Below are 141,154 nucleotides of genomic sequence, written 5' to 3' on the forward strand. Positions count from 1 at the left end.
GCGTATAGAATGTATACCTTGCCCAAATTTAGCCAAAAGAAGCCGTCCGTACAAGCTTAAAAAAGTAATCGGCCAACTGTAGTTCCCTGCTTGTACTATGCGAAAACAGTTGATTAAAGTTCTTATAAAATGTAGTTCCACTTATCAATGGCACCTGGTCATTGGCAGTGTTGTTATGTTTAATAGTTTGTCGGACAAGAATCTATGTTTTTACAATAGTATGCCGTTGTTCTATGGGTGAAAAATATTTCTCAACGATCTATGGTTGAGGGAGGCACTATTGTTTGCTCATGCTACGTGATATGGTCAACGTCTATGTCCACATACACGTGTTAGCACCCCCCACCTGAATAGATGTGGTCAGATAAGTTGATATTAAATATCTGTAGTATATGGAATATTTCACATATATTTATGTAACAACAAAATAGGTATTCTATAACAAGAGAAATGCCGAAGCCATGTTTTCCACCAGCTAAAGGGTGACATCCATATCTAGTAGTAGGGGATAGAGTTCAATGAATTTTTATGAGTACATAACTGCTATGGCAAGATGCTTTACGAAATTATACCTTGTTCAACTATAAGTTCCGCCATTGGTCTTTTTCATATTTATTTACGTATACGTAACCGAATCTATGCTTAGAACACCTTAAAATCCATTCGTTCAGTACATTCGAAGCAGTGAGTGGCTGAACATTACGGTCGATTGATGATTTTTCTATGGCCCGCAACTTGGATTAGGCGCTTGGATCGTTCAACGAAATTTTTCAAAGGTCAGTTGAGATTGGCACAGGTAAAACACCTAGAAAAACGTGATTTCTCTAATATTTTACGTTATCGTTAGGCTTGAGGAAACGATGTCAACGTCATTTTCCAATTAAAGAAAAAAATTCTCACGTATTCTTTTTCTTGTTTCAGTCGTCCCTTCCGGTTGGTTAGCGGGGCAGTCATCACTCTAGCCGGTCTATCCACGACCTTGTATCCGTACGACCCATTCAGCGTTCGACGGCGAACAATCACGTCATCAATAACTATAGTAGCGACTCCGAAGAATCATTAATGAATCGGTCTTTATTTAGCGATACTCCAATCAGTCAAGCCACCTGATTTCACACGATAAAGAATATGTTCGCTCGTGTTGTTTTTCAGTACCGTGCACACTAGCCTCACATGATCTGACAGGATCCGACCAGAACAGCCGGCCCATTGCCGATGAATATCGCCAAATGACTTCGTCCTATTAGATGCCCAGTAGTAACCCTTCAGTTAGTACGTACGAGACGCCTCCGCCTCCGCCTCCTCAACGGGTTCGTCGTGTGTCACGCTGTATATGAGCGTTCCGTCAACGTCAGCAGAAAATCAGCGGTATCTATTTTGCTTGCGTTCTGAACTTTCTACAAGCGTCCCCATCTATTTCGCCAGCCGGTATTCACCATCAATGCGGCAACAGTTCTATTGTTGTCTTATTGTTATGGTACTACGTTGAGACAGGCAAACTAGGGCGGGTACAGGGGTCCGATGGCGGCTGGGACGTGGGAACCGGACCCAACTGTTCGATCGGTTTCTTACTTCGCGTCATTTTAGACGTTCTTCATTTCTGTGTTTGTACACATATGTGTGCTCGTGTATGTGGGGCTGTATATTTTCTTTGTACATAAACTCAATACAGAGGGTGCACATTGTCTCCGACAATGCTATGTAAGTCTATCGTAGACTGGAGAATTCTCAAGTTCATTGGTGACCCCGTCCTGTCCCAGGTGAACACGCTTTGAGATGATGAAGTTCCTCGACAGAACGTCAAGGATCTATTTTTATAGACGTTGGTACATTGATAGGCGCTTATTGAAGTATTAGTTTCAAATACAACAATTTTATTGCCCACAACATCCTCGAATGATTTAACAGTTGAATACCGGAACAGAGAGAATCAGAAAAGGAAAAAAAATACAGAAAACGGCCAGGCAGGCAGCAGACGATAGGGCGGAAAATCAATCCCTAAATGTTGTTAGCGGCTATCTGTCGACAGAAATATATGTTACCTCGCGCATATAGGACCTGTTTAGAGTGCTCGTATTCCATAATGCAAATATAAATTATAAGTTTCTGATCTGGTATTTGTTTTACCCAAAATTTCATTATTTCATTCACTCGTGTCAAAACTCAAATGATAAAGGGGGTGTACTTGGTGTAATTAAGCTGTTCATAGAAAAAAGACCTTTTGGTAAAAATTAATTCGGTCAATATAGAGCTGAAGTTCCCGCTACTCGCCGACCATCAGGAGGATACCACTACACATGATCAGGAAGGTAATTCCAGCTCATTCTGCAGGCCAAGAAGCAACGAAGAAGATTCAACAGAACTAATGGTTCTATTTGCTTACCTCTCAACAGCTCTGACTGACTTATGGCTAATTAGTCTACGTCATAAGAAGTTATATGGGCAATATATGATTGAATGTAATCTTTGCTATTCATCTTTGACCATGTATGTTGCAATACTGTTTATGTTCGACGTTATAAAAAGGCTAATGAAATTACCTAGCCGAAACTAAACTCCTACCCAAGCCTTAATTGAGACGACACACTTACTAAGACACTAGGAACTTGACGCCCACGTACTTAACATACATTTCATAACAGCGACAACGTTGCCGATATGTTTGTTACACTAACTTTAGTTGAAATCTAGAGCAATATCCGTTATTGCGTCAGGTAAATTAGTTCAAGAAGGTAATTGTAGAAATTCGTTTCGATTGCAGACAATGTTTTACTTCGTGGACTGAGGGTTGCTTTTAAACGTGCAAGCTTTGTTCCGTGACCAGATGTGTCCGCTAAACTAGCACGCACCTTGTCTATGATGACCAACATAACAGAAGACTCAATCACTTTTTCATTAGGTCCTTTTCTTCACGACCGCCTTCATACTGTTGAGGTGCCGGATGGCTTGACACGGGTACCATGCGTCAGTATCGTTTTTTCCGTACTAGCAGATGTGCACTTCGTGCAGGTAACCATTTGTATCGAGTAGCACCATTTGTAAGAGACTCTCTCGGTGCCTTCATAGCTGTTTTGCCGAAAACCTATTTAGAAGTACCAGAAGGTTAAGGGTGTCTGGGCCGGCTACTAGAAGTACTGCCCGATTCGTTGACCAGGGGATGCTCGTTGGCGATCTGGTCATGAACACGGTGACGGGACAGCCGCCGATGCCAAAAAAGGAAGGATATCAATTTGGCGTTGCTTCGCCTATGTTTGTTGTTGTCATCGTCGTCGGTTGTTGTTCGTTAGCCCAAAACAGTTGCGTGACTTTACGCTAATGTCACGCTGATGGTGAGGAACAGCGAGTCTGATGACGCTTCCCGTCTTTCTATACTAGCAAACAAATGGCATTGGGAGAAGACATCACCATCCTTACAAAAATGATCCCACTGCTATTATTCTGAAGTGCGAAGTAAGGTATGCTACCGTGCGTTTCAAAAGGTATGTCTCTTTCAGTGAAGGATCATTTGATTCAATTACAACAAACACTTTTTGTGGATCATCTGTGGAAACCTGCGTTTTTATAGGGAATGAACGATTTTCATTATTTACATATGCAGATGTATAGAAAATATATAGCCGTCTTTCACGTAGAAATAGTCGTACAATATGGTTGTATGAGATATTATTGACGATCTTAAAAAATCGTATGGCTGTTAAACGAGCTTGACTCTTAATCCATTCTGTGAATTTTAAAAATTCTGATAAAAAAGTTTCAGATTGGGAGACTACAGTGCTATCGGCTGTCTTTGAACAGGATAACTATACTATCATTAGATGGTAAGTGATCATATTAAAAGAAAGCGTCAAGGCAATGAAGGGGCAAAAGCAAATCAGAGGCTTTTTTTTAATGAATTACTTTTTCTAAGCTTTCGTAGAAAACAAATTTGCAGGAAACAAACAAATGATCTGTTTACGAACTCCGAGTCTGCGAATAGCAATATTACACACGGTAAAATGCAAACACAGTGACTGATACAGTGCGTCTGAACAGTAAACGATCTAAGGCACCCATCCTTCATATCAAGTCGGCTCTATTGGAATGCCCCGTGCCCAACGCTTATTCAGTTAACTTACAAAATATAAGCTTACAATAACCTTGAAACTAGGTATAATGGATAGAGACCCAAAACGCCACTGACGCCTGTAGTAACTTGTTTACTTTGAACTTGCGTAGAACCGAAGTGCTCCAAACATTTGCCCTCTGCTGTCACATTAACGCTACAGCGATACGTAGGTGATAAACTCGTTGCACGACGAGACAAATGATGAGGGGCTTATGTCGATGAAGAACGCACAATGGTGAGTTTGGTGCTAGAGGAAGCGAACTGCGTTCCCAGAAGCGCACAGCTACGAATCTATTCAAACATAAAAAGGAAAAGCTCTGGAAGACGTACCACCGTTGCTTTTTTTGTCAAACAGAGACAATAGATATAACAGAAATAGCATGAACAGAGGTATTGCATGAAATGGATGGAAGATAGTCTTCTAAATAGATTCTTATTTTCTCTATTGCAGCCATATTTATTTTGATTTTTGTAGCCGAAGATCATGTATTAAGTGTAGTTAAGTGCGATTATCGATACTGCTATGAGTTGCCTTTTTTTCATTTGAATGTACGATACATCCCATTTATTGTTTAATCTATTTTACCTATGAAAGTTGACCACTGTTCACACTCAGGAAACGTCCTAACGTCTTTGCTATTGCCCATATTTAATTAAGCGTGCCTTGTTAACTATTAAGGGTCAAATGCCTGCTATATGCAGGTACTGGCAGAAAGATGACTTCGTTGTTTGAGAACGCGCAAGCGGTGCCTGAACTAACAGCAAGTGCGTTAGCTGTCAAAAATATTCGGATTACTGTATACTTATTACTCACTATAAACTCTGAAACAGGATAACGAGGGCAGGATGGCGCTCCAAGTTTGAAACGTTGACTCAGTTTAGTGTCTTGGAAGCGAATTATTTTTCTGAAAATCACCTATCCTTAGTAATTAGCCTAACCGTCCTTGCCAGGCGGACTATAAGCGCTGGTGTCCTGTTTAACCCTCAACCTAATTTCTATGTTCGCATTGACAGTAAATACCATCTTTCAGACAAGGTGCCTTCTTCCCCTTTCCTCTATTTGACGAGTAACGATTGCCGTTGGGTGGCGGCTGCAAGAGAAAAAGAGTGAGACCTGGACAAATGTAGGCGTAGACCCTCGCCGCCTTGTGCAGATATCTTGCCAGAGGCTCTTGCCATACTGGGAGTGTAGAACGGCGCCTAGATAAATTTAATTAGAGTTGTAGCACACATTTAGACATCTATAAACCCTAAGTTCTATCTCAGTTTCCATTTCTTCTTATTGCAGCTTATCTCCAGTCTTCACTCGATATCGGACGGGGCGTACAACCTGCCTGCGTATGTATGTGTGTGTGTGTCGAACGTCGTGCCTGAAGAGGTGCTTGCCACGTTCCCTCATCGCAGTGCTGCCCTCCGAAAGAGTTCTTTCCTGATTCAAGTTCCGATCACTCGTTACTTGCCATCTCCCCCGAAGACAGGCTGACTCGCGGTTTTGGGCTATGCAGCCCAGCCTAAAGAAGAGGAGACTTTGAAGGGGGCGTAGGGACTTGGGAGACAAGCCAACGGAGGGGGGAAGTTGCGCTGAGGGTGATAGCACACGGTGGCAGATCCCAGTTGGGAATAAACAAATTGAATAGAAGCCTCCTCCACTCTTCCTCTGTTCTCTTCCAACTCCCACATCTTCTCGCGACACTCATGTCGATCGCGCCCCGTACGCTCTGTATGTGGTTGACCAATAGCCCTGAGGGGGGCATACTGTGGAGTCTGCTATCCAGCTAGTCAGCCTGACTGTTTGTCTCATAAGCAGCACAGACGTGTACGTAAGCAGGTGGATAGAGGAATGCAAGTAAAGAAGACTGATGTGAGAAGCCCTAACATAAGAGACTCATGAATATGGTGACTTCTTTTCCGTACTGCAAGCTATGCTCGTGTGTGTGCATGCGACTACTATTTACCTGTACTGGAACCGGCGTGAACGGAGTGCTTCACAGTTTAAACCCTAGGACTAGTGCTAGTGCTTTCAGAACGGGCTCGCTAGAGGCGGAGAGCTACAATGATGATAGGCAGATGTAGCGGGTAGAAATAATTCGCGAGCACGATTGAAATAAGACTTACTGTAAATAATAGCGGTTCCACAACTCGGAGGGGGGCTGGGAAAGGTGGTTGGGCGGTTCTCTTAAGATCTGCCAGGTAGTAAACATATGTAGATCGCTCAGTCGTTCGTATGATTCTTTGTGGCGGGGTTGTTTGCAATGCTGGTGGGGGTAGTTGTTTAGGCGTCTTGCGCATCTTGGCATTTTCGTACAGGAACAGAGTTCGAAATGTCTGTTGTTATTATTATTGTTTGGGGGTGACTATAGTACATCGTGTGCACAGTGATCCCACAAAATGTGTGAGGTGTGCTGATGGAATTTGTATGAGGTGCATTTTGGATTCGCCTGAAGTTGAGTGCCGTTCTGAATGACAAACGGGCCAGCTTCGTCGTTGCACGAACAAGTTGAGCAAATTCAATGGAACAACATCATCATTTCAGTAATTACAATGAAAATGCATTCGATGACACCGCTAACAGTTGACTCTCAAGTGGGTGACACACAGTAGCTCCCGAAGGTATTCGGCCATCTTACTATTTCAAAGTTACCTGAGTGGTAAAGCAGAAAGTTACTGATCAAAATAAAGCTAAACTCTTTGACTAAGCGATTATATCGCATTGTAATTCTGAAAAAAAGTTGAATAGACACGTATTGTCTTCACGATTGATGAAGCTAGATATTGGCCTAAGTATTTTTTTCTATTTTGACCTAATTTGTCTTGTATTACTGGTCACATAGTATAGAAACTAGACTTTAATAGCAAGATAAATTTTTGGCAAATTCTACTCAATCTCCCCAGCTTTTGTCTCCCTCGTTTTGGATTCGCGAAATTCAATACAGCGTCACTTTAAACATTTCTTTTTTAACTTGTCTGCTAGCGAGTCGAAATCTCTGAAGCAACAATATTGCGTTTGATTTTCAGCCTATTCACTGAAGTTTTGCTTCAGGCCTAACTACCACGATACCTCAAAGATCTATCACGTTGACTAACGAGTATCAACGTATCTATAATTGAAATTTCATCTATCTGTAGATCGTAACCACGCTAAAAAACAAACATAAGGAGCCTGTACGCCCGTTACTTCAATGTCCTCCACCTATGGGTGGCTACGAGAAATTCAGTTACAGCATAATGCGACCTTGTGAAGTTTGTAATATATACCACGACTTCATTGCAGGTTACGATGCAACGTATTCGTGTGTCGTTCTGCTGCTCGTTGCTACATCTGTCTGTTCTCAAAATGTTCAAAATGTTTTTTGTACTTCTTGCTCTTCTTCCTGCCGGCTGTTTCGGCGACGATCAATGCGCTCCTTCCACTGCGCTACCTCCAAACGTTTTCTAACCAACTCCATTTTGTTCCAGTACCTCAGACGTTTTGGCTCTTTACTCCCAGCCTGTTTCCACTCGGTTCTTATGCACGTCCTTACAATATCTTCTGTTCGTCTCGTTCAAACTCTCAGCAAGCACCAGAAGCGGCCGCGATGGTCCTAATCCATTGTTGGCAGTATATGTGATGGCCCTGCAACGTGTCGCACGCCGCCGCGTCGTTGCCGCTGCTGTTTCAGATAACAGCAACAGCCACAAGGGACCACTACCATTACTTGTAGTAGTACCATCCAGATACTATGGTAGCGGTGGCAGCGGGCGACGTCAGGGAGACGACTGACCACAAATATGGGGTTTCGTTACATCCTTAGCTATCTCAGATTCGCGAGCAGCTTGGGAAACGGAGTTGAGTTTAGCGACGGCGGCGGCGGCGGCGGCTGTAGTGGTAGCACCAGCAGCGAGTCGGCATCGGTTTGGAAGTCGATTTGTTTAAATGTGCGCCGCCTCGCCGGACACCACTGGTGGAAGCACAACGCTTCACCTGGCCGAATGCTGCAGCAGCGGTAGAATATGGTTTCCCCTCTGCCACTGCTTGTTTCCACACGCAGCGGTCTTCATAGCTTCGTGAAGCCAACGCCAGGGACAGACCGATGGGGGGTGGTCAGGTTAAGGGACGGCAAAGATTGCCACTGCTGCCGCCACTCACTAAAATACTCTTCGCTGACCGGTACCGTGATACATTTGGCCGCTTGGCATCGTTTTCGAAATGACTGCTCCGAGGGTACTTGCGCTAAGCGGACACGATTCGAAGCAGACACATAAAACAGGGCAAATTTGATTTTTCAAAGAAGCGGGCCGCGCCACTCGGTTCCGTTGCGCACGAAAGGTGCTCTGGAGGCGTACGAAAGAGCGCGTAGGAATGGGCCGGCGGACGCTCTTCTTGCCGTCCGATTTAGACACCCACTTCGCCTTAGCTCGGTCGCCCGGTCACTCGCTGGCCTGCCCGCCCCCAGGCGGCTTTCTTACTGGTGACCACTAGTGAAACATCCGGCGGATGTTCGTGTCGACAAAACCGGAAGCCGAGTTAAATTCTAAATCTGACTCAGGGCAACAAAGTCCACTAGAGTTTTAGCTCATCAGCATTTATTGTACAGAATTTGACCAAGGTCAACATTTCGCTTCCGGTCGACGCGATCTATTTGTGATCGAGGATTGACCTGATCGCGTTAGGGACGTTATTGGTTTAAAGAGAAATGGGAGCGTTTTTACAGACGCTGCTGTTTGGAATGACTGCCTTCAAGCTCGGTGCCTCGTGGAACCACCATAAGGTAGGGACGTGACACGTTTACCATGTCGATCAGATGAAGAACGCATCAGACGAAATAGCTTGACATGAAATTACTGCACATTTAAGTAATTGTCAAACAAGATAACAAAAAAAATGCCTATTGTATCTGTTTAGTTAGTTATGTGTATACCTGTGATCATCTTGAACACGCTTAGAACTGGAAGAAATCCCAAAGCACTGATGGAGACCTATTACATGATCGTAGAGTTCCTATTAACTAAGTAATATCTAAATAATATCTAAGTAACTAGGTAATAACTAAATAATATCTAAGTAACCTTAGCTGGAATACATCATTTAGGCATACATACACATCACCATCATGGCGGTCTCGGGCCGTTGTATGGATGCGCACGATTTGTAGTCCTTTTGTACAATATCCAGTTTTTCTATAAAAAAATAAAACAATACTCCATTTATAAATATTGGACTAAGTTCGCGCGTGCATATTTTTAGATGAGGTAGATACGGGGCATGATTTTGACAGTTGTATAGGTGGGAATAGCCAATTCAATTGGTCAAAAAGGTGCTGAGTCCTGACTTAACACTTTTAAAGTATGGGCAAGAAGACGGCTATTTTCCGCGGTTAAAAATGTGTGGCGCATAGAGATCGAACTGGGTAGACGTACTGTATTTGTATTAGCAGAAGGGTAGAGCTCATAAGCTTTGCCATCATAATGATGTGTTAGAATATATTTAACCTGAGAGAAACTATCGAATTTAGCAAGCTTTGTGGCGGAGCTTTATCGAAGTTTAAAATGCTTGAAGTTCTGATAATATATCAAGCTAATGCAATTCGAACAATATTTTTATATAATTTAAATAACAAAAACTAGGAAAAGGCTGTATTTACACCTTTCCTGCTCAAATCTAAAGGCGTCACGCTTTCATGCGCGGGTCGCATATGCCTCTACTACGGTTCGTCACTGGCCTTTAATGCTTAGCTTTCTATATCAACGCCAGTCAATTAGTATAATTTGGCAATAATTTCCGTGTAATTTCACTGCTTCGTCGAGATGTAGGCGATATCGTTATCGTAAAGCCGTATCCCGATCTGCGTTTACTATTGGCAGATTGCAAATTTGGACAGACCAAAGTCAGAGACACGCAGCCGACAGGAAAAGAACGCTTAGTAGGAATACTAGAAGCCGAGAATCACCATGGTGATTTTGTAGCAGTCGCTATACAGGTGACTCTCATTTTAACTGAGTTTGGAGCACTTTGGTGCTCTCTTGAGCCAACATCGCTCAGCTTCGCTCGGTCAATATGGACAAGGCCAGCAGCGACACACTCCGAAGTCACAAATCAACTCGCGCTTCATATATTGCTCTCGGTTTGAAGAAAGCGATTACGATTAACCTGTTCCCATTGATTGCCCATGAATTGTAGTGTGTACAGCCGCTCAACTTCGTGCGCCATCGATGTGCTATGAGGCGACAACTTTGTTCCCCGATGAAGGTTATGATGATGCCTATAGTAGTGGTGTGATGGCTTGAAGACGTGTCCGGAGTGCTGGGATTGGATCTCGTACGGCCCTGCACTAACTGCGGGGTCAACCCACGCAGCGTGGAAGGCAGCTTTATGACTGGAAAAAGGACTCATTTACATTCAACACCTGCTCACTCGCAACACCCTTAGCTCGCTGGATGGCCGGTTGGTCGACCTGTTCCTTGTCGGTGCTAGCGACGAGTACGCTAGTACCTAAGTAACAACAACAACAGCACTCACTCTTCAAACGGCTTCACGCGTGCAGAGCCTCAGGCACATAAACTCAGCGTACGAGAAGCAAATCAGCTTGGGCTCACATTGTGAAGGGCACGGTCCCGAAAAATAGCCGATTTCAAAGCCTAAGAACGAGCGAACCAGTTCGAGTACTAAGTCGATCGGTTCGTCGGTCGAGATTTATGACAATTTATTTTGAATCCAACAGTCCGCTTTAGCAACCATTATATGTCACTGTAATGAGGCAAAGGGCAGCACTAGCGGGACGGCGTATTGCTTGAGGGGGTGTTGTAACTTATCATGAATACCTTATCAAATTCACGACATCATGAATAAGTACAGCACGATGGCTGCTAATACTACTTCTATTACTGCTCTTGGTATCTACAACGATTATTAACGCTGGCGAAGAATACCTTCGTATCTTCTCGAGCGTGATTGCGCATTAATAAACCAGAGTGGATACTCGTTTAAGTTGAAGCTAGATGTCGTCTAGGCCTTCTAATGTGAGTCTATTTGGCGACTGTTGGCTATCGAAAATGCCCACCCGTACAGATGCATTACTTGTACGGCCCTAGCAATGTATTTCGTAATAGCAGACTACGATGAAAGAAATCAATGCTTGAATTATTACCGTAAACAAAACAATTCGATTTACAGAAAGAAAATTTACCCAAAGCTGTTCAAAGACACTGAGTCGGCAGTAATCCGCGTGTCAGTATCTCATCACTGTCCCTCATACTATGATGAACAGTCATAAGCATTTCCTTCGATGAGAACAATTCCTATATTATGACTAATAGAATTTGGAGTCTTTTGTCATACTCGTAAATTGGCTCGAAGAAGGCTCCTGCTTTCGACTGCTTGAAGTACAAGAAGATTGAAGACTGATTGTTGCATCGAGGTCAAAGATATTTATGTGTGCATCGACTGCATCTGGTGTGGTTTATAGCACGTAATAGGTGAAAATCCACCGATTTCTCAGTTACCTATAAATCTGACTAGTTCACCATATAGACATATGTCAAGGCGTAGGAATTAAAAAGTATTTAGTTTTCGAAAAAAATATATGAGATGCCATTTACGAAATAAACCTTTAGATTGTTCTCAGAGCTTCCAATAGTCGATTTACAAGCTTACGAGATATCTGAGAAATAACCACTTCTTACTCAAAGGTGCTCCCACGGGTTGAATGTCCGTCCTGTTCTCGCATATAATTTCACGCTCGTATCTATGTATGCTGGACGAAAAAAAGGCCGCCTATCGGAGCTCATCCAAGACACACGACCTCGCTAAACAATATATGACAAACGAGCCGGTGGAGAATCCTATCCCTTACAATCCTATTCGGCCATATCGGGGTACTCTTCCTGTGGAACCAATCGCATATAGACCTGCTTTAGTTCCTCACTCTTCAATTCAGCAAGACGGATTTAAGAGAGTAACTAAAACTACTCACTTAGTCGTATTTTCTCTTTTCTTAACACAAAATACCACAGCGGGAGGCGGAAACAAAAAAATAAAATAGGGGATATTTTAAATACTTAAAAGTGGTAAAGTAGCGCTCGTAACGAACATGCAAGCTCCAATATAAATAGCTAACTTCCACTATCGTATCCTGCCAAAATTGTTCATACATTCGAATTGCAGGACGCAGGGACCATGTGAACATTATATATCATACAAATCAGTTGTCCTTGACCAGTCTTCTATGGTTGAAATGGTCATATGATGATACGCATCTACTACACGTCGTATGGACAGATATTCTACACAATGGCATGTCATAGGCACGAAGTTTTTTCTGGAAAGTGTGTAACCAGGGCTGAACTGACGCGATACATACAAATTTGCTCAACTTGAAGGGCTTGTTGTTAGCTACAAACCTGACAAAAGTACGAGGTAGCAATAGTATTGGCAAAATGAATTCAGCCAATTTAGTTCACATCCAATAGAACTACGTCTGTGAGCTCGTTGAGGACGATGCGACGGAGGTTGGTGGCGAAGAAGGAAGGACATGGCGACAACGACCTAGACCTAAAAGAATTCGGTGAACGAACGGACGAAAAACCGAAGTTAAATGAGTGGTACTCCGCCACCAGCGCCCGACTGACACTTGTCACTTTGCGGCAAAGCAGCGGAAAACAGAAGATCGCCCACTCTATTCGGATGTTGCGGATCTAGCAGGACACAACGAGGGCGTGACAGCTTCGAGAGCACCTCGCTGGCTGACAGAGAAGATCAGATCAGAGTGGGAAAAAGTGAAGGTCCGCTTCTCAGACACGCATAGAGATAGCGAGAACCCTTACTGTGGTCGCCGTACTGCCATTCCCACACAGAAGTCACCAACTACCCAACAAACCTGCTGGCAGATACAGAACGTCAGCAATACCAGCAGCAGTAGCAGTAGCAGCGGTCATAGTTCTATATGATCTCTGTGTAAAACTCCTACGCACAGCGCAGTGTTATGCTGGCAACAATGGTTGCTTGTAATAGCAGAAGCGGAGCTCAGAGTGGAAATGATAGTGGCGAGGTGACGTGAGTGTACCAAGTGGAGTGTCACATCCTGTTCGCCAAGTGGTTGGAGCAAGCGCGAAGCGATCCGTGACAACTCCCGCCGAGTTTTACTCTGCCTAGCCTAACCTTTAGGCTCAGTCTACCCGTGGGAGGATGGGTAACAGTGGGAGCAGCCACAACAGAAGCGACGGGGACACAACGACGTTCTCTTCAAAGCTACGACCGAACCTGCATGGAACGGCTATACAGACCTCGTCCTCTTTTCCTTTCGTTCGTGGTAAAGCTGCTGAGCTCTTAGCTACCTCAACGTGGCGCCTATGAAGGTAAAGCGTCGAGACACCTCAGGCGAGATAGACTAGATCTAGCGTGTCCTGTCTTGCCAGCGTTCCTAGACGGATGCTCCTTTTCCTTCTCTTTTCTTATCCCCCAAAGATAGATTGAGTGTGTCTCCGTGTGCGAGGGGATGTGAGGATGAGGGGGTCAGCGACAAGCCTACTCTACTAGCAAGCTAGGCCGAGAGAGGCCGACAAGTGTGAAGCGGGCTGTGAAATTGGACCACAACATGGACAAGCAAGCAAGGGGATTCGACGGCAGCGATCGAAAAAAACAGAGGCGTATTTTCTCTAGTACATTCGAGACGGACAGACCTGAACAATGAAAGGGGAACAACTAGGGGCCATGCCTCTTCGTGGACCGTTTGTCTGGTGCAGTCACGTTCGGAGAATTCCGTCGAATAATTTTAGTAACCAGGACAAAATACAAGCGTTCATGTTTAGGGCAGTTTCACCAGCAACGCGTCGTTTAGGGCTGCCCCAACCTATGTCATTGACAGAATTCTGTTAATTGCGAAATATATATCCTTTATATAAATGTTCCTCAAGCAGTGACATCTCAGTTAGACCAGCACTAACGTAGAATTCCTTTAATGGTCAGGGATTGAATAATGTTTTTCTTATCCTTTTTTTCTCCTGTAGGAGACTAGCTAACGAAAAACACACTTCCAATACGAAAAATTTATTGGCTGTTTTTGTTGGATTAAAGGATACGCCCGCGGTTACATAATCCTCCATTGCTAATTTCTGCGCAGTTTAGTAACCGGCTTCCTCTACTGAACTTCTATCAGAGTTGCCCATCTGAATGATTATCGTGTATCACTGTTTTCTCACTTTAGCGAAGTGGTTCCAGCTAGCTGGTAGCGTAGAGAATTGGTGGTACCGCGGCGGAATTTTTCCCATAGAGGGTCGTAGTCTGAGATGTGGGAGTGAGTTGATCTCCAGCCGGCTTTGCCTTTTCCGGTCGCTTCAGATGAGCCAATTTGTTCGAGGCGAATGTCATAACTTTATGAGATATGTCGCAGTATATGTTGCGTGGGAGACTCCGGCCATGCAAATCGCACCAGGGCCGATTTCGACTTCAGTAGATAAAGACGAAATGATGTTGATCTGCTTTCTAGATCAGAGAGTTACTCGAGCGAGGAATATTTGCAACGGGAAAAGCAGAAAGAATTGGTCTATTTCATGGGAGGCAAACATAAGTCTTACCGACTTTTACACACTACTTATGTAGTTGGCTGTCCAACTGAGTGCTAGGAACTAAACGAGAGAAATAGAGCTCGATCATACATGCGCTATAGATTTGATGAGTTGGCGCTAGTATTAGATTGGTAGGTGTATCGTCAGCTTCAGGTACCGTTTTACTGAACGCACCTTTAAGGTATTTAGCAGTAACGAGCTGTGATTTTTTTCATGTATTTAGATAATGATGGCAATATGAATTTGCACATTTTGGCTAACGGCACCCGTTTTCTTTATTAGCCAATGTTTCAATAAACTGCTATGCTCTTTCTTCTATTTTTTTCCTAGACCGCCGGTCAGCCATGCCTCCATACGGCCCCAGTCACTAACCAGCAAGCACGGCTTGGTTGACTACGAGCTGTCAGTCGCACCTGTATCCCCGATGATCTTCTCTTTTCTGCGGTTTTCTTCCTTTGTACTCCTCTGGCTAGCTTCCGCTTTTATGCACAACCCACCTCCAGCTGGGCTACTTCCACAAACTGTCAAACAGCTTACAATGTCACATATGTGCCAGTAGGCTGCTTTGGATGTGCATGCATCTGTGTATTTAGCCTTATGTGTGTAGCTGCTGTACAAACAATTTAAGCGTGCGATCCACCGCTTAGGCCCCTCCCACTCACAAAGCCCCAGTCATCGTTGGGACTTGGGCCAAGAAGACCGGCCACTCAGCCTCTCATGAGATATTCGACTTCGCGGACACCAAATGATACAGTAGTAGTGAGCCGAAGCGATAGGAGGGCCAGTCAGGCCGCACCTCGAACCGCTTCATCTACCTCTTACCCTTCCAACCCAACATCGTCTGTTCCTTCACTGTTTCCATGTCACCCCCGCCCCCCACAAAACTAACTCTCCCTAATTTGTGCTAACGGAGCGCACGTCCCGTAGCTAGTTGGCCTCTGGGGAGTGTGCTTCTCGGCCGCTTGTTGTTGTTCGAGGGTTGCAGCAGTGGCAGAAGAGTACGAAAGAAGGTACAGCGTACACAAGCACACCGGGTACAATATTTACGGGGTAAACACGGCGCCGTTTGTCGTCTTAGGCACATCACGACGACGACGACGACGACGACGACGACGACGACGACGACGACGACGACGACGACGACGACGACGACGACGACGACGACGACGACGACGACGACGGCGACGACGACGACGACGACGACGACGATGATGAGAACTATTCCAAGTGCTAGCAGCATCAGGGAGGAGACAGAAAGAAAAAGAGCGGGTTTGGACAGAGGTAAACCCTGCCAACAAGACAGGAAGCTAAGCAGTCAGCCATCTCATATGTAACAAAGATAGCGCAGGATGAGAGACGAGGGCAAGATTATGATTGAAATAACTCTCTACCTGACACATCCCACCTACGCATTTTTACGGTCGTCCACAAAGCGGAATTGCGGCGCTGCATTACTACTTAGACAGGCAACAGACAATGCATGCTATTCTAACTTGTTATGTTCTAAGCCTTTCTTTTAAGGACAATACGTCAGCTTTGTGCAAGAATAAGCCAGTAGCTAGATAACGCTTCGTGAAGTTGCTGAGGGGTCAGAATACAACATAAAATTTTTGTTCAAATGAACATCCCCAGGGGGAGGGGGTCAGATAAGGCACAATTATTAAACCATTTTAGCTGTAGGTAAGATCACTGGCAAACTTAGCTTTCCGATTCGAAGGACAAACGTGTCTATCAAAGTGTGAGTTGTCAAAATTGGAGAGCGATCATAATGCCCCTAAACTAGTTCCCGACAGGATTAAGACCTTGTCGTCAAGGGCCAGAAAACCATAGTCTTCAACATTAAAAGTGCGTTTTGCTGCATAGAACAGTTCTGGGTTTTTTCTGATCGCTGTGTATCTTCAAATCCAGAGCCGTTCATTAAGAAGTTTTAAAATTCCGTTTGTGATTTCGTTCGGTGTTTTTTGGTGGCTTTATTGCCCAAGCACATGCCACTTCTGATGAGCGGTCCGACTTTCTTTACAGAAACAAAAATCTTAAGAAAGGGCTCCTTAAAAGATTTGCTCGAATTTTCAATCCTTTAAGACTCGAGATACCACCTTTTTATGCAACCAAAGGCCCCCTTGCAAACATCATGGAAACTGAAGATGGATTGAAGCGAATCTGGAGTTCTCCTTCAAGTCAGTCGACAGCCTTAAATCGTTAGGCCCAGTGGGCGTCAAACAATGCTTCTTTAACAAGCTTAGCTCTGACATTATGGTCAGAACACTGCATCTACCCGCGAATGTATTACCTGTCTGCATGGAGCTCATGCATTTGACTCCGATGTTGTTTGTTCTGGCTGAAAGCAGTTCTGAACAAATATTAACCCACTCACCGCTTGGTGTTATTGGGAACAGCAATGCTAGCACATCGGCCATATATGCCAAAGTAAGAACTTCTGCTGATAGACTGTACTGTGTCCCAGCTCACAACTTCGGAGTGCTAGGTTGGGTCAAAAATTGAAATCATTTGTTGCGAATGCACTAAGAGCATACTGAGCCTATCGAACAGGTGCAGCTGTAAGGACAGCAGATGACCCACGGAATATTTCTTCATGGTCTATAATGAAATTCGTCCGATATACCCTAATTCCGCGAATGAAGATGGTTAGTTCAGATAGCAAGCGCAGAATAAGTCATGAATTGACTACGAAATCAGCAAAAGAGGGTCATTGGAGCTGAACATAGTACTCATCACTGAAAATGCTTTACAGAATGATGGTTTGTAGTAGCGATAGGTGCAGACCGTAAAACGCTAATTAAGAAAAACACTGGCCGTTAACTCTGTTCATGATTGGGTGTTCCTTGCCGGTAACTTTTGTATAGTTATGCGACGCGAACATGTAGGTGAATTATCTTGAGTCATATGTAAATTTGTTATATTTATGCCTATTTAGCGATATCGGAAATAGGCTTTATACAACGTTTAGATAATTTGTGTGCCATATTAAAATCAGTTAGTGAACAAAGGAAAATAAAGGGCCAGGGTAAGGGGTGCGTATGAGTATCATAAAAGAAAAATGCGCAAGGCCAGAGTACAGAACTCTTAGCTGAGTGGTAGATAGGTAAAGTAAACCGAGGAAGGTCCGACACAACGTCGTATAAGACTGCACAAGCGGGATAGACTACACAATTTCTTAGTAGCTGTTACTATACTAACTTAATAAAATTAGTTAGAAACCGTCGCTATGTGAGAGACCATGCAAATTTATTTCCTACAAAGACGCTTCGTTGGCGATCATTTACGATATTAATGGTTAGATACGCGTCTTATTGATGCATCTGCGCGTAAACTTTTTCTAGCCCCTTGTTGCTTTCCGTATACGCTGTTGACGAATTTTTCAGCCTAATTCTATTTAGTAGCAATGGATGGATGGATGGATGGCAGGCATCATTTGTGACGCTGTAATATCATAGTCGATAGATACGAAGGAACGAAGGAGCTGTTCTCAGGGAGTGTACAGCCGCCATTCTTCACTACCTATCTGCTAATAGGTATCTCTGAATGTTGTTATGGGTCTTCCAGTGTTCTTCTCCGTTTAATTCGCGACTCCGTCCAGATCAATTCACATTCATTGGGTACCCTTTCTTCACTTTCTAATAAATCAGAGCAGTGGCAGCAGCATAACCGTCTCAAGCCTTCGTTCCCATAGCCGATCATATACTCACACCATTATATGGCGGGTGCTCGAATACACTAAAGAACACAATTGTAGTGTAGAAACTCCGTCAACTCGAGGACCATACAGCAAAAGTGCTCGTTTCTCGTAACTCGCTTGGTATAATTAGCCCCATAACTTTCAAATAACAGATGTATTGCAACGGTTCTTTCGACAGCTAGTTAATCAAGCAATGGATGCCTAGCAGCAAACTAGTTACTATATTTTCTGGTAAGCGGGCGGATGGCAAAGGCCAAGTGATCAAGGGCGACAGTGGCTCTTCCGATTGACTCTTGAAGGTCACTGTCTGGTATGCCCAGTACGTTTTTCGCGAACGGAACGGTTCGTATCCTCGTTGATAGGAAGGAATTAAACACAGATATTGTCGAAATTAACGAGCGATACGCACACCACATAGTATATCTGCATTGAAATAAATGTAACTCTATAATAAGTAATGGGGGTACTTTCAGTTTTACGCGTTGCTCAGATGTGCTAGTCCCCCATTTACTTGTTTAATTAGGTTTTGCCTGTCACATTTCGTCTTGGATAAGAGTACGCTGGACAGTATCGTCATCGTCTTGAATAATAATCTCCGTTAGTGGTTTCAATTTTGTTTAGTAGATAGACCCATTATTGTTTGGAGTGCGTTGAGATACAGGTGTACAAATACGTTTCGACATATGCCATCGTTCTACGAGCTTGGTGAGGCACCTTGCCCATGCACAACTCAGTAATCTACTATTTATAGGTTCAGAGGAACTATTCAAACCATACAAACACTGTAAATATAAATCGTAATGTTAGAAAATGAACAAGTTAATTGCACTACCGCGTTCGTTTGTTTTCTGCCTGAGTCATTTTTTTCCATGCTACTGCCTCGTTGCCAGAATGTCTACACTCAATAGAGCTTTCAATTAGTTTCAGTTGTCAGTCATTAGACTGTTCGAGTGCCTTTCACAGGCTCATTTTGCCTTGTCCTTAAAGACTTGATCCGGACAATGGCAAAGGGGCAGCAGATATCCCCCTGAATATGCAAACGAAGTAGCAACGCGAAGCAACTGAAACGATGAGCGTAAATGCGCGCTATCCCACGACCATAACGACGATGGATCCCAGCGTCGTTGTGCGCTACGCGCCGTCGGTGCCCACCCAAGCACGCCGTTATGGGTTTTTCTGTACGCCGGCAGGCGTAGCGTACAAGAGATGTCCGGCACAGGACGCAAAACAGAGATCTGACAAAGTTCTGGCTATCGGTACAGCCCACCAATAGCAGTGCTTTAGGCGTCGGTTTATTGCCAACAAAGAAAGGTCCCTACCACTTGACTGCAGCATAACTATGTACTTTGTTAGCAAGAGAGTAGGTTATGTGATTGTACTAGGAATTTAAGGAGGTATTTGCTCGTATGCTCGATTATCGGTTTGGTATTCTTCTCCCCAGAAACCTGATGCAGTAAAAATGCAAGTTTGCTATGATAGCTGGGCAACCCCATCACGACGGAACTACGGCCGCCTAGCCGGCCCACGCTATACTTCTTCCACATGATACAGCAGGTTAAAATGTGGCTGCCTTATATTTTAGCCTCAGTTTCGTATTAAGTTTTTAAGGCTCATTCCAAGCTCGATCTAATCATAGCGGTTCCGTACGCAAGCTAGATGAGCTCTGCCGACAAATAGCTATCTAAATAACATCAAAAGTTCACCTGTAGTTAAATAAATTATCTCCGGGCCAAGAAGAATATCGTAGCGTAATGACAGTTAGATTTAAAACGTCTGAATCTCAAGTTATCATTAGAGCAGTGACGAGCTTAGTGCAAATTACGTCGTTGCCACTTCAATATGGCATCAACATTCGTTTAATCAGCCTTTGTAGGTCATCAGGCAGCGAACTTGTCCGAGAGGTAAATCTGGTCTCTGTCATTTTCAGTGACCTTTCAGGATTCCGAAACGACGCCCCCATCTCATTTCCCGTTAAGTAAGCTGCGTATTGAGCAAATACTACCTTTGCTCGCGTTGAATTCACGCCTCAGGTGCTTACGTGCTGGCAGGCTTCTCGACGAGCCCATATCGTGCACAGCAGGCTCTAGTGTAGATAGGCCCTAATCTCGAAAGCGCAGCTAGTTAGCACGCCATAGGGACTTATTTCATTGGCTACTTTGGGGGTCCCTGGTGAATGTCTGGGGAGAGCTACGCCTGTGGCCTGTCGAGAGCATAGTTACGAGAGCTCAATAGCCATCTCGTTTTAGCCACTATATTGCACTATAATACGCTGTTTCCTACACACTCTTTGATGCTCGAATGCGTTCACTGCACGCTACCATATTAACCAAGTGCGGTAACTCAGTATGATAGGTCGCTCCATAGCTTTGGCGGCTGGCTGGCTGGTTAGTTGGTTGTCTTGATCTCTGGCTACCGTCTATAGGTAGGGCTGGATAGCAAGCATGTGGTAGCGGATTCACTCAGTCTCTCTCATCGTCATGCAATCATAGTTCGTACCAGGACTCCGCCGTAACAATCTGGTGTGAGCGATATTCATTCGTGTTGAGACGAAGCGTAATACAAACGATTCAGCTGGTGTATGTATACAATCGCTGTCTCTGACCAGTCCGTTTCGTCCGGCCGTTCTTACGACACCGCGCGTTACAGTGACCTACTGCCCCCATCCAGATTTCAACATTATCCTCCTATCTTCTCTGTGAATGGGAGAAAAGTTCATATGCGTAGTGCCGTATTAACTAGGTAGCTAGTCGGCTAGGAAACTAGAACATTTGTTTGTGCCTCTACGTCTCATGCAAACACATAGACACGCTCGACGCCATGTTGCTCGCCTACGTCCTTTGGGAGTGGACGCATTAAGAATGCTACTACTTCTATTTCTACAAGCATTACTATAGCAACGATGGTTAACCATGTGATTCACTCATCATAGTTCTGCCTAAACGGACCTTTCTCCCCAAGGGTATATATTCGTATACCTATGCAAGATTCAACTTCGCTCCCTTTATTCTTTTTCTGTTTTGCTGGAGGCCGTTGGCTGAGCGAGCTCGGCTCTGAGTTGGGAACAGGCAGCGTCAGCAAATAGCTGAATGTGTTCAGGTAACGGTAGATAGGCAGCGGGTAACTGTTTTGTATTCTGATCTAGACCTCGATAGACCCAGTTAGGGCTATAAGCGGCCGCGGCCGCGGCCACCGCATCAGCAGCAACAACGTCCACAGTGAACGAGGGGCATCTTGATGTTGATCACAACCCAATTGCGCGTTTCGGGCGGGCCCAGCGCTGGTTGCCCGATAGCGCCCGCTTGGGTCTGTCCGTATGTACGGATAGATATGTACTGTTCGTATACTGGTATCCAACTGACTGTACGTTTGTATACGTGAATGACAGTCGAAATGTATTCGCCAAGCCGACAATTACCCTGATTAGAGCTACTCAGCTCCAACCACATCGGCATGGTAATATGCTGCTCGCTTGCCGGCAGTCATCACCATGACGGTCCGATCAAATTCGATTACCGCAGTTCCGACTTCCGCGCTGCGCCATGATACCGACTGCGTAGGTTCAGCAAAAAGATCAATCGATCTATCTATCGCCGTCGATTTGAACCGATATGACCTCTTATCTACATTCAACTCTGTTTCACTGTTTCCCCAACTACTAGTTGGCTTTGCTAAGTAACTATTCAATAACGGCCATATGCAAATGGTATCTACGTCTCGTTGATGCCTCTACAACCAAGACTAGACAAAACTCTCTCTCTCTCTCCTAGTGCCTTTTATTTATGTCCGTTTTTTAGGAACTTGTTTTTCGAACCTCACTTACGCACACTGAACCGGCCGGACTTCTCCCTGTATTTGCTGTAATAGTGTTGGACCTCAGCCAGAACTTTATAACTGTAGAAACAGCGATCAAATTTTCATCGCTGCAACTGATACTGATTCGTATGGTACTTTTTTTGCTACGATCACTCTTACCTATTCTAAGTAGATTCATCTTTTCCTCATAACAATTGAGATATTCAGATAAATATAATTCGAACAGGACTCCAGCGCATTTTCATGATTCACCGCGTCGTTCTCTTACAAGCACACTGGCTTAGGTTTCATTGCTGAATATACGTACTTGCAGAACTTGATAATGACGGTAATTACGGTGAGTCTAACACAGGCCAATACGATAGAGATGGTTACATTGCACCAGCTGTATAGGTCACACGCGCGGATCCAGACTAGCAACGAGCCTGTCGCTGCATAATATTTCAGCGGCATAACTGTACCGCTTCTCAAGTGCAACAGATCTTCGCCGATAGTTGAAGACCCTGGTTTCACTTAGTTCTATCGTAAAGAAGATATACCAAATGCCGTAATAAATTCACTTTATTCTCCTCTCATCTCTCCCTGATATACCCTCACATGTGAGGCCTCTGAAGCTTGTTCAGGGCTCTCATATCTCGGACCGAAGGGCCACTTTTTTTTCGAGTTTTGTTCTGTGGCAGCGCCAAACAGCGGCCAGTTCATTCCTATAAGCCATCAAAAGTATCCATCTCGCTGCCTTTGAGCTTATCCCTTGGTCTTATCTCCCCCACCTTCTGTGGCAGCATGCTATCAGACCTCGGCGTCTGAAAGCAACCCACCCTGTGCCACAGGGAGAGTTTCGCTCGTTCAAGACTTCTTCATTCCTTTATATCCTCGACTCCTCAAATCAGCTTTTCCTCTGTCGTTTTCCGGCCTCTGCTCTTTGGCTTCGTTCTTCTTTTTTTCCACGTCTTTGTTTGCCGCTGTTGTCTGGAAAATATTACTTTTCGCGTCAGAGGTCTGCAGCAAAGCGGGGAGCGGTAGCACTTCCAAAAGGCGGTGACTGGCGGCAAAATCAGGACCCGCGCAGTGGTACTCGATCGTTTTCGTTTGTTGCTACTTCTGCTGCCCTTAGTGAGGCTTTCTCACATGAAGGCGTACGGCCTTTTGCGCCAATCCAGGCTAGGCGGCGCCTGAAAACGATAGAAGCGGCGGCTTTCCGTGCCGCTTCCTTTTGCGTACCCTGTAGCTGTCCCTATTGAGCAAACTGCCGAGCAAACGGTTTGGGGTACTACTGGAGGTTTAACGCGAAAGGAGGGGGCAAGAAGATGGCTGGAAAAGCGAGCGGCTTCAACGTAGCGAGTAACGGAACGAGAGCAATACACGCTAGCCAAGTTAAAACGGAACCGACGAGCAACGACGACACGACACCGCCCGAGTCTTCATCGCGTTTTAGGCTCCACTGCAGCTAGGTTGTGCGCGCAACGCACGAAACAATTGCCGTGCGCTGCTGAAAAGAGTAGACGAGGACTCGACTTACCGTCGTTGTTCGTGTAAACGGGAACGTGGTAACGGGATTTGTATTGCAAGCATCTGTAGAACCAAAAGCGCTAACATTGCTACCAGCGACACGACGGCTGCGCAGGAGTCCTTTGGCAAAAGCTAGCTGGGTGCATAGCACCATACAAGAAGCGTCGTCATAAGGAAAGGAAAGCGATGGTAGCTCGTATCGAGGAAATAAAGGCGTGAGGAAGTTTAGGCAGCAGGCGAAGCGATCCAGACGAAAAAGGGAAAGGAAGTGCAAGTCTGGATCGGTCGTTGGTAGAAATGGTGGAAACATCTTCGGAAATAGCTACAACAGCCGACCCAAGTCCTAATAGCACCAAGTGTAACACAGAACCACAACTGTGCGGCAGTAGGAAACAGCCAACGACCCGAACGCCGTCCAGGGGCACGTCTGGAGTCTATTCGCAATGGGACCCAGTAAAGAAGAAACCCTCTTACAGATTGACCTTTCTTGAAGGTTTGCTCGGTGAGGATACCACTAGCTGCAATGTTAGTGTTACGTGTGGAGTCACCTATGTAACTGTCGCCTAGTGGAGACGGACAGCATAACGTGTTGTAATAGCCATTGCTAGAACTTAGCCTGCATCTGTTTAGCCAACGACAAAACGTAAGCTTCACGTTAATTAGTTAAGTCCACAACTCTACGGTACGGTGAAGGTACGATACCTAGTCGCTGCCAATGCGAACGATGTTCGCGTATTCTCACACTATGTCCTGGCGGTCGCTATGTGACGGAGCTACAAACGATACCGAGCGAAGAAGTTGCGTGCCAACGCCCTGTCTACGGCAGGCAGGCAGACAGATCGCTGGTCAGCTAGTGAAGAACAGGACCTTTCGATCCCCTAACACCACATGCCCTCCCCTTTTTTCCTGCAGACGGTCCAACTGTCGATTTGTTAGACTGCGAGAAATGGGTTGGAAATTGAACTGGGTAGCCCTAAATCACTGCTGCTGCTGCTGCTGCTGCCGGCAGCGTCTGGTTCTACGGTTCTCTCTTCTGTTACTGGTGCCCTTGTGGGCAAATCATTAGCTTTTTTTCCACTTTCTACTCTTGCAGGGTCATTGCCGAATCTCCGATTGTAAGAGTGATGAACAGGAGGAACCAGCAAATGTGGATCCTAACAGTGGCGAGCGAGGGCCAAAAGGACTGGGAAAACAGGAGCGGACAAACAAGCACTGATAACGCTCCGTCAGAACAAGACAATGACCTATCGGTCCTCAACTGTTGTTACTACCCCCCTCTCAAGGCAGGAGCGATGTTCGCCGGAGTGTATCTCCAAAGATTAGAGTAACGTTGTCCAGCGTCACAGGAAAACGACAACATCGAGCTACTCGATGTTCTATACTATATGTCCTCACTGCCTGGGTTGTACGCCGTGTCTGCCAATGTACATCGATTTTGAGCGGAGGATTTATCTTTTGAGTTCCTTCAAAAACCTCGTACTTCTTCTTTCTACCTCATTCGGCCGGTTTATTAGCATCTTCGTATTAGTATTTCTTCGGATTCAATTTGTTCAGATAGTAGTGGTAAAATGGTGGCAGAGTTGAGGTTCTCGTCAGCCGATCATTATATCGATCCCATAAATTCGTGATGAGATCAGGCCAGAGGATATACGAAAGCATTCGAAACAGCCACAAAACGAGGATTATAAAAAAATAAAGCCCAATAGTTAAAGAAATAGATGATATTTACTGGCGCTGCAGCTGAAAGCGTTTGCATCAAAAGCGAGGTACAAAAAGAAAGCTCAATTTTTGGTGGTCATAGTCAGGACTTGTTTACTTAGGATCAGTATGGCAATGTATTACTACTCTGGGTAGCGACATCGGAATTAGGTAAATGCAGCTTTTATGGTTGTTGCTACTGTTAGAGATAGGGGAACCTGGTCAGCTAAGCCAGATGTGACGCCGCTTTCTAGTTGGGTCGTCCGAGAAAGTGGCGTCTATTAATTACAAGTCTATCAGCGTTAGTGGTAGTAGCAGCAGCATCGGTGATGCTAGTTGCAATCGCGCGAGGCACAGATCGATCTGATGAAATTGCCCCAGCAGTAAGGACAATGACCAGCAACGTACGTCCTAACTAATTGGAAATAACCCTCTATATTACTTTTGCCGGTGCAACTGTCACCCGTCAAACGAATGGCCTAACACTAACTGATTCTATGAACGTTCGCCTTCAGAGAGCGGCAGGCCACGTCCTCCAAATTCTGTTTAGCATTGATTTGTTATTAGTGAAACCCTTGTGCTTATAGCAGTAGCTATTTTTACGGTTGTTAAGAACATCTGAAACTATATAACGTAACCGTTGCTGTCAAAAATCTAACATATGATGCTCAAAGGTAGAATAGCAAAGGATACATCTATAGAGTCCCTTGGATGAGCTCGCCTTCTCCGAAAAACACTCGCCCATCGGATATAAATACCATACGTCAGCGTTGAATTTGGCGCGCTACGTTCGTTGCAATGCATGCACTGAACTAAACGGAAGGCCGGGAATGATTAATACTGTATTTGAGCTCAGAGCAAGGACAAAAATTGCACGCAGACAATAAAACTAGCATTTTTACAGTTTTTTTTTTTTTTTTTTGTTTAAGCTAAATTCGATTATTTGAGTGAAGAACTGGTATCCGTCAACCTGCGACTGTTTTGCTTGCTTTTCGTATTCAACGACGATCATTTATGTTCCGATCGACTACCGGATCAACAGCGTCAACAAGAAACCTAGCTAATAATCTCAAACAAAAACGAGAGACCGCTAATCTAGTTGTTCGACCATCGTTAATCTCTACGATCAAGTAATTTCCGAGTTTACATTGTGGCTTCTCCCCATCCAGGTAATCGAGGCAGAATCGTCTGGCGTTCAAAGCCGCTTTGAGCAAGGTGTTGCCACACGTCTCTGGAGAGCGATTTGTAAAGCTAGCTAGCTAGCCAGCTAGCTACCGGGCTGGCCGGTCGGCAGGCCGGTCGATAGGTGCTCAGGCTTCATCGGCATCCTACTTCTTCGCGCAGCATCCTTCTACTTGGGCTATAAGCTATGAGTTTAGGCGCACTAAATCACTGGAGTCACCTATCTATTTCGGCGTCATCCGCAGCTATCTAAACATTGAAACAATGTTACTCTCTTTTTAACTCGATGTCGTAGCGGCCTGCCTGCGGAAGTGAAGGCCTAGACTCAAGGCTCGAGTTAAATTTAAAGCGGGTGAAGTGAGCATTTGAGGGCGAATCATACCGGCTGGAGACAGGCGCCCCGAGACGGGAGTCGACTCTATATCAATAAAATATAGGCGTGCAGGCCTTGTGACGATGGCGGTAGCGACGATATGATGCTTGGCCATGACATCCTGCCTCCTCAATCCAGCCGATGCAACAGCTTATGGAAATAGCTGTGAACAAAGAACAGGACTGCAGCCACGAGACTGATTTTGAGTCGCTGTAAAATCCTATACACAAAGTCACTTGTAGAGCGGTGAGACACAGAGCTGGCTTCCCGAACAGTGAATCTCTATGAGCTGTTTCTAAGAGCACCGGTCACTTTCAGCTGCACACCGCTCTTCGTGCAGTCTAGCATATAGTTAATCCATTATAGTTCAGGTACACATCTATAGATTCATACGCATAGGGAGAGAGCGGGTCAGGACAGACTGGATGGTTGACTGGTCGGCCTATGCCGCGGTTGTCATTTGCGTTACTTTGTACACTTGGCCGATAGGCGGTTGTAAGTAGTATAGACTTATCAATTACCCTAAGCCCCGTCGTACTTGTTTGTTCGTACGTTCGTCTAACTGTGGTCTCACCTGTGCCACTGAGTCGCTGCTGTTCGCCATACGCTGCCCGTTTGATGTATTGATTGTCTATCAGATGCATACATACACATATACATAGAAAGACAAAATTGGAGCAACAGCCCGTTCTCCCACCTACATCATATAGAACTTAGGCCAACGTGTTATTGCCATGACTGGCCAGCGCGATAGTAGTACTATGGAAGGAGAATGATTTACTTTATACGCACTTGGATTAGTTAGTGGCCATCCATCCATGTTGGGTCATCATCCATGTAACGTAGTCCACGACGATGCATCACGCTGAACAACTCTGCCGCTGTCAGACGCATCGGCAGCGAAGGCCAATAGAGCAGCGAAAACAACATTGCCTAAATGATGATTTTGGTCATCGGAAATACCGATCATCAGGCGTGCATTGCGTACGATAAATTTGGCACCAACAAGTTAACAGTAAAGCAGGCTGAAAATGCGCTCGTCTAGGGAGCAGCAGCGGCGGCGTCACAATCAGCCGGATCTACTTTGTGATGACTTACGAGTTGGCCTCTCCATATAATCTGATTGTGTAATGCAGTACGATGCACCACCGATAGCCATGTTGCTGCCTGGCTATACGTCAATATGCTTATAAACACTATCGAGAGGGGCTATTGTTATTCATTATTGTTTATTACTATTTGTATTAGCAATAAACAATATTGAACTCCGCTCCGTGACGCGCATAGGGAAAACGTAATTGTTGTCTCTGTGCGAGGTGGACCCTGTATCACGTAACACTTAGTAGACTATTATAAACAGCTGCCTATCCGCGTAGGCATGTCGAATTTATTGCTAGTTTATATATATTCACCTCTGGGCAATACGATATATATAATATACTATGATTGATGAAGTGGTTGCTAGAATACATTGGATAACAAGCTATGATGCGTCAATGTTTTTATCATAAGGCTGACTTGATCGGATCTCTTCTGAAGGCTTTACAAACCAAACCTCATAAAATGAGAGATTCTAATAAAAACATTTATTCAGATTGGCACAGAAACAAAATATATGGTCTAAGTTTACAATATTTGCCATTTACGTTTGCTGGTTACGTTACTTAAACTTGCTGTTTTCTCTAGAGGTCTTTATACTAAATAAATAACGGTACGTTTAGGGTCGTGGCCAGAATAGTTACGGCTTAAATAGCGAAAAGATCTACAACTGCAGTTTTGAAGCTTCGTAATAGAATATATTAATTAAGTGCATGTTCGATGTAAACCGAGAAATGGAAACGCGTGCATAAAGCAACAAAACATGAACGGGTGATGTGATCCCTGTCGCGCTCGTCTTTCTGAATTGATTATCCTACCCATAATAAGTACCGAAGCGATGGATGGCTTGTGGTCGACGTTTCAACTTTCTCCCTAGAAAATCTGATTCTGCTTTTTAGTCTACTATCCGCGATCAGATCAATGGATTCATAATTCTTTTCGCACCTCCCCATATCCTGTTAGCGTGGTATTGCCCCTGGAGTAGCTGAGGCCGTAGGGCGACTGTCGTCCTTTCGTTTCGCTCCTCTTTCACATCAAGAGGTAGCGGCCGGCGCGTTCGCGCATAGCCGGCATCATCTGCACCCCGCATCTTGTTGCTGCTTCTGTGAACAGCAGCAGCAGTGTTACCAGGTCCCAAAAGTAGCCACCTCCTTTTTGGCGGAGGCGGCAGAGGTGGCGGCGGCAACAGTAATAGTAGTCTTTTGGTCCTCTTGCTCTTCGTCCAACTTGTTCAACCCTCCCCCTGTCCCTTTCGCCGCCTTCTGCCACCTTCTACCAATCTATAGATGAGTGAGTTAGGCTCAGCCCCCCGCCCCCAATCCAGCTCCGCGGGTTTCCTTTTCCTCCTTTCCTCCTGCTCGCGAATTCTCTGTGTGTCGCGCCCTCTCTGCAACACCGAGCAACGGCAACCCACCCGTCTCAGCTGGACCGACCAACCCAGCTCCTGCTTTCTTGTGCGTGACGAGTATTCTGTTAGCGGTTCGAGGAGCCTTGGCTCATGGAGCGCCTTGGGCTACTCGATTTGACCTGACTTGATTATATCCTATCGAAGGGTCGAGAAAGCAACACTGCTTGCCACAGAGAAGTAAGAGTTCACGCCCTGCTATTACCTCTGAGGCTACCACGTATATATATACTCGTTCACGCTGCAATACTTCTGTACATGTTGCTTGTGTTGTTGCGTCGTTTCTGTTGTTCCCCAGCGATACGCAGACGTCAGCAGGTAATCGGATATTCCCTAGTAGACAGCTGACGGTGCTGCTGTATCCACCAGCAACTTTGTCAAAATGGCAAAGAAAATCGTGAGGAAGTAAGAAAACGACAGAGGGGTTAATGAGGGGGGAAGGTAGTTGTGAGCAAAGACGTCTCCTTTGAAGAAGAACGCGATGCCATATGGGCAGACGAGGGTGGGTGACTAAAAGGAGCCCCGAGATAATGGCCAGCCAACCAGCCGACCAGCCAGCTTAACCAAGACACAACGTGGACGATCTAAGCGCGTTATTCGTTCTTGGACCAAAAGGGCCACGACGGCCAAGAGCTTCACTCACTTAGGTGCTGCATAATTCATGCGAATGTTAGTCCTCAGTTGGATTCATTCGTATGTGTGTTTCGTAGGACGATGACGATGTTGTTGTTGACCGAAACGACGATGTCAAGTGACGCCGGAGCGTCGCTGGCAGTAGCAGCTCGGCAACTTCGGTAGCTTACAAGACACGCTGGCGCAGGCATGATACGTACAAACAGTGGGTGGAAGCGGGTGCTTATAGCCCGAAAGGCAAATACATCACCTGGAACTAACTACAACAGGAAGTAACAACAGGAATTGTTTCAGAAACTTGCCCACTGAATTCTACAAGCCTAGCCTAGCAAACCTACTCTACAGAAGTGTATCGTTCATATGAAAACTATACTTTGCGGTGCTTATATTTACGCAACGCAGAGAGAGTTAAAGGAAGGAAACTGATAAAAGGCCCACACAAAAGAAACAGCAACAGAACGCGGGGTACTTCGGAAGCAACGATCATTTTCTGCTAATTGCAACCATTAATTCTATTGACGCATATATTAAGTTATGTGGTAGCTATGATTTGAAGATGAAATGATGTAAATATTTATTAGAGTTCAAGCTCCTCGAGCCCATCAATTAGATTTGCTCATAATTTCGTTTGTCTCAAACACTAAAGCTAATACTTGCATATACAGTGTAGCAGATTGTGCACGACAGATAAGACGTATATGTTGGTTTCGCGGGGTGCTACTGCCTTCTACGGTACTGTCAACAACGCTAATAAGACGGGCCTGAACACTCCTATCTCACTGCTGTTATTATCCTAGCTAGTTGTCCTCTCAGGCCTTGCTCGGGGAACACGAGTAGAACAAGAAAGCAATTTATGCGTCAGAATGAGTGGGCGAAGACGTTAGGTTTTACCAGTAAACGCCTTGGCAAAGCGGATTGCCAAGGAGCGGCCGCTGCTGTCGCTGCTTTAGCTGTATGAGTTGACTGTTCGAATGGAGGGGCAGGAGCTAAGAGAGGAGTAGAAGAGATTGGGGGCTGTTTGGCGCTCAAGGAAATGCAGACTTCGGGTCGGGCGGACACAGAGGGGCTTCGAGGAAGCTGGGCTCTAGCAAAACGTAGAAGGCGCTTCGAGGAGGGAGAATGGTTGAGCCTGTCAGGACTGGGTGTTGTCCCTGTCCGTTACTGTGCAACTGCAGGGTGGGAAATCGACAGGAGGCGAAGCAAACAGCCTACGGGCAACGAACAACGAAGACAGAATCCAGCGAGAAAAAAGGAATAGCAGGAGCGGCCCAGTCTGCTGCTGCGACTACCGTCGCTCTTGCCTTTACTGACCATGGTTGTTGGCCTCTGTTCGCTTGAAGTGGAGCCTGCTGCGGCCAAGCCTGGCTCCCTAGCTCTTCAACTACCTAGATCTGGCTTGTTCTGGGATGGCATCGAGGCGCCACAGGGCGAGGGTTGGTTGCAGCAGGCGGGCCGAAGCCGCGGAGCGCGCGGAAAACGAAAACAACCATCAGCAACATCCTCAGCAGCAGTGCCAGACGCAAGCAAACCCTCTAAGAACAAGAAGGCACAGATAACGATACACAGCGAAGAAGGCGCACTGGTGCTAGCGTTCGTTCAGGGAAAACCGTCATGTCCAAAGAAAAAAGAGGGAAAAATGGGAGTTTAGGTGGCTCTTAGCTCGGTCTCTTGGCTTTCCCTGCTACCAGCCCCCACTACAGCCGAGCGTTGCTCCCAGACAATGGGGTTAGAAAGAAGGTGGGAGGGGCGTTGGCAAGGGACGCTTGTTCTGACCTGGTGGAACAGGATTGATCCGAAAGGTACTGCTGCCCTGGCGACACGGCCGTTAAAGGACAGCGGAAATCGGGAGAAGCGAAGGGAAACGAAGGAACGAATGAACGAGGGCCAAGGCAAGCGGGAACAAGTGGAGGCGGGCTTCATGAGGACTAGGCTGTAGCGAAGGTTAGTAGCAGAAACCGAACGAATAACGAAAAGCCGCGCGATAGCGGGAGAACACAATAAGTTGTGCACTAATACTCTCGACAGCTGCGGCGGTAATGCAGGCGGTGGCAACCGCGGCAGGATGACTCTGACAAGCAGAAATCAGCCAAAGGTTCAAAGGACAAGGGAATTACGTAAAGCAGGGGCGGCGGCGGCAGCAGCAGAGGATACGCCTCCTCCTCTTCCAACTTCCTATTGCGCTGAATCGTTCGTTCAATCTTTCTCGCTTTTCCGGAGAGAGGAATCATCTTACGTGTTCATTGTAACACATTCAAGCCAAGATCACTGTCGACTAACACATATATACACTAACTCATATAACATTAATACATTATTGTTATATGAATGTTGAAAGGTCATAGTATTTGTAATAGTAGTAGTAAAATTAATAATAGGTGTGGTAAAATAGGGGTGTTGGTAAGGCTGACTCAGCCTCAAAAAATCAAAGCCGCTTACTAAGCAGGAAAAAAAGTGCGGGAGAAAGAATGCCCCGAGCTGCTGTAACACTTTGTGGCCGGCTTCGTTGTGGTGCCGTATATCACTCTAATTGGTTCAACTATGTGGGCGTTGGTCGCGGGATAGCAGCCGCCAGGCTACGATATTATGGCCATATAAGAGAGACTGCTATATCCCCGGGCAATCTGCAGGTCTCTTTGCTGCTAAAGGGGTAAATGGGCCTCTAATAGTCGAAACAAGGCGGTGGAAATCCAGCGACGGTGACAACACAACGAAGAAACGGACACAGATTGCTTCTGTGAAACATTCAGACAGTCCATATACCCTCCCTATATCGTTTTCGTTTAGCAGGTTCGTTTGCTTTATTTACATAAAGCGACGACAGAATGAGCATGTCGATAAAAATACCGTGACCGATTATACCAGCTAACAGGTAACTTTCATTAGTATCGTCCTCCAAATGCTAAATAAATTTGTATAACAATTTTTACCTATATAGAGTAGGAAACGACGATGTGCAGGCAGTAGCGAGCATGAATAACCCGGGGTAGGACGGGAGTCAGGCCAGGCAATGATGAAATTCCTGGAAAGTTCATCTCTGTGCGGCTGTCTCTATAATATTGTTGTATTCATGGCGCCCATATCTTTATTACGCAAAACACTTCTTCTACTAGAAGAAAATTCTTCTAGGTAGGTAACGTAAACATGGATCGGATGTACAGGGTACTCGGAAAGTCATGCAACCCCAAACGGCGATTTTTTCGAAACACTCCGTAGAACGTATCGATGCGTAATGATTTCAAATGGCAGAAGATTAGGCAACTTTTCCAACACCCTGTATATACTTCCAATATATTCGGCGCATATTTTCCATATGCAGAAAACTTAAGAAAGAGATAGCTCGTCACCCGCCCGTCACGTATATCGTCTAATCCACATCTCTTGCTCTTTATACTGCTGCTGTCTGAGCTAGCCAAACGCGTTGGTGTTTTCTCCCAGCGATGGCATATTATGCAAAAACGAAGCTTCACTACGACGATGATACGAGGAGGAGTAACGGAAGGCTTTGTTCATACAGACAAAGCGAATAATGTGCGGAGCCTCACTCCGCTCCTTTCTGCGGATCGTTCGTAAATGCCGAGTAGCAAATAGAAAAAACTTAGAAGACCCTCGTCCACGCCTTTCCGGCTAATGTGGGATATCTCTTTCTCTTCGTTCCTGCAATAAAGATGCTCAACTTCTTAGCAAGTAAGGTCCTATCCCAGGCCAGCCCTTAGCTCTCTCTCTGTGCAGCCCTTCAACGTCGGCAGACATGGACACCAGGACAGTGTTACTGTGATCACGCAGTGTTGGACGAATTCCTGCCTGCATCTCTCGAAGATTAGGCGTTCCTCGTCATGGGAAACGCGTTGAGCGTGCATCGTTCACGTACATTCTGCTTGAAACGCTACGAAGGTCCTGGGATTGTAGTGTGTAGTATTTGTAGTAGTCTTGCCAGCCTTCCAAAGCTAAGCCCCTTTCGAAAAGGAGTGGATGCCCATTCGACTTATTTGTATAAACGCATTGCGCGCAGACGTTGTTCCGGAGCTTGGCGACGCCATTGGCATCCGTAATTAACTGGCATCGTTGCGTTCAAAGTAAACGGCGCTTGCTCGGAGAGAGTGAAGCCAGTGCCAGCCTTTGCACAGAAGAGTACAACGGCGGTGGCGGTAGCAGCAGCAGCAGCAGCAGAAAACGAGCCGCGACTACGGCTACACCATCACACGAGCTGCCTGCTTTCCATTCATATTAATGGCTCCTTTTTTATAACCGTTCTTACCGCTGCACTTGCCCCTCCTCAACTGCCCCCGCTGCTGTTGCTGCAGTCACTTCTTCAGCCATCGCTAGTCCTTCAGTGTGCCGCGGCCGAGCTAGCCAGCGAACTACTCCGTTTCTTGCTTTGCCAAAAGGCAAAACTCAGCAAATAGTCGGGGATTTTGCCCGAGAGAGCACTAGGTTGGGTAACAGGAGGGAGACAGGCAGCATCAGAAAGGAACGACAGCGTATAGGAGTGAGTTTTTCAGGCTTCGGGCTGCATTAGATGAGGACGATATGGCCTCCGGCCACTGAGCATCAGACGCCATATCAGTTAGGAGTCTAAAAAAGGCGAGCCTTAAGTCCTACTAAGAAGTAGTAAGTGCGTGTAGAGAAGAAGAGGCTAAGAAAGAAAGCTTCAAACAGCAACATGCGTTCTCAGCAATGTGCAAATGTTTATGGCATGAATCGCATGTGATACGGGACTCATGCACAAGTCGCTCATACTTGGCCATTGACCGCGATGTTAGTGCACACTATTTCTGCCTACTTTTAACTCTATCACATTATTATTATCAAAGGAGCAACTCATCTACTATGTTATAGATTATTATCCGGATGAAATGTAAGGATTCAACCTAACCTAAGTGACGGTAAGTAAAGGGTCCGTGTAAAGAAATGTACATTTGACTCGACTGAAAATTCAACCCCGGCATGTACAGTTCCATTGCACAGAATCCGGTTATCGACCATATAATGTAGTTGCCCTACAGATCGACATGTTACGTTTCTTATGTTCAAGATTTAGACAGATTAAATTATCAATTTTTTGGTAGCACAGCTAGCACTATCGAAGAGCAGGGCGAATAGATTTCGAGTCAACCTGTACAAATTGCATAGATCGGCCCTTTTGCCTACGATCCAATCCAAAAATAGGCAATAAAAATAAGCTCTTGCCATTGCAGAAAGCACGACCAGGCGCAAACTATTGTCATTCACAGGGCGACACGGAATTTACAGATAAATGAGAGGTGGTCTTACATCAAGATGGGGTTCTATTCGCGTACGTCTTGTTTCCTACCATATAAACTTGACAGTGGTCGAAATGCTCTGTCTGCCTAGCCTTCTTCGTTCAGATTCCTAATTATTTCATCACAAAGAAGCGTTTAATGCTTTATTTAAAATAACATTCCATTTGGATTTGTTTATCGTAGACATGCTAGCTTTATTTCGAGGTATCAGCAAAATGTTTAGTAAAAGATAACTTGAAATAATGTCCAACAGCCAATTTCATGAACGCTTTCGAATGGTTCTCTAAAGTTGTGGTTCTTCTGGTACTGGACTTATAGCAGAATCTTTTAGGTATAGATAAGAAGATTACCAAGGAGTGAATGGAGTAACTCGAAAGGCTTATGTCTGGGTGACCATAGTTTAATTGCAAGATGGACGTTAAAAGATTAAGGGTAAAGTAAAGTAAAATTGATTAAGGTTTTATTTGACGCATCCCCACGACACTTCAACAGTGCACAGATGGTTTATTTTTATTGGAATGATTTAACAAGCAAGGCTTTATCAACAATTTTTAGATACAACGGTCAGTGGAAACGTACCTTCACTCATTTTCTGACCTTCATTTTGCGTGACGTCGAATCGCCATTACTTGATTCATTTGTGTGCGGTACGCGTAATTAATCGAGGGATCGTAAAGTGGCCTTACGGGACGCCTTGCACTTATGGGCCTATACAGTATATAGCATAGCGCACAGTTATCGGTAGGTTCGGCTTTTCTATAAATCAATACACCGCGGCATGGTTTACTAGTAACGGGCTAATTAAATACCAATTATCTTCAAATACTTCGACCCAATGTCGCTGCAACCTGCCAGCTGTGCATGTCGTTGCACTAGAAAAGGATGCATTTATGCGCTTCTTCGTCTATTGTCGATTATTCTTTGTCTAGGAGAAGGCCTGCGTAGGAGTATTAGTTCTAACAAAGTGCGGGATGAACAGTTAAAGAGGGTGCAGGATGAGGACAACGTCAATATGGCTTTAAGTGAAACCTTATTCATATGAGGTAAGGGCAGTTGCGACAAGCACGATTATCTCATTGGCCAGGGACCACTTAAGAGGCCTGGAAGAAGGTCTCCTCTTTTATGTAATCGTCTATTATAAATAGATTAGAGTGAATGAAGCAACTTGGAAGGCTTATGTCTAGGTGATCATATTTGGGATCATCGAAGGTGGGCGTTAGACTTTATTATTTAGAAGTGAAACCAATTCCGCCTTAATGCGACGCTAAGGCTGACCCCGATTGATTTGGACGCTACTCGATCATGCACACGTTCTGTGCACGATATGTGCAGCATGCTCAGGGAGGTAAGGTATGTTGTATGGATCACTCCGGTACTGACCTAAAGGAAGTTCAATTTTGTAAGTGATTTTGCACTTTTCTTTCCTATCTCACTTTGAACCATCGAGAGAACATATAATATGATGTTGCGCAGAAAGCCTGCGTACCTCGGTGCAGAACGACTGCAACTCTGCGATTCACTCGGCTCATTCGTTTGATCGTTTGAGGTTACAAAGTCCGCGGCAGCTCTTGGGATTTCGCTAGCGGTGTCACTTCAGCATTAAGCAGTCTAATGGATTTCCTTGTGCCTCGGACAGTGGCTGGTCGTTTGTATGATAAACAGTGACCTCGTCGCATAAATAAGCGTGTACGGTGTGCGTGTTAGTTCAGCTTTATGAGTAGATTCCCTAGTTACTTTTTAGCGGTCTAGAAGGTAGTAGCATTAAGAATTACTAGACTGCGCCAATGAACGAAGCAGGCACTGTAGGCGGGCAGAACTATTCTAGTCGACATTTGGGTTGGTCTAAATCGCCACAAAACAGATCCCACTCTGAAAAGTGGAGCAACTGGACCTTCATTAAGATACCGACGGGCTGATTAGTCAGCGGGGGTTTCGACTAACAAATGGACGGACAGACGGACGGACGGCTTCTTTCAGGGGCCACCGATTACGCCCTCCCCATTACTGCCCCTGGCTCTCCAATCGCTCGACCATTTACCGTTTCACCAATGCCATATCAGCCACTCGTCCTCTACGAGGAACACCTTAAGCTCGAGGCCAACTGCTAGCCAACCATCCAAGCAAATCGTTCCCTGACATGCAAATAGCCATTGGGTTGAGCCGCTATCGATGTTTGAAGGACAACTCGTACTAGCACTACTAGCTGAAGCCGCTTAGCTCGCCCTGAAGCTCGTACGGCGGCAAGACGAGCGAGCCACTTCCCGTGCTGTTCAGTCTCGGTATGTCTGTATCGCTAGCTGTTCTCTATTTTCCCCACATTTTCAAGCTGCACGGGCTCTCCTTCTATCTCAGTCTCTGTGGAGCAGACCACATCCTTTGTCTGCAACAGGCCACTTACTATCCAGGAATAGACAGCTCGCAGAACGATCGACACGAATGAATCGCAATTCAAAGAATCTCGAAGCGGTTAAAAATTCGAAGTAGTACAAAGCTTGAGCTCGTGATACGCATGGTCACCTTAAAATGATCAGTTTTCCCCAGGTATTGCTCGGTTTAATGGAGCTAACGGCAGCGGGAACGAGTACGAATGAATCGGCTCAAATTTAAATGCGTGCCTTTGAGTCAAAGTTGACATTATCTATTAGTGTTAGGTAACTTTCATCCTTGTAGCATGTGATATGTAGGCGTCTAGTAAACGGGTGGACTACATTTTTTTGCTTGTCCCTTGTTTTCAATTAAGCCGTCAGACTAAGTTAAGATGGAAGTTAACTGTTAACGCTACCTTATGAAGTCCATTTCTTTCCGTGGGGTACCACTAGCACACGCTCTAACAAAATCTGTATTGCAGATACTAATCTCCTCTATGTATTGCTACACAAAAGTACGCTTAAAATGAAGCTAATGAAGCTTTTTGAAAAACTTCTTAAAGAAAGCTCTAAACTGAGATCTTAATAAAGAAACGTGTATTTGTGGGAACATTGATCGGCATGCTGGATTTTTCATTACTAAAGGCATTAAAATTTATCCATCGGATCGAGAAAACATATTTTCTAAAACGTGCAACACCCAGGGTTTTTTCAGCTTTTGTCAGTAGCGTGAGAGATCATATACAAGCTACATTTACAAAAAATGTCAAGGGCATAATCATTGTCAATGTCGGCCAGTGATTCAAATCAATTTGACAAGCTGAAGGATTAGCCCTCAAACGTTTCCGCTGCTAACCTATACGTGGCCTTAGACGACGAGGACGTGCATGCTTTCCCTTTTGCAGTGGTTGCGCTATACGATCACCCTGCGTTAATAAGCGTATCTAGGCTCCACTATTCGTCTGAGTACCATTATGGCAGCCACCAAGGTTAAACCTATGAGGGTTATGTATGAGTGTATACACGGGGTAGAGCATCGTGAGGTGAAGAGTGGGAAAAGGCCAAACGGGGCATGATGATACAGAATGCGTACGATATTACTACAGAGACAGCCGCAGCAGCAGCAGCAGAAAAGCATCAACGAGATTCTCAACTTCGCCCATTACATGTGAGCGCACCCTTACAAAGGCCTGTCCGGGCCGGCTGGCTGCCTTCGCGGTACCGGACGTCAGGCAATGCAGTCCTGCGATCCTAACTGGTAGATAGAGATAAGGTCTACTAGTACAACTGCTGCTGTAGCAGGTGCTAGTACGTACAGCAGACTCAAGATTAAGCCATTAATAAACGAGGCTGATTACTAGCAAGCATAGCCGCGGTGCGGGGTGATGAGAATGATTGGACTGATAGGCTTAGATCGGCTGTTCGTACTGCTGTTCCTACCAACTGCTACCGCTACAAGTAAGCGTATCTGGCAGATAGAGTTATCCATAGTCATCTGAGTAAGGGTCGGTGGTCGTCTGACTGCCCAACCGTTCGGGCGCCGACACCGATCATCGGTGCTGCTAGTCAGAGTCTGCGTCTATCTAGAGTTCTTTCTGCTGCATCGAAACGCGGCGTTTGTGTCGGCTACAGCAATGGACACCGTGCGGGAACAGAAGCAAATTGCTGCGAGAAAATAGGGTTACCATGCGGTAATTGTGGTAAAACTGTTTGATGAACACGAAGCTCACATAACTTCAAACGAAAATTCAATTCTTGAAGTTTCACATGTGGAACTGCTCTTTTTTGCATATAAATATTTACGTCGTAATTTACACGTAAAGAGTAACGAAACCTATTTACGTGCAGTACTATTATCACAACCACCGCAGTAACTACGAATACTACAGCCTTGCAATAATTATATATATATTATATTTTATATGTATATGTATATGTAGATATATATATGTACATACATATACATATAAACTACATACATACACATATAAACATAATAAACAGTCATATGTGTGATGATGGTCAGACGCGACCCAATCGTTAGAAATACCTATCGTTTTAATCGAATGTTATTAGTGACCTCACGTAGAATTTTTTCACCGAAAAATATATTTATTAAAAAGAGCAATTTGACGAAATATTTTGACTGTAACTTCCTTTTTTCAATATTTTTATAATCAAATTTTTTTCGTTTCGTTTCGTTAAATTAACCGGCAATTTATCTACCGATGGCTATATCAAATGGCATCTTCTTTAAGTTCTCTTTTCATTATTAAAACGATATAGGAGGCAGCCCTAAAAGTTCATTGCGCGTATAGTAACGAGCCTATCGATAAGATATATGGGCTTATCTAACGATTACCTTCATTCGAAAACAGCGATCTTCTACGAGTTCAAGCAATTGTGTGGGATGCATCTTTTAAGTTTAAGATGTAATTTTCAAGCTACAAAAGCCACTCTCAGCTGGCTCAGAATGTTGCTGCGGCACTTCTCTTTCATCTCAGACAAAAAAAAAACCAATAAAAAGTCTCAAGGAAATCTTTAGAATTCGTGATCCGAGCAAAACGACGACGACGACAAAATTTGCAAAGTCATCTAACGATTTTATATAAACACTATATAATATTTGAGTAACAACAAGAACAGCAGCAGCAAACGAAACCAGAAAATTGTTAGCGTCGGAGTTATAACATCAACTTATTTGTAAGTAGATGACGATATTTAGCGAAGTTTCGTACGATGTCGAGCGCCGAATTGGTGGAGATAGATAGCCTTCTGTGTTGTATGTTCCATTGTCAGTGTACGGTACAAGCTAGACCCGAAAGATAATCGCAGTTACTCGTATCTTGTTGTCAGCCCTGTAGCTGCTGATAACGGCACCGTTTATCAGAAAGGGTTCTTTGGACAGCTAATGGGTGCAAGCGAAAATAAGGCAGAGGGTCAGTAGTGATTCAATTGCCAGCATACGTTGAGCTTCTCATAGCTTTGCGATTTCACTGAAGCGAGACCGAGAGATAGGACGCTTTTATGCCTACCTGAGTTCGGCCTATATCAGTATAGCGGCGCCGTAGATTGTCGTTCAGGTGGTCAGTATAATAGACACACTTAGTATTCTCTACATCTCGCCGCTGTTACAGCAGCTTCCGACGCCCGTAGCTCGAAGCTTCGCCCGTAACGCGTGCGTCGGTATAGATTGACATAAATTGATGACCAACCTCTGTTTCGCTCATAGGCTTAGTGTAGAAAGGGCTCGAAACTAATTAAGAAAAATTAATATGCACAGTTAATATTGGACAGTTTTAATACACGGTTCAGTCGAAAATTGATAAAACCCGGGTGATGAATAGAGACTGGGTAAAAGGCGAATCGAGTGCGCGTGTCACAAACGGATCAGACGATCAGGAACGCCGGGTGCTACTGCAGACACATCGTCGATGATGCGAAACGATACGATAGTGATCATACTTTAACAATAGCTAAAAGACAACAACGGAACACCATGCAGAAAGGTACACGAGGCAGGTTATCGGCTCTGAGAGGAGCTCACTTCTTGCTAAATACAAATATCTTCTACCGAACATCATAACCCGCTCCGTTTAGCGGCAAAAAGATTCCACTCAAATGTTGACTATTGGAGCATTTGTTTACTCATACAAATGAAATATTCATGTATCGCTGGTAGGGCTCAAGTCAGAGACCGTCCCTGATTCCACCCCCCACCCCACCGTCTCTTTCACCCTTCCCATATGAACTACCAAACTTTAAAGTTGATATAGTAAAATCAAGCGATATTAGAGAGACGTCATTTTTGCTTCGCTACGCCACGAGTTCTTAACTGTACTTTTGTAAGTATTGAACTTACATAAAATGCATTTGGAATACACAAATATCGTGTAGATGCTTTCCATTGCGTGTGTTTTGCTCACGAGCATATAAGAAGTGTACTTCATTAACTGAAACAGGTTAGAGCTTAGAGACACACAAATATATCCAAAAATGTAGTCCATAGTGAAATTCAACTAGATAGGTGTGCTTCGGATTTTCCATCGAGGTCTAAAACGAGGACTTGCAAGAACAGATATACGAATGCGACTTTCAAAGGGTTCGCGTGAAACGCAGCTTACCCCCAGTCAGCTACACATGAGAGCAACATCGGAGGATGGATAGGTACTGCGACATAAAATACCTGCTGATATATCCGCAATGGTCTGGGTCCGAAATCGGGCCTAGACACACCGGCAATCGGCCATCCGAAGTACTGAACAGAAACAGCGGACATGAAACTTAGAATATTAATTTGTGTCCATCTAGCGAATGAGGGGGTTTTTGCGTATTCCTGCCTCTCCTTGATCATTTCGAGTTGAAGCCGTCACTCCGCATGGCAGCGGTAGATGCTAGCATCTCTACGGAAAAGTAACGAGCTTGGCTGCATCAATCCATGCACAGAAAAAGCGTCGAGCAATGAACCTATTCAATATATTATTCTCTGACAGTCAACCGGCCGTATATGGTGTTCAGTGTACTGAGTATGAATGTAAGTGACATTTTAATACTCATTTGAGGGAAGTAGCAAAGTTAGCTACGGCTGCGTCCTGATCGCTCGTCAGTCTCGCCGACAACGGCCAACTCGTAGCGAACGATCGACTAACCTCAAACGACTGCAGGGGAAGTGATTAACATTATCACTGGGGGTGAGCATTATTGCCGACACTAGTCGCTCTCGCCGCCTATAAATTCTTTGTCGTTATTCTAAGATCCAACTTCTCGATAGTTTGTTGAGCCGATAGATTCAATTTAGCTTGGCCACGCTGATCGGTAGGCTGGCTGTATGCTTCAAAGCAAAGGCGTTAAAGACACGACGATCGTAGTAGGAACACACTGTGGGAGAATGTTAAAGCCCGGGAAAGCGAGGGGATTGGAGGTTCATGGGGAAGGAGTCCCGCCGGAGGAAGCCGACGAGGAATCGATGAATACACGAACGAAGCGCGCCACCGATGTACCAACGACTGCAACCGTGCTCCGGCTTGTGCGATCTTCGATCGGCATACTCTCTGCGCTCAGCTCTGCTAATTCTTCTGTGACTAAGAAGTCGATAGCTTCGTTGAACTATCGGGCCGATGGTGCTGCATCCGCCAGTCTCCGAGTACAATTATTGCTGTCACAGAACGACGACAAGTCTGAGTGCGCTATGATGCTCGTCGCCGACAACGATATAATCGGCGGGCATTTGCACAGTGACTGCTCTTCGCAGGCTACAAATGACGAGTAACTACGCCACCACTAGCGCCATTGCTGGTCGTAGTGCCCGAAGCCTCACTGATGCTGGTAGTATCGGCGGCACGCCCGCTTGTCAGGGTTGTGTCAGGAGGGTCCAACAATGCAGACGGATCTACGCATGATGGCGGGTGAGGTAGTTAGAGGGAGACAACTTCATCGAGGTGGGCAGACACGAGACCCACAACCCTAGGCAGGTGCGAGAAAACTTGATTGCTATCAAAGGAATAGCAGGCGCAGCAAAAGCAACAGGAGCACCAGCTATTACATATCCGCAGTGCCAATAAAGGGAACAGCAGAACCAGAGCCACCAACACGGCTTCAAATACCCTATCGACGAATGTATGGTATTTACCAAGACGATGGTAAATAGCACGTATATATATGATATATACGTGCGTATATTGGAGACGTGGAGTCAAATGACCTAGCATGATAGGATTACAATTACAGCCATAAGGCTCAGAGTTTGTACTCGCTTAGCAGGAGATAAGAAGCAGCTAGATGTGAGAGGATGGCGATGCTTTCATAACGAGCAGTGTTCTTCTTCGGAAGGACTTATCTTAGAAGTTACACATTGTATCGAAGATGTCCTTAACAGACACAGAAAACAATCCCGTCTAAGGATCTAGAGCGCTTGTTTCTTACCGCTAGTGCCCACCGACCAAACTGTAGCAACTAAAATAACGACAAATACTGTGTCACCCCTTGAGCAGTTATCGTGAATGGCTATGCTGTAGCAAACTTGTTTGCCCTTAGTCACAGCCACGGAACGTCATCCCCTAAAAACGCAATCGTCGCGCAGGGTAACGACAAATAGAAAAATCAATGTGCGTTTAGCGGACCGTCTCCAACTGGCTGAATTCGTTAACCTGACGTCTCTATACAAAACGTGGCACGCCGGTATGCCTTCGACAATTGCATGGCCTCACCTTATCAAACAATAAGGCGAAGTTCATCGCTGCGTACGTACTGTCATCTGTGTGTCTCTCAGTTATGAGCAATGGCGCTAAACAAGCACAACATCTGCTCTTTGAGAGCAAAATCTGCATCGCGATCCCCATGCGGTCTGTTATGTTACCCCCACCCCCGTTCGATGAACGTTTGCCGTCATTGGCAGGTGCCTTCTTTATTACTGGACTTTACCTGCAAACGTCTACCGTTAAGTACGCTTGGCCAAAATAATGTCAATGCTCATTATTGACAGTTCTGTCAAATGAATAAGCGACGGAAAGTGGAGATTGGCGCAGAGTCTGCGTCTTGCCACAGCAAGGCATTTTAAGAGCACGAGAGAGGACTGCTCGTTCCATAGTGATAAGCTTGTGCCGCGTAGCTTTCAGCTGTCAAACGATCTGTGATTCTTCTTCCAATGGGTAACTTGCGCATCCCGTCCAGCTGAAATGTTACTAATCAATGAGCACAGCTGTACATGTGAGTGCATACATCCATACAGGTAATATCTCATGGTTACCTATGAAAGCATCGTGCCATGTATACTACGATGTTGTTCCTTTGACGATACTAGCGGCAGACCAGTGGAATGAATACACGCCAATGGAACTCGACTTCGGTACATATACATACGACTGTATACGCTCGGATCGGAAACATATAGTAAAAAGATCTTATATGAATGCATCAACAACTGTCGCCAGCTTCGGAAGAAGATAACGCAAACATAGCTAGGATACTTCCACGAATCGTCAGCTCAACCCAAACCTACATGGACGGATGTTTGCAGTAAATAATTGCAACTGAAATGGAAGGACTGGCAGCTTGGAGTGCCAGTAGGCAACGCACCTAGCCCTGTTACGGATCTATAGTAAAATAATGGATACGAAATATTCTTTCGTACACTCGAGTTTGATAATTTTTTTTGCCTTGCATGTGCATATTTGCAACAAAGCACAGCCCGTTGCACATCTGCTTTTTAGACAAGCTTTGAAATCAAACATTACTTGAAGCTAGTTTGGTGCCATCGTTACCAAAAGAGGGGGTTTGTATATCTGTAGAATACTACAAATGTGAAAGAAGCCCCACCAAGCGGTCGAGTATACAGATGTGGGAAATGAGGACATACGTATAACAATTCTGCCGCTGTGGAACAACGACTTCATGTATTTGAATTTTGTACTCTTCTCGCTCCTCCTTTTAGGGAACGCGGGGCCGTTCGGCCACTGTCGAGCGCCGCCGAAATGGTCAATAGCGGTGTCGATGGCCCGTATCCAACGAGCACTTCATTGACGCACCCCTGCTCATAGAACCCGAACGAGAGCTGGCAGCGAGAGCGCACTGCTAGTGCCAAAAACAGAGTACGTCACACCAGAGTACATTGTTACATTTATTTGAATAGGTGTAGTTGGCAGAGACATACTTGCCACCTATATACGGGCGTCGCATCACCGTCACATGGCATGGCTGGCTCTTCGTAGTGACGCTCGAATCAATGGCGCACTTCTACAACTAAAACAGTGGCGAGCCACCAACGAGCGACTGAAATCGTCAATGAGCGCAATAAAACGCCGTAAAGCGCAAACACACCCAGCTACATAGAGGATACGCGCACGCATATGGCAGCTCTGTTCACTGCTCAATGCTTGGCTTATTTGTTCCACGCTAGTCCTTTAGTATCGAGTAATGTGGTACACAATGTGTGCTTTTTGCCGGGCGACTGAGCGGGCGACGGGCGTGAGCGAATTGAGATTTGTCTCCCCCTTGCTCAGTTTCTGTTTGCGTATATTGCCGTCACTTGATGACCTCGTAAGCCCCCCGCTGCTACCCCCCTTCTCCTCTCGTAGAGTGTTCGAAGTGCTTGTCGCAGGGACAATTCGACGAGTTGAGTCGCACTGACCCTACTTGATCCAATCCGATCTAAAACGGGGGCGGATCAACGCAACTAGAATCCTCCACTTCAACAGCGTGCGGAACTCCGTCGGAGCACACCTCGAGCGCGCATCGGCACTCGCTAGTCATCAAATAGAGGCGAGCTCGCGTTACCGATAGGAGCTAGCCATTTCGATATGTATTCGTGTGTGTCCGTGGTGATACGTGGGTGTTATGGATAGGTTAGTACAGCAATTGTGGAAGCAGCAGCCGGACAATCATACATGGACAATTGAGGACGCTTCTCGTTGACGCTATATAGAAACCGTCACTAGAGGCACAAGTACCATCACTAACAGCTACCGCAATCAGAGAAATCAGGGACAAGGGGGCTGTTGAGGCCTGAGTTCGTGGACCAGCCTCACGGATAGGAAAAAGCACGTGGCGAGTGAAACAATAGTGATTGTATGTAATCGTATGGGCTACTAACCTGCTATTGCTGCTGATGCGGGGGAGGCCGGATATAAAGAGGGGTTTAGCGACTGACTGACTATCGACTGTCGAGTGTTGTATAAGCCTACAGTGGCAGAAGAAATGGCTGCAATACATGCAGGACCAGCTGCTATGAACCAATCGAGGCCGATTCGTTCCGTACGACCGTATCCGTAGATGTTCCGGACCATATGCACCAATTGGAGGCGTTATGGAGTTCATGATGCATCCCGGGACTGTTTCTCGCCGAAAATAGATCTAGAAAGAGAGTTGAGCAGATATTTCCGAGTCCGGGATTTCGCAACGGTAAAGACGGTTTATGGCAATGACAGCGAGACAAACGGTTAGATTTTGTCTAGGGAATACCTTGTGACTAAAAGAGCAATACGCAGTACGCTTATGAACGATATTTCGCTATTATTAGTTTGTCGTTTTCAAATCAGATAAATGGCCTAAACATCAGCTAACAGAGGACGACCGTAAATCTGGCAGCGCGTGAACCCGACTACATTACAAATCGTGTAAATACATAGATATTTTTTAAAGTCCCTGTCTATCACTTTTTTCTTGAATAAGTAGTATTGCTATATGAGTTTGGAAGAAGCTGAAACATTTCGGAACTAACACAATCTATGATAGGTAGGCGACGTGACATCCACATTAGGGTAACGCGTGACTGGCGCGGTGACTGAAAATTACTCAGGAGATTTATTTACGCTTTTTCGGAATTCTATTGATTATATACTAGTTATTACTAGATGCATTCAAGTATAAACAAAACGGGAGAACGGTTCAATCTAGACCAAGTACATGTAACAATAAAAAATCGATGCTGTAGCTAAAAATAGCTCTGGACGCAAATTTCTTGCTTTTATGCGATTATTTATGCAGATAGGAAGGCGTAGAATCCGTCTAAGTCATAACTGCCTTCAACCTTCCATTGCATATCTCCATATGGCGGTTCGAAGGTTCCCTTTTAAGATACTTACAAAAGAAATTTTGAGTTTTAGGCAAGTTTTTTAAAATACTAACAATATAGACCCATTCACTAGAAAGCCCTTATCAATGCAACAGAAGTTCGAGGAAGCGGCCCATTCGCCATTCGATTCTGAAATGAGACAGGTTTACTACTAATTTTGGGATACTATTTTTACATAGATAGGATATCACTCGGCTCTAAGATACTGAGCCTCTGATTGCGATAGGCACCTATCGAAAAAATCGCTGCGAGGTATGTCGAAAAACTAAGGCCAGTTACACTACTACCTCTAATGGGTCCCCGCTGGCAACAGTGGCGCCATCTGTGGGAAAAGCGGGTACTTGGCCTCCGAATTATATTTTCACCTGGTTCATAAGTTAAGATTGAGATACAAGATGCACTGAGGCCGGCTTCCGGCTATAAAAGGTGAAAGAAAATGACTGAACTATAGGGCTTCGGCTTTAACTTTATGGAGCAAATGTTTCGTTCAACGTTCAGTCTTTCGATTTCTTCGCCTATACGAGCACCCGATTGAATGGCGACTCGACGAAACTTGTAGCGGCCAGAGGCGCAGCTGAAGACTTTTATGCAATACAATACGATTTTTTCTAACATATTAGGACAGAAATTGGCGCATAAATTAAATACGTATCGTCTGTTATGTTGACAGAAGCTTAGAAGAGGCCACACACACACGTCAAAATTGATGATTTGTTTGACAATATGACGATCTGTCCGGGCTTTCAAAGTACCCGATGAAGCAGCCCGTGATCAAATCGTTTAGCGCCTTTCCTTTATCACAGATAACGGCTTGCGTCGTTTATTGAATTGTGGTTGGTATTCTAGCCTTATAGTACGTCAGCCATCGTTGTTCATGAGAATCGTCCAACGTGGAGTGCTCAACTAGGATTGGTTTCACATTCGGTTCGGTCGAACCCTACTATATGATGTCAGAGACACAAGTTTGTTGACAGTACCCTGCGCAACAACAACCTACACGGTCGTATCGTACCTAGATCAAATCGCAAAGTGACACAATCCAGAAAGATAACTGGTCTGCCTTGGGACCACCATGTCGAAACAATAGCTTGCATATTTAATATACAGGTGTAATTGAAATGTTTTTTGTAGTCGATGCTCACAGCGAATTGCGCCCGACTAACATAATATGTACCTGTATATATGTCGAAGAAGAATGTATACATGTCGTCCTAGTAACAGGCCATAGGTGGTGTCGTGGTTTTGACGCATTTCCCACGTGCAGCAGAGCCAAGCGTTGCCGTTATAAATGATTATTGCTTCTTATCTGTCTCCTGTAGCTGGCTGTCGTTATTACTTGACGGGTTCGATCCGGTGCGACGATTGCTTCACCGGGAATACGTTCGGTCCTTTTGGTCTCATAGATTCTCTTCCACAGGGCGACGCTATCAACGTCCATAACATTGATGCATTACGATTATCCTGGAGCGTAACTAATTTGCGGTAAAGCGTAGTTCGTATATTTACTTTGATCGCTAGCTGTGATTGTCAAAGTTCTTTGATATTAACCAACCAGCGAAGATTTCGTATTCTGTTTGCTGTGTAGATAATTCAAATCTAACTGGAAAGGACGGGACGATGATAGAGAGATCAGAAATGATGCCCTTTATTGTGATCTCTATAGTCGGTAATGGTTTCGCAGTTGTTTGCTTCGTTCATTTCTACCGCATCGCATAATCAATGACGTATATAGCCACTACTCTAGATTTATGAATGGGTATCTACTCTATGACTATATCTATCTATATAAGTGTTGTAAAGGCGAAGTCGCACCAAAACCTCGATAGACAGCGAAGTCATCCTCATGCATGTTTGTCATCGACGTACCGTAAACTGGGATGGGTCCAGTACATTTTTTTCTCCACTTTCAAATCTCTTAAAGCCATCCCAGATACAAATGGCCTTTTGCTGTTCGATAGTTCTGTTTGTTATATTCAAAATTTCGTCTGCAACAGAATCACCCGCGGTCAGTCTCCGAAGCCCTGTAAAGTCCAACCAGAAGCACATCTTTAATAGTTAGTAGTGTGCGATCAAGCCCAACCTGAACGCTTCTTACATTTGCTGCTAGCTAACCAATAAACAAGATTTTGGTTCTGATCCTGGCGCAGGTCTAAACTCGCAAGCCTGCACATAATCAAACAGCGTAAATCTATTGACTGTATCTATCTGAAGTGGATGTACGACTCCGGGTTTCTTGATTCAAAATTGCACGTTACTAATGTACAATGATCGGTCGTTTCGTTTACACGGAACCGGATGGTTCAGAAAAATAACTATAATTGAAAATATGGAATTAATATTACGAAAACTTCCAGATTAACCCCGATATGTTGTCTACATCTTTGCGCTAGGAGCTCGTATCTCGTTTCAAATTTAGCAGTAGGAGCCTCACTTACCATGACTTCGGCAGAAACCTTACCGCTATTAGCACTATCGCACGTTATCATCGTGCGAAATTCTCGTTGCTGGTGTAGCATAGTCATGGAATATTTGCTTATTATTGTACCTCACTGCTGTACAGCTCCTATTCCTGAGCTTGCTCTGAGTAGATAGAAGTTCGTGCATTGTGCACGCAAGGCATTCGGAACACTGAATAAAGTGACTGGGCAAGGTCTGAAAAAAGCGAAAGCGACCAGTTACCGAACGACGGCTCCAAATTTCGGTCCATCTGATACCTGGAAACTAACATGATGACAAACCTTCACGGGTCCCCTGAACAGACTGTATCAGAGTGGGAGAACAACACACAGTGTGAATAATATTACAATATAGTCGACTAATATCGTCTGAACTACTTTATTAAATCTTTATTTTGTAGTTTTTTAGGCGATATCGAACCGTAGTCACATAACTGGCTTAATTTCACGTTAATGAAATTAACGATGTGATATATATGTGTTTGACAGCTCATACTGGTGTTTGTGTTTTTATCTAGACATGGTCATGCTGGAGCAGTATGGAGTAAAGTATGTCCCTAATAAGTTAGTAGAGGACGTCTATCGCCATAGGAACATACCAATCATTCGATATACATGCATAGACCTAAATTGAACTGCAACCGGCCTGTGTTGAGTTTTGCAGGTGCTTTTGCTCAAAGCAGATTTTGTTTTTCGTCACAGCGTGCCCGCTCGTTTCCTCTACATGCATACGATGCATGTACAATACATACGTGTGTATGACAGAGGCTGCACGAGTAGAAATCGCCGTTCCCCAATTCGATATTCGGCTTCTATTTCCTGCGCCTGTTTCTTTTTGTCATTCTCCTTTTCTAGTCTATCACTCTCCCTTTTCTATGCAACTCGCAGGATCAAATGGCAACATCGCTTACGAATTGATGGAAAACCGGCCGAAGCGGCGAGCAGACAACCAAGTCGAGTTACTTTGCGCCCATAAGCCTTGCAAGAAAGGCAATGTGCAGCAGGACCATCAAACCATCAACCATCTACTTTTTTTTCAGCATGCTCGCAATCATATAATGAATCCCATCTATGCGACAGGCGGCAGGCGGCAGGCGATGGAATTGCCGGAATAGATCGCGTCCACGAGGAAGGGCCGTAGAATCGAACAAACAGTTGAACATCGAAGCTGGTGGCGCATCGAAGCACCGAGAGAAAGCGGGAACAAGACATATCAGTCAGATGTGGATGGCACTTCTCCAGTAGCTGCAGTAGCAGGTAGCTAGTGCAGCAACATTGCCAATGCTAATGTCGGATGGCCGCTGCCGCTGCTACGTCGCTGCAGATCGCAACGGAATGTCGACCCGACCACCATCGAGAGTGATCGATGGCAGAGCAGGAAATAAGCGTCAGAACAAAGCGATATACTTCGTCGTCCGTTCGGCCGTAGTCCCATGAAGGCAAAACAAACAAATGGTACTTCTCCCGTCTCCGATCCATTGTGATACCTTAGGTCCTCTTTCTCGGTCCTCTCACCGTAGAGGAGTTCTAGGAGGCGGCCGGGTCCCACGTCTTTGCATGTTTGGACCTCCGCCCTATCCGTATTCCTATTGTAATCCAGCGACTCCCTCGCAAGCTGCCAGTAAATGGGGGGCAAAGGAAAAAGCGTTCGAGAGGGATCCCGAGAAACGAAACTAAAAGACGTAGGAGATGAACATGCTCTTGACTGTGGAAGAAACGCGAGCTCGCCTTCTAAGTGTGGCAGACAGGTTGACAAAGCGCCTGCTGAGAACAGAACAGCCACACACGCAAATACGATGGAGGCCGATGAAGCGAGATAGGCGAAGGGCGCAAGAACCTTGGGGGATCGTGGCGTCAAAGATAAAAAAGCAGCGAGGAGAGCTGTCGTGCTTCGGGTTTTTCTTTTCTCTCTCTCTCTCTCTCTCTCTCTCTCTCTCTCTCTCTCTCTTTCTCTCTTCTTGGTATTCTTCTATTTGAGGTATTGCATTTTGTCATTTGCATTTCTCAGCCGTCGGTCGAGCACCAGGAGTACGACTCAGTAGTAATAACGATACGTAGCGAACAACGATAAGCAATCGTATACACACGTTACGTTCTCTGGTAGCCTACCCTTTCAATTTTGGTACGGGTCCTGCCTTCTGCAAAGAAGATCGCTGAGGGTATAGGAGCAGGACTCACAGCCGACCACCTTGTGATATGGTCACCTGAAGTTTTTCTTGCGCACGGGACTTTGTGTGTATTGCACGAAGCACGATGATAACGAAGCGTGTCATCAACGCGAACATACAGGCCGCAAGTAGACGCTCATATGCTTTTACTCTTATTGTTTTTATACACTGATTGTTGGCTAAAGGAAGAAAGGGAAGGCGTTTGGCCGATGCTCTATTTATACTGACAGTAAGTGGAAGGAATATGGGTTTATAGCGCCAGTGTGTGTGCGTGCCAGTGTGCAGCGAGAACGCATGAAAGGATTCTAACCAATTGCGTTGCGTACTCCCAGCGCGGGCTTTTTCAACGCCAGTTGGATTTTAGGTAAACATTCAGCTAGTCGAGAAGTTGGAATGACGCTACCTTGCAGAAGGCCTTTTAATCACTCACTCTTCGAGGTAATTGCAGGTGCAATCGGAATGACAGCCTTTGGCAAAAACTGCTTATGCTTATTTAGCAGTTGTCTATAATGTACCTTATGGAATGAAATGTCTATTATGAGTATAAGATCGATGATTTTAATTATACACAGATGGTATCCATTGAAAAAGGTGATTGTTATGAGCAAGCTTGTGTTGTCCACATCGAATAAACCGTAGGTGTAGCGTTGATGAGCGACTGGTATAGTTTTCATCTTATAAATTGTGCTACAAGGTTTCAGCTAGCGGCATGCATCTAGTTGTTGTGTGGCCATAAAAATACATAGAGCTCTATTTTCGTACGTTATCGACGTTTTATTGTTATATTTGATATTCGCGCTAAGGTCATTAATTTCTCTTTGTATTTTTTAGACGAGAGCTTTTTGTAGAGGGCCAAAGGCTCCAACTAGTGGTGAGCAGTACATCTCGCCACTGTAGCATGGTGCCGGCCAACTAAGCTCGCAGGCCCGCGCAAAGCTCCACAGCACTTTTAAGTGACAAGCGGTCTCGAAGATCGAAGCAATAGCAGTTCGATTGAGTCTCCTCACCTTACACTTCTCTTGAGGTCTCAAAGGAAATATAGTACCAACGTCCTTTATTTCCGCCTTTTCCTTCGTTTGCTTCTTTCTTGTATCCTCTGCATGTTCTGGCCCGTCGCGACACGGGCGTCTGCGATACGAACCCCAAGGCGTGTTTACTGTGTCGTCCCCTTGCTGTATCGCCGACGTTAGGGTAAGCCGCCGTTACCACCAGGACGCCGCCATTACCGGTTCTCACGGCCTCGGACGCATATCAAATATATCAAATTGTACGCCGCCCAACGGCATTACTCCGTGGGGAATCGACCATGGACTGGAGGCTGTGGAAAAAACGAAGAACTCGATTGGAGTAAAGTCACCGTCGCTAGCGCCGATAGAGCTGCTGCCGTTGTTGCTGCTGCTACAAACGCCACGGACCTCCATCAGTGCCTTAGCTAACTGCCCTCGGAGCCTCTAGCTGTCGCTCCTCGTGGGAAAAGTCGACATGCGTGAGACTTCCCCTCAATGTTTCTGCCTGTTTCCAAGCCCAGAACCACAGTGAGCTACTGGCTGTGTAATGTTCCACATGCGACCGTGGTCGTAACGTAACTGTGTCGGTTGGCAGAAGTAGCTCAGCGGAAACAGCAAGCGTTAACTAGCGCCCGCAGCTTCAACCAAAAGGCAAAGCTGCCGGCAAAACTCCGCTTCACGCGGAAACCAGTCAGTCCCATCCTCGCGAGAAGGCTCCCCCTTCGAGTTCTCTGTACAGCTCCCTACGAGCCTTACTTTTCCCCTTGAACATTTCGGTGGGAACGTTTCATCCAGGGCAGAGTTGCAGATGGACCGGGAACACGAGTGCTGTGTGTTGGTAGCAACAGCGTAGGATGTGCTAGCAGGATCAAGCAATTGACGAGAGCAGAAAGAACGAAACCTGCCATTCCGGTGACGCGGCCTGCCCAACCCAACCGACTGCAACGTCAATGTGGGACGGAAGACAAGCAGGCTGGCCTCCTGTGACAGTTGGCTACCCCCCACTGGCGGATAGTCCCCATGCGTCACTCGGATAAAATGCGAAAACGGAACTAATTGGGAACACTCCGACTACGATATGGGCAAACGCGATATGTTCGAGGAGTTCGGCAAAGCATGTATTAAGTAATACCAAGTAGGCAAGTATACTTGCATATAATTTAAGGTCCTAGCTTGTGTTCAACGTTTGCGAACGTCGAGGGTAAAAATGCAGGTTACAGAAGAAAATCAGATTTGAGAAAGACTCCCACTGAAATGTCAACTAGATGCGTATATAATTTCTAATAATATATTAACCTGCATAGTTCATATGTGTAGTCTCCTCGCAGAACGACGGTATGTCATTATGTCACATATTGCCGATCGAGCTTGGCCATTTTGAGCACCATCTAAGAGACCCTTGCAGTAACCCCAACTGCCTGATGTGACAGCAACGCGCCGATAAATGACTTTCTCGTCACGTTTACTGAAAGCTAGTTATTTACATACGAAGACGCCACCTCTTGGCGTCTTGCTGTTCTATACCGCGATCTCGCCTGTGAATACGCGAAGCCAATTTGGCACACATTGGCGTAGGACCAGCCGTTCGTACAAGTACGCACAATATTGGAACCCCACTGGGTCGATCAGGTCACAACGTCTGAAAAAATCAAAGCCTATTCAAGCGAGAGTAGGTGGAACATAGTGCCTCCTGTTTACTTCGTACCAGTTGTAATGGAGCACTCGGCTAATTATAGAGCACTAGAAAATAACGCCGGACGAACAATTACATTGTCTATGTCGCGCTATTAAAGCTTCATCGAACTATACAGGCAATGCAATGAGGTTTATTCTATAATTAACTGGAAGGTGACACATCATAGCGAACCTTCGCTAGCACGTATTTAAAACAGATTACTCTATCGGAAACAGCGCTTTGCACTTATTTGAAGCAAGTGCGTTTAGCTATGTTAAAGTTCAAGTCTTCAACGAAGAATGTACACTTAAAATGAACCACTTCGGCACAATAAAAACCAATTAAAGTGTGTCAGGTTCTACGCATGATAACGGATCATAGCACCGATCAGCTCGTTCAGAACACACGCTGAGTGAGTCAGAAGCTTAGCTACCGTTATTCGTCAGAGAAAAAAAATGCTTGTAGCCATCTCGCGGCCTCATTGAAAGTACCAGCGACTAGAAATACTCCTGACACATCGATCGTGACATCCATGTGACGTTCTTAGTTACATAATACGCAGCTTTTGAAGGAAAAGAGATTTCCGTGCGACGGAGCGCGTCGTCCTCAGGTGGAAATTCGCCCCAGATTTAAACGCAGTCTGATTCGGTAAGCCTGCTACGGGTGTTGCAGCAAATAGTAAATGTATATGTACAATTAGCGCCAGAGAACATCCGTCAGATCTGTATAGCTATTGATGTATTCGACCGGGAAAGCCATTTTCTGCCAGCAGCGCCATTCGCCATACATACAGTGGCACCCTCTTGTGGCTCGTGTGTTTAACCCGGACAGCACCCGGTGGACAATGCGCTGGAGAGCGCAATCTGGCGCAAGCGGTGTGGTGCCACAGTTATAGCCCAGCGGGATAGTGGGGTACTCCTCACTATAGACTCGACAGCGCCGTCGGCGGTCTCTGTCATTTGGACAACAACATCCTCCATCACGGTTCCTACCTCCTTCCTAGCTAGGCCCGACTCCTTTTCAGGAGCGGGGACAACGGTGTCAGTAGCATCATCATCATCGGCTTAGAAGGGAGGCGAGACAGACGAACAGTGTCACCAATAATACCTCGTATCGTTGCTGTCTGTAGCAAGTGGCCTTAGCTTGACCTATATATTATACATGAATAACACAAGTAGCAACGGGCCTTACTGCGATGCACGGATTACATGCGTGCAAACTTTAGAATTGGTAGAAGATGGTCAGATTTTATCTACTACCGTATGATAGTCACTGTCACTGCGTGATTTGTAAATCCTGGAATATCCGTCAATAGGTACGCTATTGCAAATATAGCTGACTCGTATCGCTTCCTTGTGGACCTATTTCAACCAGGCTTAATTAGAAATTGACGGTACAGACACGCGTATAAATATTGCTGATAACCAAGCTTTACTGGTCAAAAAGATTGTTATTCAAGTTAAAAACAATCTCTGCGTTTGAAATTAGTGAAATATATACAAATAGATGCGGTCACTCCTGTCGTTGAAGAACCACCTCCGTATCCGGGATTCTATGAGGTACCTGTATACACTGATCTGGCAGTTCTTTCAAGTAAACGTCACTGCTTTCAAGAATTATGCTCATACTCTTAACAACGCATTACCTCGCCTGACCTCACAACGTTTACGAATGGGCTTCACCTTAGTAGTACATATATGTATAGAGCCTGGTTATCCTATCTGAGAACATTCTAACCGCCTGATAAAGCAGTAAAACATAACGAGGCAACGCTCGCTTTTTGCAGCACTATGAGCGCATATGATTAACTAATCCCTCAAATAAATTCCGCGAGGGATTGCTCTTAGCGCCAAGACACAATAACAACACCAGCAGCAGCAACCGCAGCAGAAACGGCAGACAAATATCATAAAGTTTTAAATCCGCATTCTACAATATATATATATATATATATATATATATATATATATATACAATATATATATATTCGACATACACATGCGAGCTACACTGGATAATCCAAAACGGACTTTATGCAACAGGCCTATATGCTTAGCCTACAAGCGTTTTTTGTATTAGCTTGGTTTGTCTTCCCTACCACATCGCACCATTTGGTTCCGTGTGTCCTTGCGCCTGCGTATGATGAATGTGGGCAAAAACTAGAGAGTCGATTCAACCGTTTAAGACGTTTGCAGCACCGTTAAATTTCTGAGATCTGAAGACCGCAATTCTTTACTACATACTTGCGACATTGGGCTGGGTTCCGACAGCTGTCTAAGCGAAGCTTCAGGCATCGGGTTTATGTCTTTATGACAAGCGGACCATTATACGAACAACACATGGATTGAGCAAAGAAAACTAACTGACGCTGCGCCTTCAGAAGGTTCAGTCACTCCTCCGTCGTTTTGCCCCTTGCTTTCGATCTATATCTTTGCGTCCTCTAGCGCTAACTGCGCTATTTCGAACACCTACAGACAGCCGCACATATACCTACACAAGGCCGTACGCAAACGAAGAAGACGGCAATGATTACACTGGTCGTGGGTGGGCCAAACGCCACCTTGGGGCTCTTCGAGCACCCGGCAAAACACGAACATCTTTAGCGCCTTCATATGTATATATGTATTATATACGTCGATGCTTACAGTCGATGTGTGTCTACCGCGCCGCGTTATTGAAACTGTCCTAGCTACTTCAAACTAGCTAGCAACAGCAGCTTCACGCCGAGGTGATTGCCTCCTGCGCTCGAGACTAAATCCAGCTGAATGGGAGAAGATGCAGCGCGCGAAGAATAGGGCATCGCAGCATCCTTTCAGTGACCGAAACAGCAGAACGAGCCCAAAAATAAGGAGCCTTGTATAATACTACAGATATAAACATATATGGTGGTTCAGACAATGGATACGTTGACAAGAAGCACCTTTGCGACAAATGCCACAAACGCTGAAGGCAAATATTCAGCTATTGTTGATGTTGTGGGCGCAATTATTGTCATCACCAGCGTGACATCGACTTCATTGTTGTTTGTCGAACTCTTAACTCATTGATGGGCCGCCGGCTGAATGTTTAAGCTTAGCGGGAATTGAAGTCGGTCAGAGTACGCCGCGCACCAGGCGCTCTCAGTAGAGTGCTGGGTGTTACTCACCAGATCAGTTTCTACTAGATTGATTGCTTTGGAGGGAAGAGAATTTAATCTGCAAGAAATTCTATGTAATCGTAAGTGAGTCGTCAGGCTCAAAGGGCTGATGCTAGGCTACGCCAATATACCTATAGTTGCTTGAAGATGGCCTACATCAATAGGTCGACCCGTTGTGTGTTTAGTGCACCCGTAAGCTCAAAAAGGAATGCAGCGCAAATGCCTAAAGCGTTAGCGTACACCCTTAACTAATCATAAAGTCATCACTGCTATATTCAGTAGCGTGCTCTTTCCTTTGAAGTATCATTTAGCGATTGTGTTGGTGGCTTAAATGTAGACTCTGGGTGTTGAATGTAAAAGACACGTTCGTTCCTCAACGGGGTAGACCTATTCTGCTATTGTGTGAAGTTCAACAATGAGACTGTGGCTCCCTGTGTTATCGTAAAACAGGGGAAGCTGACTTCTACACAGTGCTCTAATAGGACGACATAATTTCTTCAATCACAACAAGATAACGCAGAATTTATGGGCTGAAATTCGGAATTGTGACGAGGTGTTATCTAATGTATCACCACCATAAAGATGCAAAGAAGTACGTATAAAAATACTGGGATATTACGGAATACAGATAGCACGATGGTCATAGCTATGAGGTTACACAGTTCTACGAAGAGAGGACAGCGGCGAACAGCAAACGGTTTTCCGTCGTTTTCTACCAATTGGTACCGGTGACAGCGGCACCAAACAAAGCGAAGAAGTACTCTACCATATGTCTCTTTCTCAATTCCCCCTCGCCCCACCATGTATCCCTTAGCGTCATTTTTGCTATGTGTTGTTGTATTCCGTGGGTCGATTGACCCTGCCCAGCACTTATTTGTTGCCTTTGTTGTCGCTGTTATCGCTGTTACTGCTGCTGCTTCTGTTGCTACTACTGCTACTGCTGTTGTTGTCGCTGTTATTGTTGTTATCAGGGCATTTCAATGGGCATTGTCCTCTTTTGTGTTTAGCGGCGTCATCACCGAAAGACGTTGAGTTCAAAAATAATTCAATAACAAATATAGAAACGTAGCGTCCGCACTGGGCAGGCGATTCATTTGTTACCCGATGTTCTTGGCGTCTGTGTGCCTGTGTCCGTTTGAGACAAACTTTGCCTTTGGAACGCAACTCTTCGTGCCATTTGCCAGGCTGAATTCTAACAGACACGACGGATACAACGAAAAGAAGCTGAAGGTGCCATCAGCAACTCCATACACCTGAGCCAATTGGGAACCATGAATAAATTTATGTTGTGCCAGATCGAAACACCGGGAGGAAAACATAGAGTGTGTGAATGAGCGAGACAAAGCAGAAAAATGTAAAAGATTTTATATGTAGCTGTAGCCCTTGGAGCATCGGAACTACGCGGGCCAAATATGCGGTTTTATGTTTTGTCAGCGGTATCTCTGCCAACGCTGCCGCTGCCGCCCGTTGCTAAGCGAAAGAAACAGTCGCGTCTGAGCGGCAAGTCTGTCTGTCCGTCCGTCCGTTCGTCCGTCGGTCAGTCAGTCAGTCAATTTAGCTGGCCAGATCGAGCTATACGACATTATACAATAACTGCTTGCCAGCGATGCTGTTTTGGAGAGATGGACAACCAGTTCCCACGTTTACATATGCACCCGCCCCGTTTTAGATAGGGCAATTGTCAAACGTGAAATAACTCGCAGTGGGAACAAATGATGATACCCACTTTCGATGATTTACTACCTCTATGCACGTATGTATGTATGTATGTATGTATGTATGTGGATATGTTATTACTACCGAAGGTGGGAAGGACCGGGACACAAACGCGAGGAAAAAAGACGATTCCGTCTTATATCTGTTACCGCTGAGATTGACTTTATTGAAACGACAGGGAAAACTCGAGGAGAAAAAGATCAACAACCATCTGGATAGCAATAGTGGCAACAACGACAAGTTTTGTCTTTCCTGAAAATGGCTATTTTACATAGTATATTGTTTCTTGATGGGCTTTCTTTTTGTTCGATTGATGTTAGTCCATTTTGGCAATTCGTTACTTGAGTGCGACGCTCCTAGCTCACAATCTTAGACTAAAGTAACGGAAATATATATATGGTGAGTATCTATTGGCCATTGACACGAGCATCAGATGCATCCATCAAATACCTCAGCTGGAATAGTATGTTAAAACTAAAAAGATGATGGCCAATACGTGTCTCCCAGAGCGTTATTACGTTATAGGGGAGAGGAAAGGGAACAAAGGCAGAGTAAGGCATCAAACGCATATATCTTACCGATATGTGTTTGTAGACATTAGTAAATTAACAGGACATCGGTTGTTGTTACTGATGTTGTCGTCGTTTAGGTGCTACTACTAGTGTCGAGTCCACCATGTTTTATTAACACAGGGACAAGTCGTGCATCTGGATAGATTATAGGGTATGAAGTATACTGAGGACCGTTGTCTTGGCTTTGTGTGCGTTATGACTCAAGTGAGCTGACCGATAAATCGTGATGTCGACAACGGTCGTAGGCGTAGATCTTCTTACGCTTGACGAAGTCCCGAGCAGGAGGGTATTTTGGGACATGGAAATTAAACTATTCCTTAAGTGCCACTAGTGCTTAAAAATATAGTGCTCTACTTTTTATCTTATTTAGTGTTTGTTCGTAGCTTGATCCTGAGGCGGAAGACTTAGAATGTCCTGTACAAAGACCATTTGATACCTGGGGAATTGTTTAGCCTAACGGTAGGCAACTAACATGTAATATAATTCGCATTAGTTTCAAATCGCATCCTTGTACCATTTTAGCTTGTTCAGGATACTTAACATTGTGTCTACATATTTCCTTTTCGGATGAAATTGTTTGCCATTTTTATGGTAGGAAGATGTAACTGGAAATCAATCCTGGATGTTAACACTCGCTTCAATTAATTTGCTATATAATGCATATTCGTCGATTCCATAATTCAACAAACCAAAGAAGGGGCAAATACTGTGCGCATTACCCCCTGCCCGATCCGCTAGATCTGTAGCAGTTTTTCTTGATTATTTTTGGTACGCTAATACATAATGCATATACAAGAAGAATCTTTTGACATCTTGAAGCGTCCTGTGCCCTGACGGGCTGGCTGGCTGGCTGGCTGGCTGGCTTCAATATATTTTAACTGACTCATCCGCCTTCTATAGGACTATGCTTCGTCTACGTCCTGGAGGCAGTTTACGAAGCTCCAGTCCCGCGATCATTTTCGTTGCACGCTGCTTCATGGTTCTTTTCTCTTGTCCTATGTCACGATGGCACAGCGCAAGCTTTCAGTGCGCGCTCGCACCCATACTCGGCATGCGGCGAGGACATAACAATAGCTCGAACGCTGGCTAGAGTGAGTGGAAGAGGCAGGCATCCGAGGATCAGTGTGGCTAATGGCCTGGACAAGATCTCCTGGATTACTCCTCCTGCTCTTTTCTTTGGGACAACGATGTACAGACAGGATGCCGTTCTCCTGAAAAAAGCCTGCGACGACGGAAAATTGTCCGGAGGAAAAGATGGTGGAAAATGCAGCCTGCGCCTCGTTCTGCCTGAACCGGCTCTCTAATGTAGGTTCGAGTCCAGTTAGACCGCGATACTGCAACTCCGCAAGCCATGCCCGGACGAAGATCTCGTTGCAAGGAGATCAAGCCGTATTCCCGACAAGTCTGAGTGACAGGGCGACAATACATAAAACGAAGCGTAGCATACGATGAACTACTTGCTCTAAGGGACCCACCACTTGTAATATAAACAACACTCTGGAGAGGCCATTTGGGCAATGTTCAGAGTCTATGTAAAATGGCAATAGTATCACACTTTGCTAACATTTTACTAAGTCATCGTTATGTTCTGATTTATAACAGAAAAATCTGGGGGTCTACAGCACTTTTTACAATCGTTGTTCTAATTGTGTGAAATTAGATATAAGACTGTTTACCGAATCCCATATAAAAAGCATACTTGTCGATCTGACGTTTTGATATTTGGCTTACGATATAGGTGCTACCTTAGCTATGACAGGGTTAAACCCGTCAGTATCCGGGGAGAGGCCAATCCTATGACACTTCTCTATATGTTATATCTATCTATCTATAGCTTTTTTTTAACGTTTGTAGCTGATTTGTCTATTAACCGTTTCTGATCAACTTAACCCACATTTATTCACGTCATTATGAAAATTCAAACATACAGTAAGCACATACATATGCCATTTCAATAATATCTCAATTTTTTCAAGTAACGATCATTATCTATAGCGATCAGACGAGTAAGAGAAGGCCAGCAGTAACTACCGGCACTCGTCCCAATGTTACAGTCGCTGCTTCTGTAGGAAGCTTACTTAATCCCAGTAAATATAAAAATCTCGTTACGCCTCAGTTGCGCGTGACGCGTCACGATTCCCTCCCGCCGCTCCTTCCTATCCGACATGGCCAGCCTATGCAATAGCGGCACCAACAAGATCGACTCGTGCGCGCTAACAGACTGGTAAGGTTTTCCCTATTGCTGTTGGCTTCGGTGTATCTCTGTTCATCAGTTCTCGGTTGACATGACGATCCTTTTCTTCGGCACTTCGGAGAAGAAAGCAAAGCGCAGGGAAAAAGTATTGTAGAGTCCAACGAAGCGTACTGCTTGTAAGCAGTCTACAAATGCTCCGCGAACCTTCGTCAAGACAATTACCCGTACGAACTCACATGCACATACGGCCTCACGCCCTCGTCACTCTTAATCGGCAATGCAAAAGCACTTCTGCCATAACGACAATGCTCTTTTATTAGACAAGATTAATCCTATCATTATAGGCATAGTAGTCATACTAGCTGACTGTGCACCCGTACGGGACAAGATCGACGGCCAAAAGCTCGTTAAAGAGCAACGAGACAGTGACTATCTACGAGCATGCTTGTTTGGTGCAGTGTTTAGCCGTTCGTAAATTTAAAGTAGAAGGACGAACAGGTCAAGATCGAGTAAAAGTCAACTATATAGCAAAAATCGCGTATTAGCCGCTCACAGCTCTTTTCGTCATCGCCTTAATTCAGTCAACGTAACTTCTAGCCGGGACTATCTCACTCTCTCTTCTATTTCATAAACCAACAAAAACAGAACTCTCGATGGAACTCCGTAGCTATGCAGACCCTGAGTTCCGTCTTTTCCCCTTTAAACGCTTTCGTTCTGCCTGAGTCTATTCATATGGTGCTTTTCTTTACTCTTTTTGCTTTCTACGCTCTCTCCTTGACTATTATTACTACTGCTGATGTTGCTGTTTCGACTGCCTTTGAAAATGATGGGCTCTCGATGAAGAAACACACAGGAGTGTTTATTCTGTTGTGCTTTTTTCGTGTTGGGTTCCCCTCAAAGGACCCAGTTAGATCGGCCCAATTCGTCGCACAGGTTGATCGGCAATCGCTATTTTCCAAAGCGTATGCATCTTTATCTATTTTACATTCAAACGGCGACTACGATATTCTATTACGTATGATGGACGTAAAACCGTGTGCGTGCGCGTCTTTCCTGTTTACATAAATTTGTTCTGTATCCTACTGCTAAATGCATTGCTTTGGACTATCTCACTAACTGTGCCAATCTCATTTTGTCTGACTCTATTTCAGCAACATCTATTCAAGCGGTTAAGGTAACAAGCAATGTGACACGCGTTGATCCCCGATTTCATTTGTTTCGTCGCTATCCGTTAATACGGTTCTTTTTCCCAGTGGAAGCTTTCCTCCATTTCGTATGCACTGGCACTGTACCCCTATCACCCGCTACCAACCTGCATCATACTAACATAGTCACTTCTGAGTAATTCTTGAGCTCACATGAGCTGGCAAACGTCGCCATAACATAATTCCATATTTCCGCCGAATAGGATCCTCAATGTCTTGTCGAATCTGACCAGAAGAACAGGAAAGGCGACAACGCTGATAAAGCCGTTGAGGAAAGGGGAAATGACACAATATATACGTCCAAAACAGGACAAAGAAGGAACCGAAAACAACGAAGCAACATTTCAAATATTTTTTTCTTAATGCTCTGATGATGTCAGCGTTACGGTCACGATCGCCGCACGTACAGGTGGTTTGTTTACCAATTATAAACATGTTTGTAGAAAAGGTTAGGTAACGAGACTGTTCGAGAGTGAAGGTTACAAAAAGGCTACTACCAATATATAGCCGAATGCACACCTGTATACCACTCACTATAGTTATATTAATCGACGTACGTATTTTCGTACCATAGGATTAGATGGCGTAGGATAACACAATCTTTCTTTGCTGATTAATAGCAAATTAGATCCGACGGGGAGAACGATCAGATCGACGTTGGTTCGCGGTCTCCTTACGGCGGTTCCAGTCTTAATCCGATAGCTGAAGTACGATTGTCATCATTATCTCTATATAAAATATGTAGCGTATATGTGCACGAATCATTAGTTAGCCTTAAGAAGATACCGCCGCAAACATTCCCTAAACTTTATGCTCCACGACTAACTTTGAATCTCTAGAAAAAAACAACTCACAAATGAGCAGATAAAATGAACGATATCTTCTCTTACATGAGCTCGGAGCGGTATCCAGCCTGACCGTCGAGTTCTTGGCCTATTTTTTCAACTTAATCTGGTAGGAAGCATCATCGAAATCAAGCGCAGACAGCGATACGCAGCTCTGTTCGGTTCTGTCTCGTTCTCTCGCATTGCTTCTGCCTGGATACACGTTATCATCCTCGGCGCATGACTCTACCTCATGACAAATTTTACAACCCCCCATGTTTATGCTTTTCTATGAGGGGTAATATTGGTTCACCTTCGTCAAACGTCAACCGCCCGATCGTCTGACTTCGCCGCTCGATTCATCCATTATGGACGAATCGTAGAAACTTAAAACAGTTAATCCTAAAATGGGTCGCACGCGGGCAGGCTTAAGCGGCTCAAGTTCATAGCCCAATTCAAAGTTGGGCGGCAATGGGTGGCCAAGGAAAGACATGGATTGAAACTTATCTTTTTCGATATTCGTCGATGTTTGAATCGACATGAATAGAACGACGACGGATTCTGACTATCTTGTTCCTCCATTTTAAAGGTCTAACTATGTTGCGGAGCACTCTTGTCGTTTGCTATGCTTGGTACGATTGTGTTAGCCTATCATTGCGCATGTTGGCTCGTTGGCCGCGGTCAACATGGCACGTTGGTTTATCGCGTTGAAATTGAACGTCTTGCCCTTTTAGCCTAACCGTACGTACACGCACGGTCAAAAACATGTATTAGTTAATGGTAACGACTCGAAGCGGCGCTGATTTGGCCATTTCAGATGGACAAGTCGGCATATCAAACTCGACCAAACCATTATATAACGCTACTATTAGTAGGCAGACGGCAAGCAACTAGGACCTTTTTCTAGTTCTAATGTACTTCGGCGTATCTATCTAAAGTGCATACGCGTAGATGCATATCTACTTAAGATAACGCACGCGACCGAAAAGCATGGAACAGCCTTTCACTATTATTGCTTGCGGCCTATTAAAAACGTTCGAAATCGTCAACGACCCTTGCGGCGGTGAATTTGAGTGCTGTTTTCGTGCCGCTGCGTATAGATACGCTGTATCAATCTCGTTCTCATCTATCTTAACTCTAATTGAGTTATTTCAACTTGAGCTTAAATCGAGTGCCCTGTGATGTCGATATCCAAAGTGATGTTCTGTGATGACCAAAGAATGGCGAAGGGTGGCTACGAGGACGGCTGGTAAAACGTGGCTCGTATATCGGCCACCGCTGCCGTCGTCTTGTATCCTCGTAAGGGCTTGAAAAGACGTCTGACGCTTGTTCTCGTTCGAGCGCCACGAGGTCGGGGTGGTCCTGGTCGGGCGACCGGCCGAGCCGGCAGCCCCCTTTGATACAAAACACGCCGCGGTCTGATCAAAGAGCCAAGCACCTAACGATATGTGTGCGTTTAATATAACAAGCATATTAGTCAATCGAACACGATGCGCAATGACTAACGTGGGAATTCCGGGTTCTTTAAGAACAGCAACAGCCATCTGCGTTGAGCTTCCTTGAAGGAAAGCAATGCGTTTAATTAATGAGGGTAAAATTCGCAGTTCTTTTGTTTTCCACTGAGGTACATACATTATAGGTTTACAATACATTCATATACATATACATGCAAAGAACAGTTTCCTAACCCCATCATCTACCTTTAACAGATCGTGAATAATTAGAAACTAGCGATTTCGGAAAGATATTCAATATATTTACTGTAGCTAACTCGGGGTCACGCAAGCACTTCTTTCTATGTTTTTTACATGATGCTTATATAAACATCAGCTTATATATATGTAGGTAATTAGGTAACACTGGTAGTGGTCAATTTGGCCAGCAGGTTGGTTTAACGGTTACGTAAAATGATTCGTAGAAATTCGACCAGAATACGTGATCTAAACACCTACAATAGGCTCCCCTTAGTAAAAAAAAAACTGTTCTCGCAAGCCACTATCGCTAACAAAAGCAGGAACGTACAGAAGACTAGGCACCTTCGGCAAATATTCAGGGATTGTCCGGCAGTAAGAACCGTCGAGCTGAAGCCTGCTACGTTAGCCGCTAGAACCTTCTCACTGCTTACTTCGCAGCCATGGCGGCCGGCGAAGTCGAGGTAAGCTCGATTAGAGCAATTACATCGAATTAGGGTAACATCCGTCGTTTTCTTACATTTGACTTGTATTTTAGTGCTCAATTCGATGGGCACTCAGCCCATCGGGTCGAAGAGACGTAGCGGTAGCCATCGCCACCACTTTTCCATCTGGGTTTTTGTTGTTAGCTGTCGCCCTACGTCGACTTTTAAGGCTGTGATGTCGGCTTCGCTTAGTCGTTTGTCCGTAATTCTTTTTCTTAGTCTCGTATGAATCTAGGAGATTGGTGGCAATTTAAAGGCGCTGCTCGAATATTGAAATCCTGAGTCGGTACGAAGAATCATTCACGTTTCCTCTCATGCATCAGTCACAACCGCGGCGGCCAGCACACCATTGTCGGCTATACTATCATTGCTCAAAATTGTATGTGTAAAAGGTTTCCCTGCAAACGGACATAATCTTACCCTAGTCAAAATTGCATTTTTTATATAAAGAATAAACAGTAGACTTGCAATAACCACTCGTCTTTGAACTAGAATCATTAGTGAAGCTCAATTACATTGTTGGACCTATATTAGAAAACTGCAACAGAGCTCCGCGCTCTCTTTCCACGAGCACGCATTTTACGTATAATAAAACCAATTGTTTATATATATATATCGTTTTCGTTTACCGTTGAAACTGCTGTTGAATGCTACTAATCGGCTAGGGCGTCTCTCGTTAAAGCGGATGAGCGGTATAGGTCTTTCTATCGCGTAGAGAGTGTTGCGAATGAGACAAGCCTCATGAGCAGGGACGATAACGGTAGAGACGTTAAAGCCGAGAGAAAGACAGAACAAAAAACTAACCTCAGTGTTTCTCTACGACAGGAGAAACACTCGAACTAAACTATGTCCGAATTACCGAGCTGCCAGTCCCCGGACGACAGCGCAGTCTACCAGACCATAGTCAGGGCTGGACTGAGGTAGTCATGAGATAGGTTCGCAAACCGGCTGAAGAGAAATAGATAAAAGAGACCTCAAAATCGCAAAGGCCCTCCAAGACAGACTTGGAATTCTTTCAAGCGTCGTTCGATTCGTATTTGCTAAATGGGGTAGCGCGCACTGAAGGAGCGAGCGACACGGCGAACTGGACGAAAAAAAAACTAACTAGCGACGGAAAACGAAAACCTAAGACAGTAAATGGACGAAAGTTCGTGACGAAATCGAACCGGCGATCTGTTCGACGGTCCTTTTTGCTGAACCATGTAGTTTCGAAAGGCTTTTACCGATAGGCGCAAAACAGGACAGGATTTGATTCGAATGGAATGTGCGAAGATGCCCGTGCGATCGATGATGATACGATATCTTCTATACCGTGTTGCCGGTGTCGTCGTTGCGCACTTGTAACTAGCTACACGATAAATGCTAGTCCAAGAGACAACAGAGACAGAACACCAATTCTGTTTGGGTTAACTTGGCTGCTTAGTCTTCATTCCATAGACTTGTTGATCTGTTCTGAAGTCCTTTTGAAGAACATGACGTTTGACAGACTTAAAGATGTTATAGTAGTTGCTAGGGACCAAGGACGCGCATGGCACATCTGTTTCAGGCGTTCATATGTTCCACTGGTCTCAACATCGAAAAAAGAATTTCAAGTGGGGCTTCGAATAGGGTTTTGTGACAAGTGGGAGATTGTTATAAGACAGTTGCCTAAATAGTGAAGATGAAATACCCACGTAATTGTAAATAAATATAGGTAGGTCACACTGAGCGGTGTGAGCCCCATTTGGAGCGTGTTGCCTCATTTTGATATTGAAAAACGAACCTAATTGGAAGACGTCTCTTAATTGTACGTTCGAAAAATGCCATCTCAATATCTGAAGTTTTCCGATCCCAGTTAGCGTATTTCAAAATCCATAATACCAGTAATTATCGCTCGCATTTAAACCTATCTATTTGTATAATATATGGTGTCCGCAGAGATGGTTCCGCTTAAGGCCTGTCCCAACCACTTGGCAACTGACCCTGCTTACATACATACATATGTGGTCCTTCAAAAAAAAAAAAGTGAATTTTTGACTCATAATTGCATCTACCTAATAATGGTCCATGATCGATATTAGAGTATATAGCATTTACAATTTCGAATATATGTCATTGTAATTTGTTGTATTATACGTTATCGAACTCGTTGTTATTAACTCGGTCAACGGTTAAACTGATCTTTGTCCGAGATTATTATTTTAAGTTGAGTGCAACAACTACTTTCTTCATGGCGCCTCTAAAACCGGATCATACAGACAAGCTACTTCGTGGAAAAACATCTACTTAGAACCTATTCGTATTGCTTATTGCAGTGCAGATTAGCGCAATGTTCGAAAAATTTCTCAAGGAGTTAAATCGGTAGTGGTGATGAGGGCCACCTATCGCACCGGCCTTTGGCCGTGTGTGTGTACGTGTGTCCGTGCCGGCGACAACTGCGAAAGCACAGAACCGCAAAATACTCTTAGGTAATTAAGCTTGTTTCCTCGTCATCCACTACTAGCCCCCCCTTTTGCCGTGCTTCTTCTATTCTCGAGTTCGTCTCTGCATGATTTGCTTTAAAGAAACGGGTCGGTGCACGGGTTCTGACTTTAATCGTGGGTTTAAAGGCAAAAGGGGCTGCAGAGGCGTAAAAGAAAACGAGACAGTCTTACGAGCTGCTGTGTAGCACCGGCCGCTGTCGCTCTGTCTACGTCTGACGTGTGGATGTGGTAGCAGTGCTGGTTGTAGTGTCGACGGAGGCAGCGGCAGGAACCGCGAGGGAGGTGGTGGGGCCGACTTGCAACGCTGCAAACTCGCCAAGAAGAATGAGACGAAGCTTGGCAACGAGAAACGAGGTAAGGAACGACGCCGCAGGAAAGGTGCCACATAAAGAATGGTATGCTGCTATCGAAAAAAAGGTGCAATGCGGTTCCGTCGCCGCCGCCGTCGAAGCTGGCTCTCCGCCAGCCACTGGTCTTGCGTACCGCGTGCGTCCGCGTGAGGAAGAAATGGCCTAAGCAAAGTTTCAAGCCGGAGGAAGCAGACAAACCGTCGCGCGAATAAGAGATGCGAAGGAGGTACGAAGGAGTCGACGACCCGAAGTTGGAGCCTAACGAAAATAAGGGACGGGAGAAGGAGTCGCAGTGGTGTCTATAGTCGCAAAGGAACCAGCGAAGAGAACTGCCTGCGGATGCGTCATCTTCAGATGCCTAAGTTAAACCTAGACGAAGCTACGACGGCTGGCGAGACTGGTACACCAGGTCAATGGCGCTAAGAGGAGCCTCCGCTACTGGTGGGGAAACGGGATGGGCGAAACCGAGGATAGAAACTAGAAAATGCATTTCGGACGTGACCGCGGCACATAGCTTCTGTGGTATAGCCGTCTACGCCACGCCGGCACCGCCAGCCCGTGTTTGGACTTCGTCCGTGGATACCTCATCGCCTCTTGCTCCTCGTTCTCTTAGGTTGGCTGGCGTACTGGAAAACCCGTACTCCCCGAGAAAAGAACCGCCGATTCGAAAAACGGTTCGGTGAAACTGCGAACGCTTTCCGCCATCGCACCACTCCATAACATACTTCGACCGCTGCCTCTAATGCTACTGTTACGGCTAACGCTTTCTTGCTTTGAAAGCAATGCATTTTGCAACAATAACGACTAGACCTTTATTGTTGTTTTTGATAAGAACACAGACAAGCATAAGGGTATTAAAACTATGAAATTTTAAATACCCTTTAGCGGTTTGGAATAAGCAAGCTGTCAATATGTTTTATGATCTCTTTTTATGACGATTTCAGAAGTGTTAGTATCGAAGTACTCTCGTGGCCTCTCAGTCAACGACTAGTATTATTTTAGCTGCCAATTCCAATAGAATCTTTTTACCCTCTGTTAGGTAAAAAGGTTCATAGAATCATAGTAAGTACCCTAGCTTTTTCTGCTAAAGTCATTCGATTGTACGTGTACTTCAACTAAACAAAACGTGTTTTGTGAGCTTGTAAAGAAGAATTAAAAATACCCCTTTAATGAAGACAGTGCTGTGTTCGTCAGTTACTTCCTTTAGTTTCCTGACCAAACTGTCGGGCTGGTGGCTTCCTGACCTTACAGGACACACGGTCGTTTTCTTTGCTCCCCAGGTTTTTGGTGTGCCTGACTGGTGAGACTATTCTCACGGTGCCCCACGAGGGGGTAATAGATTCTTTTAGACTATATCTATCCTCTGCCAGTAGACGGCAATTGTTCAGAAATGCTGAAATGAAAGTCGACTCACGTAGGCTTGTTTCAGTGTACTGGCCTGAGCACTAGGGGCAGGCTGACCGGTAAACGGAGTGCGCCTGCAACGCCTAAGTAGAATCCGCCTCTGTTCAGCTAAAATAATCTCTTCGGTCACTTAGCTTGCGAAATGTAGACAAGGATCAGTGCACTACGGCCTCTGATCCGGCTCTTTTTCTACACTGAGTACCCAGCTTCCAGCGGTTTACTGACTACTACAACCCCACTTACGGCGTTAGCAGACAGCAGCTACTAAAGGAACTTACAGATACGAACAATGTGCGAAAAACAACGTAACATTTACTACTCCGAGCAATTGCACGTTGGAGAAGCTGTAAGAAACGTCACAAGTGATTAGTTCAGCTACAAAATGCCATAGTAAAGACAAACAGGAAAAACTTTTAGATAATAACGTACGGACTGGACCGATCGGCCACGGTTCCGAGATACGAAGCAAAAATGTATTCTCTAACGTGCGTTTTTCATAGCATGTTGAGTAGCGTTTACATGTCGCTTCGGAACATATAGTATTATTAAATACGTAGACCCATTTTACGTAAAAACGCTCTGATATCTGAAGTTTTTTTATTAACACGAAAAGGCAATCTGCCTGTTGTGCGGAACGGTAGAATAGGTTTGCAGAACGGTGAATCACCTATTCACGAGCTGCATTCTGGGATAGGCATAAGCATTATTAAGATTTACGTTAAATACTTGAGTTACGTACTAGGAAACCCATTAAGCGGAACAATAAAATGTATTGCGTTCATATGCAAGGGAAAGGGTTTTCACTCCTTTTCTACTCGAGTTCGGTTTCTTACTCGAGGTTCGAACGCAGAAGTTTTCCTTCAATGCTCAATAAAAGCTATCTCAGACAAGATAGAGAAATGAGAATTTGGGTCGATTATGTTTTTAATGACATCTCTATAGGCAGGTGTTGACCAGCGGAAAGCAGGCAGGTGACTTCGATGCCAGGTATACCTCTTTCTATCAGGAAGGAGTAGCGGGAAAAACGGATTCGAAATACAAATTCGTGTTATTTCGATCGATACCAGAATGTGCTTTTAGCCACACCTGTTGTCTTTTCTTTCTTTGTGCCGAATATATCGAATCTATTAAGTGAGTACATTTGGGCTGGATGTACCATTCTGGCCCACATCCACTAGCGTCAAAACAAAGTGAACGGAATCGGATAAGGCAACGTGCGCAACCAGAAGGACGTAGGCGATTGTTCGTTACTGAACAACATTGCCATCGTTGCGCACGCCAACCGATCTCTTTATTATAAGATCGAGTAAATGAGAAATGCAATCGTACGAGGGCTTGACATCACGACAGTGGCTGAAAGAAGTTGGACGACAACGGAGGAGGTAACACGCTAATCTGTCCTGGAAGTTAGCTATTCCATTAAAGTCGACCTATCGTGGTGGGATAGAATTTTTTAAATCTAAAAAAAAGGTAACTCGCCTGTCTGCGTCTAGTTGTCAATACTTGGAGTATCAACAAGGATAAAATAAGTTGTTTACTAACTTTCGGCTGGTCGCAGGACGTCGTAGTAAGCTATAAGGTAAGTTCTCACATTAAATCATGAGGTTAGTCACATGTTCACTTACGTGCGTAAACAACTCGAGATCCAATGTTGCGTCAAATTGTTAAACTCTTAATAATCGTTCTTGAGACTTGATCGGTAACCTTGAAAATAAAATTCTAGCAACCTAATTAATGATCTACCTTAGTACTAGGCTTAGTAGTGGAAATACCGATGTTTCAGTTAACGATTTATCAAGGCTCATCGATTCGTCTACTTCACATCGGATCATTAAGTACGAACGCATTTTACGAGCTAGTGCATCAAAAATAATAAAAAAAAAAAAAACCTGATTAAAAAATAAGAAAAAAATGAAGGCGCCTTATCTGAACGGTTAATACGAGCTCGATGTTCTCGTGAATAAGAAAAATAGATGCACTCAGAATGCAAATACGCTCTTTACGATACTTCTTCTTAAAGATTTTTCTACAAAGTAAGCGTACACCCCTGTTTCCCTCAATAAAGACAGTTTTGTCCGGGCGATGTATACTGTTTTAGGCTGGCAGGAGACCAACACGATCGAGATCGAGACAAGTTGGCGTTCCTGTGAGAGAGTGAGCTTCGTTCCAGCCAGACAATCTTGATCCGCCACGGCCGTTTCTTCAGTAGTTAAACGACAACTGTATGGCAGCATGACCGTTTCAGTCTCTTGAAATGTTGTTTGTTCTTCATGTTTATGAGAAAGACCACACTCTCCGCATTTCCTCCCCACGACAGGATCCTGCGCAGAAGTGCACCCGTACTCGTGAGGCTTTTGATTCGTTACATTGTTTGTTTTGTTGTTACACATATTTGACACGCACACGTAAATATGAATTCATGCTTTTCCGTGCCACCACTATCTCTCCTTTAGACGCCAGCACAGGTCTACGTACAGCGAAGCACATTATTGCAACAATATCTGCATCCAAAGCTGTCCTAACCTGAGCTGTACAGAACTCGTATTCAGCTCAACACAGTCGCGCTATAAATTCGTGCAGCTTCGATCTCCGTATCCGTCCGATCCCCATCCCCCACCCCCACCCCCGCCTTGTCTGCGTGCTCTTCTACACTACGCTTCCGCTGTCTGTTGTTGGGAGGCTGAGTTGGTCTCTGAAGACTGGCTTTGGTTTGTTTTTGCCGAGCGAACGAATACGAGACCCTAAGGACAGCGAGAAAAAGGGCGAGAAAAGGCTCTCCGTAAGAACACTCTGCGTAAGAGAAGGCACGACGAGAAAGATATAGATAGATTGCGCACTGTATGAGCGAGGGTTTTATTTTATATCCGAAAAAAGAGGACGAGTTTTACCTTCCTCCGTGCGAGAAAAACGCAGAGAGAAGCAGAAGACAGTCGGAAGGAAAACATTTAGAATCGATGCCTCAGCCGACTACGCAGTCCCAGACGAAACGAATAGAGACTAAAGCTTTTTTTTCAACGCTACTATCTAGACCTAGCTATGTGGTCCTATGTGAGCCTTCGAAATCGCTTTGCAATAGCAACAGCGCAACTTACGCTCCGACGACGGGGCGGGTAATTTTACTTCGCCATACAGAAATAACCGCTGCAAGCCCGTTTATCTACCGCGTGTAAACAAAATTGCACCATCAACATCAACTACGACAACTATTAATAAGGGCAGCGTTTGTGTGCTAGGCTGTTTTTTTTTTTTTTTTTAGGCACTGTCTATTTTGTGGGTTTGTTTTGCTTTTCTCGCTCTTATTCGGCAAGCACAGAAGAAAAATATGATTGTTTGCTAAAGATATACATAAAGCATGAAACAAATCACGCTTGTTCTTGAGTAGTTGATCTACTAACGCCTTTGTCTGTTGCAGACGCTAGAAGGAAAACAAAAAATTGATCTGCACTATGAAAAAACAGTAGTACATGGATTCGGATTCTCCTGTATCACCCTTAGTTAACACGAAGCAGTACGCATGGCCTTTAGTAACGTGGGAGAGTAATATAGCGTATCCATTACCAATATATATGGATGTATCTGCAAAAGCCCAACTGACAATGGAAAACTCCAAGAACACAATCGTCAAATGCTGAAAGAAATGTCATTTGCGATTAGAAACGTAGCTGCAGAAGATTACAAGACAGCATTCAGATCGGTGACAGTAACGTTCGTAACTATCTATGAATCGTTAACTTAGTAGTTTCCGTGTTGAATTCAAGCGTCCGTGTGTTAACGGAAGCGTATAGTGCAAAGAAGTAGGTTGTGATTAGGATTTTAATGGGTGAGGCTGTGAGATCTTATCATCGCTTATGGCCAGATAACACGAGCTACTATCTAAAGACTCGTTGCTGGGTGCCGTAGCATATTAGTGAAATAGTCCATTACGCTTGCACAGACATCCTCTAACTCAGAAAGCCGGCACAGTATGATAACGGAAAACCTATTTGATTTTACCAACTGCTTGATAAAATGGAGTGTCGGTATCGTTGACTTTTCGGTGGATGGACAGTCCAGCAGCAGCATACTGGGCAAGACGTTCGTTCCTCTGGAAAATCCTTAAGCGATGATATTTTCTATCTAGGTGTTATATATGCTTTCGAGTCTGTACAGCCCATGATCGAGTGGGGTGATCTGTTAACGAGCCTGATAGCTGATACAAATACAACCTTGACAGATAAAGCTATTGCCGGAGAGGTCAGGGCTCGATAGTGCGAGCTGGTTTTATGTACACAATCTACATTAACTTAAGTTTACTCGGATCTATCATAGTAACATGCGTTCCTTCTTCCCTCCATACAAACGATAATAAGTTCGTCGCTCAAAAGGGGGCACGGAGACGGGGGAGAGCTTTGTTTGAAGCAGAGTTTACGAAGCTCATCGACCCCAACCCTCGCTTCTATACGTTACGCAGCGTTAATCTTTACACATTAGCGGCCCTTCTTACCTGATAGCCAGTACGAGATCGCCCCTCGCTTCTTGCCTCGGTCTGTCTGCGTCTTCGCACTCAGAATTTTCTGATGGCAGCATTAGCGCTTCTGAAAACAACACCCATCCTGTATATTGCTTGAATATAAACGGATATACGAATGGAAATGCAGGCGTATCCTTAGGACTCGGCCTACATCGTTTTGATCCTCGCCTATTCAAGCTCGAGCTGGTGTTTCTATGCAAATGTGCCTAGCTTGCCCTGACTGATCGAGTTAGTTATTTTTCATGCTCTATTTCTCTTTCATCTCTCGTCCATATGAGCTTCAGTACTTACGAAACAACATTCTCAGGATGAGGTTGGGGTGAGCCTACGGTCAGGCCAGACCTTGTAGACATGGGCTTGCGTAAAGCATTTGCCTACGCCGATCCGGCTCAGTCAATCTTCGCTGTGACGCCGAATAGTATGAACAAGCTTATTCGATCTTGTCTAAACATAGCTTATAGCGGGGTCAAACGTAGAAGGAGAGTCCGCTACAACTGTAGCGGTAGCGTGCGCCACCGGATCGACTTCACTCGATCCCATCTTTTGCTTGTTTGCAATGGTTAGAGCCTGCGGTTGTACTGCCGGGGGGTCGGGTACTGGCTGCGGTGTAATCTTGCCGACGAGAAGAGTGTGCTGTTGGGTGATCTGACGACCCGATCGGGCTGGAGGCCAAACAGACGAACGAACGAAAGGACGACCAATGAATTCCTAAGTCCTTCAGGAGTCAGAAGGAGGTGGCACTATAGGGGGTGATACGGTGTGGTTGGCCGTGTCATTCTGAACGGACAAAGGGAGGCGCATTTTCACTACAATTGCTCGTCCATGCAAAAAAATTACTAATCTTATGATACTCAATACAAGGATAATAGTGTGCAATCACCAAACACGAACAATGCTGTTTAGATGATGCTACCATTGATATTATGTGTGTTGTTATCGGCGCAAGTGGCGCAACAAGTTATGACGAAATAATTTTGTTCAAAAGTTATTAGGGAAAATACGTTCAACATTTTAGGAAAGCTGTCAGTTCCATAAAAATACGTTCAGCATAGATTGTTGTATGGGATCGTACGACCTTTCATCTGTGCAGTGTCTTTTCTAATTAACACCATTCGAAACAGACGCTTCACCCTCAACGGATACGACGTAGTCGTAAGTTGCTGTCGATCTGGTTAAGTTGTTGTTATTGCTGGAGGTGGAGGTGATGGTAGTAGCAGTATCCCCCGACATTGCCTCCGCCGCCTCAGATGGAGAAGCAAACGGGCGAGCGAGAATCGAGTCGCAGTAGTCTCGGCGCGAGGCGATATCTACATAACTAGATAAATAGGAAGGATAAGTGAAGAGATGTGATGTCGGTCGAGTTGATAGTCAAGTAGAAACTGGGCAGGGAGAGAACACCAGGAAGAATTTTGTTGAGGGGTTGGGCAAGGTGGGAGAATGGGGCGAGGGCAAAAGGCAGTGGCGCTACAAGTAAGTGAGCGGAAAGCTGGCGGGTGCTGGCAGACAGTGCCGGGATAAACGTGGGTGGTGCTATTATACATCTACAAGATGTACACTGCAATGTGTACTGCGGTAGTGGCTAACCCAGCGTTCGCTTATGTACATACACATGTGTTACCTTTACGATTTGACCTCTGTCATATAAAGACTAACTGAATAGACCAAGCTGTGGCATCGGCAGCCAATATGGCCAGCTACTCATCTACTCTGCTAGTCATGGTAGACAAATGACAGAAAGGACTGCATGAGACCGAATCGCATTGAGGTTGCGATGCACACTTGCAGATGGACATTCGCGCGGTCGCTTATTCAGTAAAAGAGGCGGTCAGCTCAGGATGGGAGAAGTGCAATATCTCGATAAGTGAAGATACGACTTCGATTTGGTCTAGGTGAACGTCTCTTGAGCGGATCACAGCGGTGTGTCAGGTTGTGTAGGTAACTTCGTTCTCTTGAAAAGCGTAAAAATAAGGCAGATACGGTCAATGTTAATGGCCGAATTCTATTAGCTATAAGGACAATGAGTTTTCGTTGTAAAATACTCCACAGTTCCCACAAAAGCAGCTGATGATACATCTGTAGATATTAAGGCAAGGTAACTGTCACTAAAGAATAGATTAGGTTGAACAGAAAATTTCCGTGCTTTTTTGGTGAATAGAGGACAGCCTATATTTTTTTTATTCCTGTAGTAATAAATTAATATGTATCTCCAGTTGCTATTTACGACTTGTTCCCATCTTTCTAGCAAGTTCCGTGAACGGTCCCGGAAGGAATTTTCCTTCGAGCGTCTTATGAGTCAATGATCTGTCTCGAGAAGAAAGCCACCAAAGTGAATGACTAGCGAACGGAGGAGGTGGAAATCCGTTGACGTAAGGCCCTGGGAACACACAGTGTGCAACAAAATTTCCTGCTGAATGTCCAGGAGGCAGCTTTGACGTGCTTGTCGTATGTGGCCTCGCGCTGTCATCAAGTGGAATGCCCCCCACTCGTCAGGCCTCTTATTTTTTGAATAGTCTGGCTGACTCGATGCAATTAGGCTAAATTAACGTGTCAGTCAATTATTCGGTTTGCCAAGAATAAAGTCCAGTGAATGACGCTTTCATTATCAAACGCATAACCTTTTTGGATGATGATCTGGCCGAAACTTGGTCCTTGGCTTCTCTTCTGAAATCACCTATCCCGATCTACAGTCTATTTTCATGTCGTACAGACACTACTCTTCATGATCAGTGCGAAACGCGATTACTGTGGTCGCATGACGCTTAATGTCAGGACTTAATAACAAGATGTTAAGACGTAGCGTTAAGCCGTAATTCCCTATTGGAGTCAGAGAGCTCATGAGATAGCTAGGCTCCGAATAAATCCGAAAGCCTTGAAAGGACTAATAAACATCGTTTGGCTGCAATCAGTTTTTTTTTCCAACAATTGCCTAGTTATTTGTCGGCCATTTTTTTGAAACTGCCTCCAGATGATCGCCATCGAACTCAAACGGCTGGCCAAAGCGAGTAGCATTCTGTAGGCCCATAGATACGGTCTTTAACTTAGGCAAATTGCTCTTGTACTTGTTTTAGCGATAGCGTCATCACCGTTACTAATCAAATGTCCTTGTTTTTCCCAGGCCACTTCAACAGCGTTCTAAATCCGACGAAATACATAGTACAAGAGGTGTCGAAGGCGCACTTTTTTTTTTTTTACTTGGAACATCAATTTTTCTAAGTTCGTTTAACTTGGAATCGCATTTCGTACCATTGCAGCATATGTTAATGAGAAAAGAGCGCTTCTGAACCGTAAATCAGAAACAGACAACAAACCAATAGAAGCGCGAAAGAGAAGTTTTTTTTGTTTAAATAAAGAAACTTGGGATCTTTTTTGCAACCTAAGACAATAGCTGCTGCTGTGATAATTGTCTACCGATAAAAAAGAAAGCGAGGGAATCAAGCCTTACGCAAAAAGGCGACAGGTTAGTTTCAGGTTTAACTATGAGAATGATAACAGTCATGGTACAGTTTATTATAGTTATGATTAATGGACGTATGCCGAATTTAAGGACACATGGGGCGGTCTGGGGTTTGAAACAAAGCGTCGACAGATGTACTCTGTTTCGTGTTGGAAGCCAGGCGTCTGAAATAAGGCTTACTGAAACATTTAGTTTGGTGAGCGTACACATCAAATATTGATATAGCATCCGGTCATGTGTAGGAGGTGATTCTACTGAAATGGTCACTCATCGTTAACAGCTCCCTACTGCCGTAAGCGAAATTGCCAATGAATAATGTCATACCGAACGCAACCTGCGACCTGTTTTGTTAATTCGTTAACTGGAATCAACAAGTAACATGAATTCAATCGACAAACCAATGCTTTAGTCTCTTGTATTTTTGTTTTTGCAAATGCATTTTTGTGTACCGTGTGCATGGACCGATCGAAATCCGGCCACCCGATTAAGGATCTCTCCTAGAACCAACGCTGAAAGCTTAATTCAAACTGGGGTCTCGTCAAAACCTTCTCGTTTCTCCGACCTACATTTACTCGTTCAATTTCCGCATATTCGGTGTGGAGGATTTCTCCAATTGCTTTTTTTCTTCCTTCCTCGCCTGTTCTACTTAGTTGGGGGTGCATTTTCCACTCAAAAAGAATTCCCTTCAAGAAGTCGTAAAGGCGAAATTATGCAGTAGATGTTTTCTTACTTTTTGCCACAGCACTGACAGTACTGCCAATGGTGGCAGGGGCCAGTGTGGTCGTTGTAGCCGTGGCTGTCTCCTTTAGCTTTCTGTGCTTTGGTCGTTTCGTCTGTCCGGGAATAGGACAGGACGCGATGGAACTCGCTAGTGCGCTGCTATGGGCCCGTTACTAGCTATCGTCCTGGAGTTTGTGGCCTGGAGACACCGCTGGAATAAAATGCCATACGGCGGATCGAGAAAGCCCATCCTTCCTTTCGTTTTACAATGAGCATGAAAACGGAGCCGAGCTATATACGCATTCACCCGCGCATATCGGCCATTCATAGACCTATTATATATAATCCAAAGGGTCGCGGGCGTAAAGTTATTACGCTGGTGTTCGTAACAGTCTCGTTGTGCCGGTTACATTTATTGCTAGCTTGAGCGGCGGCTGCCGACTAATCTGAGGCGGTCGTTTCCTATCCTTAATATCTTTTAACAAAACATTGTCGTATTGAGGTGGGCTGGTACTAACGCCGACGAACCAACTACATAGATACAGATACAATTCGGAACGCCAAGAAGAGGTTGATGCCTGGTGCTAGGCTTAATAGAGTAGCTAGGTTTTCCGCCGCGTACACAGATGTGTGTCATATGCTAGACACATCGCCTCATTTTTTCCTTTACTCTTTAGTCGGTTCTGCTATACCACTGGCTGGCAAATCGAAAGGCGGGAAGCAAGACGAGGCGTTTAGCGGGACATTTCCACTCTCTCGCCAAAACACTTTTGGCTTTTTTAAGTTGGGTCCTTTACAGTTTTGCGTGTGAGCTGCTGGATCAGCCCCAAGCCAAATTGTTTGCTTGAGGCTCGTTTCTGTTCCAGCTTAATTTGATGGCTTCCTATTACGCACACACAAACTCATGTGGCGCTCAGATAAGTGACTTAGCCGGCGCAGCTCTATGATTGGTGTCGATCTATAACCATATTTTAACCTTGTACGACAGTTTAGACTAAGTTTAAGGCGAGTCCATTGCTCATAGAAAATTTCAAGCTAAAAATATGTGATTCGTTGAGTCAAGTAACGAACGCCGCTATCGAATATCTGAAGTCGTGGACCAAATACTTTGCCTCTATCCGAACTGAGCCGTACAAAATAACTATTATTTAGATATGTATTCCGTATTGCGATATTTAAAGCTTACATGAAACACAATCGCCGACGTCACAGTGGATCGAACGGCACAAACGCCGGCTTGTGTGTGATCGTCTCGAAGCTCTCTTGAATGTGTTTATATTTTATTCATCGAAAAAACATCGACATTGTGTGTGTATGTATCGGTTCAATCTTACAACCGACATTCGGAGCTAACGGTAGAAGTGGTACCATGGCGGCTGGTGGCTTCATCATCGGCTACACAGGAAGTGCGCACATTAAAATGTAACAACTTAAATAGCGTCAATGATGATGCACGCCCGACGGCGGAGGCGGTCATGAATGGAATCGTGGAAACGAATCTGCCGTTAGGTTATGACTGAAACGTGCGCGTGAGTTCGTTTCGTCTGCGTAGTTCCGATGTATTATAATACAATGGCTGTTTGCGTATCGTTTGTAGTGCGACTGTGAGAGCAATGAAAGATCATATCAATAAACTTAGACTCAAGAAGGCTCTTTCTGTTTTAACAGTGGGCCACCAGCGAAGCCAATCATGACCCTAAAATAGCGCAGAAAAGACAGTATTGGGGTAACGCCCAATCAAACTAGCGCTCGAGAGAGAGCAATAGGCCCACAACAGGTCGAGACAGGAAGTTCGTAACGTGATGTGTGCTATACATACAAAAGCTAACAAGAAAATAAAGCGCAATAAATTTGACGCATTTCATTTGAGGACCTTATCGCCACTCTGAGCAGACCACTGTGGGGGCGATAGGACACCTCTAGGCCGCATCGTCTATGTTCGCCTACAGGAGAACAAAATATCGTAAGAGAATGCAGAAGCAAATAGGGGCCAATGTGAACAGATGGACAGAATACATAAACAGCAACACAGAACAAACGGTAAAAAAGGCACACCTTTACGAACGGACCGGTAAATAGGAAAATGACAGGCGATACAACAAAAGCTTTCTCTCGAACCGCCCAGCTATCTGGCTGATTGACTACGACATAGACGAACTAGACGACTTTAAGTGACTTAGCTCAAAAAGGCAGCTCGTGATTGAGTCGTCTTGAGCTTTTTTATCCTATTCTACGACTCTCACGTTTCAACGTCACGGTGACGTTTAAAGCGTTCTCACTTTACTAATCATTGCTGCCGGTAAAGTGTTGGGTAAGCGAGGCTCTACCTACCATCAGGGGACGCAGAGAAAATCGGTTAGGGTGTACTGCTATTGCCATTAGTACTCGCGGAAAAGGAAATGACGCTATCAAACGGTTGAGCTGAATGCAGGCGACCTAGATACTGTTACTTTAGCGAGGCGCACCCCTAAGCTCGAATTATACGTAGATTAGTAAAGTGCAGTGCATCATACTCACTGCAACGACCATTGCATTGCGTGGCTCACGTTGTCGAAAAAACGTCACCCGTTACACACTTTATTATGATTTTGTCATGCGATTAACGCGTCACTATGACGTCGGCTCCTAGTTAGCATTCTACGTTGGGCGACGGCGCTAATGCTGATGCTAATGGTGCTACTGATGATGATGACGTCGTCATCATCATCCACGACGACGACGACGACTTCCTTCTGTGAGCTGGACAGATAACCCTGAAGGCAGATTACTACCCAGTCCGCATAATGCCAAGGTTGCGCAGAGGCATGCCTTATTAGCACAAAGAGCTGTGAACAAGTAGACGACTCGTCGACGCCAGATTAAGAGGCTGTACTTACGAAATAATTGTATAAATCGTATATACTTAGGAAATCTAAGGGTGAAGCTATCGCAAAATTGTTTTCTTTGGTTATTTTTTCTATGAAAAATATCCAGCACGAGCTCTCATCTACATTTCCGCCACGACTAGCACTCCGTACACATCCGCGAAAAAACCAGGAGTGTATCTAAAGACAAAAGGCGCTCTATGAATGAGGCTAGCCTATTGTCCTCCCTAGGTACGTTGGGCGTAAAGCTCGACTGTTTCTTTCTCATAAATGTCCATGTTCTGAATCGTATATTGCTACTGTGCAATGGACGTTTCCTAGTGAGCAGTTATATTAAAATTTAATACTACTAGCTCCTGTTGCCTTCGTCGTTTAGTAAGTAGTGAAGCTTTTTTTAATAATAATTGCAATATAGTAGATCGTCGGTGGACGTCCCAATAACGTGCGTTAATCATATTGTCTGACTTCTGATCGTCGCTGCCGTTAATAGAATCGACTAGTCTATCGATAGAGTTTCTGGGGCGTCATAAGCAAAGGTTCCGGTCAGAGGGGCACTCAAAAGGAACTCTCATGAAAGATAACAGACTGTATATGGCGTCTTGACCCTGTTCCTGGAACGTTCCAAACAAAGCTTTGGTTCGAGACGGATAAAAATACTCATTTTTCATTTATAAGACAAATCGACGTACCTGTAATTTCTATAGTTTTGTATTAGGGAGATCTTTTTTCCGTATCAACTCTCTTCCTGGATGGACGCACGTGAATACAGCAGTTCGCCGTCGGCCGACTTTTAATGATCCTGTTCCTAGGACGTCCCAAGCTACTCAAAACAGATAAAATCTTTAATGTTCCATATATAAAGTAAATTACTGCAAAAGTGAAGTTTTTCGTATCATCATCATATCTGAACGCCTATAATAGATAGTGCATTTTAGTTAAGGCCGCTGAAATTTAGAGATAAGCACCGAAATATTGCTATTTTACTTTACGGATTTTTTTTTTAACTTGCCATCATTTTTGACAGAAAATGAATTGTAAAAAACAAATCACATCAAAATGTCCCCCGCTACAAATTTACAGTTTATATGCATAACATTTTTTTTTAAAGAAAATGCAGTAGAATACACTTTTTTATAAGTAGAAATTAGTTTTCATGCCAACGAATTTCGGCTTAAAAAATAAGATCTATTGAATGATAGAAAAAAAAGAATAGCTACATAAAACATTATGATAAAATTTTGTCCCAAGAAGGCATTTTTACCATGAGAATAGACATTAAGATGTATAGACATATATAAGATTTCAGCTTGGGACGTCAGGCTCTATAGTTTGACAGCCTGAAAAAACGTACATTTACGCACAAGCCCAGCTAAACTGTCGGTGCTTATTTTCACAGGAAAAATGAGAAGGCAACGAAACCAATAGAAATACAGTATAAGCGTTTAGGCACGAACATATGATACCAAACGTAAATAGGGCAAATAGTCCACCACCCGGAAATAACGGGCCTCATCGTCGGGCAGGCAGACATTACGAACGGGAATAGTGATTTTAAGATTAAGATTAGATGATACCGCTATATATAACAGAATAAAAGTGCACTTGAGTTTGATTATACCTCGGTTTCTTAAGCGTAACAGCGGCAGAAGCGATCTGTTATAACTTATTAGCCTATCAGTTAACTGTTACTTTTCAAAGAGTACCCCATTATTTCTCTACCAGACAAGCATTATTACCGACGCAGTCCGCTCAGTGGCAAAAGTGATCATGATTACCACCACACCAAGCCATTATCTACAACAATACGCGATAAGCCGCTTCGAGACGAGAGCACTTACTTAGTATTTGTCCTATGAAATAGTAATAACAATAATCATTTCCGGTAAATCTGCTAATGATATCGGCGCCGCTGGTGCTGCAGGCCTGTTATGTGTAGCTGCAGACTATGCCGTTCGTTGCCAGTTGGTCTGAATAGGCGAAACGAAGCATAAGGGAAAGAACGGAGACATGGTAAGCTAATTTACGTTGAATTTTTACTGTCGTTGCAGTTTGATTCTCTCTCTGTCTCCTTCTGCATGTTTCCCCCTTGTCCCTTTATGTTCGCCTTTTCAGGTCGATCACTCTGAGCACACGCTCTGTTTCGAATCTCCTCAGATCGCCGGCCGTTAGCGCATTTCTGAGATTCGCTAACATTTTTCTGCTCGTGCCGGCCACCTGCTTTTCCTTGCGTTTCCCTGGACTGGTCTCCCGTTTCATCAGTGACCTGTAGTCGCTACTTAGGCCGCCAGAAACGCGCTCATCGTCGCTAGAACCGTTGCGCCTATTGTCGCTGCCGCTGGATGCCCGACGTCTTTTTAGCTAAGCAGTTTGAACGCTAACGCCATCGTTGCCCAGCAGCAGAGGCCAAAAACGCTGGCTCGAGCTGCGTTGCTAGGGCCATCAAAGCGGCCAGTCACAGCCATTCAACGAGTGAGTGAAGAAGGCGGATAATTAAATTCAGCGTATTACTTTTCATTATCGTTATCTCCATCATGACTTCTCAAGGCCCTTACTCTCTTTCCACCACCACCCACAATGGCCCTCCTGTTTATCTGACGGTTTCGTCTGGTCGGATCAGGGCTGTCTCTTTTGCAGCAACCTCGTTTTTCTCGATGGCGACCAACCACGACTGTCGTATCCAGACCGCCCGTCTGATATGTGACCTATTATATTGTATACGTTAATCTGTGCGTATCCCAGTGGGTATACCTGGACAAAATAGAAATTTGCGCGCGCTAAACGTCGAATCTGAGATTCGTCAATGAATGATAACGTAATTGTTACGAAGACAACGTACCGTATCATGCCAGTTTGCAATGTCGTTGTCGATACCGTTCGTCAGCGTTTCGACACGAGTTTAACATCGAATGAGATAACAACAATATGCAATGTTGTTAATAACGCTGCTGTGATTTCTACCACTGCGACTGCTACAGCCGCTGTTGTCAATCCGATCCGTCGCTGGTTGTTGTTGTCGTACACTGAACAATTACAGACCGAGCCGCAGGCATGATTCAGTAGCCATTCGTATAAACATCCTTTGTTCAGCCGGCCTTTTGAGTCCCTCATTGGCTTGTCGACGGCACTAGCGTCGCGGCGACAAAGTCGACGACGAAGACATTGATAATGGTGATGATTGAGTGCTGTGATGTTTCTCATCGTGTCGTACGCCGCTAGGTTCGCTGGCGTCGTAACAAAATTATGCCATATACGGTCCTATAGACCCAGCTGCCGAAACGTTGCTGTACGTCCGTGCAGTCAGTTGTCCTAATGCTCGTTCTTAGAAAGTGGGTATACTTTGCTACCTATTTAGATAGCTAGCTTACACTAACAAGTGGTATCTTGTCGTGACCGACAACACTTGTTTCTCTATCAGTGTGTGTGATTGACAAAAAGAAAAATGGGATCTGACATCATTACCTTACGCTCTTCCAGATACAATGCGGACAGCGCTGACGGCGGTGGTCACAACAACAATAACAGAGGCCATGACAACGACAAATCGGACAACATAAGCCATGTTTGTACATCTTTAGCGTATTATCGCACAATTCTTTTCGAACACGTTTTGTTAGAAGTATACAATAGACAGAAACGGAAAAATACTAGTCAAATTAGAAAAGAGAAATTTCGTTCAACCGGTCGTGCTGATGGCTTGTATATGATCGTTAATGTGTATATGGCCTGTTTATGCGTCGGTCAAAATATGTGGTACCGCGTCTGTATATCTGTGTCGTGGTACTTGCTCTGCATCATGAGTCAGTACCTTCCTATTGAATCGTATTGGCCGCCTGCATAGTTCAGTTTTCCTTTATGCGCTAGTACGAAGCTTCGTATCACCTGGCTGATATTGATGAGGTTCAGGCCAAGGTTCCTGCTTTTCCCACCCAGTGCCGGCATCCCCGCCGCCCGCATCCCGTACAGCAACTCGCTCACTAAGCCAATACACAGTGTAACCGCTGTATGTAGGTCTGGCTTTATATGGGTTAGATGGTGGACCTCTGCCTGCCGACCTGCCTGCCTTCACGCTTATGGAGAGTCGTGGACGACCAACGGACTGTTAAATGAAGCGCCTCTGCTGAAACCCAAAGAAGCGCCTATATTCTAGCACCTAGCATGGCAATGACCGAAGGTATATCAGCAGCAGCGTTCGCCGTCCTTTACGCCGCCGTGTCTATTACCAACGACAGCCCGATCAGTAGTCAGCTGCCGAGATTTTATGACGGCAAATGTAGTGGCCGAATGGTGGTAGAAGGTCCCATAATGCGCTGGTCACGAACGATGTCGTGGAGTCAGGCGAGCGACTGCGTCACTACTCGACACAAGTTAATAGATTTAAGCCCAACAAGCCTTTTCGAGGCTGGCTACCCTGGTCATGTGAAATCGCCCTTTATTTCATCGAGAGTGCGTCCGGAGTTTTTAGCGGAGTAAATAAGTGGCTTGTCTCGATGAATCGAAGTTAGTAGATGTTTATTAATCTATTTTATGTGAGCCTATAGCGTTGACACTCACTAAAATATTTAATGAACTCGTAGATTATAGAAGCCTACCTTTTTTTCAACGTCTTTCAGTAAAGTCTAAAAATATATTCTATATTTTGACACAAAATCCTTCACTTGAAGGAATTCAGAAGGGTCACTGTCGACGACGACGACGACACATAAAAGCCCCACCATTTTTTATTTCAATGTTTGGCACTTTATAAGTAATTTGTAAGCTGTACGTCGTTTAAAAGCTGCCATCGTCCCTCTATTTTCTCTCTTATGTACCGCGTTCATCAAAGCTGAAAGTTGTCGAAACTGGACACGAATTATATTCTGTGCGGCTTGTACCGTCGAAGTTAAAATAGAACATTATTGGAAGTCAGTCTGAACATATTTTCTTTGAGTCAATAGATTACCAAAGGACAAAGGTGGAGCGACACGGCCATTATCACGAAACTGATAACTGGAAATGAACATCAGTGCGAGCAATTTAGCGTTCTATGAGGATCGATGAAGTAGTTTAAAGATTCCTCAAAGGGTCTGTAGAAGAATCAATTGTACACGTGTGGTGATCATTAGGTGACACTGCTTTCAGTTTTAATGGTCGTTTTTGCATTATGCAGAGATGCGTGCGAATAGAAGTTCAAGTGATTAAGTTTGAAATGAAAAAAAAAACTACTTGCTACTTCGTTCGTCTGCTAGCTAGCTGGCGAGGTATTATTATCCGCTCTAGCTGGCCTTGTTTCTTTCTCGACAAGCGTAACGTCCTGCCCATATGCTGGAAGAAACCATTGCTCCTATGATGGTGCGTATGATAACTTTATGGCCGTAATGTGCCCTGTTCCGCTTTAAAGACCACCCCAATAGCTAACGGAGCAATCTACCGCCGCGTTAAAGGACAACATCGACCAGCTCTTGTAGCTGACGGCAATTAGTCGAGGGTTATTTTTTTTTTAGGGACACATCGTTGTTGTTTGCGCTGTCGGCCTGGTTACGGTGTATTTTCGACGGACATCCATCCTACTTCACGACGGTTATAGTAATACCTTTTCTGTTCTATGTATTTAAGCTAATCATATAACACTACACCCCGTGGCGATTGTTCTTCTCTCGCTGCCTGTGCCGCGTCTACTAAGATACACAAAGGCGACCTATTTGCTTCTATATGTGGTCTACGCGCTTTGGTCGCAAAGTTCAGACAGTATTCATAGTTCAGGTGAAAGTTGAGTCCGTGTAGGATGAAGCTGACAGCTTTGTCGCTTCTGCCTCGGCAGTGTAGGCACCCGCCCGATATAGCGGCACCGTAACGATGACGCATAGCCATTCCGTTGTACGAGACTGAAGTCCACGAGTGCGCATATGTCACTTGGCACACACAAAGTATAGAGTTTTATTCGCTTGCGGGTGCTCACGAATTCTGACACGGTCTAAAGTATTTTTTCGGCGACCAGGCAACCATGATCGCCGCACACAGTCAAATGATGAGGCGACACAAGAAATGTGATGGGAACACTATAGGAGAAAAAACTAATCGAAAGAAGACTTGTATAGGCGGAAAAAGGTTGTTATAACTAAAAAAGGGCGAATAGCTTCCTTGCTCGTCCGGCTGTCGACTAATGAGCATTTAATAGGACGAGTGAGTGCCGCTGAGCACGACACACTCTATTCCTCTTTCTACCTGCGGTTGCGAAAAAGTGAGCCCGAGGAGTCGAAGTCTGGCAGAGTAGACGGGACAGAATCAAGCCAAAGAGCGCAATAGATGCGATCCAAAGCAGACGGAGGAGAAAAACGGAAAGACACTGATACTATATATGAGCACTGCATTAAAATCTCTGAGTGAAACAACTGCAGCTATCTTTGACTACATATTATCGGCCTGAGTCTACAGGGACCACCAAAGCAGTGCTGCAGACATCACCTTATCGTCATTGATAACAGCTACTGTCCAGGGTCCTCTCCTTCGCACGTTTCTCCTCCCGACTTTTGGGGGAAGAGGACTACCGTAGTCGGAGTAATATTCTAGATACTTGTTGTTGTCGTGATGTGTCGCCGAGAGAAATGCTGCGTCCTCCGGGGTGCCCCTATGCTCATCCTTTCAACCGCCCTAACGTGTGCTTTAATAATCAATGCGACGGCTAGATGGATGGCCAAACTAATGGGTTGATCGTTATCACCAGTTCGTTTTGGTACACAAGCCGCAGCGTGCGTGCGTATGTGCCTTCCATAAACAAGGGTGTTCTAGTTGTAGAACTAATATTAACTGTTAACAATAACAAGAACAACAAAAGCAACAATCGACTGCTGTCGATGATTATCACTGGGTAAATGATTGGTTCGAAGTCAAGTAGCAATACAACGCCCTCGAATAGTTCTTGCTGAACTGTGGAGATGTTACAAGTGATCCAGCCACTACATGATAGTAAGTAAAACAATTCCTGCGGAAGATAGCCCGCTAATCAAGTCCGGTTTGTATGTTGGTATCGCCGATCGTAGTGAGAGCCCATGGTGGTGATGCACGCTGGTCTTTCCTAATAACCTAGATACTCAAACAGCGATATGACAAGGACGGCGGCTGCCTGTCCTTGAAGGAACAAGTTGTACCTTGCCTACATACTATATACAATACAAATCAGTGTCCTTAGTTGTGCGGTCTTATTTTTATTGGTTTCATTGAAAGGAAAGCGGACAGAGGCATAACAAGCGCACGCTATTTGATTCATCTTCTTTATCTTACAAGGTCACAGACCCGAAACATCTATCAGGTTACCTGTAAAGAAATGCCTACACTTCATAATGCGTTTATCAAGCGAGAATCTTCTGGACTGAGCACGCAAATCTACTTTGGCAGTACTGTGTAATGAACACCCCGTATCGTCACATTCAGTTTACTTATATATTCGTTATTAAGCTGGTATTTTAATATGCTATAGTATATTATACTATTTCGTGCTGATTAAGGGGGCAATCAGCTACGAAATTTTACGATTGACATTTTCCGCAGCGCACAGATTCAGACCCGCATTTCTTTACTGGAAGGAAACTTCCAAAGAGGAAGCGTCAGCATCAACGACATCAATCGTATAACAGTTACATCTTATAAGCAATGGTACTAGATGTTCGCACGATGCTAGTACTTGGTGACATCTTCATTGAAAAAAACTATGTTTCGTTTCCTATTTTTTCTTGATTACCCGCCGGGCAGAAATGGTGATTTATTGTCAGTTGATCAGGTCAATCGTCCACTGACTAAATCGTGATCATCCGGATAATACGCATCGGCAGGATCGGAACATGATATTGGTAAGGCCGGTTAAGCGACTATGGTCCGCTATGTTGCTATTACTGAATCCATCTTCTTATGTGTGAACGAATCGGCATGACGCACGGTAGCCGTACACCCGGCCTGACCGGTGCCGATCGCTTACGCAGGAAGCCTCGTACCCGTTTGAAAGAAAATCCCGTTTCATTATAGGATAGCCGCGGGATGGCAGATAGCTGCCCTGCGTCCATCTATCGTAATATGTTTAACAGTAAAGGTAAGGTGCCCTCCGTATGTACGTGTGCACTGGCAGAAGGGTCAGTCGGTCGTACTATAATATAATACGTGCGTCCCGGCATGGCTAGCGCGTGGTCGTTAATACAGGTGGGCCGGCGAAATATCGAAGGGACGAACGAGCATCGAATCCGCCCGCTGCCGTCGAATCTGTCTGAGAATGCCCTTATCGCTATTGCCGGTGCATGCGGCCACTGATACTGTTATGTTGGCTGCCGTTTCCTTAAGGAGCGTAACAAAACCAAGTCAGAATAGCTTTAAAGTTTTTGCTGTTGCTGGCAATTGCTACCGTTCGTGCAGGAGCAGCATCATTGAACAGGCGTCAGACACAACCGAAATTCGAAGGCGCGCTACCGTGGTTGGACTTCGTCATAACACCCGTTACCATTACCGCGAATGAGCGCTACTGCGTGTTTGTGTCAGGCCACATATGTTTTGTATGTTTGAAGTCGCACCGCCCAACGCACACGCACATGTGTCCCACGCATGATTTTCGCCACTGCCGCTAGTTGCTGACGCCGATGAAAACATACCTGCTGCTACTTCGTTGGTCAATCGGTGTTTGTATGTAACCTGGACGAAAAAGGCCGGACGCTGCTGGACGTTGTTAGTCACCATTGTTTTTTTTTTTTGTTGAACAAATGTCTAAAGATCTAGAGTCAAGTCTCGCATTGTTGCCAACTTAGATCCACTTCACGCTTAAATCGACAATGACTCTTGCATCAACTATCGCTTGGGCGGCAACAGGGGCGATAGAAATTCGAAAAACGGTAGCCGATCAATATGAAGCGGCGAAGCCACCGGGGGCTACCGGCTACGGTTTGTCTATGATCGGTGATCACGTCGCGGTCGAGTGTTCGTCGACCGATAGAGATATCAAGGAGCATCATCCCAGAACGAACTAAATCCTACATCATAGGGGACAGCCTAACAGCGAAACAAAATAGAAACTTCATCATAAAAAGAGAATCATTCACGGAACAGAAATAGAAATGTTTAGGGTCATCGGAACGAGTAATCGTTGATGGCCCCTGCTGACCAGCCACAAACTATGCATTACTGAAGGAGTTTTGGCCTCTTATACGATACTCAATGAATAAACTGAAGTAAGTTTCAAAGAAAAAATAGATCTGTTATTTGCTATTTAAAGTATATGAAAAGCTTTTAGATCACTAGTAAAAAGTAATGCATCAAGGCGATGGTCCGCATCTGGCCGGCACCTGTTGTAACCTCTTTTGTTAAAATGGAGCAGATTGTACAAGAGGTTCCCTTGTGCGACTAGTATTTTTCAAAATTAATTGTAATAACAATTTGTCGTCAAATCAAGTTTTTCACTAACGTATACAGTAAACCAACTCTAAGAGAATTATCTACGTATAGGGAAATGTTCATAGAAGTTACATGAGAAATCGCAGGGTTTTATCGAGGAAAAGATTATTGCTTTAGCATATTATATTTTGATGCAACAAATATTTTTCTCATGTAAAAAAAGCGCTCGCTTCCTGTCAACGGGCTGGCAATCATTTAGCGCCAAGTTTCGACACTTGCGCATAGGGTATGCCCCTCGGGGCAGTATATTATCCAGTCTTCATAACCTTACAGCATCTTGCACCATTCCCTCGTAAGCTAAACGGTACCGCAATTTCGATGCATTTGCTACTGTTCAGACAGAAAATCGCGTTAACATGGTACGTGCCAATGTGAACAGCTCTCTTAGGTAAGGCATCACTCTCGTCCTTCCTAGAGCTGTTATTGAGCCCCCTCGAGCGCACTCCTCTATAGCGGGTAGTTCTCGTTATGCCGTTTTATCTTCAAGCGGAAGCTGGTTGCTGTGCTACTTTCAAGTCCAATTTGATTTCTCAAAAGCGAATTGCTGAATGTGGCGAATTTTGGGAGATGCCGGGAGCATCGTGCTCGCACATACCACTGGGAGGGGGGTGCGAGCCATTTTGGGAAATCTGGGAGCGCTTTGGGTAGATCATACGGCAGAACGACAAGGGCTGGTGGGAGATTGCCGGCATCGAATAGATTCAGAATACTTCACATTTCGTTTTCCATCCCCAATGTGCCCTTCGTCAGCCCCTTCACGTTCTTTTGATTCTTCCTACTTTCCCACTTTCTCGTCCACCCCTCTTCGCCGGGACTTCATTCTCCCTGTTTTTCTCTCAACTGATACATAACCTGTCGGTCGGTCGACTAGCTGGCTGCCCCTTACCAGCCTGCACTTGCCGTCCCACTGCACACTGTACACATAACACACAGACACATACAGATCACTTCGCAGTGATTTCGCAGTCTCACCTCTTGATGCTGGCTGGCTGGCTGGCTGGCTGGTTTTCTCGTTTTGGCAGAGATCATCTCCTACGCTGTGTCGGACCGCACTGGAACGAGGATAGAATGGATCTGAGATCAGCCGCTGTGTTGTGGGCAGCAGGTAGCAAGCAAGCTTGTATGCCCCGCTGAGAGAGACTCTGAACGTTAAACTTAACTCGGTAACCTGGGTAACGGTAGCAGGCAGGCGCGAGGAGTTCGACATCGGCAAAGTGAAACGAAGGCGCCTGCCAGGTGTGGAATCTTACAGGCGGTACTGAAACCCCCAATGAAACTGCCGTCTTTGCAACCCCCTTCAAAATCGAGAGATCGTAAAGCATTGCCGTCTCCAACAGCGATCGGGCGTGCCACTTGCACCGCTGCCTCAACCGTTATCCGTGCCTTACTCACAACGCAGAACTCACTCGGATCTGTAGCCAACTACTGCGTCGGATCGAACCTTGGGTTCGATGCTTCCGTTGATTTGCTTCCTCCAACTGCACCACAGACTGACAGATTGCCGAGTAGACCGGAAGTGCTGGACTAAGTCTGAACTCGTCGTTATCGTCGTAAGTGTTATTAATCATTTATAGGTTTAGACACTTCAGATGGCAAGACATGTGTAAAAGGTGGGCCCATAGTCTTTACGTAAAGTAATAGAACGATAAATTATTTAAACTATAATTAGAAGCTACAGCAGCGTTCATTACGATGCTCAACGCATAACGCCAATTTTCCTAAGGGTCGATTAAAAAAAAAGCTCTATAAACAGAAAGCGTCATCTTTAGAATGTGTTCAAAATAAGGAAACACATCACTGCTACTGGTATGAGCAGTTTGCAGTAGACTTGTTGTGGGTGAATCTGGTAAAATGCTCGGGAATGCGAGCTATCCTGTAATGACGTTATGTGGTCGCAAATCTCCCTTTTGTTGATCCCGGCGAATTGGCGGGATGGCAAGAGGGGTGTCCAGGGGCAGGTTCAAAGTGGATAAGTTTCTCAGCGATAAAAATCAAAAAGCCGAAATGCCTTTTTGGCTGGTTTCGTCTCTAATCGAATTTGGTTTCGTTTTTTCCTCAGTCCAACACAGCGGCGGCGGCGGCAGTGGCAGCTGCCTTCGCAAGCGATAGCGAGGAATAGGTGCGGCGGGGCCCTCTCCAAATCAAAAATCTCCCGCACGGCCGTTTTCAAGATTACGATTCGCTCTTACTTCGCCACCGTCGCAGTTACCGCGGCGGCAGCGGCTGCCGCTGCGCTAGCAGCTCCTCCACCTAAAGTATTCAACGCGCGAGTAGTCTTGTTCATTCCTTTCGAGCCCCCTAATAGATTCTCTCGACGCGGCTCCCAAAGAGAAGAGCGGTGGCTGTAGCAGTAGAAGCTGATCAGTCACTGTAGGTTAGTGTGATGGCCTTTCACGCAGGATTCATGGGCCAAATCCTTTTTCTCCTTCTCCAAATACCGCTGCTGCTCCATCTGCCAGCAGCCGTGCTAGTAGTCGTGGTTGTTCGAGCTGCGGTAGCACACTCCCTTTTCCTGCTGCCGCGGCTGCTGCTTCTGCCGTTGTTCTTGCTATTTCCTCTCCCGTCGGGCTCAGCGTTTCCCTCATGGTCTTGATCGAGGCCGTGGTCGTGCCATTGGCGCCCGTGACTTCGCTGCCCTGCCCGCGTGCCTCATTCGTGGTCGCGTTGATCGTGACGGCCTGCTCCGCTGGTGGCTAGGTAGATCAGAAGTCAGCCGATCAATTTGGCGTTGATCATTTCTCCCATCATTCTCATTTATCCTCTTAATCGTCATTTTTTCTGTTTTGTTTCAAATTTTCCAACGGATTAAATTAATTCACCAAATTATTCCTTAAACTAGACACAGACTGAAGGAAAAGAGAAAAAAAGGAAATCGTCTTGCTTGCGATGAGTTGGCCATACTTAGCCGGCCGGCCGACCGCCCGACAGACTGCCAAGCTTCATTCTAAGCTACCTTTGAACATGTGCCAACTGCTATAGGCACATACGTCCATTCGGATTCGGACTTCTATAAGTACATACATACACACACATACACACATAGAACGACAACCAGAAGCCATTTATAGAAAACACGTTTAGATATGGATAAAGCATAGTAGTAGTCGAACGAGCAAGACACGCGCCGTTGGAGTGGCCAGCCAGGTACGCCAATCCGCGGTCACATTTTAGTATATGAGGAGAATGAGGGTAGTTTCGTTAATATCTATCCATATAATAAGCTTAATATGCTTTCTTAGCAAATTTCATCCAATCAGGATGTGAGCGAATGGTACAGGATAATGGAACTATTTGCATGCATCAAACACGGCTGAAAAGTAACCACCTTTCCCAGTGTCTATCGATGACTCAATCACAACATTATTCTCTAACCATAATACGAATCCGATACAGCTGATAGGCAAAACCTGTATATTTAAAATTAACATATTTAATATTCAGTGCTAATTGATAAGAATTCTGAGATTTAGTGAAGGAAGAAGGTACGAAACACGAAGGAAATCGTTAATAACTCAGATCTTCGGACTTCAGACGAAATCGGTCGAGGCAATCATTCGGGGTGTTGATGGCCTAATGAAAGCACTCAATAGCAAAGTGACTCATTAACCAGTGCCGGTAAGCAACTCGTTTCTAGCAAAGGCGTCGATTTTCTACGGCGATCTTAGGGTATGAATTTGGTGACGTAAGGCATACATGGTTCATAGCTGAGTGAACTTAGATCATTTATGAAACGTACTCGTACAATTGTCATTTACGTCACGCATTACTTTGAGCCTCATTCGCCTAGACCGATTGGCCTAAGTAATGATTTCGCAATATCTGCCAGTAGTTTGTGTCGTGTTAAATAAGGATGTATCAGTGAAATCCGTGTTATAAAAGCTCGAACTTACTGAATTCTGTTTGTAAGTTGCGCTCTATTTAGTCATGCGCGTTTATGCTTTTATACACACTTGACAATCACCACGATACGATCTGTGACAAACTATGCCACCGTGGACGTACTACGCGCTGTGTATTGAGTGGTAGGTGAAATCGCCACATCAACCAGCCATACCGGGATTAGTGATTGTATCGTTAGCATTTGCTTAATTTTGTGCTTCTTGCTTTCAGATTCGATCACACTTTCATACTGTGTAACTCTGTCTAGGCCTTTGAATCTGTACGCGTTGTATCTTTAACTCTCCTCGATGCACACACCGGCCAGTATACCGTTCGGCGCATTGACCGACACTTGACGCCGACCTATGCGGAAGGATCGAGCGCTGCCGTCTCTCTGTGTCCTGGCGTCTATAGTTTGTCTTGTCCCGATGGTCGGCGTCACATCAAAGGCGAATCTGCCCGCCTCTTCTTCCCGCCTGTAAACGGCCGACGGCAACATCTACGACAGCGGCGGCGGCGGCGGCGGCAGTAAGAGCAGCAGACTCTACGATAAGTACAACGTTAGCAGCGGGACTGATCTGCAATGAAAAAAGCCGAATAGAAGCCAACAGGGAGTGATATCGCGATTATCAATTTTCATATTATCACGATTATTCTTATCAATTTTATCCCTCTTTCCCTTCTCTTCGATCATCCTCCCTTCGCATTAGAGTTGGTGGACATAAAAGACAAAGAAAAACTATTTAATCCTATAAAGAGTTCTCTCGTCGTAACAGATGAAAGGCACTGATGGACGAAGATGATATGGTTTTTTGCCACGTCGTCGATGATTTTACTCAAGTACTGAACTGTACATACTTCGTAGCTCATTTTTGACTTTTGCTCCTATATTAAATAGGTGGTGTATGGTAAGGGTATAGCATCAGCGAGTATTAGTCAAGTTTCCTAACACGATGCCAAATCAGCTTTGCATTATAACCATAGCTGGTTTCTTAAGGCTGCCAGGGCTCCACTTATTACTAACTATTAGCTTTTTTTTCACTAGACAAAATGTATTTATCTCGCTACGGAGCTTGTGTGAAAACAGGAATTGTTGAAAATAATCAGAGGAAAATGGGAATGCGGAGAGACGCGCGTATTTCGTAGAGTTTGTAGAATGACTTATGAAGTTCTTAAAGCAACGATCAATGCACGAGGCCTATTTGAAGTAACCCATTTTGTCCCGAACCAAGCATAAAGTGCTTTTCCGCCACTTACCAGGGTTATAGAGCAACTTGCACTAAAACAATGTCATAACATCGGAGTCTGTCATTTGAGTGTCCATTAGAAAAGGTGATACGCCTTTCACCATTACAGATCTGGTCCTTTTAGTAGTCTATGTAAGTGTTTATCTAAGTGCAGTCCATTCTCGATGCTTCATGAGGGGATTCAACGATCTTCAGACTTAAAGAACGATAGTACTTTGGTAGATTGATGAGGACAATCTATTTTGCCATCTAATCTTGTTGTAGAGCACCATTACGTTGAATATAGGGTGTATTTCTTTTAGTTGAGAAGCACTGACTGCCCTCCAACAAACACATCATCATTGTTGATTGGTTTATAGAGTTCGTGTTAGCGCCAAGGTAAGTTTTAGCAAGACAAAAAGCAACAGCTATGACACTAGCTTTATAACCTATCTTTCCATGTCTCTTTTCCGTTTGCTCCTATGGGATTTTTTCTTCGTGTTAATGTCTGCCTATTCTACTGGATTATATATACATTTATATTTATCATATGTGTTTGTCTGTTAACGACTCCATCGAGTCGGTCAGCCATCATAACTTCCATTATAAACGGGGACTGCTGGGAAGAGCAGCTGTGCTTGTACTTCGATCAGCACCTCCTTAGAGCTGCCCCTCACAAACTGACGTCAACTGTGTAACGAACAACTATTTCGCTAGCGGCAGCTGAACACAGGCGGATATATTATGCCTTCCTATGTTACTGCGTAGGAGCCCACGTAAAGATTGACCTATATTTAGAGTTACCGTAACTTAACTCACGTCACAAGTGTTTTAGCCAGTTCCGAGACGAGTTTCATCGACAAGGCGGGCGACCGTACAACGAGTTTACTACCTGTCTGGCTAACTACTTAACTAATATATAAGTAACATCTAAGTGCAGCTTAGCATTCGTGGGATCATCTGGGCGTTCTGTCAAGTACAATGACGATAGCAGCGGAAGCGTTCAATCCATAGAGCGTGCTCTAAATGATTTCTATAGGGTTTTTTTTGTCATTTGACGGTGTCCTATACTGCCGGCCACCTCGAGGTCTGTGATTGAATCGTGTGGATTATCGCTCTGTGTGAAAAATACGTGTACCACACTTTGTATTTGCACACTGAGCCTCCTATTGACGGTAATGGTATGGACAGAACTGTACATTGCACAGTCGAAGGATAACGATTATTGCCGTCATTTCATCACGCAATAGGCCGACAGCTAACAAAAGTTACCATTTCACAATAAATTCTAGCTTATATTTCTAGATGTTCTTAAACTTGTGTTGGACATGAAATAATACTGCAGCGTAACTATGATGGTAACATGGGTCCCCTAATAAAAAATCGCCAAGGAAAATCTGACAATATTTTCTCAGTTTCTAAGCATAGCGCTATCAAGATTGAATAAAGCAATTCTTACACAGAAAGCTCACTGTATCAAGCATATGAAGTTTGAAGTTTTGAAGTTAGCTTGATCCGAATCGACATTTATTTCCTTAAAACTATCAATAAATAGATCTATTTTCCACCTAAGGCGTAACCTACTTTCAGCATGAATAGTCGTTTTTCTATCTATTCATCAATTAGAAGTGACAGACTACAACTATCTAAATTTATTTCACGTTCAACACACAATAAACTAATTAAGTAAAACTTAATTTTTTAAAGCCGACGACAAAATGAAACGTTTTAGACGTTCGGCTGCTGAATCGCTCAGTAAATCATTGTTCATATATCCAAATTTGAATTAAACTATATGACAAATTACCACGTTCACTACCGCCGTTTTAAACTTTAAAACTTAAAAACGAGAATCATAATACGGCCTGTAGGCCGCTCGTATGAGATACCCAAATTGAACTATGACGGGCGCTAGGTGCCATTGCCTAACATGTGGCTGAATCGCTAGTAACATAAAATTCGTATGAGCCCTTATATTATAGTGAAAATAATAGATTATTAAGGTCAGGATTGAGTAAATTCGAATACGACGAGGCTGAACAGCTATTGCCCAGATGTAACAATTATAGCTCGGAAAAGCGGCCCGGAAATCTGCTGACCAGAAGATTATAGTCCTTATTTATGTAGGACAATAATACAGGTCCTTCGTGTCTCCTTCTGTGTCCTCTGAAGTTTTGCTGTCGAGTATCGAACAGGATTGGTATGACGTACTCTCATTCGTTGACGGTCGCTATCGAAGCCGAGATGAACACAGTTACGCTAGTCATGTTATGTCTATGAGACACTCCCATGATTTAAATTGTAGTACACAGTATGGTATAATTAGATCTGTTTAATTATATGCATCTAAAGCAGCGTGTAAGTGTTTTTTGTCTATTTTACCGTTTAAGTATTCTCAAGCCTCTTATGGAATAAATTGAAAAGATATTTTTGTTATGCACGAAATTTAACGCATGTCCCTTGTCCTTATGAATCCTATTAAGGCATCGTCACAACCTTAAAAATTCAACTTGCACACATAACGACAGCCTTCTTTAATGGGGCGCCCACGTTCCTGACACCTTACAACGTATACAAATATATTACCCATACGTCCATATACTAATAAGCCGCCGCTGAAAAGTCCCGATCCGTCACTCAAAAAAGCGTCAAAATTTTACGGCTCCCTTTGCGTGCGCCGTCTGTCGAGTTTCGTAACGAAAGTTTAAGTGCTTGAAATACGCCTGGCCAGGAAACCATTTCTGCTATCTCAGCCACACAACTCGTCTTTTACAGAAAATTGATTTAAGTCTAGGCGATATAAACAACGGCCCGTTGCTCAGGCGGTAGACGTAACACCTAGATTCCTAGCAAATGTATGCGCCACATAGCATACCGTCATAGCGACAGACAAGTAGATATCGAAGGCAGAAAGTAGAACACGTTGAGATAGCACAGCTAGTGCTTCGGGACTTCATCGGGGTGTCAATTGGCTTTGTTTTAGATGCTGACCATGACAGCTCACCTAAACGAAGTGTTTTGTGGCGCATCCTGGCGTCTGGGCACGGCGGACGGATGTCGTTGACATCAGAATTAGACTCCTACTAAGTACGAAATGGCTCTTGTCCGGGCAACATAAGCAACGCGATTATGATGGTCACAGTACAGTGACTCCGCACGTTGCAGCCTTCGCAGGCAAGTTATACCCCCTAAAAGGGAAAGTTCGCTTTTGCCAACATTGCAACGTTGTTCGTATTCGGATAGCTGAATATAAACGTCTATTTACGATTGATTACAGCGCAGAGGAAGGGTCATACAAATCTATCTTTATATCCAAATGTGGGCTCTTATTAAGTAGCTTTTACTATCATATACATGGACTGCATTCGTACGTCGAGTACGTTTGTGATAACGAAGAGCAAACAATTTGTATACACTCTAACGTGAGGCAATAACTCATGAAAGATTTTATTTCAGTTATCTTGGAACTTTTACGTTTATGTTGTTACGAAGGGTCCTGAACGGAGAAAGAGCACCTAAATCAAACCTTTCACAACTCTACCATTAGCTCCTTAGGGAATATCAGATCATTCTTCTGTGTTGCAAAGCCAACTTGCCTTGGGGCGTATTGTCTGCTCGATGAGATTTTCTTTGATTGTCTGTATTTTCCATAACTATAGAGTTATGGCCATTTCCGGGTATTCTGTACAATTTATCGATCCTTATTGGAAGCGATGCCCATATCGCCAGCCCCTTGCGCACTCGACGTCCTCTGCTTAAAACCTGCGTTCTGTTCGTCGTTCGGTCAGCATTTTTACTGTACCCATATAGGACATAATTATTCTCATCTTTTGTACCGTGTCAGTTTTTACTACTCACATTTATGCGAACTGATTTTCAGTTTACGATCACCTTCAGCCGCTGCCATTGCCACTGCCACTGCTACATTGAAGTGTTCAACGTTTCGTCGTCGTATGTCTGTCAGTTGCGTTGTAAGTACCCGAACGCTGACGTCTTGAAATCCCGCCCCGAGATTATGACACCGTACAGATTGTCACACAGGCCTTACGGTCAGGGGGTTCGGATGCTAGAGCAGACGCTGTTAGATCGAGCTGCTTAAACTGTTGGCACTCGCTATTCAGGTATTAGGAAGTAAGTGTTAGCTTATATGTTGTATATATGAGTTATAGGCATTATGCATTTGTTGCGTTAGCGGTGACAAGGCGACCGGGTAATTCAGTCAGCGAGCTTAAGCCGCTCAAGACGAAGAGTCACGCAATTCTTACGCACATTGCGAGGGTAGTGGCCTCGGCGCCGGCATCGTGCAGCGCTAACCATCGAACGAAAAGCTCGCTGCCCATGTGCCCATGTTTACCGCACGTCTTCATCAGCGCCGTAGAGCGTCTCTGCCAACTTTACAGCCAGATCAAAAGAGCCTTCATGGAGTCAGCGACACTTGGACGGACGACAGTGATTTGGGACGTTTAAAACAATATGCTTAGCCATCAACGAAGACAAACGCGAGATATACGCGCGCATGCACACGCACATACATACATACATACATACATACATGCATTTGAAAGCGATAAAGGAGAAGAGAGAAAAAGGTGTGCAAGGGCGACCAGCGATGGCAGTGCAGATGCACCGAAAAGCCTCCGCAAAAGCGAAACGCATGTCCGCCAAGGAAGCCATATTTTTTAGAAAATCAGGTTGGACAGTGCTTCGTACTGTGGCTCGCGCATGTATCTAATCGCCACGATATAGTGCGCGTTCGTCTGTGCCTGAGCGGTATTTTATTGTGGACGAATAGCCATAGTTAAAAGCTAAGCTTCACCTATTTTAACTTGATTGGTTTGGTTACTCAAACTGTTTATTTATTAATAGCGGCAGGCCTATGCATAAGCGCTTTATGGTTTCTGGCAGTGCGTGCCTGTTTAGCGGCCAAAGTGATGATGTTGCCTTGGGTCAGGTCGTTAAGAGTCCCGTCACTTAACGTTAAAGGAACACTAAATGCCAACCCTGCCACCCTGGATTTCCTCACGCCTCCGACTGACGCCTTCGCAGTCACGCACAGGTCATAGAATAGAGTGATTACCTCGCCTTTTTGTGTTAAACATCGTAAAATTCTTGCAGTATTAATCTGCTGCTGGCATTCCGAGCCTCTATATATATATATATATACATCGGGAAGGCGCACGGTGCGCTTACGGTTGGGAAAAAGTTGCCTCGTAAACAGTAATTTTGATTGTATTTTTTCTTCGACAATGGAGTTAATAGACAAAAAAAATTACACAGCAAAGGCACATGTGTTTTTTTTTAAAATTTTTCTTTCCGAAACGGGCCACGATTTGTGAACTTTTGAACGTGACCAAAGGTGTTGCATCGGCGATTTTTAGGTATTTTTGTAAAGAAACTTTACCTTCGTTGGAGTAACAAGTTGCGCCTCGTTGTTCTCAGCAGAAATCGATATGGCAAACATATATAGCGATCTTTCCTCATTTAGTAACCATGTAACTGAGCTGGATCTTCCTTTCTTAATAACATAAACGCTGCCATTGGGTCCAATGGCAATGTACGGTTTAGCTACCAGCTACAGATTTTCCTCTGGCTCATCTGTTCGCTTATCTAGCGACAACGGGCGCGTGCCATAACATCTTCATATCAGAGCGAAGGCTAGGCGCCTAGCGCTTGGCCTGGCAGGGCATACCTATTCTCCAACTAAGCTAAGCGAACCAATGTAAAAGTGCCTTAGAAGATGCCGACTCACCCAAAGCGAACACAGACAGTAACATCCAATCATTTCGTGTCAAACTCAGCAAAACAAGCACCACCACTGTTACCATCTATCTCTCTCTATATACATCTGCCAGAGTCAAACGATGGGCATGACGATAACGGCAGTACAACGGTAATCGTTAGAGCCTGATAACTGCAAAGGTCCTAGGTTGAGCTTTTGGCGTTACGGTGGTGAAGCGGTGCACTGATGGGCAATGGGCGTATGATGTACAGGCAAGTAGAGCGAATTATCTGTCGTTCATCGTCTAGATGTAGCATCCAGCCAGCCGGCTAGCTATCCATGCCGGTCGTCCACTTTACCGACTAGTAACGCTACTCGTTCAACGGATGCCCTTGGCTACTGCGGCCGTCACCGCTCCGCCATGACGAAACGCACAAAAACAACGAAGGCAAACCACGAGAAGGCTACAACAGATCAGGCAAGTCAACCTAATGAGACGATCGACGATCAGCATAGTAGAGACCAAAAGGTAGATAGATGGTCTTACACATTGTCCGAGCGTCAAACAACCGTAGCAACAAATAGAAGTACGACGTCTAACGGGATGACTTCAAACTTTGCCGGGCAGTCTGCCGAACAATCACAGCTGACATTAGGTATGCATCGATCGCTCTAGCGATAGATAATGTCGTCTTGTTGCTCACCACGCGCGAGTGGCTATACTGATTATTGTAGCAGTCGCAGTCATTTTAAGACTTGCCCGCCTGCATAATCTCTGAAAGAGTGTAACGTCATACAATCGCGGGTCGTGAGATGTCATGACGATATATAACGGAAGAGGAATCGCGGCGGAAGCGTGGCGCCCTTTACAATTTACTTAGCAGATTCGCGGGTATATTGACATGGGCGGATTTGATGACACTTGCCGCGTTCGTATAGATGACTATCCGTAAAGGCTTGCGTTTACAGGTAGAAGCTATACATCGGCACGACCGCTCTCTACGACTACAAAAGCTGATAGTATGTGCGTCGATTTTACTGGCACGTGCCCTAAGACCGCCACGAAATATTAGAGCATCGTCTGCTTATCGTTGTGATAAACATTCATAGTAATACAGACGCCAGTAGTAGACGCACCGAAATAGGCGTACAATAAACGAGTCACTGTGACGTGTGGGCGACGTGACACTGCGAGTCGACACTGGACGGGAGACGCTTCGAAAGACACCAATGGAGTCCACTTTACATTACGGACGCGGAAGTCAGTCTTTTTTTTTTTTATTGTACTTGTCACAGTTGCGGTCGATTGTCGCCCAACGTTGAATTAGAGTGCTGTCTTACAAAGCATGCGCACCCTTTATGATCTGCCAACTCATTGCGGATCGAAGAATAATCAGAGAACGTGTACCTTGATTTCAACAACAAAGCCAACATCAGAGTGTAGGAAGATATGCACTACAATGAATTGTTATCTTGGTTTACACCACCCATACTCGTAGTAGTTGTTTCCTAAGAGGGGCACCGAAGTTGCAAATTTTCATTTAGCAACTGCTTCCAAAATGTGCCACGTCAACTTACAGAAGTTCGCCTATGCCCCGAGCGATACATATATATAAATTTCTTGCCGTCCCGATAAGTAACGATAATATGAAGACGTTCTATATTTTCATTGTATTTGAACATATAAATATGCGAGTTTTTCCGACAAGTTCAACAGCACCAGGAACCGCGTGTACGTCTAGGAAGGTCGGTAAGCACCAACAGAAATGGAGGGACGGAAGAGTGCGGTCAGCTCGCGGGGAGTCGCGGTAGTCGCGGGAACCGGCCGAAGTGTCGTCTGAGAAGCAGACCAAAATGCTACCGTCGCTCTCTCTTTTCGTAACCACGCTGCCTGATGGCTTCCCTGACCTCGTGTCGTCTCACGATATCGCTGCCACCGTTGGTATACCTAAACTGTCCAGTGCTTAGTCGACAAAACTGATTTGGTATCGTCTAGCGGATGTAGCATGCGTTCAGGCTATGATTGAGTTCATCGCCGTTACTGCTATTGTTGTATTCGTAAGAAGCTTTCGGCTCTCTCTAACTATGCAGCAAGTGAACAAGTTTCGACTTTCCCGTATCACGGCGGCCGAAGCACTTCGTAGAAATAAAAGGCTGTCATAAAGCAAAATATTGCAATCTTAGTCATGTGCTTCAGTGGCACATTGGGAAAACAAACGTCACTATCGTAAATGCGTCCACGTACATATCAGGTCCTCGGCCTGGCTACATTCGATCAAACGACTACAGCCATTAGGCGAGTACTAACTAACGGCAGCGGATCAATCTGGTCTGGTCGGTGATCAGGTTTTTCTGAATGCTTGAAACGCAATGCTTCCCACCGGTTACGATAATGGGTTCAGCTGGTGCGGAAACGCTAAAAAGATCCCATTAGAGCTTCTAAGTGGCGGGTCACATGGAAAAGAAAGCAGGTGAGAGATCTGCTTGCGTTATGCATACGAGCGTTGCTAACTATAAAACAGTTTTGTCTGTACGTAGCGGTCAACCCACATCTGACCCTTGATCGGTCCGCGCGAAAAGCTCCTCGTGGTCCGATGTTCCTCATATGTTAAGGACCCACCTAGTCGATCTGCTACAATACGTACGGCTATCAGGACCGGCAAATGTTGGGGCCACATGTCGTCACAGACGTCGTGCGCTAGACGATAGCAGTGATAATGGGTGATTGGAGTGTCAAGTAAGGCAAAATTTCTACGAGACCAAATTGCTTCCCAAGAGAGATGTGTATGTCTATTCTGTACACAGGGTACGATCTGGTCTTGTTGACATCTGAAACGATCGCTGCAAGAACGATGTCCTATTTAGCTTGCTTGTCTGATCCCCTCTTATCATTGATTTTTCAATTTGAGCATTGAAAGTTGCATCAAAGAGCATTGAAGCACCATGAATATACTCCGACCTGAGAATCTTCGTGTACATTTCGCTGTTCAATCATGTATCGAAGCAACACAAAGGCGAACCTGAAACAGACTGCTGTTATCTCTGTGAGAATAGCAATTCAACTGATAATGAAACTGCCGCCATAACAAAATAGAGCACAACGTAAATAGGACGCGTACAGGCCGGTCGTGCTCAACGTAGCTTATGTGTGGCTCATGACTGCTACGAAGTCTCGAAACAGGTAGCCTTTGGGCAAGGATCAAAGCTCTAGCTAAGTCTTAGTCTATATCGTTAACATACCATAGGTATATATTAATGGGTCTTCTTAGCCCAACTATCCAATGAAGCGAACATGTACATAAAATGTAGTAAAGGAAAGGTTAAGAACAGCTCGATTTGACGGGTCTCTTGTTAGTAATCCCTTCTAGACGTAATCATAACTATCGAGCTATCGAAAAAATATTAAGAGTACTTAAGCGAAAATTGACGTACTTTCTTTTACCTTGAAATTGAAGCTAAACCTGCGCTCGTTTGAGCGACTACATTCTGGTAGCAGCATAGCCTTGTCACTGGAAAAGTTCTACGGTTTCGGGCGAAAAATTATGACAAGCGATTCTTGCGTTCCTTCACGAAAACTAAATTGATATCGTTAAAAATTCTTAAATCAACGGTGATCTAACGGTGCCAAATCCGCGCTACGTTACGGATATATTAGAAGGTCCCGTATAGTTTTGTCGTATAACTAAAGATGTACGTGGTCTGGCGTTCCATAGTCTTTTCTGTTCACTGGTTCCGATCAACTTCTTCGTTGGTTTATTGTAGCCTTGTAAGCTGTTCACAATAGAGATCCAAATCGATCGTTCTGCCGAACGGCAGAACCTCACCCTGTACGGTTTCTCTCCTATTCTACCAGACACATAGCTCACCTTGTTTAGCGTCAGTCTGGGCTCTGTCACAGATTATAGAACTTTTCATCAAATACTTTAAAAATGGCTCCATTTCGACGTGAACTATTTGGCGACAATTTGCACGCTACCTAAACGTCAAGCTTCTTTTTATAGTTGGATTGCTTCAACTGCCCCACAACTGTTCGGTGGTGAATGTTTGACCAGACGCCGATTTGTCGGCCACTCACGTGTCGCTATAAAATAGTTCCATTGATTTCCTTTCTAGTTGGACATCCGCTACGAAAAGCATTTTTCACAGCGACATTTCTGCCGAAGGAAAGTGACGAAACCCTTTTTTCGGACTATCCTCGCCCGGCAAGACATTTTGATGACAAACAGCCGACGTCCTTCATGCGCCTGAGCAGCATTCGTGCTTGTTTTATCGTACCTGAATTGAAATGAAAGGCATAACATTGTCACAATATTGCAGTGATTCTCCTCAAGTTCCAGGTCGTTTATTACTGTCGAACGTCCTCAACAGTAGGTGACCCGATGCAGGACTCATACTATCTGAGATACGCGACCCATTTCCATCTGGAAAGAGCGTCAGTACTTTACCTTATTAGCAGGCCACTATATTCGCATCTCCCAAAGCGAGCTACTCTGTCTATCTGGGATTTTTAAAAGAACGCTTTCCGGCTTCATGCAATCACAAAAAAAACAACACAGATACTACGGCTACGGTTCTCGTATGTTCACCTGGGCATCATTTTCTTGCTGAATTTTTTACCGTACCATGTTGATTTTTTCGAAAGCAGGACGGAATAGCTTGCCTCACCCTATATGAAGCTTAAACCTATCGGTACAGCATTGGTTCGTGTGTAGGTACTTTATCTAGGATTTGAATTTGACTTGCAGTATTGGCTTAAATCGCAATGGTACTGGTGTAAGCCAGTAAATGCGTAGGATATGGATAGTATGAATTGTTGGTTCTGCTCGTGTTTGGGGCTTGTTGGGATTTGCACACGTGTGTCATCGAAGCCCCATAGCAAATCTCAACTTCGTACTGTTGTTTTTCTTTCGTGAAAAGATGACTTGTAATGAGGATTGTTCTCATAGCGTAGCTATTTCGACTAAGTACTGTTTTCTATGGTGTTTCATCGTCGATCTATTCGCTTTGCTTCGTGATCGTATTAGGTCAGTCTATAGATTTTGTCGTTCGTATTTAGAAAACAGACAAAGGTAGCTGGCGGTTGGGCACGAAATGATAACGTTCGTAGTAATTCGTGACGTAATTTGATGAAGTGCGTAAGCTTCCATTGCGTTGATCTAATTGTTTTACGTGAGTGCCCATTGACCCCATGTGGGCTGGTGGGAACCGTATTTGATTTCCAGTCTGAGAAAACTAGGTTACAATACGCCGATATTCAATTAGCGAATTTCTGCCCCTTTTTACCAAAACACATGCCTGAAGAGCTAAGCACGTAAATGTCGTTTGCCTAACACAGGATGGAATGAAGAATACGAGTACTGGGAACGTATCTAACAAAGCAGTCGGAAGCATGAGCTAACAGTTGTATTTATAAGTTTACTGAGCATTGGAAATTAATGGGCAATTTGGCAATATTGTAAAATATTATCTCAGTTCAACCTGTAAAATCCCATAAGGCCTGTTGCGAGATCTATGCATTCGGGAAGCCTATAGACCTGATAAGGATTTTACAATATGTACACGTAGACAACCTACGGCAGTGACAAGCCAACAGTGGCCTAAAATATTGTGATTCGTGGATGGATAGATAATTTGGCAACGAGGGTCCTATACGTAGCCTTTTTAAAGCGTTAGGCTTAACCTCTGGGCACCCTGTTGTGAATAGTCACTATATCCTAATAGATTGATGACACTTCTGTTACCTGAAGCGATGTTCGTTCCGATATAAAAACGGAGGGCCCAGTTATTGCATGTCTACTGCTTTGATGCATAGTTCGTACTTCATAAATATGGCCTTCTAACTTTCACTTAAAGTTCTTAGTTGTTGGGTGGAAGGACCTTAATAGTATACGTTTTTATCTTCAATCTAGAATGCATTTAGTTCGTATTGGTAGTTTGTCGATATCCAGTGGCTTGATAATAGTATGTTTTTGCTGTTGAGGCAGTAGCTTTTTATGGTGGTTGGTTAATCAAAATCACAACAACATAAACGATTTATGTTTCGCACTGCCAATTTCGTCCTAAGTTCTTCAACGCTAGCCTCAGTGCCCAGTAATCGAGGGCAAGTCACGAGAATTCACTCGCGGACTGCAGGAGCTGCCAGCAACTCGTCTTCTTCCGCCTCATTGGCTCTCCTTATTTTTCCCTTGCTCAGCTTATCAATACGGTAAACTCTGTTGGAACATGTCGGATTGTGTCGGATTTGCGAGCCGCCCCCGTGCTTCATCCACCCGATGTCCCATTCCTCTCGTTGTACGCTACCGGGCCCACACAGCCGCTCTTCCCACTGCAGCACTCGATATTCCCGAAGTGTTGCCGACCGCTAGCGACCCTTAGCGCGCTTTCGACGGTTCCTGCCATCTTTCGAAGTCGTCTTCTTTTCTACCACCACCATTCCAACTCGTAATCGTTCGCGCAGGCGGGTTACAAGATGGCAGCCACACCAGGCTAGCTTGTCGTTGTAGTTCTCTGCCTAAGTTGCGCTCTGGGCAGCCTGAGCTGTCCTCTCCCGGATCTCGAGGACGGCTCACCTCGCGACGAGGCAAGCCTGTTCACCCCTTCGCCCTTTTCTCCCCACGCTTCCTCAAACTACCGGCAGCTTCACAGCTGGCAGCCGTGTACCCGCGAGCTTCTACTGCAGCTTTGGGGTCGCTAGCGTAGCAACCGCGTGAGCAACCGAGTCTCGGCAGCGATCTAGCGCCAACTTAAACTTTTAAATTGGTCGTCCCTCCCCACCGAACCTCACTCGATGGGGTGGGGGGTGGGGAAGCAGATTCTGGACCGGGTTTCCCGCCGGTAGAGGCGTCCTACGCTCAGTCGAGGTTCGGCTTTGCATAGCCGCAGGAGCCTCCCCTGCCAGCAGTAGCGTCGACAAGAGCAGCAGCAGCGGCATAATGGTTTAAATCCTTACTTGCAGCCACTACTAAACCCACAAGCAAAGCCTGCGGCCGACACAGCCACAGGCGAACAACCACAGCGAGCCCCCTGCGGAAATTCCGTCTGAAAACAGGTCAAACCGAAGCTTGGCCACTTGCACCTTACTGAGCTAGTAGTGGAGACATCAGGAAAAATATAGCAATGCTCTTATATTCGTACCTTGCTAGAATCGCAGCATTTACAGAGCTACATAACTACATGAAGAAGAAAATCGGATATCGGATCTCGTATCTTAATATGTTATCCGATGATACAAGGACACTCGTATACGATATAATGTGTCCGCAGTTCTAAGGTCATTAAATGACTACTGCATATTTTGTAAAAGATTAGCATTTCGAAAGCATGGAAGACCGTGTTTCCATTAGTGACTAATTGGAGATTGCTGAGTTCGTTGGGTACCGGACGACACATGGCCTATAGAATCTCAACTTTGCGCTTAAACTTTCGCTAGAGGTTTGGCAATTAACCGTATTCGAAGATAAAGGATTTACTGACTTAAACATCTGGCGTTAGGCTTGGAGAAAGAGTAGGGTATTGGACGCGGCGGCTGGACTGTTCTAATGGCGATTTCGAGAAGGCGTAAACCCGTTGACTTCTGTTGATGCAAGCGAAGTAACGGATGATGCGGCAAAAAATGCCCGTCAGCCAGAACTGGATAACAGTTTATCTAAGTTCGCCTTACCGACCGTAAACGATATACTAACTTTACGAGGTATCATTAACTATTTCTATACGAGGTATCATCAACTATTTCTATAGTTCTGATGTGTATGGAGTTCCGCAAGCTGCATACTGATGCACGAAAAACGATAAGCCCGACCACCTTCCCATTTGTCGTAAGCATTCTAACGAATCGTTCAGATGCCTCGTTTTCGTCTGTGTATTACTATGAGAAAATTGAAAATAGTATTGGCGGTGTCGCCCAACCGCACGAACAGAGCCAACTCCCATCGAAATCCTATCGTGTTGCTGCTAATCATTCACCAAATCAAACACATCGGCCGTGACATAATAGACGCCTCAGGCTGTATCTTCTTTTCAATACTGCTGCTTGCTATAGCCTTCTTCTGTTGGCCGGGTGTTAGATGATCAATTGTTGGCGGTTCTAACGAGAGGTAGTGATTCTGGTACAATACGAGCCGTGGCGGTGTCTGTGACTTCTAGATGCTTATTTGCGAAACGTACGTATTCAGTAGCCCCGTAGCCACGGAGCTCAGAGGCGATACCTATCTCTCGTCAGCAGCACAAGTCGATGCCAATGAAAAAAACGTCTCTCTGACACCGAGCTAGTTACTACCGGCCTGGCAACGACGACGGCCACTGTGCGGACAGCATACATGTAACCGTCTCTCGCGCTGCCGGAGAACAAGTGGCTTGTAAGTTGTTAGTGTCGTTGTTGCCTCTGGGAGGTCGCTAACAAGATTGGACCGGATCACGCATGCTTTCAATTTGTTCACTCGGAGATCTGCCTTCTCAGTGTTCGCTGATGATTCGTACATACGAGACGAAATAACGTCAGGCGTCAACAAAAACCCATGCTCAACTACTTGATAGAGGCACTAACGCATATAACTGCAATAACCGTACGGTTCGTGCGTGTACTTGGATGTCTGTGCCAGCCAATGTGCTGTGTGTGATGATATGTACACGTCGATGTATGAACGGAAACGGGCTCGTTGGCGGTAGACGGACGGCTGCATTCAGGGAGAAACCGTCCAGGTGACTTGACATGGGAGCAGGCGAACCGACTGGGTGGCCGGCTGGCTGGATGCTGCCCTATTTGCAGCACGACAGCGTTCAACTGAAAACAATGCATCACGTGACCAATAGCGTTAGGCCATTTAACGGTTAATTAAAACCAATCAATCAACAATCGCAATTGTTCTCTCAACATAACACGAATTAATTAATAGGAAAAATAAAAACGGTAGCAATAATCCGTGTTAGCTTGATGAGCCGACAATTATCTATTTACAAATAGAGTCGGGTTGGTTCGTTTGATTTGAGACATCGTCTAGCACCCTCAGTGCAATGCATCGAGATAGATACTGAAGTCGTCTGATTTAGTCTGGACTCAACGACATCTTAATTGAGTGACCATCACATGGTTAGCGTACCACGTAGTCAAGCCCGCCTAGCTACGGCAAGCGGCGTTAGAGTTCGGACTAGGTCTCAAGTGTGGTGAAATTACAAAGAGAATGTTGATGAAAGTAAAATAACAGGAAATGAACGGAAGAATATCCTATTATGAGCTTTGTGTATAGGATACCTCAGCAGTTTTGCCCTCTTTTTGGGCACTATTTTTGGACGCCGTATAATGCACGTCTCTAATATATCAATAAGCCTGTCGTCGATAGGTTATCGTAGTTTGACCGGCTGGAAGAGCATGCTCGATGGTTTACATAGCGTAGACTCTGTATTAGCACTAAACACGTGTAGATACGGAGACAGGCTCTACGACTTTTTCAGTAATGGCTAAAACACTTCAGTGGGATGAGATAGACGCTAGTCATATGCAACTGCATGGTGGAATGAAGTTGAGAACTCGAATAAGTTAAAAATCCCTGATTCTCGGCCGAGTATCACATCGGAAACCTTGATGGTTGTGAGTTCGGCGTCCTAGCCACGATTAGACACCGGTGATTTCCGAAGTGCCCTTTCGGCACTTCGTGAACGACATCTGCCGAACCATTACGGTAGATATGATAATTGTCTGCTTTAAATTAAATTAATGAAAATAGATAAAGGTAAATGATTTTCTAGATACCGGCTTCCAAAAGCATTCTAGGCTTAGTATAGGTAAAATTAACCGTTCGATCAGAATTATTATTATATAATGGCATTCAAGAATTGCCAAGTTACAATTGACTTATTTTCTATATAGACGATTGCTATGCCGCTTGATTTGACAATGGCAGCATTATTAGGTAACTTCAAACCTTTCAAAGGATGCCGAGGCTAATACAGGTTAGTCTTCAACATATAATTCCTACCGTATCATCTGAATAGATTCGAATAGGAAATACATCTACATAATATTACATATTCTTCACAGTTCCTATAGCGATTATTAGACCGTAAGTTTGGGACAATTTTATCGGCGTTGGCCGTTGAAGCTTGTAATAGACAGCTAGTACTTGTTAATATTTTTCTATTTCAAACAAAAAGGCCGTTTGCGTTGTGATAGCAGAAAATTTGTAATCATAAAAACGAGCATGCCAGTATGTCCTATGTCGAAATCATCTAGCATCAGCCTAACCCAAGTTCGTCCTACATCATAGTTTCCTGCCTCGTTTGTCACCGGGACACTGCCTTGCACCGAACATAGCGAGGCAGCGTATCTGTGTGTGTGTGTATGAACAAATCAATGCTTGTCCACTAGTCAAACAGCATAGATATTTTCAAAAAATTACTTTTTCTACTGTTACTGATCATCTATTGACGGTGCGAAAACTCTGCGGGTGGTGAACGATCGCCGAAGGCACATACAGGTGGAGGCCGCAGTTTCTATTATACCGAATCGTAACAAGGCATCTATCCCGTTGTTTCTCTTGTCCTTTAAATGTTTCCCATTCTCTATCGACTTTTCATCTTTCGCTAACGCAGATGCGTACCATTACCATGGCATAGTCCACCAGTGTTGGCCTTGCGGCCGCACCTATTTTACTCATCATTGTGATTGTAGTTCACTTTGATAGATAAACTCATTATTCCTAGCAGCGGCCGCATGCCGTGTGGACGTTCTGCTGCGTCCTGTGCGGTGTGAGGTGTTACCAAAGAGTGCCTATCATTATACTCCTTTCATTACCGCCACGGAGAAGTTTCAATTTCTGAAGTCGAAGCTAGCTAGCTAGCCAGCAAGTTTTGGCTTTACCTTTCTAGCTAGACCGACTGGTTTCGTTCATCGTCCTTTTTATCTATCTTTTTGTTGTCGTCGTCGTCGTTTCCACTATCTCCTCCCCCTATCCGTATCTTGAAGCTTCCCGGTTGCCGTTTGTCTAGAGAACAGCGATTACTCTAGGCACATGAACGAGGAATGCACAGCGCTCAGCGTGTAGGTCGTCTTCCCGTCGTCGTTGTGGCCACGACGGTCTCTGTGCGGTTTGTTTACCGTGTGCAAGCTGTAGTATGTGAATGCTGCTGTGCTGCTACTGATGGTCGAATCAGAGCTTTTATGAACTAGATGATAGTCACACATTTACATTGGTGTCCACAAAGCGTTCACTCTGTCAGAAAAAAAAAAAGCTACGGCAGTAGAGGTAGATTTTTAGCTGTCGACTGTTGCTACAGATGATCACGGAGATCCATCTCGTGAATGCCCAACTGAATATGTCTAATCTGCGTGCGTTACGGCACCAAAAGGGTGAAAAGTAACCATTCAATGGACAGCGCGATCACGAGTAGAAGGAGAAGCTCACCTTGAGGAAGATGTCAGACAGAATACGCACACTCAAACATGTATATATATATATAATTGACATACGTCAAACGGATAGAACACGAGAACATAAGTGCGTCGTCGCCGATGAACCAATCCAGTCAAGTATAATTTAGCTAGGGTAATGGAACAATCCCTTAGCGTCCCGATGTTGACAACTTTCTATGCTATAGTACGAAAAACAAACAGTCGAAAGAACGGGCGATGATACGGTGAGATCAACTACAAAATGCTTGACTTGCAAAGAAGACGCTGCCCGTCTGGCCTTCGGGGACAGCCTGTTCACCCAAGATATGAGCATTTCACATAGACCTCAAATTTAATTATTAGCTGGTAAAGTACGATCAGAATTGGTTATATTTAGTACGAAATATCCCATTATCTACTGATGCCCGTGTCGACAATGATTAGCTTTACCAAATCCATCCATCCATCCATCTGTAGCAGTATGTCACTAGCGGATAAAAGACGTACTAGTATTGCTAGGCCGTGTTGAATGTATTTTTTTCTCTATTAGGAAAAATGCACAAGGAATAACTTAGACTGATAAATCAGTTACAAACAGTTTAATCAGCGCAGCTGCTCGGATCAACGACAAACTGCATAAAAAAAAATCAAAACGTAAGTTGTACCGAACAAACGAAGACAAACCAGCTGCAAGCCATATTAATGCTTTGTCATCGACAGCTTCGCTGCGATTTTATTGTCGATCTCTTTATGCCGCTCTGGAGCGTGTATTTTACCGCTACTAAAGTATAATTTTCAATAAGTACATGTTTACTTCTGGTTTGCGGCTGCGTTCGTATGTGACTCAACCATGAAGCTTGTCAGTGGTTCTGTCGCCAGCATCATCATCATCGTGAAGATATCGTGATCGCTGAAGCTCTCTACTTTTGTTATTCCAGCCTTAGTTCCTTTGACGCTTAATTGAACATGTGTCCCACAGCAGTCGTCATCGTAACGTGCTACTTATCTGTCTTGTTTCCTAGAGCAGCGAAGCCAGACTGGATGGACGCACAAGTTTTCGCAGACATGTCTTGCTAGTCGATGCTATCGCTATTGCTGTGGCCGGCATCTGAATGGTCGATAGCCAGCTAGCTGCATATGTAAACCTAAGAGCATTATATGTATGAAGAGCGTAATAGCCAATGATGGTGACGAGAACTGCAGCCGCCGTCGAAGGGAACACCGGAAGGAGTTCCCAGTGCCGCGACAAGCATTGTCTCTAGTCCGCGCGATGTATCCGCCTCTGAGCAATGTTATCCATATCGTCATTAGGTCACCATGATCTGTTTTGGCTGGCCGGTCACACAAATATATACCTAAGCCGCGCCGGGAGTGAGAAAACGATGTCGGTGACATGACAATATTGCCTACTGAAGATGGCACACTGCTGGATGAGTGGCTGACGAATCACATCGTCAAAGCTAAAGTATACAATGGCGACAGCCACTGCAACGGCAGTAATAATGCTAATGGTTGAAGTAATAATTGTAGGCAAACAACGCTGCCACCGATCATTTGTAGCTGGCGGCCAGATGGGCTGAGCGAACGAGCCACCGAGCTCCGAACGGCAACAATCCCAACGCACAGTTGCCATCCACTGCTATTACTAGCGTCGCTACGACGTGCGCTGTAGGACCGCCTCTTCTTTTCTTTTGGCAATATATTACATTAAAGTCGTTGTCGCATCGTCATCCGCCACCACTACCAGTGCAGCAGCGAAGAACGGTTCGAGTACGTCGTCAGCCGCCGCGGCCGCCACCGCGGGAGTAGCTCAGGAAATGATCACGGATAATAAACACTTGAACGAGAAATAGATACACAATCCTACACGAACGTCAACAGCGGCAGGGCTATTGGCACAGCAGTAGTAACACAAATGTCGAGATAATGACACAGGCCCAATCGCACTGACGATGGGAGCCACCCAGGCACCCTAATGGGACAATGGCACGGAGGCTCTCGGTAGGCAGGACAAGGCTAGAGACAACGGAGGAGGTGGTTCAGTGTCACTCGACTGTCATACTGTAACAGCATTGACTGATTCGCGTCGTAGTGAAGCGTAGAAAGATAATTTGACTGAAAAAAAAAGGCTATTTGGTTGTTAAATTTGTCGTTGATTTTCGTAGGCAAGAGCGGTATGATACGCGTTACGCGGTGGCCTATGCCGTTGCTGCGGGCTGGGTCGACCGAATCCGAAAATACGGGATGATGCGAAACGAAGCGCCGCATAATATTTTTCCTTGCATAAGATGCAATTAAGGTGTCGCAAAAAGAACCCATGACTTGGTTTGGTGTGATGTTCGTCTAAAAAATAGTACACTATCACGCTGACGAAAACAGTAGCAATCAAAACCCCTTGTAAATCACCTTAAAGTTAACAGCAGTTAACGCAGCCTATAGTAGTAACCTGTACCCGTGATGGCGTGCTGGGTAACGTGTTAGACAGCTGAGTCGGATAGACGTGGTGGTCTGTGTTCTAGTCCGGGCGTGGGCATATTTCGTTTCATGCTGGGAGGCAGCTGTGTGATACAACGTCTAACGGTGATACCGGGAGTAACAATCGAAACGCTTCCGTTAGCTCATAGCGGGCATCTTTATTTAGCGAACGCCCCTGGAGAGCGATACGTTCGGATATCACGCGCAACGTCTTTTTCTATCTATGGTAGGCTTTTGAACAAAAAAGATCAGCGAATAGGGAACCGTAAGCACATAACAGCTCAATATAACTGTAGAAGTGATCAACTAACTTTAACTTGTGGTCATCACAATTATCAAGTTGTCTGTCACAGCTATAATCATCCTGTAATGAATCGCTCTCGTTGACATTGCCCCAGATTTTTTTGTGTATTCTGGATGTCATATCGCTCATTGTGGTGGTAATTAGATGTGATGCTAAATTTGATTACGCTCGACGCCTGTCCTTCGTGGCACACTGCAATGTCATAGAAAAGGAGGCCATCTATGTTCGTGAACGACACGTTCGGGGAGTTTGCGCCCTTGGTATGATGACATCAAGTGCCAGCAATGATCCCCAGGCTGAAGCTAGAAAGAGTAACAAGCCCTACTGGATGGTAACGCCCCGTGAAGCTATCGAACTTACGCCCCGCGAACGAGTTGAGCGTTAGCGACAATAAATTTCACCTATACATAAGTGTGCTACGGTTTTTAATAGCTACGATAACGACCGTAACAACAAGGGCTGGCGTACTCATTGGCTCTAACGGAATATTTACAAATAAACGTGTTTTGGCTTTGGAGGCTTCATTTTACTGGACCCACCGCGATGAAAGCCAAGATCCGGCAGTGAGTCGTCGTACATGGGTCAGCAGATGTCTACAAGCGCCCACTAGCGCAGGAGCGTGATGCATATTGAATTCTGTTTCACTCGTCTTTTACTGCTAGACGCAGAACTAAGCGTTCACTTTGAATGTACACTGTGCCAATGGAAAATCTAAACCTTGTGTACTTAATCAATCGACTGGAAAGTGGTCCGGTCAGATTGTCGGCAATTAGACCGGCCAGATCAATGCAGATCATTACTGCATGTCGTCCTCTTCGATCAACGCAATCAGGTACGACTATTTGCAATGGGCCAAATGTCAATGTAGTTCCCATATAAGTGACCCATTCGAGCGGAGTCCGATGGGTCATATATCTTCAAAATCAGCTGCAAGGTGAGTGCTATCTTAGTTTGGACGACAATTCGACAAGACAATTTACTGTTCTATCTAATAAAAAGAAAGCAACCACGTCTTAAGTCGTTAGTCCTTTGCGTTTCGCTCTTTCACAGCCTTCACACATCTTTTGACCTTTTTGGTACCTATTCTTTTATATTGCCATATGTCCCTGTCGGCCTTCTAAGCCGCCTTATCACTTTCCACTTGAAAAGGGAACCGACGTAAGCGTCGTCGACATAAAAGGACCAAGCCGCTGCCTTCTCAGCAACTCCTAATCAACGAGGTAAAGTGCGCCTCATAAACGACCATGAAAGGATCGATAGATGCTTAATCAGTTATGCTGATTAAAACGCTCAGTTTGTTTCGGCCCGGTCGTCTAGAAGTTTACTCAGACTTCAGGACAGTTTGTCACACAGCTGAAATTCTTTGACAGTTTATGAAGAAAAGTGATCGTGAGGTACCCGATCATTTTCAGATGAACCGCGTATTAGCGTAGCAAGACCTTATCTCCAGATTATAAGAGAAAGCCTAATTGGCGACGGTCGAATACGGCCCGAATAAACATGTCTAGCTTGTTTTTTCCTACATCGCAATCACTGGTGCAACGGCTTTACGAGATTCTATAAAACTAGCCATATCGTAACTAAAACTAGTAATCTAATAAGAGCTGTATGCGTGTGGTGATATGTTATGGTGCTCACGTAGGGGCTTGGGCATTACAATAATTATTTTAGAAACTACCGACTACAATAAAGATCGGTTAATTCGATGTTAGTATCGGTGCGTGTCCTCGTGCCTACGTCACCTCGATAAAGATATGGTAATTCCCGCTTGATCTCTGACTCACATTTGGTTTGGTGCTGGCCTTTTCGCTGTGACGACTACGACGTTAACGGTGGTGTCGATGATGATGGTCAAGATGAAGATAACAATTTTATTAAACCTGCTTTGCATGGATATGTACGTACAACTGAAGACAGGGTCGCCTACTAGCACGAATCAGCATAATTTCCTTAGTGTCAGCCAGGGGGCGATTAAGGGACAATTCAGTTAATCAAGCGTGACCAGGTCATCGTTTCCTGTACGGGAGGCCTAGTGTGGATAGGATCGAGTTGTAAATCAACTATCAACACCCGATCGACAAAAACTGCGTGAAATCTACCAAGGTAGCATCACGCTTAACTACCGCACATTCCGCCACCGATGATGTTAGTCCAACGCATCCCTCCGTCCGTTACCATTACCGGCCAGAATTGATGACGACTCTGCAGATTTTATGTGCGTATAGTGTGCCGATTGGCCTGTTCTCCATATACTGCTGCCTTTCAAGTCGAAATTGGCATAGAGGTTATGCATACTAGATTATTATGAGCAGGAACCATTGTTCAGCCTGTTTAACATTTTTGGACCAATACGGAAGGCCAACGTCGGAGCTCTTTCAGGACTGGAACCTGTAACACATAGGCTCAACCTTCACTAAGGACTAGCGTCCCCTATTCGATATTTGTATAGTCGAATACATTTTCACTGCTGTGGCCGTTAACCTCGAAATCAGTCGAAGCCGAGATCAGATGAAGCGTGATAACTGACGATAGCCCACCGGCCAATTGAACAGAAGGGTACGAACATATCTTAGGCAGTACCTAAGTGCGGATAGGCACGAGTTTGACCTTTCGGATTGTTTTTTTGTTTGTCGATATGGCTGATTATTATAGCTTGTAGCCTACGTTGCCTGGTCTGAGCTAGCGCCACAGCTTGTATTAGACTGTGAGCCTCTTAAGGATATTTCAGTGTGAAATATAGGCAATATACGTAGATCCAAACTGCTGGATGTACGATATCATAGCACTACGCGAACGTCAACATGGGGAAAGAGTCGAGTTAGCTGAATCTTGTGTCGGTAGCATCATCCGGGACGTCGGAATTTGCCTTCACGATGCCATCTTTGACATCTGCTCGAACCTGTTTACCTAAATATATGCTTGTTATACATGAGATACGTAGTTATTGATATGTCACATCGATACATATTTGTGTATGTGTATGTGTATGTAATGACGCGTCCGTTAAGACGCTCGCACACGTATGTGGATCTGGGTTGGACATGTATAATACAGTACGTAGAGGGAAGCGCCGGTAAAAACCTACTGGCAGAGTTAGGTAGAGGCTAAGGCGTTTACCGTTTATGATGGACAGGTCTGTATGCGCAATAAGATAAAAGTTTTAAGGGGCAACAACTCTCTATTACTGATCCCGTTTTCCCTACAGGACCATCAGAGACGTGTACATAGCGCGCATTACTATATAGCAAATCCCATAGATTGACATTAAACATGTACATGCTAGTCTTAACGTTGCTATTCAGTATACGTATAAAGGTAGACCATTTTTAGAGAAAATTGGAAGCCTACTCTACAGAGTAGCGATCTACAGAAAATAAGTTATGCGTTAAATATTAAACGATGGTATTTAATTTGAAAGCAAGTAAAATGTGCTCGCTCCTTCTGAATTAGGCAATAAGACGTTAAATATGCTACGCAATTATAGGCGGATCTATGCGAAGTTTTGATATAGGCCTAAGACCCAGCTGGTGCAAATGGTGGACCAGTTTGTCTCAAACGTGCTCTGCTTCTAGTCCATAACGAAAAACAACCCAGTATGCGTGTACGGTATTTAGCTCAGCTAGAACTTTCCCGTACTTCGGATATCGGTAAGAAATGTAAGAGCGCTGTTTTTTATGGTTACTATACTACGAATAGCCTATAATAATGGGAAAGCCGCATCCGCGTCAAACGGTATGACATTGTTGCTTTGCTTTTTGACGTAACACGCGTTAATGTAAACCAGTTATCAATAGTTATAATAAGTGATAAGCTTTAAGGTGCCAATGCACATTTCAAGATTATGCAAGCAGATTACTAAGAAGCAACGCGACATAAATAAGAATTAAAAAAGACAAGCAGTATCATGTCTAGAATAGGGCACACGAAATATATGCCAATTTTCGTTCTATGCGATATCGAATCAATAAGCAGATGTTATCTTGAAGTCTGCTCTCAGCGGTAGTCTTCTTGGTCGGAAGTGGCCTTTTCTTATCTTTGATCCGGATACCTAGAGAACCCCTGGTGACTTTGAAGTAGTGAGGTAGTGCAAGAGAGGGCAGCATGTCACTCTCGTGGACAATCAACGAACAACGACTTCAGTCGTCGGAGAGCAGCAATCTGGTCTAGGCCAAGTCGGAAATCGGGGTACGTGATCTTACAGCTAGATCTGGCACCTTAATGGACAGACGGCTCACGAGGCCAGTTTAAGCGATTGCGGCCGGATCTTTCTGTGGACAAGCCAGGTGAAGAATTTAGATGGCGGTAAGATAATCTAACGGGATAATCAAATTGACCATCTCTAGCAAATTGCATCTACGGATGGATCTCACTGTCGAATCACATTTGTCATGCGAAACGGTGCCCACTATTTAATACATGAAGCTTAACCATCGGAGGTCGCACTGGGAATATAGTTCCAATTAAAGCTTTTCACTGTCCATACTTTTATTCAAATGCTATCTTGTCGTATACGGTATCTCATAGTTGAATAATTTAATTGACAAACGACAATGTACAGGATAGAGGCGCGAAGAACTTGATGACTCTGATCGAGCAATCATCATATCGAACCCTGTGTACTACGTTCTTCGATTGCGCCCAATCGCTAATATGTTTTGTTTATGGTAGGATAATTTTAAAATAGACTAGATAATAAGAAGGTGGGCGTTAGTGGTGGTCCACTATGGGGCCATCTTTACCTATTTCGTCAAATCAAACATTCATTCAGATGTCTTATCTGCAATCGGTCGTTGCATAGTAAGTTTACTGTCTACCGATGAAATACGAGTATATATTATAAAGCCGACATGTTCTCACATAATAGACCTTGTCGCGTGTTTCTATCTAGCTGGCGGCCATCTGCAAAATGTCTACTATATTTACTAAAGCCTTCAAAAAGCCTGACCTTAACTTGGTTTTCAGTAAACAATTATATTAGTTTGAAAAAAATTTGGAAAAATATCGATTTGATAGCTTCACACCTTCAAGACGCGGCTTAACTTACCAACATCTAACTACTTTACCGGAACTCTTGGACTGTAAACTTTTGCTATCGTTACGTCTCGTAAAGTGTTTTTATAGCACACCCTTCGTGCATCCACGAAAGGCAGATACGATATCGATGCATCGTTTATGCATGCATTTAATCGTCTCGTAACTGCGAACAAATTAGAATGAACTATTGATAAATGGACAAATTTTCTGTTCAGCCGATCGCCAGCTAAATGAGCAGCATCATCCGGAGGGATGAACTTTCTCTCAAACTAAATAAGAATAACCCTCGGTGTTCACCCCAAAGTCAGTTGTGTGTAGCTCCGCCAGTTGACAATGGGTGGGGTGGGGTGGGGTGGTGCGTGGGAAGTGTTGCTACTGTATCTACGCAACACTAACTAAAAGTCAATGTTTGTACTATATCTAGATGCATGTATCTACAAGATGAGTTAACAGTTTTTCTGGGTTCCATAACGTTATTCCGCTTGTTCGAAATGAACCTAAATGTTCTTGAACTGGTTGGTGAAAACTCGCTAGGTAGATGAATATTGTAGTAGGGGTAGTAATAGTGTACGCGAGTCTGTCTCTGTGGTTGAATAGGCCACAGGCCTTTGCTTTAGCCACCGACAACGCCGCCGCCCTAACCTCAACTCGTCTTCAAATCCTTCGGTTCGCTGTACTCCGCAAATGACGCCGGCGGCGGCGGCGGCAAAGAGTCTCATCCGCGTGATACCCAGCAGCGACCAGCCACTCCATCATCCGCATGGACCACACACAGACGCACCTTCAATCACGCGGTCGACATATTGGCTCGTACATGGCTATGTTCCTTCATATTATCCAATGTGTTTGGGGTCGTTTACAAGGATCTATGAAAGAGATGAAGGGAAATACAACAGCACGATTTCGGGGGAGGGGGGGGGGGTAAAAAGAGAAGTACAGGGTAGGGAGAGAGAAAGAGAGATTGATTATGATTCAACGTGCTTAGTTATTACAAGTGCGTATCGTATCTCCGTATATGGGTGTATGTTGTATATGCATGAAATATATAACCATCGAAACGTTAGTTCCATTTCCGTAAGCAAAACACTCCGTTATTGGTTGCACGGAAGCGGCGATGGCGGCGGTATTTTGTCGCGGTTGGTTCATCGTTAGCAATTCGCTCAGGGCTAAGCTCTGATGTAACCCATAGCTGGCATAGGCTAGAAATAAATAACTCTTCTATTGAAATTGCGACTTCCCCTAATATGCATGACCCCCAACCTGACATAGGCGACTTTGGTTTCAGATGTCCAATGGCGTGCCTGTTCACAGGCGGGCGAAAGCAAAACAATAAATTTGAAACATTTGTGTTGACTGAACTAAATTTTTCGAACGAGGATCGCGCAAACGACAGTTCCCTCGTGCGATACCCTCGCACCTCTTCGCTGTTCTTGTCTCGGCCTCAGACTCATCCTATGGGAGCCCGCAAGGTTTGTACTTCGTACTTCGGCCCAGCTGCACGTAGCACAGTTATCACCATAAGAGATGTATAGTGAATTCAATGTCTAAAAATATATTAGCGGCCAGATTATTGCTAGCGTGTTTCATTACCTAAACTCTTCTTTTTCCCAGGCTTCTAACCCATTTTCGGGGCCGAAAATTGTAAATCGCCACTTGAAAGTAGCTCGCAGCAGAATTCCTATATATGATACATTGTACTTTTTATGTGTTTTAAATTACATCTAATAACAACTTTATTCCAGTATCAATGGCGTTCTCGATCGTATCTTCATTTATATGTTACTTTAGCGTGTTCAGTTTCAAAAAATCTCTATCAGTCCGCCTAGAAAATGTGCCACAAATAACTGTGATACGAACAACGCGATCCAAAGTTTCGTTAATCACAGCACTTTAAGATCGTATGTTGATAATACTACACGCTAAGTGAGTAACTTTGTTCTTTCTTGTCCTTGACAGCCGTCGGCTCGCGTGAGCCTGATTGCACTTCTGCTGTGCAAAAGGCTGCGTTTTCTAGACAAGTTTAGTTAGCGAAGTCCCAACTGTGCGAAGAAAATTGGAAGAGCCTGGGGAGGTGGAGATCGCAAAGGAAAAACGCATAGAGGAAACGAGGCTTCTACCTCGCACCCTGACGTTTGTTCCTATCGGAGCTATGGAGAGGCCTGCACGCCACCCGACGTCCTCTTACTTTAACGAATCTCCTCGTCGATCAAGAGTTTTTCCCCGTCCACCGACCCGTCCTGTTATACAGCTATTACTGGCCAGCCGAGTTAGGCCCTGTGCGCAAGACTGACGAGGCGGATACAAAACTGACCCTAGGGTTATGCTACTGTGGGCCAAAGATTCGGCCTAGTATATGCTAGGCCGTGTGTGATCTGCCAGCTGTAGACGCGCACACAGATATACAACCCGCTTAACATAGTTTCTTGAAGAGTCGATCTTTTCTGAGGGTCCGATGGGGCACATTAAGATATTTCATTGATGATATCCAGCAAGCACCTGAGCAGAAAACTGACCTTCCTATTCGACAAGGCGAAGCGTCTACTACAACATACACCTAGCACTATATATAATCCGTGATTATGGTATATGCATGAAGTTTATAACCAGGATTTATTTAAGTGTGCCGTTTAACGAAAAAGAAACAAATAATAAAATTCGCATCTGGAATTATAACTCCTTGTCTGGATGATGGCACCATCGCTGTAAAGGGGTAGTCGGGTAGTGTCACCATGTGCACTAACGCACGGTTTGTTGTTAACTAAACAAAAATTCATCGATACATGTGTACTATATACAGCAAGATGTTTTCAGATTCTAGGTAATCCGATAGGTAAATTTTTTTTGTGTTTGATTACATTCGTTTGCTCCAGTCGGAGGAGTATAATGCCATAAAAAAAAAAAAAGCGAGAAACTGGTTTATGCTGTAACGATGTCTTTACGCCCCTGATACGCTTCTAGATATCAAAGAGAATCCATATGGGGAGGAATACGAAAGAATGACTGTCGTACAACAACAACGTTGATGCTAATGGTAGAAACTACACACATCGTTATTGCTATCCGTGTCGACGCAGTTGTTTCGTGCGCTAGGCTGTCTTCCGTTCGATCTGTCTTTCGATTGGGGATTTGTTCGTGGTTCAATTGATGCCGCTCGTAAGCTACGTGCCTTTGACTTTTGGTGTCACTCGAGCGACAAACAAACGATTGGACAAGACTTTGCCACTAGCACCGATATGAGGAAAGGACCGATGACGGCAACGACAGCGCGCTGAAGTTGTCCCGTCACGCCGCCAACAGCAACAACAACAACAACAACACTTTACTAACAACACAACACAAAGCTAACGACACGACAATTCGACAGCGAAGACATAGCAATAGGCATCAAACAGACAGAACAGGAACGAGCGCCTTTGTTACAAGGCCCATTGAAGCTTGTTCCTATTTTCTAGCTATTCAACGCTAATCAAAAGCAGCCAAGACGCTATCAGTAGAAAGGCCCGCACTAACTGATTTACCTGATGTGTCTGTAAGGAATAGGTGAAACAGCAAAAACCATCATGGATGGATATATCGAGAGACAGATCTCGATGCGACAACGCCAACAACAACTTTAATCAACTAGATTCATCAACAAAGAAAAAACCGGACTGCGTATCGTCAGATGACAGCTAAACGGAATATAAGTCTGCTCATCATTCGTGAGTACGTGTGTCAGGACGTGCGTACGCGCTTGCGCGAAAACAAATCTGTCGCAGATTGGAAATTAGTCACTGTTCTCAGGAGGAACAGGACAAAACGATATCGGCGCCGCAAGCAGTCGAAGCCTCGTTCCTCTGATCAGGTGACTACAATAACAGACCACGGCGGCCTTCACGAATGCTTAGCAATTGGGTGATGATGAAGTGTGAGCACACGGCCTATAATCACACATCTGACATTCTAAAAGCTGTTAGCTGCTTACGAACAGGAGTTCTAACCAGCGGTAGTACTACCAGCAAGACGCAACAATTACTAAAAACACATTTCGTGACGCTTTACGCTATCATCTGCTGTTTGTCTGACGGTGTCGTAGAAAACTCAGGTAAGAGATAGTGTACAGCCGGTGGAGCTATAAAAAAATCCAAGTCAGGGAATTTGGAGGCGATTTGTAGATTGAACACGGCTGTGTGGGCAATGGTAGGGGGTATTGTTGGGGCGGCTGGCTGTTTGCTGCTCCGTGGGTCAGTATTTTTACGTGCGACTTTTTTGCTCGCCAGAAAAGTGGGCGAAATGTCCAACGCTCAATGCGCGCAAGGAGGCCTCCGTTTTTTGGACACGAATCGATCAGTCGAAGGCGAACATTTGAAAAAAGCATACTCGAAACGCCTAGAGGAAAAACCAGCTAACAAGATGTGGAACAGGGTATGTCGATGGAGTATCCGCTCGTTCAAGTTCGTTGAGCGAATACTCCGGTTTTATCGCTGGACCCTTTAGTTTGTATGGACGACTCATATACCGACGTTTACAAACAAGTGTACAGCGCGTAATTACGATTGGTAATTAGAACTTGCGTGTTTGTGATCGTTTGTTAAATAATCAGCAGCATCAACTAGACTAAAAGCCCTAGGCATCTATCTAACTTCGCTGTACGACGACTCGTATACCATGTTATGATTAACAACAATCACCAGTCAAACCATTATTTAGGACAGTCGAGTGTGTTAATATAAGAATTTTGAACACAAGACGACACCTCCACTGTAGCGTCTGAGACACTGAGCTATTCCGATATGTTCGATTTCGACACGGATAGTTCCGCTATCGATCTCAAATAATAGGCCTTATTGTGCGCCCAAATTTCGGTGTAGTTTTTGACGCTCAGCCAAAAACATTCCAGATAAACTGTTCGATGTTTACTATCATGATCAGTAGAACGAACGTCACAAATCTTCTTCCCAAACAACGTAAACGAATGATTTGGCCGCGGTGGTATTTGATTCTGTTTCATGCGACCATTAAATCTGTGGCACCCTCAGATCAATCCGTCTCTTCTGTAGTTCATTGCGGCTGCATTCTACACCTGATTGATACCGCTTCTTGTGACAACTGCGATCGACACGTCTCCGGAGAACTTACCGCCGAACATCGAGACGCGAACATCAATTGTCATTAGGTCTGACAGTACCGTCAAACGCCATTCTCGGACTTCACGCGGAGGACGCTACGCGAGAGAGCCAATTGAATAGCTCGAACCGAAATTTAAGGACACCTGAAGCGCCTACCTTGGCTCTCTGAGCCCATTTTAGAAACATTGATCTGGTTAGCGAGCTAGTCAGCGTAAACTTGTTTGAAATGCTTAGGGAAACGTTCACTTTGTGAGCAAGCAGGACGCACGTAGTAGGAAATTTAGTGATATTGATATTTACACCCACAAAAATCCTCTCTTAATCCTCTCTCGCGTTTAATGGGAAAAAAAATATGGCGCTAGCATTCGTTGCAGTTCGTGTCTCAAACTTTTCTTTAATTATATGAATTGCCTAATATTTTTAACGTTTACAAAATTATTGTTATTGTTTTTGATTAATCTACACTATGGCGTAGCTCATTGCATAACGTTAAGTTGCATAGGTATTTTTTTTGGCCCAATAGTACCGCGTTCGAGCCTATGGTCCCGGTGCTTTTAAAATGGGCCCTATGATCGGACGCGTAGACGCTACCAACAATAAAAAAAAAACGACAGATTCGTTCTTGAGAGCTAACTCTATATGGGTCTGCTAGGACGAAGCTGCTTTTTGACCTCTCTAAACTAATCAGGGCTGTATTTGAATACAAAAATGACATCCGAGATTTTGATTCATTCGAGCGTTACATACTCATTTATTTTTAAAGGAGCGCCTCACTTTATAACTGGTCAACTTCTTATAAGAAATTCTCACGTCTATACAGACTAGTATGATAGTAGTGATGTTTCTTACTATAAATACTACTACCTAAGCATCCCCTCGCTTCCACTGTCGAAGCAGTAAATCAATAATCCGTCATGGCTAATTATGCGAGTGTACCTAACTAAGCCCATTGGCATTGGCGTCCGTGAAGTGGATCAATCTATGATCTAGTTAGACCGCCTACATAATCAAAAGTAGCTTGCTCTCCCTCCTCTGTAACACAAAGTGGCCGTAATAACGCTAAATGGAAATTCAGCTTTGATGACGTTGAATACATTATAGGCACCGAGCTAGGCCAACATCATCGGATGACAGGGCCTCAATGAAAGCAACTTAATTTCAACGCTTTATTCATTGGACATCGTTTTCTCTGTTTTAAGTTACGCTTAACTAGACGTTTCTATACCGTGGTCTTCTGCTCTCTTAAATGATGCTTATTTAGGTAACTTCAACTGTTGCTTCGGCTGTAACATCGGATTATGTTAGCTATGGCCGCTTCGGCGATAGTTGATCTACCACCTAAATTACTAGATAGCTAGGTTCGTGCTCATCGTGTAAGTGTCAATAAACCTAATTAGCGTAAAACATCATCAGATTCGAACGATATCAGTGCAGGGTTATATCATACTGATCGTTAACCTCATCGCAAAGATTCGCTCGAGGAGATCTGATATGAGTAACGAACCGTTTGCAATAATACCTCGTACATCTGATCTCCAATAAGATATCAGACTCATTTGTAACGAAAGGAAACGTTTACCCTTCTGTACGCTTGTGTTAGCATCGACACGGACACAGTGCGTTTGGCTCTACTGATGTAGTCCGTCCATCAAGTGAAGCCTTCGCCAGCGCACGAACAGGCACTCATTGAATCGCTCAACGGGACGCGTCAAGCTACGAAGCAACGAAAAGTGGCTGACCACGGAAGAATGCTGGCTGTGACACCACAAACGAACGCTGCGTCATGTCATGGCTGGTCTCGGATGCGTGTGCGTGTCACCGTCATTGCCGCCCCACCGACGCTCCGACGAAAACAAGCCTTTGTCTGACACACCATTGACATTCGTAGGCATCCACAGGTTTTAAGATTAGTACTTTATTACGGAATATCTTAAGATAGAGAGGCGTTAGGTATATGGTCGGAGAGTCACAGTATCGACAAATGCTGATCAGAAAGTTCTGCGCAGATAGATACCTACCCATCTATGCGTACGCGCAGGTACAACGCACCTAGTGATGTAGAGCAGAGTAGCATCGTTGTGTCTGTACTTTCAAACAAAATGGATGGATGGGTGACACAAAAACGAGAACAGAAAAACGTCATATAAGTACATATGTGCTTCTGCACGTCCGGCGAGTTGCCACAAGGTACGGCATGCAAGGCGCTAAGTGACACGCAATCATTTAGCCTTCTATGCAGCCGAGAAAACCGTAAATGCAGGCGCTTACTCATACCGCAGGGGCACTATGAAATGCTGTTTGTTAAGCGTTTGGGCTGGCTATTTTGATGGACAGAGCAGAAATAGACGGCCAGCCTATACGAGCTCGTTGAGTGCGGCAAGGTTGCAGGACAATTTATAAGTCTGCTTTGCTATGGACTCTGTGCAGCTATGTCGGTCCCGTCACCGATATTCATGTTTGAAAAAATTCAGTGTTTATCTTGAATAATTATTTTCGCTTTTCCTTACAACGAACGAGCTTCTTTTGATAAAATTAGCTCATTATAGATAAAAGCGATTTTTCGTATAAACGTATTTTGAGAGAAATTTACGCAATCTGTCAATCGATACAAAACAGTCACTGAGTGTCACGCTATGACATTGGAAATTCAAATTAAGTATCCAAAATTAGATGTAGCATACACTCTTAATGTTAAATTGTTATCGATTGTGTGTGTATGCACAAAAGGCTTATCATATGCACGCGATTTTGTGCGAGCATGATAAGAAGTTAAATCGTAAAGACAGCTAAGATACTGTGTTTATACGACGTACGTTTTATTAGGGTTTCTTACACCAACGTATGACGATAGAGATATCGTTCACTTTAAAAGAATTTCAATTATAGTTCGTATCCGGTTGAACAGAGTCGGCTTGAGCTCAAATAGATAGGTAAACCATGTTGCCACTTGTCAATAGGGTGTGTTTAACGATTTATTGCTGACAAAAAGAAAGTCATCACCAGTAGCATTGCTTCTCTCCATAGCTAAATCCTTTAAATACGACGTCTGTCTTTCTCGACATGTTCGTCCAGCTATCTACGAGTTGAAATAGTTGTATCAACGAAATACGCCACTAAGATACACATCATGTTACAGGAACCAGCCCGACAACCTGGTCGACGATAGGTAGGGACGATAGCAAAAATACGTCTCCGAGAGATTGCTCCCGTCGTACACTGCAGAATATATGTTTATTTACTTTAGTACGTGACTACGACGTAACTGCCGCAATGTATCATGGCAATGACATCCGCAATACAGTATAAGGACACGTAAGGCAAATTTAGATTCGGTAGACATGACATCTATAGATTTATGTGAACAGGTACAAGCTATTGAGTGTCGCCGACACTACGCTGGGTGAGGCGGTAAGATAGTTTCTAATTAAATAACTCGACGATTTTTCACTTACGGAACCCTGTCCCTGTTATAGATTCGATGCTTACTTAATTCATCGTCCGTTAAAGCAGAAGTATCTAGGAAAGTTGAGGGAAGAATTTGGACAGATCAAGCATTGTGTATAGGTCACCAACAAAAGTTAATTGCTAACTTAGACAAGGTACTATTTCTTTTTTAACACTTGGCCACAGTTTAAGAACAGGTTATCGAAAGGTTTCACCGCAGTTATCTTTGACCCGCCGAGGTTAAAGATCGTTTTAGGGGGGGAGAGTAGTCCAATATGTATATATATATAATATAGTAGACAATATGTAAACTATGCTTTTTCATGTTGGTAATTATTATTTTCTTTACATTTTTTTTACGACACGCAGTGTGAAACGTAACGGACGTTTTACAGCGAATCGTAGAAGTCTAAGTAGAAGTAAAAGTTGGATAGTAGCTTTGTTTATATATATTTTGTTTCGCTTGTTTAAATTAACACTAACGGCATCATAAGTTCCTCCCCAACACAAGGTATCCAGGGAAACTGCCTCATTGAAAGACGGTCGCTAATAACTTTCGTTGTGTCGCGTTCCTTATAGATCGTCGAATCCAACTATTAAGTCGGATCATTCGTAATAAATTTGTTGAACTAGCCGCTCACTCGACTGGGTCTCATCCCGTTTTGCCTGGCATTTGACAGCTTTCTGGGCTGCCATCGTCTGTGATATGAAAAGCATTGGTCACATTCACTCGTTCATTCAATCCAGTCCGAACCAAGTGAATTTCTATCCGTCGTTCGACGCTCCCATGTTCGAATCGCGAAGATACTTATCGTGGTTGTCCGTCTTCCATGTTTGTTAAGATAATCTCTATATAATACGTGTATGGATGTTACACTTTGTACATTCATGAGGTGTAACCATTGGGTAGATATAATCTTTACTCATAAGTGCACATTTATCAGATCGTGACCCATCGACGCACATATATAGCCTGCGTATGATATAAGGATTTATGTGGCCCTATTTGTATGAATTAGTCTGATTTGTATTGACGCTAAGTGACTGTAGGGCATGTAGTAACGATGAAGTATATGGACCTATACACAGCTCGCTGATAATGGTTCCGAAAGGGTCAATATTTCTTGGTGCAGAAGGGGTCAAAACGGCAACAAAACGCGCGCCAGTAAATATTGCCTCATGAAGCTTCAACAGGCATATCGTACAGACACACGGGGTAGGTGCAGACGGCCCAAGTGGAACACGTAAAAACACAAAAGAAAGGACTAGTTTGTAAGCCGTACAAAAACATATGGGAAAGTCATAAATATCAACACAGATGATGAGAACGTAGAAAATGTCCAGTCACTAAAATCGACTGTGTACAAGACCAGAAATTGACAACAAACGATGTAAACGAAATTCCGAACGGTCTGAAGGTCGATCAAACGCTGGACAGCCACCGTACTAGGTTTAAAGGTAGGTCGTCACCAATGGTTGAATGTATCTGGGCATCCCATTTCTAGAATACTTGTCGAGACGAATTAATTTCAATGACAAGGTACCGCGAAATTGACTTTTCAAACAATTCAGAGATGAATACTTGTAAAGCATTCCTTTAAAGAAGGAGATTTTTAATAACGTTTTGTGGATTTATCCCCCAACAATTTGGCAAATGTAAATAAACTAATGCTAATTAACAACAGTAATGATGTATAAACCTCGCTGTTTGGCATATTGTCCTCTGTGACGATCAGCAATTTGGGTCAGTGATTTGTGAGAAAATCAAAGGCTTACTTTAAGTGGGTTCCCGCACTTTATGCCACTCGCAAGGACGTATATGCTTTGATATGCCCATCTTACACTCAGAGCTAAGCGTACTGGCTGCATATGAGATAGCGATGAAGATTCTTTAACGCAACTCTAGCAGGTGCCGAGTTAATTTGTCCTACACGGTAATATGTGAAAAGCATTGAAATAGATAGATATAGTTAATGATATATGTAGTCTCGTCAGTATTGATATTCTGTTTACCGGTGAGGTCTGTTCCTCACCCAGTTTGATACTGACTTTAGCCAAATGAGTAATGTCTCTATGACACTGGACAAACCAACTTGTATCCCTCAGTAGCAGCCTTTACTTACCAATTCTAATTAGATAAGGTAATACAACTGAACCCTGTACATGCGTCAACGTTTGAGGTAATCACGAGTCATATAAGCTGTATTCGTGCGGCGGCAAATCTTAGCTGATACATTTAACTACCCCAGTGGATTAATGCGTCGTTAAGGCATCAATCTTGTAATGGTGCAATAGAAGTTTTGCCATCATTTTTCATGTGGAAAGCATTTTCGCCAATACAAAAATTGCGCAGAGCTCAGACAATCGAGCAACGATGAGTTGCATCTGTTAAGCTGAGTCGTGCTAGACAAAGGCTCGTCAAGGTCCCAATCAACAATTTCCAGCAAAAAAGGCAAGCGTCCCCAGAAGCACAAAGCAGAGCGTATTCCCTTAAGGAAAATTACTCGCTCACTGTCTGGGTGCGAATGCGATTTAACCTGTATCACTTTGTGCTTCTCACTTCATTTACACTTCAGCTTCCTCCCTCTAGCTACTACTAATACTTTGTATACAGCGCTGTCCTTCGATGTGTTTATGCGCCGATCTTTTATCATATTATAAATTCTCAGGTTGGAATTGTGGGACGCAGAAATTCCGTTTCCACAAGTAAATTGTCCGCTGAATTTTCTGGATAAATTTGATACGTCCGTTTAGATGCAACAATCAGCGGCCATCCTTCTCAGCGGCCATCCTTCTCAGCGGCCGAATTACCGGCAAGTAAACAGAACAGCGTCAAACAGTAACGTGACTGGCTCTCGTAGTCAACCCCACGGCTGTTCTATGGCTGCACGACACGGGTGGCTGTAGATCATAGATATAGAACTGAACTTCTCTAGTTCTGGTCCCGCAGGTCCGCAAATACTCGGTGCCGTCGCGCAGTTGCTGTTCTTCGATTGCTGCTCGTCAACTGCTGACAATTCTAGACCGTGCAGGTGGCGGCGGAGAGAAAATCATTAGAAAGCGCAATCGCCGAGCAATATGATGAACGTCGTAAACTGGTCAACGTCATTTAAGCAGCAGCAGCAGCAGCAGCAGCAGCAGCAGTGGGTGGTAAGGCGGCGTCACTGCCTTTCGCCGAAACCCGAAGGGTTGACTTGATGGTTAGTGGAATTATTGTTCGATGGCTGGCCTGTTGACTTGTCGACTGATTGAGTAGACAGCTAATCGGTTCATCCTCGTCTGGAACAGAGTGAAAATAAACATTAAACCATCACCAAGCGGACTCATGCTGAGCCTCATGTGGAAATGATGACTTTGTGCGCTAAGTCAGTCACTATCCAAGAACGGGTCACAATTCAGAACGAACGCGAGCGACATGATGAGGCTGCAATAAAAACAGCATTAAACATCAACAGCTATGGCACAATAAACGAAAAGGGCCGTACACGGATGGCGTATATATACGTGGATGTCCTTAGATAGCTAGGAAAATTAAAGTTGAACGGATACACACTGATATAACGATAGATTAACAAATAAGTATAAATTGCAAATGGAACAGGTGCGATCAGCATCTATGAAACATGTAACATACAGAGCTAGATACTGATAAATGACAAACTTCATTTATAATATTAGAACGCTATCTGTATAAGTTGTGCTACACTGTGAGTAAGCAAAATTTTTTGCTTAGACGTTTTGAAAGAAAATTTGAAAATCATTGTTTGCGGCAGCCTGAGCTTGGGGAAAGGCATGAAATTGTTATTAAATATGGCGAACCGGAATGATAGAATCGATGAGTAATTACGCTTGGCTAGGTTACGTCAACCCATCATCCTTTAATGGAACTATGTTTAAGCTGTGGTATTTTGCAACAAGTAATGATAATGTACGAATATTAGCGGATCAATGAACATTTACCCTATAGTAATCAATGTAGACTTACTACGTTTGCTTCTGAATATGATTAGCTTTTTGTCGTACTTCATCGACTCCGATGCGTCGGTATTGACATTGGGTATATTCAGGCATATCTAATTTTATTTTCCAAAAGAACTTCAATTTTACATCATTCGTACTTCAGTGACATATGAAACTCACCCCTTTGCAAGTCTACTAGTCGGACCCAGGCAGCATGATAACCGTATTTGACATTGTACTTGTTTCCTGTTTTTGTTGGAATAACATTGGGCATTTTCGACTACTTTTTACTCGCTTCCTATCATGTTAACTTTCGATTCTCATTTGGTCTTTATTATGTCATGGACGCGAGGCGAAAGACACCTTCCTGCTTAGTTAGCATCAAAAAAAGAATATAACAATTATTACATAAAAAAATAATGATAATAATACTTATTATAATGGAAAAAGAACAAGAAAACAAGTGCTATGAAGGTAGCGGCTATAACGATTTCGTCTGTTATCCTTCTCTGCGGCGGTCTGCTTTGAAGCCTAGCGGCAATAGTGACCGAAGCAACAACTGATACTGCGTCTGATATATCAGATTTTTTACATAACGTCAACAGAGCGGGAAAACAGGCCGAGCGCACTTAATTTACCATTCGGTCGTTTGTACTGCCTAAATAATGTCGGTTACTACTGCTGTCGGCGGCCGGCCCGTACTGTCGCATTATTTTTACTAGTATTCTCCTTATTAGTTCTTTCGTTTTTACGATAAAATGTCATACATCTGTAAGTGGGGTTCAATTTTGAATATACGAAGGGTTATTGCGTGTCGCAGTATTTAGTAAAAACTGAATCTGAAAAGGCATTGTGTGTGCATCAACAAATCTAAAACTTTACGTTACATTCTAAAAACATTGCCAAATACGCCGGCACCAGTAGCCGTGCCGCTTTAACTGGGGCCATTCAGTGATGTGACCCCTGCACTTTTCTAGGTACTGCCATCCAAAAAATCATCAGCAGGTTTTTTTACGGATAAACCCACAAAAAGGAAGACCACTTACATTCTGTTCATATATAAATCTACACAGAAACTGCTTTTTTCATATAATTGAGCCTTGCAGATTTTTTTTTACCCTTTTCATATCAAACGTTTGAGCATTAACAATGTTGTCAGTTAAACCGAAAATAGAATAAACAATAACCATCTTTAGCGATTCCAATTGTTTGAATTCAGATTTTCTAAAAAATATCTCCAAGTCCACGAGCTTATATAAATAATATCATCCATAGATATTGGCGAGTCCCCGGTTTTGTTCCTCTCAAGGTGCCTTTTTCTCGCGCATCTAATCACGCGCGTGCCACTGGATCTTGAGCAACATGTGATATGTGCCTGATTGACAATAAGCTGTTCCACAGTTCGACAAAGCTATCCGTTTAGAGTGGGGCATAGGGTTGTGCCCATACGGATGTTCGAAAGTGGCCCAGCATGCATACCAAAAGAAGAGCTCAGACCCGGGGCTTCATCTTTCAGTTAGTACGCCAAAGCCTCTCTCGAACAAGCTAGTTTTTTTTTTTTGAGTAATGATACATACGGGAAAGACTAAGTTAGTCACGATATGAATTGCTCAATTCGACAACGAAGACAAAGAAGTATATTCCAACTTCTTTTACTACTTTTGGTCAGTAGGAGTAGTTGTGGTGCTCTGGTAGCGGATGTAGTAGAAAGAGCGCGAATGGCAACTGGTAGAAGCAGAAGCTACTATCTCTTAGTCGTCCATTGCAACGACTGGAGTCGCCGCCGCCGCCACCGTCACCTCGGATCACCACTAGCTGATGCCAACTCTCCAATTGTTCATGGCTCCCCGTCTCTCGACGGTCGCTGGTTCTCGGGGCCGCTTCGCTACTGCCGTTTGATGTACGTAACAGGAACTCTCTAGCTTTCATTGCTCTGTAAGTCGATAGCTTTCGCGGCTAGAGGAGGTTGCCAGGACTCTGCAGTTAGTACCAGGAACAGCAACAGAAATAGTGATAGCAGTATAGGCGTACAGCCATAGCCGGCTGGCAGTGTTGCGGCGCAGCCAACAGCGCCGGTCAAGCAGCCCTCCAGCAGCTCCTCGTTCCCTCAGCACAGCTACGCAGACTACGGTGGCAGCAGCCCTAAGTGGGGCGGTGCTTTCGTCCATGGGCGGAGCCAAGGAAAGATCATGGCGGATCACCCGTTGTGGTGGTGGCGGTGGTGGTGGTGCTGCTGCTGCCGCCGCCGCCGCCGCCGCCTTACTGCTGTCGTTTGTGCTGCACATGACTGTGTGTGGGTGTGAGTCTGTGTTTGTTCGCCGCTGCCGCGTTTGCTGATGATGCTAGCACAGCGGCTATAACCATGGCTACGGAGACCCGAGAGCTGTCTGTGCTTGCATTGCTATTGCTGTTTCTCGTGTGGCACGGCGCCGCCGCCGCCCCCTACCAACTAGCCGCTCCAGCTGCTGCCATGACCGGTACCGCTTCTATAATAGTTTCTTGTGCCGCCTCTGTTGCCCAAACCCCTGGTAATCTCGGGGCTGCTATCCTCTTGCTGCTTTAGCATATAGCGCGCGCGTGCTCGCCACCATTGCCGCAGCCGGTGAAGGATGGAAGGATGAAGTCAGCACAGCCATTGCGACGGCAGCATCAGTAGCCGTCGCCGCTGAATTACCGCTGCGTTCAATAGCACGAGAGAAGCAAGCGGCCGTCACCGCTAACCAGCGCAGTGAGGTTCGGCTGCTTCACTTGCTGCCAGTAACTAACTAATTGGGTGCTACGGCGCGGTATCATCGTTGCTACAGCTCCTACTGCTGATACCGCCATCGCCAATGATTCTACTTCTATTACCGCTGCTGCTGCTATAGCCATGATAGGCGCCAGCAGCGCCGCCGCCGCTGCCGCCACCGCCGCTGCCGCTGGCGCCGCCGCCGCCGTCGTTGTCGTCGTCGTCGTCGCCGCCGCCGCCGCCGCCGCCGCCGCCACCGCCGTCGTCATTGTCGTCGTCATCATCTCTGTCGGGCTGGTCGGTCCGTCGGCGCCTGTTCGTTCGTTGACGGACGACTTGTTTTAGGCTCGTGGAGTCGCTACGGCAGCAGCAGCAGCAGCAGCCGTCACGGCGGCCGCCGCGGCCGTCGACGCGTTAAAGCTAGGCGGGGATCGGATGGCAGCAGCGGCGCCTTGAGGATTCGTCCCTCGTTCGCTGCTCTCGTCGGCTCGTTGTCTCGCACGCGCACCACCGCCTCTATCGCCAGCAGCGTTGGCGCGCAGCGCTGCCTCCGTACGTCCGTCTGTCCGTGCGTGCGTGCGTTTCCTCTGGCCGGCTAGCAGGACAGATAGGCACACTATAGCTGGCAGTTAGCTAGTCACTAGCGATCGTTCTGTTGTTGAATGGAATATAGCAATCGGTGGCAATTGTCGTGAAGGAACTAGTGAGTGGACCGAGTGTGACGGGAATTACGACTAACGGAGTAGTCACAGCAAAGCTACCATTGTCCGCCTGTTGAAGTGATCTCTTAACTGCGTTTCGCTGTTGCTGCTGCTGCTGTTGTTGTTGTTGTTGCTGTTGTTGACTAACGGACATACAAATGGACAGACTCACTGACACTGACCGCAGTACCAAACAACTATCCCATAGTTAGTTACTTCGCTGTCCGTTAAACGCACCCAACAACTGCCGACTGTGAGTTGGAACAAGTTGAAAAAGAGGATCCAAAGCGAGAGCCGTCCGTTCTCCAGTGGACCGGCAGCAGCAGCTGTTGCTGCTGGCGAACACAACAGCACCAATTGGAATAGCACCAGCGGCCGCGAGTACCCGGCAGCGCGGACGCTCCGCGCACTCTCCGCAGAGTACAGTCAATGCTGGCACAGGCAGACAGGCAGTTCATCGACTCCCTAAGCAAAGACAACACTGGAGAGCAGTTAAGGCAGAAAAAACGACGTTCGATGCTAACTGAGACGACGAGTCGGCGTCGCGTCATTTTCACCAGCTGCTGCTGCTGCTGCCGCCGCCGCCGCCGCCGACACCTTCGTTGTTGTTGTGGTGTCGTTTCAGAAGGTTCCATGTGCACCAACGGAAAGAGCGTACAATATGAGTGAAGGCGGTTACTGCTGGAATAACAGTAAAGCCGTAGATCACGGCGGCAGTGTCAGTGCCTGATGCGAACAGTAGACACTTGGAAGAATGAATAACAGCACAAGTGTCAGTGAATGCGGTACGCAATTATCCTTTTAAACACTCATTAGGACGCCTGTACGTTTCGTAGCGGCGTGAAAAAATAGCACAAATTTCATGACTGGGTGACGCCAGCTGTTTGACGAGCTTGTACCACAACCGCTGCCATCATACGACTACCATTACTATCGGCGACCAGCAAAACAGGCCACGCGACGATCTTCCCAACCTGGTGTCCTTATTCCAAGGTGTTAACGATTTTGTCGTTGAAAGTGATTGTGCTAATAACAATAATGGTCGACAATTCGCAGTGACGCCAGAAACAAAGAATTTTTCCAAAGAACAAAGATCGCCCGGTGCTGTTGCAAGTGGCATTCTTTGAGGGAGCTGTTGATAAAGGTGTTTTGTCGCCGCTGCCGCCGCCGCTGCGCGGAATGAAACAATGTAAACGTGAGATAAAAAAAAACAAAGCGAATTGGCTTGTCTTTCCTAAGAGCGAGGGGTTTTTGTAGGCAACCAGCGTCGACATCTTTCCTAGTTTCTACGAAAGCAAAAGAAGCGTGCAGCAAAGTCTTCTACGGCAACAATAACCATTAGAAAGCCAAGAGCAAGTGCTGAAATAGGCGCGCGGAACGCGGAGTGCCAAACGCGGACGGATTATCCATCCATTATTATTCGATCTCACGGTACACGCCGTGTCTGTATGGGCTGTTGTGAACCGATATAGGGACGCGCACACGTGAACGTAAAGAGAGATAGAGAGGGAGAGAGAGAGAGAGAAAAAGGAAGCAAGTTCGGCATCACTCAGACGCTCTGTGTGAGGACACGCAGCGGCAGAAAGCTTCGTGCTTTGTTGTTCAGTAACGCTATTAATCAAAGGAGTTAAATTGAAAAGCAGATTTGTACTGCAGCAATATAGTTCGCTTGTTTGCCTATTCAATCAGTCGTTGTTGTTTTCATTGTTACAACAAAGCGTCGTTGAGCAGTACGGCCGTCATTATGGCCATCGTAGCTGGTAGCTTGTAAGCCATCGTTTCTGTTGGGTGTTTCTTTTCACTCGTGATATTTCGTCATCGACGTTGTCCATAGCCGGTATTAGTGGTGATAACAGTGCCAACGTTCTGTGGCTTTGGTTTTTGTAGCACTTTCTCCGCCTCACTCACTCGGCCACCAATAGCACATACTCTTATCTTTCGTTAACAACGACGACAACTTCCGCCGCGATTACTTTCTCCCCTTTTCCAACGGACTCGTATCATGTGAGTCGTACGATAGGTAATTTATTAATCGACTGACTATTCAGCTGAAGACAATTATGAAAAAAGGGAAAGGAAGGTGCTACTGATGGCAAAAGAGACAGCAATCGCTCTTCAACTGTGGCATTCACGAGTTCATTTAAATAGTGAAGACAAAGAAGCGGTATTACCCTTGACCACTGGTAATCGTCAGTAAGTGATATCGCGTCGAACACGAAACGGACACAGAGGGGTGCAACGGGTCAAAAGTGTATGCGGGCAGCATCGTTTGTGTTAGACAGAAGTGTGCTTATTATTGGGCGATGTTGGAAGCGGACTCAAATCCTTCCCCCAGTGTTCCGGGGGAATCTCCAGGAAGCGGTTCAGTACCTAGCGCCTGTTCACCTACGTCACCTGCTGGAGGACCACCGCAAAGCTCAAGCCCCGCACACTCCTACAATAGTAACACCCCAAACCATTTGTCGGCTCGGGCCAAAGACTTCAGTATCGACTCGTTGATCCTACGAAGGCAGGATTCGAGCGAACGCGACAGCACTAGCCCCTGTGACACCAATAGGCCAACGATTCCAGCTACAGCCTGTGGAATGTTAGGTCTCAGTAAGTGACCGGTAGTGTCGTTCGTTGTTGTTGCTTCTTTTGTAGGTTGTTTATGCAGTAACCACACACAACATTAGCCTTATACGATATCAAGGTAAACAATATTCGACAGCCACGCCAATATGATTTCTTTAGAAGAATACGAAACCATTCCATCACATTGTTTAGTGAGATAGCTGCCCTTCACCTCTACCTAGAGATTAGGAGGGTCCTTAGCGTAATTTAACTGAATGGAGATCCTGTTCACTTCGACAGCTTCTCTCACAAGTTCGACATTGTATCTGCCTGCCTATACTGACCCATACTAGAGGTCAAAAGGCTTGCACTAAAAATCGTGCGGGCTGATAAATCCACATTGACCTGTATATGCAGTAAACATTCGATCAAGCTATCTGCTTCCTATTACTCGAGCTGCTTTGATAAAGCCTTTAGTTAATCTGTAAATTGAATGTTCCCAGATTAGAGTCCGCTTTCCTATCAACGTTTCTTTATCAATTTTTTTTTACTCGCTGGTTGTACACAGTGAGTATTGCCGCGGGATGTTAGATTACGCTTATTTGAGTGATAAGTATTATTATATAAGGAAGCATGTTTTCCATAGATCGCTAGTTTCATTAGCAATTGTTATACTAACTTTACCTTGCCTTACAGTTGAATATTATAGTGGTTAGAAATGTAAGTTGTTATATATAAGAAGATGCAAATGTTTCGTGAACACTATGTCAACATTTTGTCATCGAAAAGTGTGAGCCTATTCTCAATGTGTCCTGTTAGATTTGGCCTAGTTCAGACGCCGAAAGTCGTAGCTAATTGACTGCTGGCTTTTTGTCTAGCTACGTGTCGTATTCGACTGTTATGATTTCAAACTGTTTAACGATAACAAATGAGTAGTGATCGTAGATCGCAGAGTGGTAACGGCCAATACAAATATACTCACCCAGATATCTCGTCAATATTAATAATGAGGCAGAGTGTGAACATTGCGTTCGTATTGCGGCTTCCCCCCCCCCTCTCTCTCTCTCTCTCTCTCTCTCTCTTTCTATATATATA

The 141,154-nt window shown here is 44.7% G+C and overlaps 1 protein-coding gene and 3 long non-coding RNA genes across 5 annotated transcripts in view; 3 read left to right on the forward strand and 1 right to left on the reverse strand.

The window, feature by feature from the left end:
* Positions 1-28,480: 28,480 nt before the first annotated feature.
* LOC147756495 (uncharacterized) lies at positions 28,481-76,078 on the reverse strand. Its single transcript, XR_015323891.1, has 7 exons — positions 75,394-76,078; positions 75,076-75,166; positions 49,683-49,899; positions 49,114-49,268; positions 48,422-48,671; positions 46,267-46,526; positions 28,481-30,312 (listed from the first exon to the last, which is right to left on the reverse strand). It is a non-coding gene; the product is annotated as an uncharacterized LOC147756495 (long non-coding RNA).
* Positions 76,079-84,411: 8,333 nt separating this feature from the next.
* Positions 84,412-95,854, forward strand: LOC111248020 (uncharacterized). Its single transcript, XR_002672373.2, has 4 exons — positions 84,412-84,609; positions 85,615-85,699; positions 92,568-93,095; positions 95,656-95,854. It is a non-coding gene; the product is annotated as an uncharacterized LOC111248020 (long non-coding RNA).
* Positions 95,855-114,246: 18,392 nt separating this feature from the next.
* Positions 114,247-124,209, forward strand: LOC147756496 (uncharacterized). Its single transcript, XR_015323637.1, has 3 exons — positions 114,247-114,406; positions 122,851-123,034; positions 123,522-124,209. It is a non-coding gene; the product is annotated as an uncharacterized LOC147756496 (long non-coding RNA).
* A 12,918-nt stretch (positions 124,210-137,127) lies between these two features.
* LOC111246362 (uncharacterized) overlaps positions 137,128-141,154 on the forward strand; it is an 81,891-nt gene continuing 77,864 nt past the window's right edge. Inside the window, exon 1 of one of the 2 annotated variants that reach the window (XM_022795840.2) lies at positions 137,128-140,104. In XM_022795840.2, the coding sequence (XP_022651575.1) occupies positions 139,810-140,104 (295 nt within the window). In that variant the 5' untranslated portion in view covers positions 137,128-139,809. Of the gene's footprint in view, positions 140,116-141,154 lie in introns of both variants that reach the window. The other variant, XM_022795841.2, reaches the window with a different exon arrangement.

Source organism: Varroa destructor, unplaced genomic scaffold, assembly GCF_002443255.2.
Source record: "Varroa destructor unplaced genomic scaffold, Vdes_3.0 BEIS01000003.1, whole genome shotgun sequence".
Classification (NCBI taxonomy): Eukaryota; Metazoa; Arthropoda; class Arachnida; order Mesostigmata; family Varroidae; genus Varroa; species Varroa destructor.